This window comes from Athene noctua, chromosome 8 (assembly GCF_965140245.1).
Source record: "Athene noctua chromosome 8, bAthNoc1.hap1.1, whole genome shotgun sequence".
Classification (NCBI taxonomy): domain Eukaryota; kingdom Metazoa; phylum Chordata; class Aves; order Strigiformes; family Strigidae; genus Athene; species Athene noctua.
This window is the reverse complement of record NC_134044.1, coordinates 11,761,660-11,905,838: the sequence shown is the minus strand read 5'-3', so window position 1 is coordinate 11,905,838 and position 144,179 is coordinate 11,761,660. Positions and strand designations below refer to the sequence as shown.

The 144,179-nt window shown below is 38.1% G+C and overlaps 2 protein-coding genes across 8 annotated transcripts; one reads left to right on the top strand and one right to left on the bottom strand.

Moving 5' to 3' along the window:
• Nucleotides 1-41,566: 41,566 nt before the first annotated feature.
• SPHKAP (SPHK1 interactor, AKAP domain containing) lies at nucleotides 41,567-115,227 on the top strand. Of its 7 annotated transcripts, none has more exons than XM_074911859.1 (12): nucleotides 41,567-41,584; nucleotides 61,160-61,262; nucleotides 67,615-67,725; nucleotides 92,518-92,577; nucleotides 95,833-95,967; nucleotides 98,938-99,193; nucleotides 99,479-103,217; nucleotides 107,183-107,362; nucleotides 109,274-109,360; nucleotides 111,282-111,334; nucleotides 111,419-111,603; nucleotides 114,181-115,227. In XM_074911859.1, exons 2-12 carry the CDS (start codon nucleotides 61,179-61,181, stop codon nucleotides 114,322-114,324), a joined length of 5,034 nt encoding a protein of 1,677 aa, XP_074767960.1. In that variant the 5' UTR covers nucleotides 41,567-41,584; nucleotides 61,160-61,178; the 3' UTR covers nucleotides 114,325-115,227. The 7 variants fall into 7 exon arrangements, with proteins under 7 accessions (XP_074767960.1, XP_074767958.1, XP_074767957.1 ...); XM_074911857.1 differs by lacking the exon at nucleotides 41,567-41,584 and adding an exon at nucleotides 41,646-41,753; XM_074911856.1 differs by lacking the exon at nucleotides 41,567-41,584 and adding an exon at nucleotides 41,649-41,753 and having other exon boundaries at nucleotides 61,163-61,262.
• A 5,494-nt stretch (nucleotides 115,228-120,721) lies between these two features.
• DAW1 (dynein assembly factor with WD repeats 1) lies at nucleotides 120,722-142,712 on the bottom strand. The gene is made up of 14 exons (XM_074912468.1): nucleotides 142,667-142,712; nucleotides 141,348-141,420; nucleotides 138,415-138,559; nucleotides 135,117-135,175; nucleotides 134,334-134,456; nucleotides 132,568-132,667; nucleotides 129,891-129,998; nucleotides 128,839-128,945; nucleotides 125,585-125,687; nucleotides 125,064-125,178; nucleotides 123,922-123,998; nucleotides 121,845-122,007; nucleotides 121,138-121,198; nucleotides 120,722-120,978 (listed from the first exon to the last, which is right to left on the bottom strand). The coding sequence occupies exons 1-13, from the start codon at nucleotides 142,710-142,712 to the stop codon at nucleotides 121,164-121,166; spliced, it is 1,254 nt and encodes a 417-aa protein (XP_074768569.1). The 3' UTR covers nucleotides 120,722-120,978; nucleotides 121,138-121,163.
• Nucleotides 142,713-144,179: the final 1,467 nt, after the last annotated feature.

Here is a 144,179-nt window from a genome sequence, read left to right as displayed (position 1 = left end):
CACAAGTGCCCATCATGCTTCATCCAATTAGGAACAAAACCCAAACAACCCAACGTGACTTGTCTGGCAATCAGGTATTTGCAGTCAGTCTCTAGATTGTCCACACACACACCGAAGCACTTCACAAGTAATCGGTCTGTTAATCAAATACCTTTGTTATACAATAAATTCGACTAATGGGCACAGGGGACTTGGTTTTGTTGCTGCTGCTGCTACCAGCCAAATTTTATTAGCAGAGAAAAGCTAAGGTTGCTTTTCTTCCTTTTAAATAACTTGTGATAATGGTGGCATTAGGATCCCTGTTCTAAGCATATAATTTTCAAGCTGTGTGTGCATACACTTTCATGAGCACAGTCAGGCTTGTCAAATCTACTATTCTAAGCATGTCCATCTTCTTTCTCAGCTGAATTATTTATGCAGCCAATATTAAGTAAAGTATGCTTTACATATAAATGTTTCATATCAATTTATTACAATAAAAAGTTCCCAGTTCTCAGTCACTCAGTACTGGCCTAGGTAACCTGCCCAATTTCTGCCTTCAGAGGTTTCTTTTATGAGTAATCTAACCATACTGAACATGTTATAAATGAACAGTTTATTGAAGTGATATGTGATTCTTTTTTTTCCTGCTAATTGCATTTTGGTGACTGAATTGTGAGTCTTCATCGTAGGCTGGATGAAATGAGGCTCTTCTTGCAAGAGACAGTGTTTCTTCTCTGAAAGCTGAGTTAATTAAGTGCAGAAATAAAAGACCTGTGCCAAAGCCTCCCCTTCAAATGGAACTTCTTCCACACTATTAGCTGATGTAAACTCTCAGCCTACGCTGAACAGCAGGATATGTTGTCAACGAAAGGATTATGATTAGTTAGTTTGTGAATAAAGTGTGGGTGGGTGGATGATTTTTTTTAATAAATTCCAAAATCTGGAAAGATGGCTATTTTTTTTTTCCAGTGGTGAAGAAACTGAAACTGGCATGTTGAAGACATGCAGTGTTCACTAGTTCAGTTTACGATGGCATTTTACATAAATTCAGCACTATTATACTGCTCAGTGGATACACCATCTGGGTACTACTGTTAATTCTTCAAAGATCATGACTTGGGTAGCAAGCATTCTAAACTTCTATTTAGAACAATGAAATGTAGGTGGAATTGTCAAATGCTAGAAATTGGATTCCAATGTTGTGATGGTACCCATGTCAGGTGTTTGGTAGTGAGCAAAGTTACTGTTGAACCAAGAGTCACCTATCCAAATACACAATATTCTATTACTAAATTTTAAACTTTCATTAACATAGAGCTGTTCCACCTCTTATCCATTTATTTCCACTAAATTCAGTCTGAAATCCATATGAGTAATTTTAAGACAAGTAATAGCTAAAACTCTATTTTGCTTTTCCCAGAAACTTATTTATTTTGCCCCTAAAACTGTTTAACTTAATTATGCATTTCTTTGAGCCAATAGACACTGCACGTTTCTTTTCAGACTTTACCGCTTGCCTCTTTCTAAGCAAAATCTGTGCTTCATCTTGAAGTTCCTATCTGACTTCTTTGGGGGAATATTAATGTATATCTTACTCTAAACACAGATTGCAGAAGGACTATTCTAGTGTTTTAAGAACTTTAGGAGTAGCTTTGTCTCATTTATATTGTCTATATGGTCAAAGCTTCAAGACTCATTATTTAGCTCCTACTGTCAATTGGACTGAACCGTGCTTATTACTATATATGAGTATGTAACTCTAGATTTAATCCTGCCTTGCATACTCTGCCTCCACATTATTTATATGGTGGCTTGTCAACTGTCTATAGCTAAGCATATTTTGTATTGCTTTGCAAAGGGAGAGAAAAATGAAAAAGAGAACTCACCTGCAGAGTATTGCAAATATTTTTTTTTTAAAGTGTTAATTATAGCCAAGGAAGCAATTCATAAAAGTATCTAATTAAGTTTCATTCCCTTTTCTTTCTCCTCTTAAATATTTGAAAGTAGAGTGGATATTTCATAAATACACATCTTATTTAAATGGCACCAATGAAGGAAAGATTTCCAAAGACAAAAAGGAGGAAATGAGCTAAAAAAGATGTATTTAATGAAAAATACCCTAATAAGCATCCACCCTTTGCTACTAAAGCTAGCCAAAGATACAGAAGGAAGAAATGCAATTCCTTGTAAAACGTGCTCCTTGAGTTTTGTACAGTGATGTTAGCCTTGAGAAAGGCAGTGAAGCAAAAGCAACAGAGTTGGAAGGAAGGAGCAGCTAGTCTCCATGCAGCCAGAGGCTGCAGAAGTCAATGACATTTACTCATGTGGATGCTTCTTGCCTCAGTCTGAGCATCACTCCCACACTTAACCTCTAATTGATCAGCTGAAAGACAATTTACAGGAAGAGATATAAAACTAATAGATATGGAAGTGATGCTGACTTTAATGAGGAAAAAGTAACCACGGGTACAGGAAACAGTGGGCTGGGAGAAGAAGGAACCATACAAGGACTAATTTCAGGTACAAAATAGCATGAGAATCACCAAGCAAATAAAACATGTGCTCTGGAAAAACATACCTCTGGAAGAACAGCATGTGTTACTTTCCTGTTGAAATAACTTTTCTTCTTTTCCTCACAAAAGTTTTTCTGAAAATAGTGCCTTTACAATCTCAAATTCTAACTGGAAGTTTAAAAACATTCCAATATTAGTGTGAAATTTGCTTTGAAAATTCTAACTACAGTAAGTTTAATTAACCAGGGAAAACCTTTGGTAGTTATCAGAAGCAAGAGATTTCTTACTATGTACTAGCACTTTAAAATTTTTATTTCCTCTATATGCAATACAATTAAAAGGCCCAATTTCTAACAAATTAACAAACACCACCAAAAAAACCCCAAACTAAAAAACTAACAAACAAAAAACCACACAGATACACACACACACACAAAATCCCAAACACACAACAAACAAATAAAACAAAAAAACCCCACCAAAACCAAAACTCATTCTACTCACTAGGAGTAATTCAAATTATTACATAATGGAAGTAACAGACAAGTTCTGGATGAAGGATAAGAATGAAATTACATCAGTTCAATGAGCATATCCAAGGAAGAAATACATACAATATATTTACAAGAAGTGTTTTCTTAAACACAGTACAAGATTTTTTTTTTAATGGAGCATAAGGTGAAAACACTCAGGAAACACGGATAACACCTGACTTTCCACCACCTGTAGAGGATGGAACTATTTGTTATCTTTCCAATAGAAAAAGTAGGGTACATCAAACAAGTTAGTAGGAACAAATTATTAGGAACCAGCTTCAAAACAAACAAAAGGGGTGATTCTTCACTGAGCAGATAGCTAATATCCTTTTGAAAATATTAGAAGACATGACAAATTGAAGAAAATACAAAAAAAAGCAAAAACTCTGAAAGTTGAATGTGAAACAGTGAAGGCCAGCCAGAGATTTTAGAGAAACAACTTGCTAAAGGCATAAAAATCAGGATCCATGCTAGATGGTGCTTGAAGCACAGGAAAAATATTCTATGAGGGCAAGATCACAGCATAAAAGCTCAATGGTATCTATGTGCTGATGTTCACAATGCAGGAAGAACTGAAGGGACCTTCTCACACTAGAGCATTTCTTCTCCGGGACACATCTAAGGATCGATTAAAATCTGCAGTGTCTGTAGAAAGCTTTTACTTACTGAAATCAAATGAATGAGACAAATCACCACCTGAACAACATACCAGAATGTATTCAGCCAAGAGTTTAAAAGAATTTGTTCATGAAATTTCCTATTTACTAGCTACACTATAAAGCCCTATTGCTTAAATTGGCCTCCATATTTGGTGAAAGAATGGTGGCAAGGTTGATCCAAGCAACTACAAACCTAGAAAAGGACTTTTAACTTGGGTAGACAGGTTGCAAGTAAAATAAAAAATAAATTTACTAGGCACTTTGACAGATATGATAGAATTGAAAGTGAGTCAACATTTCTCTATTTTCAAAAAAGCCAAATCTCAAATTTATTAAGTTTCTGAAGCTGCAAATAAGCTAGTGTAGTCCAGCCACAGAGAGTCCTACATTTTCTGAAAGAAATTAATTTAGAAAAGTCTCTCAATTACTTTTAAAGAAAATAAGTTATCATTGGATAAGAAGGAACATTCCCTGGCAGATTTAATAATTTGCTAAAAGATAGGAGGCAAATGATAAGAATAAACAATTCTCTTGTTGATGCTAAATTATTCAAGGTAATAAAGACCATAAAAACCCCAGAAGCAGTCCAAAAAGGCCTGACAATGCTGAATAAGTGAGTAATTAAGGGGCAGATAAAATCAAAAATGTGCATGGGAAAAATATAAGTACAAAATCATGTGCTCCAAATTATCTGTTCTTACTCAAAAAGTAATCTAACATCTCTGATATTGCTCAAAAATAACAGTTATCTTGATAAAAATATAAATTCAGTGACCAGAGGTCTAAACGTAAATAAGATAAAAGAACAGAGAACAGAACATGAAACATCATTATGCTTTTATATAAATCCTTAGAATGCCTGCGTTTTGAATCTTGAGTGCAATTTTAGTAACCTCACCTCATAACGCACGTAGCAGAAAAGAGCAACAAAGGATGATTAGAAGTACAAAAAGATTTACTAAAAATAGAGATTAAATAGAAAAGGACTCTGAAGAGTTGAAACCTGACAATAAAGATGGGGTATGCTCATTTCCTGCATCTCTGTCAGTGTGGAAAAGATGAATAGGAAGTGATTATTGACTGTTTCTCAGAACAACACAATTGCCCAAGTCATGTTATGTAGTGCTACTCTTAAAAACATAGAAGAATAAATATGTTTACACACTTCATTTATTATTTTGGCACAGGACACTGAGGTGATCAGAAACATAATCAAGTTCATAAAGGAATGAAACAATTTTATGGACAAGAGGTCTGCTGATGGACATTAACAAAGTTCATGCAGTCTTCAGCTTTGGTAGTGGTTCGACTGCAGACTTCCATAGGCTAAGGGAGTGGATAACTCTACACCCGTCCTACTTTTACATCTATTCACTGCTTCCACAGTTGAAGACAAAAGACTAAACAGAGTTTTGTTCTGCCCCTGTAGTTTTCTTCAGTTTTCTTGAAGTACTACTACATTCTGGAAAAAAATAACCCCTTCCTAGGAAAAGAGGCAAAATAACAGTCTTGATGTTCTTCTGTGGGGGAAATATTTCTTGCTTGCAGTGGAGCCTTACAGGCAATGGTTTTTAATTAGGAACCCCAAAACCTTTTAGGTCACATGTTATCCATTTTTTAAGCTTAAATTAACCCGTTGCATGGCCCACCACACTAACAGAAACTGGCAAATTTGCCACTGAGATGGGACTCATAACTTAGACTGTATCAGTGGAAGCTGATGCCACCTCTTTGTTAAACTAATTCACCAACTCTGAAGAGTAACAGAGAACTGCAGTCACATTATTATTACTACAAACAGTATGGCTGAAACATAACATTCACATGCTAGGGAGCCTTTCCAGCCAAACCTGTGTCCTGCCAAACCCTTACTGACAACTTTTGTCCACTGACTATTTATCACATGGAAAATAAAAGATAATTCCTAATCAGCGTTTCCTCTCTACCTGAATGGACACCAATTTTCATATAATTTCTCTTTTTGATTACAAAAGCCAGTGCAAAACCTTTCTAGCAGAACACTCTAGAAAACACCAACTCCAAGGGAGTCATTCATTTTGTCTAGACATGTACCAGAGCAGAGGCAGGTGTGACAAATAACCAGGCAGCCTTCCCTCTCCCAGACACCTCTGCTATCTCCCCTGTCATCTACCTATATATGGGCTCATAATGTCTACACAGGGAACTGGAAGTAAACTGAACAATTTGCATTTACTTCTTCCTCACATATTATCTTAAGTCTCAGCAGGAATTCCTCCCTATCCCTCCTCTCCCAAGATCCAGAGTGGCCATTTACCTGAAGAGTAATAACAAACTTCTCTCTGGTTCCCCTCCACCACCCCATCACATTTAATTTTTGTAGGGTCCTAATTTTTGTATGGCTATACTGGATTTTGTGTGGGAGAACTGTAGATAACCAGCAGTTATTCCAAAAGTCTGGTCACTTACCTTAGTCGAGTCATTTATTTTAGTTGCATTGATACGTTTTAATGAATCTAAGTAAAGGTTTGAAAATTCTGGCTCAAATCCTTTTAATATACATATCACTTCTCACTTTGACTCCAGTGAGAGCATTCTAAATAAAGATATAGCCCCACATCAGCCTCTTACTATGTTCATTGCCCTTTAGAGTGTAGTAGAAAAAAAAAAGGGTAGTCATATCTAGAGACCAAGTTGCTTATTTATTCCTCCTTTCTATTTTCTCAGTTTCTGGATTTATGTCCTCATCATTTTACATTTGTTCCTACTAATTATCTGCTCTCAAGCTATTTCCCATTACATATTTACTCTCTTTATTGTTTTCAATATTGAACTATAGTGACTTAATTCCACCCACACTACACAATTTCTCCAAGGCCTCATCTTTGTTATGACCAAACCTATCAGTATATACTAGTTTTTAGATTTAGGAAGTTAGTATTTTACAAACTTAAGAACAAATTAAAGAGTAAGGAACATATTAGGGCATTATGCAAGTTCACTGGAGAAAAGAAAAAAATGCCATTTGGAGAAAAGAAAAATACCAGTTATCACTGATGGTTCATACTCTTGAATGGGAAAGTGCAGAAGCTTTAAATTGTTTCTTTACAATGGTGATGAGCACCATTCTCCTTCTCACCCCACATCAGAGCCTCTAACATACATTTTTTGTAAAGATCCTAAGAAGTTGCTGCCAACTAGCAATGACTGCCTCCTCTTTATGATGTGATACAGACATGGAAGAGATGTACAGCCCAGCCACACTGACTCTGTGGCCCCCCAAGGCCCTCTTATGCACAGGGTATTCACCACCACCACAACACCAGGGCAGCATAAAAAGGCTAGCACACACGAGAACCTCTTTCAAACTGACTTATTCCTTCTAAATATATAGATCTTGCAAGAGAACCATCCAACATTACTGAGTCTGAGCAGTACCTCTTATGAGAGCAGCTATCATTGTGCCAATGCCAAGAAAACAGGAAAGGAAGAAATAACATGCAACAAGAGAATTCAGCATATTCCAATACTGACCAAACCATTTCCTCTCCAAACCATTTTTTCCCCAGTCATTCATACTCAGAAAAGGGTTTGTGACCTACTTAATTTTCTGAAGTATGCCTCTGAAGATACAGACAGTTTTGTGAACTTACCCACTAAATCAAAGTGTCTCAAACATCTGGCAATGTCCTGAGTCCATCATGAAGGTATTTTGTTACAGACCCTGCTAAGGTCACAAACACGTGACCTAACGCTGCATGTCAAAGACATGCTGCTAGGCTTCATACCAGACAAACCAGTTTTCTAGGGCACTACCATATCCTTTCCCCTCCTGTCAGACAGGTATCGAGAAAGAGCTTTGCAGTGGCAGAGCTATGCAGGACACACACATAGTTCCTCCTGCACCAATTCCTGCTGAGAAGCAGCGATGCTACGTGGACCTCTGACTGTGGTGGCATCTGACCAAGCAGTCTTGATATATAGAGAGCACAAAAGGGAAGCAGAAAAAGGCACAAAGAATGAGTTCTCATAAGGTTGCTTGGACTGCTCAGGATCCAAGTAACAAGGGGTGGATCTTCAGGCCTGTAACAGCCTATTTCCTGGTTTTTTCTATTTCTGTTTCCTTCCCCAAAACGGTTAACCTGCTTCTTTCACAAGCCCTTTCCATAGCTCTCTCCACTGATATATTCTGGATATATTCCAATGTAAATGAGAACAGAATTTCCACTTTGGAAAACCAGTTTGGTGGTTGGGGGTGGTTTTGTTTGTTTGGTTTGGTTTGATTTTTCTTAATTATTGAAGAATAACGGCATTGTGAAAGTCACCTTGAAGTGATTTCAGAGTCATGTATAGACCAGAGAAAAGCCTGCTGAGAATAAACATGAAATAAACCCAATTACACCTGAAATGGCAACACACTGTTTTAAATGACATATGGCTGGTGTACAGAACATAGTGTAGAGCTTTAAAAGGCTAGAAGCTAGGAAATTGTCTCTGTGCATCTAACAATACAGATTACTGTGGTTGCTCCATTTATTTGGGTGGTTTTTTAAAACCAAGACTGAAAAAAGGTTGATGCCACAGTTATACCTAGTTTTATAACCATCATAGGTGAGCCATTTACAAGGTATGCAGAGACATACTACACATTAACTTCAGAGAAAGGTATGTTTAAAAAAAAAAGAAACATCTTTGCTGGGTCAAGATGCTAGTTTACACAGCAAATGCAGAATTAAATAAAGTAAATATCAAAACTCTTAACAGTTTTTCTTCTGAATTCAATCCAAACGAATAAATTTACTGTGGCTCTGCTTTCTCTGTTCACTTTGGCTCTTATCTAAATGACAAGTCTTGTCCATGTGCCATGGATAAGTATAGCATAGTGTCAGGGAAATGACAGAAGCATCCTAAGTTCTGCCAGACTAATCACAGTAGATGAGACATTATTTTTCTTTGGTTATTTGACAGTGCCATCTGTAACTCCTGCCAATTTTCACGTGTTACCCAAGGCAATTGCTTTACTTTTGTTGAGAAGAAAAGGAGGGTGTAAGAGAGCCACCCATCATAATGTTAATAGAACACCCATTTTTGTGCAACTTTTAAACCCCTCCTACCTGCAACATGGAAGAGAGACAAAATGTCAAACAAAATACATGAAGGAGTCAACAGACTGACAAACACAAATGCAAATTCAGAAAAAAGATTTGTGCTCAACGTTCTGCAATTCAGGGAAGTACTACAATTATACATGCATGACCTGCTTTGCTTTTAAAGGCTAGAATGGGCACTTGACTGGAACATCAGTAGAGGAAACACCAGACTCATGTGGCTGTATGCACATGATCTAGTATAGAAACAGCCTGTTGTGTTACATATGATTGAATCCATTTCTCCCTTCTTTGTGGAAAACTAACACTCCAACTCCCTCCATGCCATCTGCCCCACATTCATGAACAAGGCTACTGCAGTCCAGTAAGATGGAGAAACATAATAGGCAAGACATAGATATGCATGCCTTCATACTGATCATTGCAGAGAGACTAGCTGAGCAGTTCAAGTTCCTTAAATATTTCAGGAAAAGGGAAGAACAGAAGTAATCTTCTATAACAATAGCATTGTCAAGGTATAAAAGATAGTCTTCTCTACTAATACTACAAGTGCCAAAAGGTGGACTTGGTCTCAGAATTATTAAACACGTTAAAAGGGTTTATGTGCAAGATCATTGTAGGAGTGCCTGAAGCAGTAAAGTGTTCCAGACATATATAGTCACATGCAGCATTTCTACCTGACTTTTCCTGTGATAGCAATTAAATCAAAACAGCCTTTTCATTTACAAGTCTCTCCTACAGTTCGGCTTAGATTCCTGCATGATGATGTCTTTTGCAACCTTTCTACCTTCCTCTGCTCAAATGAAGTACTAGTCCTCACTATAACATTCTGGAAATAGATCAGAGAGGCAGCACGCTTTGTCTCAATGGTAGTAAGACATGACACAGGGAACCACATGAGTTTCTAACACTGGCTCTACAACTAGCTTTCTGCATTACTTGGAGTACATTTTGCAAGCTGAATGCTTAAAATCAAGTAGGTATATATCTAGAACTAGTACGAGTTGCACATATTTAGCAACTCTAAGAGAAAGAAGGGACATCAGTACCTGTATTTAGTCCTGCCTTCCAAGGACAGCCACAGGAGATTGAAGACTAAAAACAGAACCACAGTCTCCATTTGAGAGTGTGTTTAGGTTTAAGCATGCACGTTTGAACCACTTAGTCTTAACTCTTTTTTTCTGCAAGCTTTTTTTTGGACTAGTCAAAGTAAAAAAGCTTAAATCTTTGTCATGCAAGCTACAACGGATGGTATCCCTTTGGATTCTCTCTTTCTCCACTGCAGAGAAAGATCAGAAGGATCATTCTGCTGCAGAAATTCACCACAAAAAGTGAGATTAAAAAATCATACCTCTTCCACAAAGTTAACATTTTTATTAATTAAAAATTGCGCTTAAAGTAAAAGAATAAGTTCCTAGGTGATGTTACAGAGCATGTTGTAGCCCTTCTTGGGCCTGGAATAACAGACAAAATACCGCAGAAAATCTAACCTGTGGCTTTCTGTCCTCATGCCAAAAATGTAATCACTCTTGTCAGAAATGTTATTGTGTCATATAGTAAAATTCGAAAACATTAAAATACCAGAGCAGAGATTTGATATTAAAGACATTGCTCATGAAATTACTAGCTGCACATTGACAAAATCTGGAAGCCCTGTGGGCTTGTTCCTTTAAAATGATACATCTGATTCTGACAGAAAGAAATTTAAAGAAATTATGTACAGACTAATTTCGAAGTAATAGCAGAAACACGAGTCATGCTCAAAAATAAAAATCCAAGTACTATAGCCTTTGAGGATTATATTGAACATTCTAATAAATTAAGCATGAGTAGATGAATCCCCTGTATGAAAAAATAAATACAAGGATTACAGAAGTCACAGCAAATTCTGCACAGGCAACTCTCTAGTGCATTAATATTTTCATTTAAATCAACTTGTAGCATCTTGTTTCTTTGAAGCTGTAACAAGAACTGTATAAATTCTTCTGAAGCCATTAGGCACAGAAAGACACTAAAATGCACCTATAAGCGCAGTTAAACCGCAAGTCAATGTGTAAAATAAATCAACTAAATTAGGAAAAAAATATAACTTTTATTATGGAGAAGCAAGTAATTCTTAATTACGACTCAACAGCAGCTATAGGCTAAACATATCACTTCCTTTTTGGTGCAGTTCTAAAAAGAACAGGATAGCATAAGCAAGCTGGGAGAAGCTTAGCGGGTCACCTCCCTCTGCACTGCATTCTTAGAGTGAAAGATTGGAATAGAAGGATTGAGAAAAGCATCGTAAAACACAGGTCCTCCTCCTCAAGTCACACAAGCCAGCTTCCATATCAGGAACTTACATCTGCTTCTAGAGAAGCACTAAACATATTCTCTTAGTCTCCTTTTATCACACTACCACTCTGAAGAAGAGAGGTGCATGTTTGAACTAATCTCTCCAAGCCTGCTTGTCAGATCCTTTAAAATACTTTCTCCATTTAGTGTCAGACTGCTCTTTATGCATTTACTGGCCTTTCTGACAAAGGACCGAGTTGATCACATCTGGTCAAAGAAGCAAAAATATGGGATGCCTGACAGCCATGAAGAGTTCTGCACCCAGATTCCTTCCCATCCTGCCAGGGTGGCCGAAGACCATGGCTTCAGTCTGTTGGTAAGAGATTCTTTTCCCCAGTCCTCTTTTCCTGCTCTTCTAATAGTACTTCCCCTTGAACATATAAAAACCTTTTCAGACAAATAAAGCATGAAAAGTTGGGATAATTTTTTTGACCTAAGTTTATTTTTCATGCAGCTAATTTTCTCTAGTGCATGCCAAAATCCAATTCTCATACGATAAGGCAACAAAATGTGTCTTATTCTTACCATCATGCATTGCATAAAGCTAGAGAGCTTTGTATTGAGGTTGTTCCTTCCATTGTGTTAGAGATCATACATCCCTATCACTGTTTCCTCAATCCATAGCTGTTCAACCTCTGATAAAAGATGTTTCGGGCTTTTTGCTGGACGAACCTTGTATTAGTGACATATTCCCACATTTTGATCCATCACTAGAGGGGTTGCTAAAGCAGTTCCTTGCTAAAGAACATGAGCAATCTTCAGTCTATCTGACCTCCACTTCACTTGCTTGTTGAAGATCATCATACCTAGCAAGTGCGTGATCAGAACTGAATAGACAAGCATGACAAACTGTCTGAGATGCTGCCCCAAAATAAGTAGCAAACTGGAAGAAATACATTTAGGTGATTGTGAATTATAATTAGCTTGTTTCATGTAAAGTGTGGGCTGCATCAAAATAAAGAAATTGTGTTTTTAGCTAGACAGAGTTTAAAGGGTAGGTATTCTTAGAGCAGCTGACTGGGAACATTTCAGCCGAGATGTACTGTGAACACAGAGACAGGTCTATCATTTACAGTAATGAAAAGTCATAAAAGTCTCTATTAAAGAGTTATTTCCTGCATAATGAGGAATAAGGGACTGAGGAGTCTCATAGGTGAATGCAGAAGGAGTAGATAAGCTATTTTTTCATAAAATAGTTCCCAACCAAACACTGAAGAAGACAGGTCTGAATTCCCTAACTGACACTGATGCGGATGCTAGCTTGAGGCCGTGCTTTGGATAAGTGTAGTGCTCCATACAGAGAGCAATACAAGAGATTCAACTACTGCAGTAACAGCAACAAAATTGAATTAAAAAAAATTAAAGGCTGCCTATTGAGCTCTTCTGGGGCTGTAATATCATTTAACTTTGTGCCAAAACCCCCCATTAAAAGAAAAAAAACCAAAAACAAACAGAACTATTTTGTCTTTTAAGATTATTTCCTCTGATAAGACTCCAACACATTTAAGAACAGTATCCTAAGGGAAGACAATACTTTATAGATCTAAAAAATCAATGTTCTACAGCAGCACTTGCCACAAGCACTAAGGCTGGTGGCTGATGGACCTGAGGGATGTTTTAGAGTGTAACCTGTACCAGGTAACTTCCACCTCTACATGTAAGACTTCCAGTAAATATATTCACTGCTGAGAAGGCCAATATGAGAGATAAAAATCTCCCTTAAGTTTTAAGGAAATGGAGTCCACAACGTTTTTGAATCATGCCCAGACTTTTCAGTGATAGTTTTAAGTCATCAGCTCATTATTGCCACTTGCCAGGAGATATTTGTGGATCTCTGGGGCCTTCTGAAGGAGAAAATCAGAACTTTTACCTCATAGCGATACTGGTAATCTGCCTTCCCGGCCCTTGAAATTACCTGAGAGAAGGTTTATACAAGCTGCAACTGTCAGTGGGTGCTCTTTGCTCTGGGCCATAGTTCACAGCTTTAAGTCATTTAGCTGTGTGCCGAGATGTTATCCTATTCCTTGACACAGCAGTCACACTCACTGCAGAGCTCATCACAGCTGCTTCCTTGTTAGTACATAACTGCCCACTATTTGCAAGTTCTATACAACAGAGGAGAAAAGCAAAGAATTATTATTTCCATTTCTGTCATTACATTCAGCTATGTTCCTTTAGTTGCATTAAAAACCTACAGATTTTAAGTCTTTTCTGATAATGTTATGTTACACATTTTTGCTCTTGATCATTTACAAAAGAAACACACACGGCTTTTCCCCTTGCAATTAAGGGAGGGAATAATTTGTTTATCTAAATAATGTCTTTCACCCACACACCAAACTTCTTTGTGACTCAGGGAAAGCATGTTTCCTCCCAAGTTTCCAGTGAAACTGCGTAGGTAATTCTATGTTGGGTTTTTAAAGGAAACAGATTTTTTAAAAAGAAAGCCAGCAGGGATTCACTTCTAGGTAAGAGAAAAACTTTAGAAATAACTTTATAAATGAGGAGGATTTATGAGGCTTAACCTCAGGGACCCCAGCAAGGGGCATCCTCAGACCTCAGGCCCAAGGCGGCACTTGTGAGGACCCGAGAGGCACGGCCAGAGCGGGCTCCTTGCCCGCTATGCCTGGGCCAGATCACCACAGGGCCAGGGCCAGGCAGGCTGGGGGCCAAGTCCCCTCACCGCGGAGGGTGGGGGCAGGCAGGGACCCGTGCTGTGGAGGTGGCAGTGCTGGAAGACCCTGGGCCACAGCAGTTGCTGCTGTTACATCCGTAGCCATCTTTTGCCCAATACAGTCTCGGGACAACCCATTTTCCATTACCACAGGTCCAAGGATACAGAATGGAAACTCATCTACAACAGATGTATTTTTGCCCAACGCATTCTGAATATCAGACAAGTGTTGGCCTCAGAAAATTCAGTAAAGATTTAATCTGGTAACACATCCATTTCTCATGTCTTTTCTGCATGTTTTTTTTAATAGATTAATTTTGATTATGAACCTATAAACAAACTCTGTGTTGACTATGCTATATTCTGATGAAAGTGCTTTTTCCAGCCTGGACAATCACAAGTTATTTTTCTCCTTCAAAGAACAGCTCAGTCTTGCACACTATACATACCCAAAAGGATCACACATGCAAATTTTTATATGCAGGGATGGACACAGCCCCAAAATGAAGTAGAAGCTGCTGGGAACTTGAAGTCTGTCCCAGGTAATCGGAAATATGGGATCCCTTTTCAGACCCCTGAAGCAAAGCCATGGGACAAAGCAGAGAATATGCAACTTACAGCCCCACCACTGGGACGGAGACTGAAGGGTTTGCAAAATCACTTGACACCTGCTATGTACGTGTACTTACAGACATACACTGTTGCGTGCCATGAGTCTTTACTAATGAGGGTAGAAACTTTTGGAAGGAGGGTATGGGGCATGGAGGGAAAGGATATGAAAATATTTATGCTCTGTTTTATGGCCCTGCTCACATGAAAATGAAATGAGTGGGTTTTTTTGTTTTTTTTTTTTAAAAAAGAGGCAACTTAGATGAGAACTAGATCTGATGCATTTTTATTAGTTATTCCTACTAGAAATTTCTGAGAAAATAAACTGACATACACATACTTCTGCAAAAATTCTAGATAGGCTAAATAGGACAGTTTAGGTTTTTCCTGTTAGTAAGCACATTGTACCTTATGCCCATTTATTTTAGAACATATTTAACATAACACAGATCAGATCTATCACTGACTGTAAACCATGTTTTTTTTTCCACTGGATCCAAAAGCTCTTATAGTAATTAGACCATCTTTAGCACTACGGAGCTCCAGCCAGCAGGAGGCTCTGAAACAAATAATTTTAATTAAATCCCTTTCTAAAACACTTTTTATAGTTCATCCATGCCAGGAAAATACTTCACAGTAGGGTAGCCATCAGACTGCTGTGTAAGGCGAACACACCTTAATATTGGGGAGGGGGGTGGGGTAGTTTGGGGGGGTGAAGTATTTTTTTGTTGCCAAAAGTAGGCCTTGATTCTTGCAATAACAACTCTAAGATGTGACCAAGGAAGTAGTAAGGGGAGTTTAGCACTGGGGTTGAGAACAGAGGTAGAGATTCTGGCTCTAGGTGACATGACCCCAGATGGAGCTTTGCACAGGTGACTCACTTGGCCTCATGCTCTTGATCATTCTGAAAAACATGACACTACGATGAGAGTTAAGAGCTGAATGCCCTTTCATTTTGAAGTGTTTGTTAATTTGGGTGCCACAGTAACATTTAAAAAAATACAACATACATGCTAGCACTGTCAGAGTCAGGCAGTTTCAAGAGTTCTCGGCAAATAAAGCCTACCTGCAACTTCCACCCTACTCCCTCTACTGCCTAATTGGCTGGGTAGGCCAGCTTGCTATACCTGAGACTCGCTCAGCTCTCAGACTCATTATCTTTTTTTAAAAAAAATCATGTTATTCACTGTACTATTTTGTTTTGAAGAGACATGCAGCTGTTTTCAGTCTGGCTATTCATAAGGAACTTGCTCTGGGCTATAGCAGATGCTGGTTCTAATTCTGTAAATTTACATACCCAAAAAGACTACGAAAACTTCAGTTAGGTCAAGAATTCAGAATAGGGTCACAGAAGAAATATCTAAATATCTAGAAGTACCAAGTTAATTTATGACCAAGCACTGAGACCAGGTAATGGCTACTGGGGCATGAGCAACTGAAACATGAAATATATCCATTTCAACATTTTCTCTGGAAATGTTCCATAAAGCTAGAGGAGACTGGAACTCAGCCTGACAGGATTTGGATCCCTGTAAAACCAACCTGAATAGCAAAATATATACTGTGTATGAGGATATTCTGAGGAGGAGGCCAGTTATCTAAAGATAAAGATTTGAATTTGAATTGCTATTTGATAGAATTCTGCACTTATAAAGGCAAGCCTCAGTTGGAGAGAGCACAAGGAAAAGGGACCTTTGTTTGTTAAAATATCTTTGTTTTCTTCACATTCGATCTTGCAATCTTGAATTCATACTTCAGTCATTTAATACAAGCAAGATTATTCTATTTTTATGAAAGGTAAACACACATATAGCTGAGCTGCTAAAAATTTGAGGTCTTAAACACTACCAGTAATTCAGAAGTGTAGAACAAGGCTGGAAGCATGATATTGACAGAGTTGTTTAATAAACACGTCTGTGCAATGTCAAGACAGCATTGCTTATTCTCTATTCTGCTTCAAGTTTTGTGCTATTTGGGTCCAGCTTCTGACATAAGGCATTGAGAACCTTAGCTTCCACTAAAAACAAAAACCACTGTAATATTCATGACAAAGAAAAAGTGAAGTTTAAAGACAAAAATCTAGAGGTGAACATAAGAAGAAAAACACTATTTTTTTTTTTTAATCTCCTAGTTGCTTACACAATCTTGTATACTTAGGCTGGGTTTTTTAATCCTTAAAGTAGCTAGTACTGAAATTTGTACTTGGCAATTTTATTGCAGATCCTTTCCAACAGAACTAGTATAAATAGATTCAATTCACTTGTTAGTGTGGATGACTATGTCTCAAAAAACTGGAGACATCCCTTCTGCTTCAAGAGGTTCGTTATTTTGCACTGCTCTTCATGTTACAAACACGGCAAATTCCAGCAGTTACCCAAAGGAAGGTTCATAGAGTAGTTTAACTTGCCAAAAACAACAGCTTGTCACTAAAACCAAACAAAACAAGACTCTATACGCAGCCACATATTGGTTATTTTTATCTTGTTGGTCATGAGAATGTTAGCAAACAAACCTTGCTTTCTTTCAACAAATAGCTTGATATGTACAGAGAAATCCATGTCCTTAAACCCCCCAAAAAGATGGAGCACAACTATATTAATTTTCTAATGCCAAAATTCTGGATTATAAGCAAATCAGTAATTGGCAGTAAGCAAATAATTCCTAATAAGCATCTATTTAATTTATTCTAAGGTTTTATTTGTAGTACTGTACCACACAATGTTCTCAATCAGAGCGCAGACCTATGCAGCAAAATGCAAAGTTGTAGAGATTCCCATCAGTAGAGACAATTTCAACAGGAAAAAACAGGGCAGCCTGGGAATAGGCGAAATGGGGGTTATTCATGCAGCTGAAAAACTTTGGGAAAGCCCATGAGCTAGATCAGAACAGAGGGATAAAAATGAAAATATTCAGAGCAAGCAGTGCAGCTTACAGGTAACATTATGGGTTACCTGTTATGTGTCTAGCATCATAATGTGTAACTGTTACAATGGAAGTATCAGGCAATTTTAGAACTTTATCATATTTCAAGAACCAGAGCTGAAGATTTCCTGCATTATCTGTCCCTTGCTGGCAATTTTTACTGGGGCTTTTTTGGGGACATCATATCAGAATTACTTCAGTCATTTCTAAAAATTAGCATTAGTAGAAATTTCTCTTTTGCCACTATTAACTATTCACTACACAACTATTTTCTTAAGCAGCTTGTTATGTATGAATGTTCCTTGCATCATGAACTTATTTTTCACCACATCTATGAGAAATAGGACTTAGCTGTTCCCATGCAGCTCACAAATGCTTAGTCTCCTGGGACCAAGCAGCTCCAGCCTAGGCTGTTGAGGCAATAGGCAGAGAAACACAAGCAGAAACTCTCTCAGTCCTGTTTCAATGCTTCTGCTCCTCTCACCCAGGCAATATGGTGAGGAAAGCAGACTGGCAGGTGGGACAAGAGCCAGGATGAGAGGGTGGAAGGAAGCACAGACTGAAACAAGGAAGCTGCAGGTGGAAAACTAAAAGCACAAAGTAACTTTTTTTTCTTTCTACTGTCTTTGCTAAGTTTGTAATCTTACTGTCCTCCTACATAGCTTTTGTGTTTTAAAGTCAAATGTTTTACTAGATTTCTTTTCTTTGTCTATATTTATCTGTGCATCGTCTGACTCAAAGGACAAGATGACCAGTTATATAATCATGTGTTCATTTGCCGCTGTGAACATGCATGAAACTCCACATATGTCAGAATCTGCATCTGCGGTGTTACCAGTTAAAAAAATCGTGTTTGTGTCCATGCTCAATACAACTTTTCGATATAAAGTAACAACATGGAAACAATGCTAGTTCAAGAGGAGAACTAGGTATCCCTAATATCATTTCTTTTTAGTTGTAAACATCTTTTATGAGATCGCTGTGATGTTAACAGATGTGCAATGTCTTTCTATTATTTGGGACAACAGATCATATGGGCATATGAGGAATGAAGAATGAAATGGTACTTCTGGACTGAAATCCTTTTTAGACCTTGGCATCACTAATCCATTGGAAATGCATGTATACCCAAGAAATCTATTTGACTAACATGACTGACAATCATGATGTTGAAGCAGCAGATTGTTAACCTCAGCTATAACTAGATTTAGCCTACAATATAAACACATTTTTCCTTCTGCTTACAGGACTTGCTTAAAAGCAGCCAACACAAGTAACTATGATGTAAATATGTAAATTTGGTTTTGGCACAGCTCTTCATTGCTCCCAAGACCTCTATAGAGCCACTCTTCACTACACCTCACTCACTGTAACTTCTTTTTGGGTGCCACATCACATACTTCATCTGCTCCATCTTCTTGCATTTGGAAGGAAAACTCAGTGCATCAAAAACAGTGAGTCAATGCAATTATATAAATGACTAACAGCACTATATATACACACTTGATACATCATCCCATCCCCTCACCCCCCAAAAAATAAGAAACAACCCCCCCACACACAAAGATACTTCATTCCTGATCAAGATTTGCTATCTTTGGCCTCACTCATCCTTCCCTTTGGGTTTGGTATTGGCCTAAATAAAAGGATAATGACCCTGGATATGAAAATCCAGTACCTTCTTGCTGTTACATAAACAAAAATCCAACAAATCCTCTGTATACTCAAATTTTTTTTTCTGACATCTCATTTCACACTAGCAGCAGTAGCTCCTTCTCTGATTGACATCATCATCACAGGCACTGGGCCATCTTTAAGCACCTGGGAACTGCTGCTAAGGACTTGCCCGGTACTGTTGCACATCACCTACTGCTTCTAGGAAGCAGCCCTTTTACATTAACCCTTAGCACTTCCATTTTCAAAAATCACTGGATCATGGTTCTTTTACAAGTTTATATTTGCATTTCTGCAGCTTGTATAGTGACTGTGATGTAATAAATGACTGTTCAAATTCATAGTCAGTAGCCTGGGAAGCCAGTGGAGTAAAATTAGGAGTTATTTAATCACTTGGGTCCCAGCTCTGCACAAACACATGCATTTCAAATAGTGGTTGTTCTGACTTCAATGAAGTTGGCTTTGACAAAGCTAATTAGCACTAAAATGTACCATATCAGGGCCTCTGCTACATCACCAGTGAAGGTTGGATCGACAGAGCAATTAAAATGCTTGTAGCCATCTTACTCTAAAAGTAGTCATGTGAACACAATAGCTGCTGCATGCTTTGTGCTGCAATTATGTTACAATTAGGACAGCAGCTACACATCTGTCAAGTATTAGGCATTTTTCACACAGACCCTCTGCAGCAAAATCAGTGGATAAAATCCTTTGGGAGATGCCAGTTCAGTCTGACCACAGGATAAAGCAAGATATGTGACTGTAACTGAACTGTGAAGTCACTGTGCTCATCTCTCATGCCCATCGCCAAAAGATGCAAACAGGCAGTTTGCTTGCCCGAAGCAATGCCAGACTCCTGCAAGAATAGTCTCTGCAGCTTTGGTCCTTTCAGTTCAATGGACACTCCAGGCAGCTGACCATTCTAGGCCATCTCTCCTGAATGAAATGTTACTACATTTTAAAAGCTGATTAGTTGAACTGACCCATCTTTTTATCAGTTCTTCAGTCTAGCTTCAGAAATCCTATAATAGGATTTACTCTGCTGCAGCAGTTTGCATAGGAGCCCTGTAAATTCAGTCCAGAGGGCTTTTACTACAGGAAAATAAACTGGTATATCATTTCACTGCAGCACATTTAAAGTACAGCAAAACCACAAAGAGTATCCAGGTTCAGCATTGATTTGCATGAGGTCATATGAACATGATTATTATTCCTATAAAAAGCACATGTGTTGTAGCAAATTCAAACTGCATTGCAGGAACATGATGAAAGAGGGAGAGCATAGGAACTCTCTCACCCACTGAACATAAAAGACAGCAGCCAAGAAGTTAGACAAAGTAAGCAGGAGGCCTATATTTGGCAGCTCATCCCTATATGCAGCTCCATTTCAGAGCAGCAAACGAAGTGCCTCTGGTAGCACATTTCAATCCACAACGTCCATTTAGGTACACAGAAATTTGGTAGACTGCACAGGGCTGAAACTTTCCATTTCCTATTTCAACCATTCTTGAGGGTTTTGCTAAGATTAAATATGTGTAATAGCTATTAAAAACCAAAACAACAACAAAAGTACACCCCACCCCCAGACAAACCTGGTGACCCTTCCTTTGGCAGTCTTCAGTGCTCCCAGGCTTTATAACAGGAATCTGAAATTTAGAAGAATTGCATGTTTGTGCATATGGTCTATGCTGTTCCAAACTTGCACAAATACGAAACCTTTAAAAAATGTCATGTAAATCAACCCTGAAACCTGTTGGGCAGGGTAAAAGGGTGGGGAGGACAGTGGGAAGTATTGTGGGCAGTTCTGGTCTCCTGTCCTCTCAAAAAGCAGGGTTAAACAGAATTCATAAAAGGGCAAACAAGGTTGTTTAAAACACAGGGAAATGCCTGTAATAAATGTCAAAGACTTAGAAATCTGCTAAAGGAAACAACAGACATATGAGATAGATATTCAAAACTATGAATGACATATTGTATGGTGAGATGGCCCCATCACCATCTCTTTCAGTGCCAGAACCACGTGGTCTCAAATGAAGCTAGCAAAAACCAAACTCAAAACAAATAAAAAGGGTTGTTTTATCATACAAAAGTAGTAGAGCTCTGGATCTCTTTGCCATATGACAGTGAAAGTTTATAAAGATTAAAGAGGAACTAGACAAATTCATGGAAGAGATATCCATCAGCAGTTACTGACTACATAGACACCAAATTACCTCAGGCTGTTTCTGTATTAAAAATATTTGGAGCTGGGGAAAGGACTAGAAGATGCTGCTCAACTATGTTTGTGCTGTCTTCATGCTCTATCGTAGACATTTGCTTTTGAATTCTGTTGGAAGCAGGACCTTGGGCTGGTTTTGTTATTAAAAAAACTAAAAACTTCAAAAAGTATCTTTATACAGTTATTTCCATGCTGTTATCTCTCAGGTGACTGTAAGTTGTAAAGAACAAGTAATATGTCTATTTGTGAAGTCCCAGAGATTTAAAGAAGGCCCAGAGTAGACAGGTCGCAGAGGACATCTAATGAAGTCCTGGTTTGTATCATATTATTTTATTCATCCCAAAGGCTGGTCTGTCCTGGATTTGTTCCTTGCATACGTATCCTAGTCCCAAGAACAATAAGGAGGAAAGGAGAAGCATGACATGGAGTTTGTCAGTTTACATCCAGAGGGGTCACATCATATAAAGGGGGAAAGTCACTCTGCCTTTCAGGTGTTATGTAAAGGAGTCAACTTGCCCAACAAAACAACGAAAAAGAGGCTTCAGTAAGCTCTCCCAGACAGTGATTCAGAGTTCAACACCTACTCAAAAATCCTCCGAAGGTGTTTCCATCTCTCCTAGGCAGACTAGGAGACAATCTCGCAAACACAGAAAACCAAGCAAAATGGTTGAATTTAGGCAGATAAATACCCCTTCTTGTGCAGATTGGAAATGAAGACAGACCCTAAAGAGGAAACTATCAAATAAATTGCTTGTGATTGCTTTTAGACTGCCCAGGAATGATGGTATTTTATCATGTCATCACATCTAATAAACAGAAAATGGAATTGAGTCACTCAGTGGGCTATTTGATTTGATTTTTCATTTCTTTTTGATGCTTATAATTCTGTCGTATGTTAGCAGCAGAGAAGGTTGGGCTGTGACAGTGATAACAGAAAATCTAGTAGTGCATATTTTTGCCTACAACATCATGAAAGTAGCAAGTCGTGATAACCCCTAAGCAGCAACAAGGACTAAAGACGATACTTTCACATAGAGGCTTTTGCAGCATTACTGATATCATTATGCTGCCACTCTGTAGAAATCAGATGGCATTTTTCAGCACAATAGAGCAACCTTCCTTCAGCAAAATGTTGGTGTTAGCGGAACTACTCTGCAGCTCTGGAAAGCCTGGAGGGGCTCATTTACACAGGGGTTAATGGACTGAATTCTGCACTTGTGTTCCCAAAATTCAAGCCTCCATGCAGATATACTCCCAGTTTTACTATCATTCAGCAACCTTTGCCTTCTGTCTTTCTGATCAAATATAAATTGCATGGATTAGCTGTTTTCACAGCTGTACAAACTACTTAAGCTAATGGTTACCTAACTTTTGCAAGCTTAACAGCACTCGCATCACAATCCAGGCAAATACTTCACACAATTCCACTTGATTCCTCCTCTGAAAGTCCTTGAATTAATGTAGGTTTATAATTATCCAAGTATACACTTAATTGTTTTCGGATCAGTCCTTTTATATTTTTTTTTTCCTAGTCTCTCTCAATTAGGCTCTATTTAAATGTTTCCAGCTGAAAGATCCTAAAATAAATACTCTTGTGATACTATGACAATAGACAATTCAAAGCACAACATAAATGTAGCAGAATTTACCTGTTTGGGAACACAAAAGTAAGATAGTATCTTGAACTTGATAGTTACATAAATGAAGTTATGCCTACTTGCCTCCTGCTGGTTTAATTCAGCAAGTACTCTGTGCTTCTGAATTGTGGTACAAAGGCATCTTAAACTGCTGTAATGCTGAATGTGCCTATCCAATGCTCTCAAGCACAGGAATGAATTATATGCATATAGATTATGCATATATAAACTATATATTCTATAGTTGCAATAGATTATGCAACTATAGAAAAAAGTCTAGCACTGAGAATTTTTAACAATACGTTGGACAAACTGCTTCTGACAGTTACTTACATACAGTTGACACTACTTTCAGAAAACAGGCTTATCTTTCATGGTTTTTCCCATTTTTGTAGAATTTCATAGCACAGCAACATTTAAACCACAGTACAAACATATAAAACAGCAGCAGCTCAGATACTTTGGGATTTGGTGTGACTATATGGCCCTCTGACATTCCTTCCAGCCTGAATTATCCTCTGTTTCTCTGTATGGCTATATGGATTGCTATATATCAAACTGTTCCCCTTCCCCTCTTTATACCACTGTGACTTTAGAGGTCAAAGTGTCAAATAAGAACTATAGAGGAGACTGGTAAAATACATGCATACACATAAACATGGTTCTTCTACTGTACATTTCATACCCTTAATCTCAGTGTGATATGCATCCCCCATCTGTTTCTCTCTATATTGTGGTCTGCTTATACTCCCCTGCCATTTCTCTGTTCTTTTTTCCTCTGGACAGCACCACATTCTAAGAATTTCATTGGATACTTCTCTGTGTTTAGAGTTTGTCCAAAATGTTTTATCATTCTAATGGATCTTCACATCTAACTGAACTGTATTTACAGGTGAACACTCAGAACAATGGAAAAAATATTTGTTTGAATGTTAATTTGCAGTAAAATTAACCTGGCTGCTGCAGCAATAAACTTTTCTGTAACTAACTTTGTGAGGCAGTAAACGCTTTTCCCTATATATAATTGGTCATGAGTATCTAATACATTGAGTTGACTCTAAGATCTCAGCAGAAAAATAAAGAAAAAAAAACACCAAAGAAATTATCACCTTAGAAAAAATTCAACATTGAGTTCAATCTTCAGTGTAACGATCTTCATAATCTGACTAGTATAAATGAGCTTCTGATAAATGGTGTAATTTACATGTACTTATATGTTATAAACCCACACAATAATTTTATTTCTTTCTCCAGAATTTGCTTCTTAACAAGTGTTTTCTGACAAGAAAAACAGCTTCATGACTCCAAAGAACAAGAACATTTGGAGATTGGTTCTGGTGACAGTCAAAATTTAGCTATGCCCAAAGCACCATCATAACTGTAAAGCTACTCTTTTTTTTTTTTTCCCCTAAAACTTAAGGACTACATAGCTGATATCCCAAAGACAAATTAAATTTAATTTTATTATTTCCTCACTATTATTATTTCTGGTGGTTTACTCCTTATGTTAAGAAGGATTTGGAGATGCTGAGAACTGAATTGAGATGTAATAGCCATGCAAAACACCATACTTCATACAGAACTCATTCAAGTTTAAGATGTTCTTGTGAGACCTGCCCTTATTCTTACAAGCCAGGGGGGAGAGGAGGAGTTCCTTCTAAATACATGACATCAGTAGCCTTTGTATTCCAGTCACAAAACAACCAAGTCTGAACAGTATAAACCTTAGTTCAGTCTAACATTATTTCCTGCTGTTTTCCTTTAAAACAATCAAAATTAAGAATGAAAGCAGAAGCTTGCCTTTACATTTGTTAAACAAAAAATAAAATTTTTAAAAAAATACAACAAAAAAAAATCACAATAAAAAACCCCCAACCATTACACACCACAAACACACAAACCGAAGTTACAAGCCAAAATTCCAGTATTGCACACATAGCTGAGCCCTCAGCTGAGCTCTCTCCTGATCCCACTGGCATGCTGACATACATGACATACGTGTCATACACTAATTTTTTGTTCACTGAAAGGAGGATCTAGGCACCTGTGTAGTTACATGCATTTAAATTATTCAAAACTGAAACCAAAGTTACTGAATGAAAGTATTTTTAATGCAAAAGCTCTGCTATTGCTGTTTTCCTGTATATTATGATTTTAAAGAAATATGCCAAAACAATTATTTTGTGAGTCCATCTACAAGAATGAATAAAAATCACTTGATAAAGACTTTAAAGTATTTTAATGTGGGTGTCTTGACAAGTTTTAAATGACTTTAGTAAGGCAGAACAATTTTGTCATGAAAGGAAATTAATTCTCAGTTTAAACTCATGGCCACATTTGAAAGGAAGAAGAGCTGAATTTTTAGGTGAAAACAGCAAAAACAATTTTTAAGAACCAACTGAATTAGAAACACAAATAGTGAAATAACTGGTTCCACTGCTTTAATAAGCGACTTAGAGGTTTCATCCATTCCTAGATAATTCCACATGTAGAGATATACTAATTCTTCAGAAAACCTTTCCTGACACCAGGATAACCATACTGACCAGAATTGCAGATATCCTTCCCAAATGCTAGTCACTGGGAAAGTCAATCTAACCTGACAGGACTAAGTATGACGATATCACTTGAGTATTTAAAAAAAATTATACAACACATTGAAAGAATAAAAATTAGGGTTGTTCCTAGAAAAACTATAAATTTTCATATTCCACCATGAGGAACATGGTTTAAAAAACGTGTTATGACAGCACAGTTCCTGATGAAACACTGATTAAAGCCATCGAGTTACACCAAGAATATAAGGGGAACTTTTTTTTTCCCCTGTTGTTTTCCTTTTGAAGAAAAAACCCAAACATGTTCTGGCTAATATCTCATCCCTTAACATCATATCTAAAGCAAAGATCAAGCCTTTGTGTGCATAAATATGTAGTGAGAGCCCTTCATCACAAGGATTTCCAAATTTTTGACACCTAACATCTGATAGAGAAGAGTTTAGGCAACACACAAAACATTTTTATGTTCCACTGAGAAACAAGACCAATAAACTACAACCAAACTGAAAATATTTGCTCTAACAAGCATGATAAAGTCATTGCATAAATTTTATATTTGAAGATAATTATACAAGATATCAGATAGTATATATGCAGGTATACTTTCAAATACTTATATTTTATGCAGGAACGTATGTATATACTAATGTGTGACCTTCAAATTTAGACACCACGTATTAATGTGCATTTTTAATGGTGTTTGAAGGAACAGGAATGACCCTTATTTCCCATCTTTCCTTCCCCTGCTCAGCCTTTAATGTGTTTAAATGCAACCTCTAAAGTATAAATAGTATGGCTGCCCCAAGGATTTCCTAAAGCAGTCTCATACAGACTCAGATTGTGCTAGGGAAATTCAAGACAGTTCTGCCACTGATGTTGGAGACAGCAAGACTGGCATTAAAGTAGATTCAACAACAGAAAAATAATCCTAATAAGCGCAGGGTCTGATAACATTACCTAGTGTTCAGCTTTATATAATGGTTAGGGGAATGGTTGCATGGATTTTGGCTTGGAAGACTGACAGTAAAGAAATCTGAGTGTGTACCATGGAGCAGTGTGTAAATGCATACTCCTGAGGTCTACACCAAATACTTTATAGTTTGTATACATAAAGCTCCACCAAAAAGATATATATTCAGTGTGATGTGAAATAAGAAAGTAAATCATTGAGAGAAGCAAGACACAATGTAATTACTATTAGCTTAGCCTTTCCCTAAGTTTTAAGAACCTGTAATTGAGAGCCATGGGAAAAAAACCATCAAAGTAGGTCTAATTTTATCAAGCTTTAATTAATTTACTGAACTATCAAGTCAGTATAACAAAGCTAGTTTTGTATGCTTCTACTGTTATTCCATTTTGACTCTTTTTTTTTTTTTTTTTGGTAATTAAAGGAAAATGCAAGGCCTACATTCAGAAATTTTTTAAACATACCTTAGTTGTAACAGTGGACTGCCCTTAATAAGACCTATACATGCTTTATAGTATCTTATTGAAGTTTGATTGAATAGATGTTTAAAAAAAAATTTTTTTTAAAGAAAAAAAGCACTTAATCTTGAAACCCAAATACCAATCTGAGCCTACTCACCCCTGGACAATCACACAAATCACTCCACTGCTGCTGGGCTAGAGATTTTTGCTGCTGGGCTGATATTCAGGTTGTCTGAATTACATCCAGAAATATGCTGTGCTATTAACATGGCAGATGTCAGAGAGTTGCATGAGTGGAATCTCTGGTGTGTTTGGCAGGAAATGTTAATTTTAAAATTGGCTATAAATTTTAGGAATCTGAAAGCAGGTGGTACACTCTGATTTCAACAGAAACTGCCATTGACTTCAGTGAGATGAATCTGAGAAACAGGGGATCAGAACAGGCTCAGCCTTCCAGCTTGCATTCAGATGACTACTCTTGCTGCATTTATTACAATCCTATCTAGGGTTCTTGCACTTCCCTCCCTAACCAGTAATCAATATTGAATTGAAGTTTAGGACCCTGGAAAGGCGCAATGAAATAATCTGCCCATTTCTAAAGTATGTGTTTTGGCAAGCCAAAAAGCCTCAGAAGTCAGGTAGAAGCTCTGTTCTATTGTATATCCCAGCTCTCTGGCAGGAGTTATGAATGGTACTGAAAATTAGAAGAAAGGAACAGGCATTGTATTAGTGGTCTGTCCCTATTCAGCCACCCCCAGAAACAGATGCATTCAGAAAGACTGTACAAATGTCTCTGAGAGCTGGAAGTTGAGATGTTACTGCAAAATTTTCAGACAACACCATCACAATTAAAACTCAAAAATTACATATGATAATTAATGTCAGGACCTATACAAGGAACTTTGACCAAAATATCCCTAGCAGGTGGCATAGTCACTAAGCACGAGAAGTCCAAAATCAGTGTTAGCATGTCTATGTATACACACCCAAACCCACAACATAGCTGCTGTATGGATGGGTTTAAAGTACAATGAGAAGTCAATGCAAAAGGAGTCTGATTGCTATCTGTTCTCATTTCAGAGGACATCTCAAGAGCACTCTGGGAGAAAAATGTAGACTGGATTAATTACAATGGTAACATCTGTCTCCTCCAAAAAGAAACCCCCCTTTCCAGGGCAAATGCAGAGTGCAAAAGGATTTGCTGGCATGCAAGTGTAGCAGAGCACATAAGGAATAAATTCAAGATCTGGAAAGAGTTACATTTCTCATGCATGCACTGTACTCTTGCACAGATACAGACCATGTACACATACACAGAGCAGTTTTACGGTGCAGGAGGTGCAATTAGAAGAGAGAAAAGGTGCAATTTATGAAGAAGAAAAATGTTAATCCTGCACAGGACTGGAATTAGTCTGCTGTGTGTATGAAATGGCTTGCATAAAATGAAGCGTTTTTCATATTCCAAACAAATTGGCAGTTCCAATTCCCGAGGTTATAATTAAAGTCCAGCTTTGCTCTGCAAAACGTAGTGGAGCTGGCATAGTATTTTTCATGTTTCTAGATGATCAGGAGAACAAATATGACAGAATGGCAAAGAAATCTATGGGGAAAGAGAAAGATGAGACAGTTTTTAAGATTACTGAAGTATCAATTACTGACTGGCAGCTGAAAAAACCCACTGGGGCAGTATGACAGTCACTATGGAGAGTTTGGATAATGCTCACTGCTTTTGAAAAATCTTGCCCAGTGAAAATGTAGTACAGGAAATGTAGGAAAAGTCATCAGGCATGTCTGTAAAGGCCAAAGCTACATATGGTAAATACTCAGTGCAAAATGTGAGTGTGATAGAATTCTGTGGGTTTGTATAGGATCTTTACACAACTCTTGTGAGCCATTAAATAATCTGGACTTTTGCAGTGATTTTTAAATTTTGAATTGTCATAATTTTCAAATAAATTATGCAGTAGCAACACTGCAACATTTTAAGTTTAAACTAATTCTCAAAGAATAACAGAACCCTCTTCCTGATCTTAAATACTTAAAATGAGATGTGCATGACAGATATATTTACAAATTTATTCTATTATCATTTGTGGTCTTGATTTCTCTTAATTCTGCAAAATACATTTTTCTAAAAACAGTATTGTCATTTACCAAACACATACCTACTAATCAATGTCTTATTTTTTAACAATCTAACTCTAATCCTTCCTACTCCAAAATAAAACAACTTAACAAGCCATTGCTCATCCACTTGAAAACAAATACATCTCAGCTTTGGAAAATGTAAAGGTTAGTGACAGACACCATGAAATCTAATCCTTATAAGTCTTTGTATAATAAAACTTACATTTTTATCAGGACCTTTGCCATATTGTTATGTACTTTCACCATCAGAACATCAACATGCAATAATAAACTTAATAATAATCTTCATATTATCTGTAGCTCCTTAAACAAAGCCTGTCTCCATTTTTCCAGATTGAACTTTAACACACCTCTTTATTGTCACCGAGTTATAGCAGCCTGACTAAAGCAGACTCACCAAATTTTTACATGTGCATCACAGAGAATAGCAATTGTATTAGCATTACCATATTCTTAAAACTAGAAAAGAAAGTGGATTCTTGAATATACATGTAAATTAGAGTAATCTAAATTAATACTTTATAAATATGAGTCAAACCTCATAAATTAATTTTCCATTTGAGGTCTTGGATATTAAACATTATGTTCATTTTCAAAAGATTCTGTACTAAAGATGAAAATTCATTCTGGACAGCAACCAAAAAGCATTAGCTCTTGAAAAAAACCAGACAAACAAAAAAAATCATACAAAGCATATTTTCTCACATTAAGCAACAGTCATTTTGCCAGTTCTGTAACAGTTTCCTCAAGGCTAGGGCCAAAGATGATATTACATGGTGATAGCACTAGAAATGCATTGGTGCAACGGTGAGCAGAATCTAATCCAGTGTATTAAGATAGTTTTAGAGAAGCTTCCAAGATGCAATAATTCCTTTGCATGGACAACCAATAAAAAACTAAGAGTAGGCCGTACATAACTGGTATCAGTATCTTCAGGAATTATAAAGGCTTTACACATAAGCCAAAGGATGTATTCTGTTTTGTTGGTGCTTTTCTTTAACATTAACACTTCACTTCAAAAACAAAAATAAGACTAAATACCAGCCATAAATCCTACAATTGTCATTCCTGAAGTAGGAGGGCCTGCATTAATATGTTCTCTCTTGGTAACCTGTGGGAACTGAGGGCTAGATGAGGCTTGTCATGCTTCCAGCTGGTATTTCTTTTTGCAGGCACTAGAACCGCAACCCTTCCATAAAGAACCAGATATACCGTGAATGTGCCACATGTATAGTCTGGGCATACACTGTAGATTTGACATTGTCACATACTGAACATACTCTGCATGTAGTGATCAACTGTGTAGTACATTTTTGATAAAGTAAATGTTTCTGCACACTGTGTGGTTTCTCAGCATGTGCACTATAGGAATACCTGAGGCTTCCAGCAAGCAGCAGCCCAGGGGAAGCTCAGTACAGCAGTTTGTTGGATTGACCAACATACAGAAATATTAGACAAATGATGAATCCTCCCAGGCAAAAATCATCAGCCTGGGGAGAGTCCAAGACAGAAATCAATGTGTGTACATCTAGAAGCAAGACTGAAAGCCCTCACAATTCTCTGAAGGAATCACTCATTAGATTAGCTTCATGTCCACCTCCTGCCCTAATCTATTTATGCACTTTCCATGCTTTTTTGACAAAGAATTCAGAAGAATCTGTTCACTCAGCTACATAACCTAGTGGATGAAGCTCATCAAATGAGTGTGATGCTTAAATATATTATAGCCTGCTAATTAGAACAGTAATACAAAAATAAAAGACCTCGATCTAATATCCTTCAGAAGGTTCACAGTCATATTAGCAATCTGTCAGGGGGATGCTCTAGTCATCCCAGATGGCCTGAGATGGCAAAAACCATCTTCCCTGCTGAAGCTATGCCATTGTATGGAAGAGATTTTGAGATTCAATGGGGTAAAAAACAGCAGAAAAGGAACAAAATTCACCTGGAAAGGTACAGTATTGACTCTATTCTTTATTCCCAAGATAATTATGCATTTTATTCAGAGAACGTCTGTCTTTATAGGTTGTCTTGTTGAGGTTGTCTGTAAGGACAAATAATGAATTTTCAATTCAATTTAATTTCATTTCAATTTTCAAGATATAAATAATTGAGTGCTACAAAAATATACACACCCTGCGGGAGAGCTGAGCATACACACGACCCATGTGATCAGGCAATGCCCATTTATTACAACTAAGAAAGCCCTTTTATAATGTTCTCCCGCACACGTGAGTAACATGCAGTACAAGTCCTCAAGATTGGACAGTTAACTTAGCCCGCGCTTTAAACCTTCTTATGATGGGATAAAAAGTGCCCCATCAGCCTTGCCAGGCACCTGCCTTGTGGAACTTCCTCGTCCGTCCCAACCCTTTCCGGGGGTTGTTTGTCTCATCGAGTTTCTCCCCCCTCATTCAGTGTCACATCCTTATCGCATTCTTGCTCGGCTGAGGCTCTTATCAGTCTTGTTCTCACACAGGATTGCTCACATGGCCATTCTCTCACAGAAAGTCCTCTTGAATCCCAACAACACCCCAAAGCCAAAACAACCTGTAAATGCTTTCAATCTGCAGAGTAGTTTTCTGTATCAAATCATATACCTTGCTGATGACATTCTACTATACCACAAAAAGATGAACTATAGTTTACAACAGAAAATGCTACATTTATTCCCATCATTTGATTTTCGCATCAGAATATCATAATCTTACATTTTAAAATAGTCTCAGTATTAGATGTGTAGAATTTTATAGTTACAGAGATCTTTTTACCAGAATGAAAACTTAATGACATTATATATACACGGACCAGTTTTTAATATAACACCTACACGGTAATGGCCTGATCATTCTTTCATATTAGTTTACCATATATTAACTCATTGTCAGAGCCATACTCATAATTTATAGCAGCGTGAGAGGAAAATCTCTTAGGAGAGGTCATTAACGGGTGACTCCTTCTCTTATTATGCTGATATAGGGGGTTGGTGGGTTGGTTTTTTTTTTCAAACAAACAAAATCCATTACCAGTTTTCTCACTTTTCATATAGAAAATGGGACTGGAGAAAAACTAAGTCATCCAGTCCATGTTGTAACATCAGTATAATGCTGACCCCTATTCCTTACTGATGGCTTCCCAGCCACTCTCAAGAACATCCTGTGATAGAGAAATTGCAGATCCCACGATAATTTATTCCAGTGACTGACTGTCCTTAGACTTCCAGTCCTTCACTTAAGTCAAATTTCTTAAGACTCTGAGAATCCCTAAGTACTGTCATCTGCCAGGACAGCAGAACTTGATAATGTCTTAAATGTAACCATGAATAAAGAAAAAATCGGAGAAAAACCAAAGGGAAAAAAAAAAAATCTGAAAAACCCCAAAACTATCACCAAACGAGGACTCATTAAATATTGACTGCAGATTTACTAATTTCTGCGAATGCCTTGCCATGCCAGAAATCTTCTGCTTTTGTTCTGTTGTACCTCTTATTCCTTTGTTCCCCACAAATTCAAAACATACAACATGACCAAGGCTTCTGTCAAACAACTACAACTAGCATTCTAAAAGCACTCTGAATTTATGGTAGCCCAAAACTTTCTGCAGACAAAAACCATGATTTACCATTTCCCTTTGTATCCCTCTCTTCCTCTACCAAAAAGCAGGGGAAAAAAATATAAGGTTTTTCAAAATTTTTCATGAAAAAACAAACTTTTTTATTTCACCCATTCCTCCTTCCAACCATAAGCAGTTCATCCAATTCAAGCAAAGTTGTGTTGAGCATCCACATGAATCACTCACTTATTTCTCAAATATACCATTCCCTAGATGTGTCTTCAATTATATTTTTAAATGAATCATCTCTCTGGCTCCAGCTAATTCTGCGTTTAGCAATAAGAAGTCGGGTACATATCAGAAGTACATGAGCCTTACTTCATTTTTATTACTGTTTCCTATATCAAAATGTAACTAAAACACTGAAGTGCAAATTCACTGACAGAAGTTAAAAAAAGTATATTTAAAAGCAGAGATTTGTGAAATGAAGTGCTTGCCTTTACATGTAGTTATGAGATCCTAATTTTGATTTTTCCTCATAAAACAGAAAATTATTTCAGGACTTCATCAAGCTCTAAACAATCCCCCCTCTCCCCAAATATAGATAAACTCTTTCTGTGCTCCTTCAGAGCTATAAATTAAATTGCTTTTGCTGTCCTGAAACCTTCCTAAAGTGTGTCTTATTGTTAAAGCTATACATTTGTCTTATTCCTAGATTGCCCTGCAAGCAAATGTTCATTCAAAAGTGTTTAAGCTATTGCAATCCTGGTTCTCATGGATACCTCAAAAAGTTATCCTGTAACTAGAAATTTTACAGGCTTCCTGAGAAAATACAAAGGATTACTGATGCAGGGGCTGTTATTTAAGTTTCCTCAGAAAGTAGAATGGGTCTGAACTACATTAAAGGGGCTGTGCAGAGAGATTTTCATGCCTGTGTCTCAACTGTACCTGTTACAGTGGAAATACACATTTCAGTTTAACAACTGGTATTTATGATTCTGGAAATACCATTAGCTACTATGGTGATGCAAACTGATTTAATAGTAATTTTGAAACAAACTTTTAACTCCATAGGATTTTGTACATTACTGTAGGCATCTGTTTACAATCTCCCCTCCTGCAGTTATTTGAACAACTGTATGCGGTAATTTACCAGCAGAAAGCATCAAAACTGAGAAAGGTCATTGTTTTCACATTTATTTAAGTCCTTCTGGCTTGCACAAAGGTTGCTAGCTTTTTGTTATTCTCTTGACAGTTCATCCAGAGATGCCCAAAATGAGATTGAAGGACAGTATACAGTCAAGAAGAATTTACTTTTTTTTTTAAATACTGGTAGTAGCTGCCCTGCTCTTTTCATACACCCGCATTTCATTGTCAGTATATCCTATCATTCATTCAAATATATTGCATGAGCAATTTGTCACATTGCATCTCATGAATATATGATCTACTCAGAAAATTAACACACAGCAGAAAAATCTAGTAAAAAATCTAGCAGAAAAAAGTAAACCATTTTCCTTCACACTGTAATTGTATGTTCTCACCACCCGTGCAATTTTAATGCTTCAGTAGCCATCTTAGAAAGCACAGAACACTATAGCTACAAAGAATCTTAAATCAGATTTTCTACATTATCATTTGTATTAGTCTTTGAATTTCTTTTTTTCAGCCTCTTTTTCTGACCTCTTCCAATTATTCGTGTTTTCTGCTTACCTGTCCATGTGAAGAAAAATGGATAGTTCTTAGTCATAGCTGCTATGAGACCTTTTAATGTATCGTTTGACCTGACCTCTTCTTCTAAGGATAAACAAAATATAATTCTTGTTTAAAAACTAACTGCTCCCAGCACTTGAAAATTTCACCCAGAAGAATAGCTAAAAATATGAAGCCTGAAGGAAATCCTACACTGGAGGATCACAGCTAGAATTAAGATAAAACTTCTAAAAATAGTTTATTAATGAAAAACTCCAGTGATTTTCAGGAAAACTCAGAATTTCTGATCCCATTTTCAATAATTCTTCAGAAGAATTTAAAAATTCTACATGTATTCTCAAAACAAAGCTGACCCATATATTGACAGTTTTCTGAGTACCAGCACTCTGAATGACCTCTGGAGTTGTAGGAAGGGGCAAGAGTGAGCACGCAGCATTTGTACAATATATTCTCACAGTTCATGCGACATTAAGTTTGGATGCTCAGAGAACAGGAGGATGCCAAAAGCACTTTTTCCATCTTTATCTGAAAACCCAAGACATCACAGATGAACTCAAAGAGTGTATTTGTGAATGTGTCTCCTTCTGTCTACCCTATATGCATCATCACCTTTAGATGCCTAAAAGATTTCAGTTAATGTTACAGATGATGGCTCATTGCCTAACAGCTGGTTATTATTATCAGCTTCTAGTCCAATTCAAAAGAAAAGTGAGTGCATTAGTTTTGACCTAAGAGGAACTAAATGGCTCAGTTTGAGTTTATTGCAAACACCAGCTCTTTCCCCTGTGGAATAATACGGTTGCAATTAGCTGAAACACTCAATTGCAAAAGCTCTCTAGTTCCTGGAATGAGACTAACAACAAACTATGCAGAATTTCAAAAATCTGGGAACAACTTAACATTCTTGATTTATTTTCCAGAATTTAAGTGCAATTTCCTATTCCCTTTCTCTTCCCCAACTTTTCTCGGAATGCAGGTATGCTGAAAATAGTGTAGGCTTGGGAGTTAAGAGAGACATGCAGACTGAATAAGTAAGTTTAAATATTAAACTTGTAAATTAACTCAAAAATTTTCCGGTTATGTTAGAAAAAAATTCTCTTTGTAGTTATAGATGTGCATATAGATGAAAAATAAATAGAGCTACCATGCATGTTCTGTGTTAATGATCTGCATCTATTAAACAGGGACACATGTCATGCAGTCTGGAGCTATGTGACAGTTGACACTGATCATTCTTTATCGACAGACCATCATCCTCTCAAGCTTCTGGTCATTGCCAGTGGGAACCTTGTGAGCTAGATCTGTTCTAATATAAAATAAAATAAGTCATGCTACTTATCTGTTGCAACACGTTATGACACCTCTTCAACACTGGTTTGTTAACTGAGGGGGCTTTAGTCACAGCCCAAATGCCCATCTCAAAGGGAAAAGGACTTTGACTGACAGAACAAGATCTTGTAATTAGATCATTGAAAGTGTTAAAAAAAAAAAAAAAAAGGCATCAGACAAGTAGCTCTTTGTCCAAAACATACTAACATATTAAAGCTCACTACATAATCTTCAATGCAAACAGTTTAACCAGTGTAACACTACAAGCAAAATGCACCTGATATTTTGGGTAAAAGACACATGTCTGTCTAAAGTGTCAGAACTCAGCCAATGTATCGAACAACTACATAAAGAGAATTATGCAACCTCATCAATAATCTGATAACACGAGGTAATAAATTATGTATGATAATCAACTGCACAGTAATACAGTAAACTGTAATGTCCATTTCAGTAAACAAACATCTAGTAGACAAACATAAACATGTTGTATGATCTCTATTTTAAAAAAACTGTCAAAATAACTCACAAAACCATGTAGCACCCCTTTTACGTTCACTGGGAAAGGGAGATACGTTAGTTCTCAGGGAATAACTACACATCAAGGAGGATAAATAGAGGTGCACCAAAGATGTTGATTAACACTAGTACCCAAAGGGCTCTATTAGGATTAGACCTGCTCATCCTAACTGGATGAAATTTTTTATTATGTACAAAATTGGTGACTTGACAATATCATACTTATTCTGGAAATATTATGCCTCTGCCCAGAAAATGCTAAGATGTTGAGAGCTTGTTTGATCCTGCTTTTGTAAACAAGCACCATATGCTAAACTTTCCACCTCTGTATTTCTAATTAGGAGAGTTTTGTAAAAAGCAGCTCATAGGACAAACAAAGGCCTATGAAAAGCAGAACACCGTTTTTTCCCCAGTCCCCTACAACATTGACCTATTCCTGAAAATACTATCCAGTTATAGAATCAGTATAGACTGTAGAGATTTCCTGGGAGAAACCAAGGCATACATAAGCAGAGTGTTTGAGGACAGTTTTTTTACTGCCAGTAAACAAAACTTCAAAGCCACAGAAGCACAGAATCACTTAGGTTGAAAGAGATGTCTTGAGATCACTTACAACCCACCTTCTCAGCAAGGTCAGCTAGAGCAAGTTGTCCACGACCATGTCTAGAGGGATTTTCAGTATCTCCAAGAATGGCTGGAGACGAATAAAAGTCTTAGTGTACGTTTGACTCCCTCTGACTTTTCAGGAATGATTGACATATTTTCTCATGTGACAGTCAGCTCTGTTTGGTGCTATTATTTCAGTTTCTGTCAGCTCAAACTAACAACTCTGCAGCAATTTATTCTGCCCATCTTCCCAACAGAGGTCTGATTAATTATTTTTAAGTAGCGTCTTGGATTTTTATAAAAGTCTAAACCAGCAAAATCTTAAGGCAAACAACTGGAATAGTCTATATCATTAAAGAATATTATACTATCTGGCCGTGACTTTCTGTTATCCAATATGGGAACAGTGTCCTAGACTGACGTGTAAAAGACATACAGCTAACTAAAATGCCACAGTAATCTCTTCCTGTTGCCAATTCATATCTAAAAGCTGAGGGAAAAATACACTCCCGGTGACAGCTCTGAAATAAGTCAATGTGTGACAGTAATCAGTTCTCTTCCATCAAGTTGGGTTCCAAGAAAAAGAGTATTTTTTCTTTTAGGCTTTGTGCCAACATTGTCAAGAAATAAGAACAATGACACAAAGTAGTACTTGGCTATTTCTCTCAGAAATAAAGACTATGGGCTTTCAGCAAAGAGGAGAGCCAGCTACCCGAAACAAGGAAGTTTCTGGTAGATCGTGAAGAAATCAAGTCATAATGGCTGGCTCAAAGAGGTGCTCTGAAATGGTGAGAAGACGCAATAGAAGAGCCCATATCTGTACAAGACAGGTTTGTGGAGTTTTTGCAGGATGATGGGAGCCAGACAGTAAGGAGTTATTAATGCAAAAAAGAAAAGAAATCAAATTAGAAGATGAGAAACAGAGGGCTTCACATCAACTATAAAGGTATGACAAAAATCAAAGCACAAATCAGTACATGTGTAAAAACTCACTGCTATCTGCTGGAGTAAGGGACAGATGAGTTGCAGTGTCTGTGATGGAAAAATGATGGTTCAGAGTCATATCATGTCAGGAAACAAAGACCAAATGTAAAGACAAGACTGAGCAATAAATATGCCCACCTCTAATGAGGGAAAAACTTCTCCTTCTTTCTTTTTCTGTCATAGAAATCTTCCCCATGACAACTCACAAGAGCAGACAATCTGAAATTAGAGTGGAAAACCTGTTATGAACTTCTGAAGTGCAATCATCTCTGATAGAAAATGGTGATTTCCTTTCTCTGAACTGTCCCTAACTGAAGGTCTCTCTGTCCTTTTACTTCACAACAGAAGCAAAGCATCTCAACAATATTGAAGAAGCTGTTCTGATACCCAAAAACAGGAGTGTGAAACCATAGCTATAAAGGACTTGGAGCAGAATAGCTGAGAAGGCACAAGTAAAGGAAGTAAAAATTAAAAAAAAAAAAAAAAAAGTAAAGGGACTACGAGTAAAAGAAGGGAGAAAACAGAAAAGATACAGAGAGAAAGTAACTGCATGCTGCCAGGGAAAAGGAAAGTAATAGAGTTAAGGATGGGAGATGGTGTGAGACAGTCAAATAGAACATGCATAGGCAAGTAACATCTGAGCCTCTTCTCCAAAAATCTATGTAAAATATAATATCACAGGGATAAGTTGACATTAATTGCCTTACCCTTGGTGGTGGCAAGGTTTAAGTAACTACAATACATAAAACTAAACAAAGGATACACAGAATGGAAAGGGGCTGCAATGCTCAGGGTGTGCCCAAGGGGAGGCATCAGAGAAATTAGATAAGAAATTTGAGCATATTAATGTCTGAAATAGCCATGTTACATGACTGGTACTGTCTGTGTGTGCTATGTCCATGTGTGTCAACAGAGTCAGACACAGACCCATGATCAGTTGTACTTTTTAATTGTTAGGGGTTTCTGTTCAGAAAAAAACCACAACAGTCTGGATGAGGTCACACTGCTTTAAAAACTAAGGGAGTTTAGACATGAGCCTTGCCCTGCTCTATGCCATTGGCAATGGCAAACAGGCCTTAGCCAGCTTTAATTAGTAGCCTAAATTCAACTCAAGAGACACCTAGGTAGAGTCATGTGTGGGCTCAATCTGAGCTAACAGTAAATATCTGGGGCAGAAAAAATGCTTGAACATTGACAGTGACAGAAAAACAGTAAAATAATGACAGCAAGGGAGGAGCAGACAAGCTACTAAACAAGGAAGAGGTTGTGAAAGGTTAGAAGGTCAGTGGCAACAGGACTGAATTTATCAGAAAGAGAATGCCATGACAAGGAAGAGAAAATAGGGCACTTAAAATACAAAACTGGAGATCTGGTGCAAAGTCATATAAAGATGGCTTAAAGAAGATAAAGTAGCTGGTCAAGTGGAATCTGATAGAAAATATTAAGCGCTACATGGGTAAGACAGTGCTGTCTACTAGAGAAGAGTGATAAGAACCAGAGTCAACAGTTGAGGGACAAAACAGACCTAGGAGTCTGAGTGAACCCAGAAAATGGAACGTGTGTGGTGAGATCTGAGGAGGAAGAAAGGGCAGTACAGCCTCTTTCCAGGAATGAAGGGGTGAAAGAGCATTGGTAGAGCAAGCTACAGCACAGTGCTGAGGGAGTCATGTCAGAGGGGCTGACACTCACGTATTAAACAAAGTGGGTAACAGTTCATGCAGACAACTGGTTTCAACACTAACCTGGGCTTGCATTTAAGCAGGTAAAGTCTCTGGTTTCTCTGGCTCTGGATTTCAGGACTTTTCACTCACTCAGAGCCTGGATAGATCCCTCAGGTCTCTCTGCTGTTAGATGGGCTGGCTTTAGGCCAGCATATTTCAAGTGCTCCCCTAAGAGACTGCTGTGTCTCTTAGTTTTCTCAACTTCTCCACTTTCCATTTAAAAACCAACACTTTCCATTGCTTTGATTCCCATTTACCCTTATCCACCACGATGTAGCTATCAGCCTTGCTATCTCTCATTTGTCACTTCACAAGTTGACAGATGACTGCTGCAACAGCAGGCACAATCCATATCCTTAGCACAAAGTCTTAAGATGTATTTAAAAATTAACGTGAAACTTTCTCCTCTTGGTTATGCAAAAGTCACGAAGAACAAACCCTTCAGATACTCTTTCCTAACAATGAGAAATGTTGGTTCAGTAAATGATACCATGCCTCTGGCTGCAAGGTTGGTTTAAGAAATTTCTGCACTTTAAATCAGAACAGAGAACAAAAGTTGATTTAACATATTAAATAATTCCTTCCAAATGCCCCAGGCCCTTTCAAAACTCACTAAACTTCATGATTTCATAATGTTGTACCAACTAAAGGGAATAGCAAAGGGTAGAAAAGACAGAGGAATGACGCATTTAAAGGAGAGAAACACTGAATCTTTATTGCAGAAGAAAAAGATGGTTGTCAAAGTGTGGATTTAGTTGCCCTTGCCACCTGTCCTTCCTGTCTGTCTTTGAATTCGCTCAGCAAATCTCTGAACACAGCAATGACTAAAGAACAGGGCTCACCGTACACCAGTCAAGCTTCCAGCAGAATTTGTGGATATGCATAAATTCTTGCCATGGTTTACTGCTGCATTCCTCTGTTGAGTTGCAGTCTTTGCTACGTAACTAACAGAAGTAAAATACTTATCACCTAACTGGGCAGAGCAGACCTTGGGCTCTGACCTAGATCATAAACGTCTTGAAAACAAATCTCAGCAAAAGGGGGATCTTGCCAGCAACGACAAGGTGATGACAGTTGTCTTCCAGCCCTGTAAATCTCACACCTGAGCCAAAGGACTCCTACTGAACCCAGGAGTCTCTGCGTACACTCTAGCTCAGGCTTCACAAATTACTTATGTTTGCACCGTGCATCACCCATGACTCAGATACTTTTAATCTCACCTCTCCATGATTAAAGACCATTTCTAATAACTTGTACTGCACAGATTTTCAGACGTGGGTGCGCAAACATGACAAAGCCAAGCCACAAGACTTTTAGTATTTTCTTGAAAAGAAAGAAAAAAAGAAAATGCTGCATGTAATCAAAGGAGCTCAAGGAACTAGAGGAGCTCAAAACAAGATGTAAGTTGCAGTTATCGAAGTAGGCTCCTTTTCTAAATTCTCGAGTCTCGCATTTAAGACAGAAAGAACGAACCCCCCACCATTTAAATCACATGGTTTACGGGGCTGGGGCTCTAAGAACATCACGACATTCATAACGAGGAGTCAGCAACGATCGCCTGGAGTCACCCGGCACCCCGCTGTCACGTCCCAGTTCCCACACCACAGACCGAGCACACCACCAGCAACTTCTTCAGGCGTCCTGAACTCGGTGCAGCCCCCGGTGCAGCCCTCTACAGCGCTTCAGCGAGACAGAAATAACGGCGAGCAGCCGCCTCCCGGTCCTGCCTGCCGTCGCCTTGCGGCTGGGCACCCGCTGCCAGACAGCGGCTTGCAGGTGTGAAGGTTCCCCGGGACGACCCCGCCGCGGGTGGCCGCCGCTCGCCCGGCCGACCCGGGACCGAGGCGCCGCTTTCGGACCCGTCGCAGCCCCGCACCGCCCCGGGCGGGGGCGGGGAGCCACGCTGACCGCTGCCCCGGGGAGCGGCAGCCCCCGGCCCGCCGCCACCGCGGGGCCCGGCAGCCGGGGAGGGGCGGGGGAGGCGGCCGGGGCGGGCAGGGGAGGAGTGAGGCAGAGGGCAGGGCCGGGAGGCGCCGCGCCGCAGCGCGCCGGGGCCGCGCTCCTGCTGCCCCGACACCGCCGGAGCGGAGGGGCCCGCCGCCGCCCCCAGCCCGCCATGGCCGGCCGCCCCGCGCCCGCCGCCGCCGCCGCGCCCGGCCGCCCCCCGCCCGCCGCTCCCAGGTAGGGCCCGCGCCCCCGCCCCTCCCCGCCCGCCGCCGCCTGCGCGCGTGGGGCTGCGCCGCGTCGCGAGGGGCCGCCGCCGCCTGTGGTCAGCAACGGCTCCGGGCGCCGCCGTCCCTGCCCGCTGAGGAGCGGCGCTGGGCGCCCGCGGGTCCCCGCTGCCTGCCCGGTGAGTAACGCCTCTGCGCGCCCGCTCGCCCCCCCCCCCTCGCCCGGCCAGGAGCCGCGCTGGGCGCCCGCCGCCCCGGTGCCGAGGACCCCCGCCCGGGCTTACCGCGGCACTGGAGCCCGCAGGGAAGGGGGGGACGACGCGGAGGGTCGTCACGGAGGAGCGGGGACCCGGCGGCGGCGGAGACGCCGCGCTTCGCGTCCGCGGCACCTGAGGAGGAGCGCGGCCGGGTGCCCGCAGGGGAGACGGGGGTCGGCCGGTCGTGCGGGGCCGCGGCCGGGAGGGAATGCCGGGCCGGGCGTGGGAGCGGAGGGAGCGGCCGGCACCGGCAGGTCGTGCTCAGCTGCAGACGGGCTGGGGGTGTGATGCTGCCCGCCCGAAGGTGGTCAGCCGCCGTGGCTTTACTCCTACTTGAAAAGCAGCAATTGAAGGGCTTTTCTTAAAATAGGGGGGGAGACAAAAAAGTGTCATCTAATTTTGTTATGACAGCTGCTTTTCATACCGTGGCATCCTAAGAGAGTCGGTAAGTTAATTAGTGCTTAATAAAATACCTTTAGGATATTGTGCTTAAATCACTTCAACACATGCATGCTATCTAGTAAATCAGATTCTTTCACAATGAAAGGAAAACCTAAAAATCACTGTGCTTTTCTTATCCTAGCTCCACCAAACATGTATTTATAGCACTTATGAACAAGAGATTCGAGCAAAACTTCCTTCAAGACGGAAATTGATACACAGATAGAGTAGCCTACCGGAGATGCAAGATGTGGTTAAGCATAATTTTCAACAATCACAAGTAAATTGCATTTTGATGATAGCAGCAGACAAAAGTATTACAGAAATCGTACCATTTAAGTATGATACAGGCTATCAGAGAGAAAAAGCATATGCTGCAAATTATTACAATTTGTTTTGTTTTAGTTGCTTCCAGTACAGTGTCCTGAAGAGAGACGAGTGGTAAAAATGATTGAAATCATGTCCAGAGAAAGCACAGCCTTAAAAGGAAGATAGCAAACCGATATAGAACTACCTGAATACTCAAGAGGAACTGACTGGACTGAGGGAGGGAGGGACAACAACACTTAAGTGCGTGACAATTACTTGTAGGAAAAATTGGTTTTATTTACTCGAAGGAAATAAAAAGCTTTAAAGCAATCCCTCAGAGTTGACTGAATAGTTTCACATCAATAAACATTTACTGACCAAAGCTTGACAATGATTTTGCACTTTGATCTGAATTGCCCGATCTAGAAATAGCCCTTCCTGATTTTTCCCTTTGCATTTCAGGGTGAAATGAGAATGATTTCACTTGTTTGTTTGTTTTGTTAATCATGACAACTTTTACATGCTGAATACTAAGGTGATTGTACAAACTTTAGTATTTTATGGGAAGTCACAATCTGAAAGCAAGAGGGACTCAGAGGTGAAAGCAAGAGGGACTCAGAGGTTAAGGCCAGAGAGACTTCTAGGTTATCTGATCTGACATCCTGTATTTCACACTCTACAAAAAAAATGGGGTAGAATGAAATCTTGACCCCAGTAACCTGGGTCAGGATAAAACAGATATCCCTAAGAAACAGTCTTAAGCAGCAGCTTGTCTAATCTTTTCCTTGTTTATAGGCTTGCTTCATTGTTACACATTTATCTCGTCATAGGCATACAACGACCTTCCCAAATCCACACAACTGTTGCTAGGCTTTTCATCAATTTTTAGAACTGAACAAATCAGTCCTACTCCGCTCCAGAGCTCTGCCATCTGCTCATCTCTTCACCCCAGCTAGGCCCCTTACCCAGAAAACGTTGGATATTTCTGTAGCAAGGCCAAGGCTTATCTTGCTCCTGTGAGCAACACACCTCTTTCTTCTTCCTGAAGAATGAGAGATTTTTCTTCCTGTAGCTTAAGCAAGTCGGACTGCCTTGCACAAAGTACAGTTCTCCTTTTCATCTCCTGCAGCTGGTATGTTAACAGCTGGTATGTTGTTATTTGTTAATCAAGGTAACTCTTTCTTTGCTGAACAGCTATGTAAGCTTTGTAATTTTTGTCTGTGAATGAGGGTCAGAGGACTCCAGGAAAGAAGGTGACCAGAACAGCAAGTAATTTCTTCAGCCATTCCTGTCCTCACTGGGAAACCTTGGGGAAATAAAGCACACCTGGGAAGCCATGGGACAGATAACTTTTCCTCATACACCTTCAGCTCATCATGCCCACCATATAATACACGGGCAACTTTAATTGGGAACTAGTTACAGCAGCTGTTGAGAAATACAAACCATGAATGTTAGGAATCAAGAGTTTATAGACCTTACCAAAGAAAGTTTTCATGCTGAACTGTCATAAATCAAATAGTATTTTACATTTTCCCTACAGAATCACTTCAGGCATTGGCCTGTTTCTGTGGCTATTCACACCTGATCTTTCCTACACCCAACTTCCTAAACCAAGGCTGCAGCTCTGCCTACCTTCTTGACTCTCCTATCACACACTACAATCGCTACCTGAGTTCAGCATAAACTCAGGGTGCACATTAATTCCTGCTCAATACCTTCCCTTGTTCTGGCTTCCATACCTGAAGGCAAAAACATAAGCCCTGGTCTGGATGCTTGCAGCCACTGTGGAGCACAGCAGAGCAGGCTAGTGGCCTTTGGGCATCCACAGATAAATTAACATTTCTGGCAGTAGCTTCTTGCAGTGAATGCTTACCCTGGGGATCAGATGAGCAGCTGCAGTGAACTGCATAGAACTGGTAGCTGTCACTTTTTCTTCAAGCAGCTAAAAGACATTTTTGGTGCACATCACAGTTGGGAAGCTGGAACTGTGGTCTATAACAATTTATTGTTATTTTATGGTGGAGAAACAAAGCCACATTGAGACCTTAAACATCCCAGCTTGTCCTTTGCCTCTTCAGAGGAGAGGCAGGAAGAAAAATATTTGAATTTTTTACGTAAGAGCCAGAAACTTCTGTGCTTCTGTTCCCTGTGTAAGCCACTGACTATTTGGGATGCCGTTGCACAGCTGCTTAAGGAGATAAACCCCCCCCCTTTTGGTAAAACTGCAGTTCCTCTGCTCAAGCTTATGAAACTAAACTTACACACATGGACAATTTTTGGCCAAGCCTGTATATCTGAAAGTAGTCTTAGCTGACAAGTAAGAGTATTCAAACACATCTTTTGGACTAGCACATGCTTTTAATACACCTTTTCTGTGAATACTAGAAAGAAAAGGAGGGATAATAAGTGTTCATCAATTCAGAATTAGAAGTAGCACTGGGGCTTAGAAACAACATTAGACTGAACAGTAATTCAAAACAATTAAAATGCATATCCACCCAATAGAGATGAGATGTAGCAGGTTTTATATTTTGAAGAGTGAAAAGACAATCTCAAAGAATGTCTGGCTATTTCTGAGAAACTTACTCTTCATGTTGTATCACCAAGATGAAATATCTTTGCTACGTCTGAGTAATACGTGGCATGGCAGAAAACTTAGGCACATAGAGCACAGAGAATGGCCTTTCTGGTTTTATAGGGTCTGCTGGAAATCAAGCATTTTTTACATGTGATGAATATGCTAGAGCTGACCACAGGTGCAAAGAGGTAAGTTAAGATATTCAAAGCTAAGGAGATCCAAAAGCTGCGGCTGTATCAGACCTTCCTTAAAGACAGTAAGCATGTGGCACGCACTCACTGCCATTTGTAGCTTACACAGTAACTAACACTAATGTCCCAGACTTCAGCTGACAGCTGCTGGTGTGGTCCAGCAAAGCAGCCCAGATCTTGTATAACACAGAAAGCAGATTTGATGGCTTTGTACTAAGATGCTTTTAGGAATGAGTGAAATAAAACTTTGATCCTTGAAGGAGACAAAATTGCAGGCAGAGACTCAAATTATCAAGTTCAACAGTCATGGGACTAAGCTGGATATAACAGTTTCTTTGAAGAAATCATTAAAAAAAACAGAACTCCAACAAAAAAATCCCAACCCAACAACCAGCAGCACATAAACCAACAGGAATCAGTACTAAGAATTTATTTTGAACAGTTGTCAGTGGTGAGCAGAATGAAATTAAGACAACTACTCAGGGGGTGGTGGGTGGTATTTGGTGAGACTGACCACATAGCTTGCAGATCTGTTTTCCATATTTTTTCACTTCTGTGAGTAAAATTAAAACAAATGCATTACAAATCTTATTTAAATAAAAGAGGGCAAATTAACCCCCCTGAACAAGAGTGTAATGTCAGAACTTTCATTATCAAAACAACTGCATGCATTAGAACAGTAGCTGGTGTCACTTATATGGATGAAATTTGTTTTTCTGCACTCATGCAGAACCAGTACTGCAGCCCAACCAGAGGAATCAGTTTAATACTTGTTGGGTATGCTTTTCATTTGCAAATTAGCAGAAGAATTTACCAGATGTTTTGTGTGGAGTGGCCAGAAAATTTTATCTAATGCAGTGTTATCATTTGGGATATTCACTACCTTACAATGTCAGTTTGATCGTCAGTGGTGGGAATTCTTGAAATGACATGCTGCATCCCGTTTTCATGTGAAATTACATTAAACAGTCCATTATCCTGGCTAACCTATGTTGTCAAACATAGGCAACAATTCTCAGATATGTTTTCCTTCAGTGAGCTCAGGGGAGAAAAAAATCAGCTAAAATCAGAAGGAACTTAAATTGTCAAAGGCCATAAGTCTGTGGATGAGGAATCCGATCCCTTGGGGAGTGTGACTGTGGGTGACAGGAGGAGGGGGACTTGCAGAAGCAGTAATGAACTATATTAATTTCCATGCTTTGTTTTACTAACCCAGTATGTACTATAGTGACAAAAACCAATTGCTTATTTCCAGACTTCCATCTCTACTTCATTTATTGAACCAATCTCATGTGTTTTGAATTCTTTAATCTGGTCTACCCTAGTCTCCCACATGAACTCCATACTTCTTTTCCTGCAAACATCCATTAATCTCTTTTGGTTCCTGCTTTACTCCTCTACATCACTTCTCCCCTTTCTGACTGCAGTGCCTGTAATAATGTCAGTCACTGTTCACAGTTCTGCCTGTATGTACCAACCCTTCTTCTTCATCATTCAATCCTTTCCTTCAAATGTCCTTCACCCAGGATTGACTTGAAAAACCCTAGCAATTTATCAGTGACAGTTAATATGTCCATAAGTTGTTGCTATGCTGTTCATTTTATAAATAATTTAGGTGATGACCTCCTTCCAGTCATCATTGTGAGCACACTTACTAGGTGAGCAGGGTTTTGCCATCTCCTTCCTCAGCCCTATTTTAATTACTTTGCTCTTTCCTGTTACATGTCGTTTGTTAGACCACACCCCAGGTAGGAGGGGCGAGGCATGGTTAGGTGGGAGCCTTTATCTGCACTGTGGATAATGAAACCTAGCACTAAAACCTGCTTCAGGTCACTCGCTCATTCAGCCGTTGTCCCTTAGGACTTGGGTCTACAAAATTGTAAATTAGAGCACCCTCTAAAGAACAGTATATTAAACCATTGTTGGCACCTGAAAAGCCAGAAGTGAGAACACTAAGTCCCATATTCAGGCAGCAGAGTTTCTTGTGTGCCAGAGGGGCTGAGGAGCAGGAAGAGGCTGATAGGAGAAGCTGAGCGAGCTCACTGCAGTGAGGGTACCAACCTGGGATCGCCGGGATGCCGGCAGTGGTCCCTCCAGGTACACTGCTCTATATTACTTTCGTTCAAGCTCATCTGGAATGCTGCAGCTGCCTCTCAGAGACAGTATTTAGTTAGTTAACAACGGGGAGACAGCTTCAACATGAAGGGCCAGGAACCCAAGTGCTAATAGCCAAGTAGTTTTGAGCATTCACCCAGAAGTGGAAAAGGCATTTTTAGTTTTTTCTCAGATGCAAAAAATTAAACTTCTACATCAGAACAATAGCTTTAATTACCAACACACTGGACAAAATACAGCAGCAGCATCTTGCCCTCTCCCTGCCTGTTAGGCAGGCTTCTGGCCAGTGCTGGCCGTGCTCTCTGGGGAGGAGCATGGAGGGAAAGCCTGCCCAGCACCCATAGGGACTGCGCTTTGAAATACATTTCATACATCAGGAGCTCCCTATCAGAAACCTGTGGGGGTTGTTTCCCATTTTTTTAATCACCTCTTTGCTTATCATTGGATTAGATGGTACTTCAGAGTGCATTTACAGTAGTACACTTTCCATTCCTCCTGCTTCACTTAAAGAGAAAAAATTATCCTGGATATTTCTGTTTCTCCTTTAATAACAAGTACAAATTTAGTACATGCAGATTAATACTACGACTGCTAGGATTTACTTCATTCCCAGTATGAATTTTAAACCTTCTTTTTTAGTCTTGTCAACCTTGGATTATTTTCATTAATCTCTTTATTTTCCCTCATTAATTTTCTTCACTTCAAGACTTGACTGATTATTATTAAATATCTGGCTGCTGCCAATGCCCATGACACATACAGGTAGTCGGTGCTTTTTATCAAAGCTGTGTTTTCTCTTGGCTGTGGCATCACAGTTTATTATGTATCTGTATTATTCTTGACTCGTACATAAGAAAGTTTCCTTTCTAAATCTTGATTAAATTAAATTTATAGCTGAAAGAAAAGGGACATTTAAAAAAATTCTAACACAGAACCTGATGCTGCAGTGCACATTTCCCACCTAGTGAAATTCAGAACTGGTCAACAAGTCCTGTATAACCCTAAGTGATCATTTTAAGACTTAGAACTGACCCTTTACACTTTTTTCTCAGGTTGGCTCCATGCACTTGCAATAACCAGCTTCCAACTATTACGAATCTTTTTTTTTTTTTTTCTGGAAAAGTTTTGATTTATTATGTGAATCACTGAAAAAATGTAATTCCCTGAACTAAGACATCTTCGTGTTACCGTTGAAACTTTTTAAACAGAAAGATGCACAGAGTTTAAAAGAGTGCCTGGACTTGGATAATAGTTTAACTTGGATGATTGGCTTTCCCAAGCATATACCAGACACCCATGTGATGGGATATTGTATACAATTAGTTACTTAGTGGCAACTATAACTGGTTAAATTTGTAGGGTTTTTTTCTTGCATGAAGGTTAATTTTCTTGTTGGAGTGGCAGCACAGCGTGTATAGGCTAGGTAAGTCCAAAAAGCCTGAGTGTAACTGTTCAGCCCACTGAGAGGGCTGTTGCAAAAGTAAGAGCATTCAGCAGGCTAAGGGCGACTGCAGTGCTTGTCTGTGCAGTAATCTTAAGTTACTTGGGTACTGAAGTTTCACTTCAGCAAAGGCTCAGTTTACTTAGAACGTCCTATAGGACTGAACTTGTATTTTCTTTCAGCAATGAAAAACTTAGGTGGTCCTCATGTAGTCCTTGTGAGATTGCAGAGTTACCAGAATTTCATACCAGGCACGGTGCATCTCCACCAGCAGTGGAGCTGTTCATTACATGCAGTGGCTCTTTGGAATATTAAAGGGAGAAAGAAAAGGTATTTCTTACTTTTCAGAACTGTGTTTAAATTAGGTCCAAATCCTTTTCCCCCAAGATTAATTTGTAACTATCTATGCTATTTCAGTTTGAAAAGGAAAGAGATCGAATCAGCAGGGTAATAGTTCAACAATGTACTTATAGATTGTTCCTCTTCCATGTTTTAAGGCAATATCTTCCTTCTCAGTGAAAAATGTGTCTTACCATTGTAGACATCTAACAAAATGAACAGTTCGTTTATTTTTAAACAGGAAAAGATTTCCACACTGTGATAATGAACGGAAAACCCATCATCCTCACGCAAATTCTGGAACAAGACCCTCCCCTTAACTCAAAAAACCCCGATTGTTTCTTGAATATGTAAAAATACAGAAGTAATAGCATGGCTATTAAGGAGCTTAGTTAAATGTACCTGCCAATAAATTCACTCCTAAATGTAATATATGCTATAGATTTAGTGAAATCCAATTGTGACATACATTAAGATTATTCATAATCTTAAAAGAAACATACTGTATCAGTGGTTTGCATGATGTGATTTAAATGTTAGCATATTTACCAAATACTAAGATTTGATACTTTTAAAAGCACAGTTATAAGATTATGGAAATTCATACTGTACATTATGGAAAAACACATCTGAGTATAAGAAAGAGGTGTCTTTGGGTACTACCATCACTAGCAATTTTTTGCTTCATACAAGTAAAATTTATTCACAGATAAGCATATATTTGCTTGGTGCAACAGATGATTTTCTGATTCAAAAGGCATAGCTTTTGAGGTATCGTGTATTAGAAAAATGAGTAAGTACCAAAAAAATACAGACAGAACATAAAGAATGCAAATACAAATAATAATCCAAATCCAGTAATTAAAACCAACAACAATAAAAGAGTCCATAGGACTAGTTTACTTTGTCATGGATTGCTTTTGGATACATAGAACTAGACCTCTCTATTATACTGCATCTTTCTCCAGCTGAACATGTAACAGTGGTCCCTTAGTAATAAAACAATAGCCATTTTGCAAAACCTGGATTTAAGTGCATACCTCTCTTTTTTTGTTCCTTTGAATCAAAAGAATTTAGACTTTGCTGTGCTGGTCAGAGTAAAACACACCCAAAGACATGAAACAAGGCAACTTCTGCTCTTGAGTTAATAGGAAGAGCATGGCTGCTGCTGGGCTCTGCTGAAGCAGGGTAACATCCCTGCCCCAGAGACAGCGAGCACCTTCAGCTTCCTTTGTACTGTGAGTTACGGTCATTTGGCACTTTTGGATGCGTTACAAAATACAACAATTTCATGCTGCCGTATTATTTTTATTTTTAAAAAAGACACCTGGACAACCTAATGGTTGTGATACAGATGGTCAATATATATACCCTTTTTGGTCATCACGTATAATCCAACTACAGTCAGCTTCACTGAAGTTATTGTAGGATCTTTCCTAGACTGTGGTATAAGTGAATTTACCTGTATCTGAACTAACATCTAATAGAAACACTTCCATCTGCAAGAACCAAGCATGAAAAAGAGCAAGTGGCATCAAAGAGTAGTTTAGTATCTCAGATTCTCTGCAACCAAATCTCTCTCCTCTTGATTTCTGAGTGGATACCTGAAAATCCATGTCTACACATAGTCTGGTCTATATTTTTGTATTAGGTGTAAATGCAAAAATACTAAATTAGCAGGAAGTCATGTAATCACACTGCAGGTAATGAAAAAGTTATCTGAGAGCTTAACCTGAGCTCAATCAGTGGTGCAGATGGACCTTGTGCATCCCAACAAGAACAAGTCAAGCATTTCAAACCCAGTTATCACAACAGTTTCATAGTTACTCTGAAGTTCATTGTAAAGCAGTGGTTGAAAAACCTCTGCAGTTTAACTACATCATGCCACCAAGGAAAAAAGTTAATGAAATTAATAATTAATTGATCTGATTCACCTTTAGACTCTCAGAGATAATGCTCTATGTGCTTTATATATAGTTAGAAATGTAGTAGATTTTAGGGGGTAGGAAGAAGAAGGGTTAATCTTGCCAAAAACCCTTCAGTCATAATTTCTTGGACTGAAATCTCATGCTTTCCTTATGCTGGTATAAGATGAGAATATTGCCTTTATACCTACCACTCAATCCTGTAAATCACATTACAGTCCATGGAAAAAGAGTTCCACAACTTCAAGCAAGCTAAACCAAAGACAATATTTGCAGTATCTTGATAGAATTATACAAAAGTATGTTTTATCATATTAGAAGCCAAGATAATTAGAGGCAGCTTCATTTTGTTCATGTCTGACAATATTGTTATGCTTTTTCAAAAAAACCATACTTTTAAAGAAGTGGGTTTTGAGGCCTTGTTTTCTGTAATTTATTACAGATTGCTATTTATTGACATATTAATTTAGCATCAAAATTGATAAGATCTGTGTTCCTTTGGATATTAGTAGAAAATCAGAATTGTTAGGAATATTTCAGGCATGTAAATTGTGTTAAAATAAGATTTGTTGTGAATAAGCAATGACAGAATGTATTCTTTGGTATCAAAATAACTTCAGAATGTACCCTGACATTTTAACTAGATAGTTCACAAATATAACTGCAGGTGTCATAGAAACAATACTGGATTAAAGAGAATGGGAAATTTCTGTGAATAGTTTGGATTAACACACTTCTTTTTAGACTATTATTTTTCTGGTAAAACCATATTTGTTTCTGAACACTATTATAATCCTAAACAACATTTGGAAAGATTTACCAGGAATGTACACCAATTTGGCTTTCTTTCAAATAAAAAGGGCTGGAAACCAGAATGGCATTGAAGAAATATTTACTAGATAGGTACTTTTGAATGTACTTTAGATACTGTTACAGTAAAATATTTACCATAATCAAATTGAATTTAGTAGGGACCAGCATCACAACTACACAGAGTAGTTTTAACCCATTGGTTTTTGAATGTATAGATGTGTTGGTGAAGCTGCTTGTCCAAGGAAATGAATAACAGTGGACTATGGTTTGCCTTCATTTTCACAGCTGTAGAAATGATTTTACAATTAGGTAATGTTATTTCTGAGAACTGAGGGCGAAGGGTAGACTTGCCACAGAGGAATATCTACCAAAGTTTCTGGCTATGCTCACAGCAGTGAAGTGTTGGTTCTCTTGGGGTGGGTGGAAGGGAAGAATTCAAGCAGGTGAGTTCAAAATACCTGCTTAGATCTTCTGTTCTGCCAAACAGAAGATCAAGAGGACTTTGGTGGCTTGACAAAATATCTGCAGGCCACCATTATGTTGAGGATGAGGGTAATCTGACCATTCCACTTAACACACTGCCTCCTTCATGAATTAGAACACAGGCTAGCATGGCTGTTTGGTGGTAGGAGGGATCATTCCGCAGTAGCAGAGTCCCTGTGGTATAGAAGGCATGGCATAACACCAGTTCAGCTAATCATATGCCACATAGATTCCTGATAATAGGTCAGATAATTCCTGTCCCTATTCTGTCTCCCTCTGATTGATTTGTATCTCAGAAATGCCCCCTCATAATAATAATAAAAAAATAATAAAAGGAAAGACAAGAGAGGTTGTCATGCTTTACTGATTAGTTTTCTGCCTTACTGGTGTCTAGGGAGTCTTCAGGCATTTTGAATAAATATTTTATTATAATTTCCTTTAGTATTCAGAAACATTAACTTCTGTGATATGGAAAACTGCATCTTCAACTACACTGAAGTTAATTCTAGGATTTGTAATAAAGAACTGTGTACAGCATGATATGATGGCCTCTCAGTTGGTCATACACCAGCCTCAAGCTGTTCCATAATTCAGATTCTGTGTTTAAAAATTTGGTTTTCCAGTATCACCAGTCCCTTTTCACTTGCAGCTTTGCCTTTTACCTTCTTTTAAAGTAGCTGAAAGTGATTCTGCAACAGGAGAAAACTTCCAAGCTTTTCCCTTAAATATCTGGGGACAAGCAAGCCCTTTGGTAATGTCAGATTTCCAAAGCTAGATTTATTATTTTCTGAGGAGAGCCGGTACAGAGAATTTCAGAAAGTCTGACAAACAGAAACACGCCATTCAAAACATGAAAGCGATGTTCACCTTCCTATCATGCACATAATCCCGAGTACCTGCAACATTTCGATTACACTTTTACAATCTATTTGATTTGTAATCAATCTAGAAAGGAAAACACTGGAACAGCTAGCAAGTTCTGATTAGCTACGTGCATTTTCTATTCAAATAAAATCATGACATATGCATTTACTTTTAAGTTACAAACATCTTTATCACATTTCCTTTCAAAAATACTTAGTATCTGTCTTGAATTAATGAAAAGATTTTACAGGGTAGATTTGAGGTCTTTAAAAGGTAGCCTTTAAGAAAAGTTGTCAGATAGTGAAATACTTGATTGCATGTGCTGCACTTTAAGTCCTGTTTTGTCAGTATTTGACATAATGCTCAGAATCAGAAATGCACTTCATGGGTCAATGGCAAAAGTTGGTTGAGAAGCTTGACTTGAAAGTTTGGCTATATAATATAAACAAGATGCCAAAAAGTACTGAACAAACTAGTCAAGCCAAGATTAGCATCTTCCACATGATATCATGGGTTTCTTCCTATGTTATGTTCCACTGGTTCTCCTGAAATGCCCACCTGGCAGTTTGTGCATAGCAAAAGGATGAGAGGAGCAGTCAGAGAACACAAGTTGCTTGTTAGATACTAGAAGCATTTACAACAGACTTAGAAATTACTCACTGGTTTATGGCATTAAAGCCTAATCTGCAACATCTTTGACTTCATCTTGTAAAATGCTGAGAATTTCCATTTCTACTTTAAATCTGTGGGAGCTGCTTGCACATTTGTTATGTATTTAATTTGGACCAAATTTCACCAGATTCCAGCTGCGTCACAATGTTTTTCCATCATCTTTAGAAGAAGTACAAGTAAAGTACAAAAGAAGTAAAAGAAGTGATCAGATAACATCACATGCTTGGAATATTACACTGTGCTGCACTAACAACATAATCTATATGAGGAATAGGCAATTGCCATCAAAAGTGCAGTAATAGTATAAGTTGCTTAGTAAGTACACAGTCATGAACATTCTTGTTTGAGTGGAGAAACAACTTTGTGGAAGAGGAAAACTCTTTGTCCTCCTTTCTACACAAGGACAAATGCTATGTACAGTACACCTACATACACTAGATGAATAAGGAATATTTTTGTGGGACATCTTTTTAAGAATATTTCTGATTTTGTATTGCTTCTTGCTGACTTAGTAGGCTTAAATAGGAGAAAGCCTATTACTTTTCTGTAGAGGAAATGAAACTGGCTTATTCTGTTGTTTCTGTAATACCTGTACCTGGATACAGTGAATTCAGTCTGTATCTATAAAATTATCTCCCTGATCACCACTGCCCACTTGAGTTATGTACATACAGACTGATTAGTTTGCAGTATCCTTCCTTTAACAAGATTTCCTATCTTTCCTGCAGTCAAACCTTCAGCAGTGCCTTAGTTTCCCACCTAGCTGGCACTCCAGAGCTGAGTCCCAGACTCCTTGCTTTTAGGGCAGAAAAGTAATCTTGGCTATGTCTCAGTCCATCTTCGTAAGGTGCAGTCCTTTAGTCCTCCATGAATTTAAGGGTCTATTCCTTCATCTTTTCCAGGTTCAGTCATTCTTTCTCATCAGACCTTGTCTGGTCCCTAGTTGTCGATCCAGGGCTTCTTTTTATACCTTCTAAAACTTCTCCAAATCAGGAACTTTTAAAAAATGATAGTTACCAGTAGTGTATCCTACATATCATTCTAGGCATTTTCTTTCATTGCATTATGCACCCTGCCAGGAAGAGATCTCATGGTTCCTCATGTGCTTTTTCTGTAGTCTCTTCTGACCAAGGTCCAAGCCTGTCCTTTTTCTAGAAGGTTTTCTTAGTAAGTAGCCATTCTACCAGCATAACAAAGGTCCCCCTTGGAATTGTCCTAAAGTCACGTCAGGTCAAGGGATAGGTGGGAAAAAAGACAGAATGCCTATCATCTCTGTGTAAAAGCGCTGTTTATGTTGAGTTGATTCTCTGTCAGTAAACTACTGAAATGTAGTTAACCATCAAAAAAACCTACAGCACAATCATCTGTCATTCAGCTCCTGATTGCCAACACTTTGATTTGATTGTCAACTCTCATCTGAGTATGTCCTGCTGTAACCATTGAATGTGGAGAAGTTTGTCAGACTCGTACATAAAACCTTGTTATTTTTCCTTTAAAAATTCAATTAGTCAGTAAAGGAAGGAAGGAATATTTCTAAGTAGATCATATAAAATTTAGTTAGTTTAGTTTACATTTATGTTTCAGTAAAACTTGTCTGTTCTTTTATAATATTTTTAAAACATGATTTGAAAGAAGGCAGATCATTGCTGATGCTTGCAGAGGCTTCTAGATTTGTTTGCTTTTTTGAATTTGGAGCAGAATGAAGGGCATCCAAGGCTCAGTGAATGTGGAAGGAAAAAGCTTTTTTATTGTGAGGTGTCCATAGTATGGATTGTCTTTGCTCCTATTTTTCATTAGCGTGTAGCTAAAGACCTGGACTTCTTGCAGCTGTATCACTAATAAAAGTGAAATGTAAATCAAGAGTATACAAAAGACATTATGAAATGAGCAATCTGAATATAAAGCACTTCTACTCTTTTCAGTGCACTGATCTGTAAAACTAGCAGCCCAATCCTGTACCTGTTAGACTGCATAGACACTCAGGTCTGATCATGATGGGAACTATTCAGTATTTTCAGTTCCAGTGAAGTCAATAACAGCCAAGGGAGACTGAAACAAGTTTGTGAATACCTTACAAGACCAGACCCTGATATTGCCAATGACTATATTCTGCACATGGGTTCCAAATCCATAACAAAATCAGAAAGACATTTGTTTGAGATATTTATAGAGCATCTGTTTGACTAACCATCTGTGCTCCAACTGAAGTATACACATGGTCCAGACTGAATAAAAAACAATTCTATGGATTAAAATAGTAATTTTGACATCTAAAGATTTTGCTGCTAGTGACTTTGTTGACCTGTTTACATGTAAAGGTAAATTTTAAAACTGTAAAATCTGAAGGGTAGCATGAAGAAAGATTGTGACTGTCTACTTCAAAAGGCTTTGAAGTTAAGGGATGCTGTTTGAGTGCTGCATGCCTTTCAAAACTACTGCATGCTGAGGGTGTGGATTAAGCTAGCTGTCTTCCTCAGTTTCTGAGTAGCTGTCAGGTTTCTTTGCAAGTGTAAAGGTAAGAACATGCTAAAGTATTTTGCCATGTTTTCACTTGTCTCATATTTCTCTTTCAAAATGAGATTCATTCCTTTTTTTGTGGTTCATGGTGTTCAGTACAAATATTAGCAAAACATTAGAAAAGTAGTCAACTATAGCTTGGAGTTAATTGTACCGAGAAACGTCACTGTATTCATTCAAGTTTGCTTCATTCATCAAGATTATCTTTTTCATGGATCAGTATGTTTCAGATGTTCAAAATGCTGAGATTAGGAATCAATGAAAAGATGAAAAGCCCTAGGCTATAATAGGATTGATTCAATATATATACACATAATGGTCACTTACTATTTATTGAAATTGCTCCTTAAAAATGATTATTGAACGACAAGTTTTTGGAAGCTGGTTATGCTTGTTCAGGATAGTAGGAAGTTGAAGTTTCTGATATTGTTTCACAAGATTAATTTTCTTTAGTGATAACCTGGGGAATTCTTTAAATTACCTCTTCTTAGTTGATGTAGCACCATCTGCCACATCTGCAAAGAAGATAATTATTTTTAGGAGCAGCTGTGGTTTTTTGATTAAGTCTTGAGTCATCAAGGTCAGCATTTTTGAATTATTCATTGTAGGGAAGCAGAAACAATTGGTTTGCATTTTGGTCAATAATAAAGGATGTACTGTTATTACAGTTAGGACCATAAACCTCATAGCTTTTTACTACAGTCCTTCCAAGAAATTTGTTTGCATACTTTGTGAGATCATTTAGCTTTGTAGGAAAAAAGTATCAGTCGTAATTTATGAATCAGAAAGACAGCACCTGGTGACAAATAAGTGACTGTGGAGACTCTTCTGTTAATGGAAATATTAAAGTGAAAATGGTGTACCTCTTAACACTGGGTCATGGGTCCACGTTTCCAGCTTCAGTTTCAAAAGCTGAATTGTAAATTGGGATCTCTCACACCAAAGGAAAGATCCACAAATGAACAATCCTTTAACAGCGATTCCTTGTTATGCTTGTGGCCTTCCATGATAGCTCTAAATCAGATGAGCATTCTCCATCACATAATAAATAAGGGGAGCCAAGCAAAGGTGAGAATTGGGACCTGAAATCTTCAACAGCTTGCCTTCTCTTGTAGCAAAAAGGCTCCAATCTGTGTCAGATGCCTTGAAAGACTAGTGCTTTATGGAAACTCTTAATGTGAAGTAACGAGCTATCATTTGATGATGAGATAGCTGTATCTCTGCAGCACTTTCTTTCAGCTTCCTGCTGTTGAGGAACTAATGAGAACAGGCAGCTTCTCAAAGACAGAATAGTTTTTTTCCCTGGGGAGTTAATGAAAAGTACGTTTATCTTACTGGCTTTGCTACAGAGCAAAGGTGGCAGAGCTGTATGGCCTGAGGAGGGTCTCTTAAGAAATCACATATGTGTTGAAAATTAAAGCTTAGAAAGAGGGCCCACAGGATAAAGAAAGAGAAGAGGAAACTGGTCTGTGAGATAATTGAAAAATAGATGTTGAAAAGCCAAACCTATGTTCTGTGTTGAAAGAAATACCTGCGAATCTGAAGGTATATAGGCAGAACCTTGTACACTGCACCTTGCTGAGTTATGGAAGACTCAGGTTTGTGACATTGGATGCCCAACCTGAAGAAGCTCAACTAGATGCTCATTTTTCCATCAGTTAGTATGCACTGCTACATATCTACTTTGCTTGATATCTGGAGGTGTTCATGTAGCTGACCATCAATGGTGGCCAAGGGGTGCAGGTATGTGTTTCTTTATACTTCTTTTAGAAATTGTGTACATACAAACTCACTGAGAAGAAGGCTGTGGCGTCTAAAACTGTTTCCAAATGTAGCTCTCACAATTTAGCATTTCTTTGTTAAAATTATTCCATTTTTCAGTGACTGAACCCTGACTGCACAGACAGTGGGAACCTGGTGTTCATATCACTAGCACAACATTAGACTTGAACTGCAATGCAGCATGAGAATAAGGCTTCTGCTCTACTGTTACAGTGCAGGAAACATCAACACAAAGACAAAAAAGAAGCACTGAAAGTGTTACAGATACTTGTAAATGTGTTGTCCCTTGTCCTTTGAAGCACAGTTGTTGATTTTACCTGTGATTCGAGTAAACAGCTGGATAAGAAATACAGCTCCGAGAAGTGGGATAGCTGACAAGAGAATTTAGATTTACCAGATTTCAGTAAAGGTAGACAGTTGTTGCCTGCCTGAACCTCAGTCCAAGATGGACCCTTTTCTCATTCAAAACATTTAATGACATTCTACATTTATTTCACTCATCACATACTTTTAACAAGCTTTTCTACATTTACAAATGAAAAGTGGGTTTATTTTGGAAAGAACAAAAATTTTAAATTATTAAGAAGATTTTACAAATTTTCTTGCTTTCCACATGACTAGGAAGACAGCTTTACTTCTGTATGGCATACCTAATGTGCTACCCTGTACTGGAATATCCTCCAGAGATAGCACAAATTTGTTAATATTCAAGAACATGACCCCTCAACTATATTTTCCAGCTATGTTTAATGTACTATTCTATTTGTACTGTTTAATTAAGGTCCAAAAAGGCGTTCAGTTAGTGGCCACACTATCATCTTTGTTGCTTTTAGACTCAGCAATGCTTTATGCGCCAGAAATTCAGTTCCCTGCACACACAGTAACAGAGCAAATAGTCATTATCAGCATATCCCTGTATGGCAAAGCAGAGGCAAAGCTCAGTCTTCCTCTCAGTGGAGAGCAGGAGAAAACAATGGGCCTTGTACTTCAACGTGCAGGTCAGACTTGATTTGTAATTTACTATTAGATTGCAGAAGTGATGCATCTTGTAAAAAAAAGCAGTGCACAGCTTCTACTGGGAGTGGTGACTTGTACCTAGCACAGAGGTTACATCTAAATGTGGACTTATTGAGGAGGGTACTTAACTTACACAATATTTGACCCTCTCAATATGAGGTTTTTATTTTTAAGGAAGATATAAAACCCGAATGACTTTATATGTTTAATGTTCCTCATTCTGTTAAAGAACTTGGTATAAGCCTATAAAATGCTTTGTCAAATGCCACAGAAATTACTGCTCATAAATGTTACTGTTTATCTATATAATCTGAGTAATGGAACAGAATTTTGTAAACAGACAAAAGTCTCCCTTCTAGATACAAATGATGCTGGTATTTTAGCAAGCACTAAGTAGTATCATACTTTTCAAGTGAAGTCAATTAAACTACCAGTCTCACTTGTGCATCTGTATCCAGTCCTCCCATGCAATTCATGAAGCTTCCCCCCACTTAGCAAGTGCTAAGTTAAATTTATATTTTTCATTCACTCTTCTAATTCCAGCACATATAGATACTTTTTTTTAATAAATATGGAATATCATCACACACATCAGCAAAATTCTTATTGACAAAATTAGTTATCTATGGGAGTGGATATATTCATAACTCGTCCTAAGCAGTATCACATGCAATACACATACATGAATTTTTGAGGGAAAGGTAGCCTTATTGATGTTTGACTGTGAATTTGGGCTAAAAGTGAAAGTAATCTCCTATTAACATATTGGCTTAAGATCTAGTGAAGGTGACTTATGAAAATTAATTTTAGTTTTTAATTGAGCATACCAGAAAATTTCACTTGGTCTGTTATCCCGCTGGAACTGATGAAAGATTATTAGTTAAGCCATGGTAACCTGGTAGCTTGTTATGGTCTCTCACAACATGTTCCACATCTTCTCACAGAATAACTTGCAATAAATTAAAAGCACTCTAGGAGACTCAGTTTGGGAAGCAGAACTTGATTGTGTGGGATACTTTTTCCCTAGTACATTTCTGGAGAAGTAGCCCTTCAGCACTGTGTAGTCTTTAACTGCAATCACATCACGCTGTAGAGAGAAGCTTCACTAAGCTTGAAACAATTTTATTATTATATGGAGGGACATCTTACCAGACTGACCTGAACTATTCCAAAAGACAAGGGTGAAGGGGTGGTACCAGCTGTGCATGCAAATAACTTGGCTGGGGGAGCTTGTTTTTATCATTTTGTATTTCACATCTGCACAGTCCCAAAGTAAATATAGTTCTTTATGTACAACTGACTCACAACAGAGCATGTGCATGACTTACCTTTGTTCTAAGCCACCAAGCTAGTCCATGTAGATGATGGAATTCAGCCACTCCTGTTGTGCTTTCTACGTTTTAATCGCTACCCCTTTACTTCTATGCAGGCAGGTTAAAATTCAGCAAACATTCCTTTGTCTACCAAGCTGAATTAATCCAGCAGTTATTTAATTTGATGCTCCAAACTGCCTGCTTATGGAAACAAGCTATTAACACTTTTCACAGTGTCATTCAAGACAGGTGGATATGATTATAGGCAGCTATATGCTATCCTCTGGTCTTCAAAAGACATCAGTCTGCTGTTTTATATCCAAAGTATGTAGCTCAGGAAACTCTTCTTAAAAGGGAAAATTAAGGTAATAGACTAGTAACATCAGTAAGGAGAATATAGATAGCTTCTTGTAATCTAAGTTAAGTTACATCTCTTAATGAACTGTATTTTGGTATCATTTAAGCATCTATGTAGCTGAGTCACTGGAAAGGTTTTTGGGGGTTTGTTTCTTATTTGTTCTTCAGCAGCTTTGAATCTCCACTGATGCATGAAGTCCCAGAGCACCAAGGCAGCAGCGCAGACAGTTCGGCAAGCAGTTTGGGAAGCTCTATCACAGCATGTAAGAAGGTAAATTCTGTTTATGTTATATTTAAAGACAAATATATCCCAGGTTATAGCTTTGCTTTTTAACTTTTGTCTTTATTAGGGAATAAAAAATTCAACTGATTCCTAAAAAAGGACTGATTAAAAAAAATTAATTCTGGGTGCTGTTACGGTATCTTGCAATTTTGTCTGCCTGGTCTATACTTGTCTGGTCCCAGAGTATATTTATCATATATACATGGGAGATAAACTCCTCCTGAACATTTCTATTTTTCCACATTATCTGACAATATGAAATAAAAGCAGTGTATAGTGTGAATACCTTCAGGACTGCTTTTCAATAGGTGGTTTCTCGAACCCAGCCTGAAAGTCCAGAGCTTTTCTCTCAGGTCAATACAGTGGAGAGTCCTTCATGAAACAGCTTTTCTGCCTTTCCTAATGTCCGACTGAACGTTTCAGCAACCCAGCAGGTAGTATAGATTTGACCGCTGCTAGTTTTGTTGCCTCAAAATGAATTTATATGTAGTTATTTAATTGAGAGGATGTGCGGGGGAAAAAAAGCGGTGCCTTTGTGTCTATGTCGTTAGGAGGAGTCAGGTATGACAGATTATTTTATGCATGTAGGTGATTTCAGTACAACTGAGAATACACAGGTGGAGACCATGGATGCTTCCTTTTATTCCTCCTCCCCAGGGCCAGATTATGGCAGTACAGTCTGAGGGAAGGGGGCACTACCAAAGACCTATTGAGGAGGGCAGGCCATCTTTCATCTCTCACTTTGCAATAACCCTCAGAGCTCTACTGTCTCCCACAGGCATCATTCTAGAGCTGACAAGAAAGCATTTGTTCTAACACAGAAATGTTATAAAACTTCACAGTTCATTTAGTTTTCCCATAATTCTGACTTTTTTTTCTTTTCCTTCCACTAGTAATAATAATGCTTTCCTTCTGTGGTTTGGGTTTTTTTTCAAATTAACAACAATATATATTTATATATGTAAGCAGAGAGAAAGAGAAAGATAAAACATGTAGAAGATAAAGATCTATTTTCCACATCCTGAAAACAACACTGTGGATGTGTGGGTGAGTATTGTCTGTCTACAGAAAGCTAAAATCATTGATATAAAAAAGAACTCAATTCTGATGTGTATGCTCAGACTGGTCTTCTCTAGCTCACCCCAACATGGCTAAAATACAGTGTCAATATTTCATTTAATCAAAGGATTTGTGTATTTGTAAAATACCTGCTTTTTTAAAAAAGCTGCTGACTGTATCTTCATCTAGGTAGAAATAGGCAGAAAATCCCTTGTGTGGGAGAACATCTTCGATTTTCATTTAATCTCGGAGCTGTCTGTTTTGTGTAAGACTGAAGAACAGTGGCACAGCACTGAGAAGTGCCACCACTGTGTTTACAAATGCTCCCAGCTTGGGCACCTTCAGAAGCACCGCTCTCTTTTCAAGGCTAGCCTTTACCACATGATTTAGAGCTGCTTCACCTGTCTGATCCCTTACATTTGAACTTTTCATTGTAACACAAGTAAATTTTATGATTGTCGGCACACTAAAAGAAGTGATTCACTTCTGACAAACAGCAGGATATTTTGGGCTTCTTTACAGCATTGTCATAGAATCTGTTACATTCTTTTTTTGTGTGGAAACGAATAAAAAATTACCAAATCTAGGCCATTGCCTTCCCTTTTAGCCTCTGTTAGTTACAGTGTTTTTTATGTTAGATGTGTAATTGGTGGTGAACCGAAACACTATGTATTTCTGCTGCAAGAGAACAGTTTAAACAGTTGACTAGCATGTTTGAATGATTATATTTGGCATGAATGGCTCCTGTCAGGAACCATATGAGATATGGCCTCTTACTACACAGATCACTCTGAACAAATGCAGAAGATGCGGCCCTCGATATCTCATCTTATTCTGTATGTCCCACTTTCATATCTTTTTTGATGAGTAGTAATTAACCAAAGCAATTAAGATGATCAGCCACGAAGACGCAGATGTTTCATTTGTGGAGCAGAGCCTTTTTAATGTTGTCTTGGTTATAGATATTTACTGTATTTTAATCTCTTATGATCTAAATCAGGGAGCAGGAAGCTGTTACACTAAACTCGTATGCAATATTTTCCTCTGGGAAAGAGTGACTTTTCTAATCTACACTCTGCTAGAGGCTGATTTAGTTCATTGATTCACAACAGACTGAGTAATGCTGACGGCTGAGTCTCTAGATGAGAGTGGAAAACTTTTTTTTTAGAACCATGAATTACTGCTGATTTCACATTTAGTGCACGAAGCAAATTCATCCTGAATTATTTTCTGAGTGTGATGATCCTGCTCTGAACCAGATATACAGCAGTATAGTGTGTGCAGCTGTTACACATAAGTATGGTCAATGAATCAAGTTCTGCTTTCAGTTGTACCTCTGCAAATCAGAAGCAAGCTCGTTGAATTCAGCAAAATTGCTAACAATGTATGTCAGTGGGATTGGCCCAGAACTTGTCTCAATTAGGTAAGAATGAGAAGTACAAGATAGGGGGAGGAAATTTTGGTAAGTGATACCGTTTGCCTTGAAAGTGCAGGCTATATAAAAGAAGGATGCTGACTGACAGCTGAAGTAGTATAGGTTTAGGTTTCTTATCCTTGGTACAGACCAGCTCAGTATATTTAGAAAATATGCCTAAATGCAAAAATGGAAATCAGAATGTACTGGTAGAGTTCCATCTCTGAGGAATACCAGTTCTCACATTGCATTTGATTAATTAGCAATTAATTAGCCCTGTTAATTTAGGCCAGCTTCTTCAAGCTTATACCCTTTTGATAATCTCAGTCATACATTATTTTACTACAAGGACTTAAGTATAAACATGAATATCCCTGCAAGTTTTAATACATATGCAAAGCCCCACCTTCTACAAACACATGCATCTAGCTAACAGGGAGAATTACCTTAAAGTAGTGAGATGCTGTAAGAACTATTACATTCACTTTTACTGTATGTTTGTCTTTGACCATGATAATATTGCTGTCTGTTACCAAAGAAATATGCCCAGAAGTTCACATGGCTTCTTTATATGCATTGTTGCACAGAAGGTGCGTGTAACCCTACTGTGATCAGCACTTCAGGGTGGCCAAAATTATCCTTCCTCCGAAGAAGTACTAATGGGAGGGTTCTGAGCAATAACATGTCTGTAATGGTCCTAACACAGAAACTTGGTGTCATAAGGTAGAGTTTAAACTCATCCAAAGTTTACCCCTTCATTCCTGCCACCACTTACTCAAATGTCACTTTCCATCTCCTGAACACCATTCAGATATGTGTAAAACCAGACCATATGCAAGGAGAGCTCTCCCACGTGTTCCCATGTGCCTTCCTTTCCCACAGCATTGTCTTTTCTGAGTAATTTCCAGAGGCTTTCCAAACAACTTTGAGCCAACCTGTATTCCTTAGATGGCTGACCTCTGCCAGTTTCTGCTGTGTGGACTCAAGTATACCTGGTTTTGTTCTTCTCATCTGTCATCTTCAAATCCAAATTATTGCAAATTATTTTCTCCAACCTCCAGTAGTAAAAAAGTTATATCTAGTGCACCCTTCTTCACGTTTCTGGCTGCATTCTCAAGTGTATGTGGAGCACTACTTACGCACAGATGAAAGCAGAACCTGGCTCAGGGAAAATATCATCCTACTAATGTTGTTCATCTCCTTGAGGTTACTTAAAAACCACATACTGTCCAAAACTTCCATGTAATCATTGCTACCCTTGACTTCAAAGTCTATTATGAAAAGCTGCGTACAAAAATTAAATGTACTATAAAGCCTTGCCACTTATAAACCAGTGACCCAAGCTTGGCAACTATGACCTGGCCTGACTGAAACATTTGTTCAGGAGAGTTATTTCTTCTGTTGATGCTTTACCAGTATTTAAAATTACCACGATAAAAACATGTTCTGAAAGAAACACAGAGCTACCAAGGGTCATTTAACATCCCACAGGATGCAGTTTGAACTGTCCAGCTCATTTAATGGGTTATCATCTACACTATACACCTGCTATGGTTTAGCTGTTCTGGAATGTTGGGTGTGCTCACCAACCCCTTAGGAGACAAAGAAGAGTAGTAGCAAGGATTTCTGAAGCTTGTTTCTGTATGATAGTTTCTGCCTATTCCAGTTTCTAAGAAACCATCTGAGATTTAAGGAAAAAAGATCTAAAGTGATTAAGGCTGAAGACAAATTCACTGTGATTTTTAAGGAAATGAAACAAGACTGCTTGTTACAGCAAAAGCTATTTGAGCTAAAAAGAATCGTTTCCTATGTATGCAAAATTATGTCTTAACAGATAATTAGAACTTCAACCCTTGAGGATGAGAAGTTCTAGAATCAGATGAAATCTGAAATCATATATATATGTAGATATATACATGTGTGTGCATGTATGTATATGTTCAATTCTCTAGGTCTTCATAAAATCCTCAGTGGATGGTAATTTTTGGAAAAGAGGAAAAAAACTTGCTTGATTCTAGATTTCAGCAACCAGTTTGTAATGGTTCAGTATTTCTACATTTGAAAATATCTTTTTTTAAAGAGAGAGTTTATAACACTAACAGGAAATAGTTTCTTTGGGATATGAAATATATTATTTTCCCCATCTAGTCTCAGAGTTAGTTATGGTGGCAGAAATCTTTTTGCACTGAGATGGGAGGTTATAAAATTTATTGAGTGCAGAGTCATTCAACTGGTAAACAAGATTAGCTAGCAGCCCCCAAGAAGGGACTAGTGGGATGTGAAGCATTCATGATCCTCTGTCATTCTCAGAACAAAGTCTTGGGCACAGTGCTTTTACTGAGTATTTTGTGAACCTTAAATTTGGATTCAGAAGCTCTTTGGAAAAAATCCCATATCAGGGCTGTAGTCCTGAGAAACAACCACCACAGAGGTGCAAAGCCTTTGTGGAAGGCACTGGAGAAGAGCACTGAAGCAGACCAAGCTTATGGACTGTGGTGTTCCCCATTACCTCCTCATCCATCTTCTGCTGACTTTTATTCAGAAATCAATGTAGAATAATAACAGGGACTGCAGTATTAACTATCTAACTGGCTTTCTGCCAGAAAGATAAACATTAGAGTGGGTGTTAGTCTGTGAGTGGTAATAAGCTTACTTCTGGATTGCCCCTGAGTATTAGAAAACTGCGTCAACTGGCCAGATTAGCTTTCCACAGTCATTCATCTTGCCTGAAAAATGAAGAGGCCTCACAAGTTCTCACTCTTCTTCCTAAGGAAAGGATCTAGGCTTATGGATCAAGTGTTCCTGAAGTATGACAAAGGTCTGTCAATGGAAAATATGCAATAAGGTAAAGGAATGTGGATAGATTTTTTTTTCCAGGTACAAAACAGATTGTATTTTAAAATATCATTGTTAAAATAAAAGGTTAAAAGCCTATTTCCATGTAATGCAAAAATTGCAAGAAATACATTGTAATTGTAAGATATATGTCTATTTCAGAAACATACTTCTTAACATTGCTGCCTAGGGGAAGACAATAAGCCATATAAAATGTTCTATAAGTAGCATCATTGTTGCAGCTATTCTTTTCCTGCTGTTACCTAGTTTTAAAAATACTAAGGGTCCCTCTTTTTCATGGAAGAATATTAGTACAGAGGCAGCAAGTAAGGAATTCAGTTCAATCTAAGCATCAGACTTGCAAATCTGACTTTGCTTCTTTGTAGTCTACAGATATATGTAGCCCCATTTTGGTTTTGTTTGAGCAAAGCTTGTGGCATAAACTGTAGGACTGAGTCAACACAGAGATTAAACACAAAGTTTTGATCTCAGGGTACTGACTGAGCTCAGTACTCATTACAGCAGATCTTAAGCACTTTAGCTTCTCAGAAAGCAGAAAAATGTGTTTAAGAAGAAAGAGTTTCTAGCCTAGGCATTCCCAGAAATGAGGCTGCTGGCAGAATTAATAGTACTGATCTATTGTGGAGAGAGATACAGTAAATCATAAAGGCTGCGAGTTTGTGCACTTTGTATAATTAAATAATAAGTTTTCCCAACATCTGTGTTTATCACTTTAAAACAGAACAAAACCCCTAGCAAAATTTTCCAATTAACATGTTGGGTTTAGGCATCACCTTCAAGTATCTCCAAGGGCTCTGAGTTCTGCAAGTAAACAGGCTAATATTTTAGGGTTTATATAAATTACTTGGTATAAGGTATATTAACTGGACAGATCCAAAAGAAACAGTCTTTCCCCTCCTAAAATTTTGTAGGCAAGATTTCCTTTGATTACAGTAGAGTTCAGGCCTCCAAAGCACAGTAGGACTGAGTAAATTTTTTTATTATTTTAACTATTTTTAACTATTTTAACAGATTCTCTGCAGTAACAGTCTACTAGAATCAACAGACTACTGGCTGCAGAATCAGAGGACACCATGCCAAATTGGCTTTCTGGAAGACAAGTCAGAAAGCAACTGTGCCTCAGTAAGTACTCACTGTAATCTCTGGGGGAAAGGTCCATTGAGAGTTTTCTGGGTAGGGTATGGGGCCAACCTCAGTACACGTTTTAAAAAAGTCAGTGACTAACTGAAATTATAGCAATCTATATACAGTTTCTGTAATTTCCAGCTTTCTGTTAAAAGCAAACATACAAACCAAAAATGCATACAGATTTCTATACAGAGGACGTTAGTAAAGATCACTGTAGAGGTTTCCCCACATTTGGCTTTCAGACTTTGTGGCCCTCCATATATTTTTATGCTCATCATCTGCAACTCACAAGAGAGAAAAATAAGCCAAAGAGAAAATTATTCCAAACCGTAACTTGTTAAGTGGCAGGTTGGAAAGAGCAGATGTTTAAAAGGCTGCTCAATGTTCTTGAAGGCACAGAGATACAATTAAAGAGAAAACTCTTCCCATATTAGATGAGGAGAAGCTGCCAAAGAACTCAGAATTATTTTACATTTGAAATGAAATTTAAATCTCACTATTGTGGGTTATAATGTAATTACAAACAGCTTTTGGTTAAGAGTGTACATGAAAAAATAGTTATGTTGCTTCACACAATCCGCATGAAACTGGATAGAAGTACACTGCTATGACTGTAATAACTTTTCATTTGGTGAAGGACTCAGGAGTGCAGATCCTTACTTGGAATCCCATTTGATTGTTACTCCCTGGCTCGAGTGAGCAAGCAAGGGCTTTAGAAAAGAGCAGTTTATCTCAGATGAAAGGTTTCCAGTACTTCTTGTGCTGCACACAATTTAAAGACCAGCTGAAGGCTCTCATGGAGTCTGCTGGGATTCCCTCAAGGACATGGAGATCTCAGCTTTAGCTGATGAACCCAGACACCTGCTGTCAAGAAACTGAATCTCCATCCCTTGGTGGTGATGACTGGAGGCTTTGTGTCTTGCCTAGGGGTGATGCAGCATGCTTGGGAACAGCAGCAGTGATACACAGTGCAATTGCACAGTCAACATTAGGAATATGCTCAAAGGTTATAGGGCTCAATTCGCTGTCATGCTGTCCACTGGACTACCAGTTTCCATGAGACAGAGTGAGAAAAATACACAGCCTAAACAGAGTGTGCTAGTAAGCAACCACACAAGGTGTAAGGTGAGGAACTAAAGACTCCTGTGTCTATTTAATATGATGATGGGTGAAACAAGGAAGGAGACATTACAGAGTAATGCTCACTGGTACTAATTTCCTGAACTCCCAAAATTAGACAGACAGCAGTTTCCTGTTCTTTGAGCATTTTGCATGTATTCTCCCAAGCAAAAAGACCCAGTATAGCTGCTTGATACACACTTTTCCTCTTGAAAGCACAGCTCTGGTTTTATCTAGCCCCAGTCAGTCACCTTGTAAGGAAAATAAACATTACTCTTACCAGAAATACTGAAAGGACTTTTCATTACAAACCCAAAAGAAGATTCTTAGATAAGGGTTTCAACAACTCACAGACTCAAATCTCACATGTGGTGAATACCCACAGTTTTCCCTGGCACAGTCATGCAAGGTGGTAATTTTCTTTTAATCTCTTCTTTGTCAAAGAAAAGACAAACAAAGCAAAGCTCTTTCCTAAAGAAAACAGCTTGTATTGCTACAGTGTGATGGCGTAGTTCTGCTTGTGGGCAGTGGGTGGGCAAAGATGCTCTGGTAAAGCTTCCAGGATACAGAACTGCCCCACAGTTCCTAATGCCAACCTAAACTACAAGACCTTGACTGACCTCCTTCTTACATGGGAGGAATATTAGGATATGCTTTGAAACAAGGTCTGACAAGTCCTCCCAATGCCTACTCCCTGCATAGTGTGCATATAGGACAGTCAGCCTTCCCTCTACAGCCTTCTGAACACAGTGCCAACTCTACACACACACAAAGTTTCACAATTTTCAAAGCAAGATGTTAGTACCTAGATGATTGTGCAATTTCCAATTATCACTATAGAAGAAAACATTAAGAAAGAAAAAACATTAAGAAAAACGTTAAGAAAGAAGAAAACTATATAATTCATTCATTCTATACAATGAATTGTGTATTAATGAGATTGAAGTGGAATGTACAATAATATATTGAGTGAAACTGAAATATCATACATAGCATTAATTTAAAAGCTAAGAAGTTAGATATTATTTCGGAATAGCGCTGTTCACATCAAGAGAAAAGGTATTTGGTGGTCTGGAAGCTTGGTTCTTGGTCTGTCCCTGGAAGTTATGCTTTTGAGTTACTGTTAAATACTCATAAAACTGTTATGAGCTGAACTGAAGTTTTGTTCATATTCCTGGTTAATTTATTCTGAGTGATAGTACAGTACAGAATTTGAGTGCCTAAAAATTTACACAACTAATGTAAGTACAAGCAGTAAACTAGAAAACTTTGACATTAATCATCAAATTTGATATGTGGATCAGAGTGTAAACACAAAGATTTATTTTTTTTTCAGAATTTCTCTCCCCACCTTAGATAAATGGGTGGTTCATTTGGCTGTGCACAGTCCCAGGGAACGGGGAATACTTAACCACTGTGCAAGGATTAAGCATTAGTTCAGTATCATACTCAGAACCTGCAAAGCATTTCATTCCAAGTGCTTTCCAATGACTGACAGTAAATGAGCATAAGCTGCAGGAATGAGGGAGGAAGAAGGATATGAACATGGAATAGCTTCCCCAGCTTCTCAGTTAGCAAGCAAACCAGACTGCCCTTAGCAGAAAATATGTTTCATCTTCTCTTTCATGTGGAAGATTTCATAAATTGCTGTTGCCAATGGTACCAGAGATGTTTGAATCAAACTGCCTCTGAAAGTTGTCATTTTGTTTGCAGAAGGAAAAAGAAATCTCAAATGTACTGTATCAGTAGCGGTTGCTTTTCCCAAAGATAGCTGGTAATAATTTTAGCTATAGTGTTCAGTTTTCAAGAGTTCATGTTTAGTTGTAAGGGGTTTAATCTTACTGTAACTATAAATGCAACAAGACCATATGAACATCGTTTTCATAAATGTTATATTCATTATGTCCCATTACAGATTAGCACAGTTAGTACAAGTAAAAATAGACTCACGGCTCTCCTACATATGCTCACCAAGTATACTAACATTGATTTATTAAAACACTAAACATTTAACTCTGTTACAGCAGACTACTTTTTAAAAAGATAATTTTTAAAAATAGAACAGGCATTTTGGTACCTGTAATAGTCCATTCAGTTCCAAAAATGTAGCCATTATGATATGAAAATAATAAATTATGTTAGAAGAACAGTATTTCCTATTTGCTTAAGGTGGAAGTCTTCTCCTGAGCTCTGAAAATTGTTATTTCAAATTCTGGTACCCTGCCATAAATAGAAGAAATGCTCGTATGTCCATACTTAATCCGATGTTTCTGGGCATCGGCAAGGATGAACAATAGAAATCATAGGGAGAAGTAACAGCGAGATGTGGTGTCTATTCTCCATTTTTATGCCAATTTAGTGGCATGTTGGTCAACTGTCTATGAAAAAAAGTGTGATATGTATAATGAGTGAGTATGATGTGAACAGAGTTCAAAAGATGTCTTGTCTTACCTTTCCTATTCTACTTTCTGTCTGTACTATTTTTGTCCAATTCTCTGTGTTTATGTTTAGGAAATCAGACTAGATACACTGGGACTGAGTCCAGGACATGGGGCTAACTGTCTTAGGTTATTAGGGTTTTCTAGGGAGACTTCCCACAGAGGCTAGTCAGGAAGGGGCAGCTGAGATTTCTGTGTGCTTGAAGTGGGAGAGAGTGAAGGTAAATCCTAGGTAGTAGCACTGTTTTCATTTCTATGTTGGAATAAAACATCCTGCCAGTCCTTAAAACATTGCTAGGTTAGAGTGTGCCACTCTCCTTGTTTCACATGACTCTTGTCTGATTTTGCCATGCTGTTTCCTTAAAAAAATTAAACTCACTCAAAGAACTTCTTCTACACTGATATTATGAGTGATTTTTTCCCTCTTCAGAGAATATTTGAGTAATTGCTAAACATTAAGTTAAATTTAGTTCAATTAACAATGATACAGTTTACTGCTGCAGATTAGAATACAGTTTCATGCTAATATCATAATTAGGTAGTATAAATTTTAAAGGTAGTTTAATTATGGAAGTTTTGTTTTGTTTATTTCCACTGAATAAGAACTTAATCAAAATCCACCTAAGAATAAAATACATGGATTCATGAGACATAATTATTCATAAACTGCACATAGTGACTTATTATTAAAATATCTGTAATGTGACATTCCCCCATAGAGAGACCTCATGAAATAAATGTCGTTCCACATAAATATATATAACTTTGTCCATTCTGTTATTGCCAACTATCTTTCTCTGGACCTAGATCAAATATTCCCTGCTTTGGACATTCTTTTAAGCAAACCTTATTTGAAAAGATAAAACTGATAGTTTGTCCTTAATTTCCCTCCAAAGATCTAGATTATTTAATTACCAGTGCTGAACATTTGTGGTTGGCTTATGTTAGTACAAGTTAAGAAATTTAAATTCTTCCTTAATTAGATGATTTATAGTTTCTTCTAGCATTGGACTCTCCTAAAGTGCAAAGTCTTAATCTTGCACACAGAAAAGTCATTTATGATTCTTCGTAGCAGTTCCTAAGATTTGACCTTTTTCTTTTCTTTTCTGTGCAGTAAGCATCAGCATGATGAAGGTGGTATTGACATACTGCTAAAGATGTATCTTAATTGTCTTTTAGGAATTCTTAATGAATTTAGAAAAATTTATTTTTAAATTTTAAGAAAATTTTATTTTTTTTAGAAAAATTTATTTTTCTGTATTTAGAAAAAAACCAGGATACAAAACAAAATATGGTATTATAGTCCTGCAAGACATTTGGCATTCATTTACCTTAAGATGCATAAATCATAGCACTGAATTTTCCAGAAATTCTCTGGACTTTCAAACTCTAGACCAGTAATAGATAGAAAAGTCATTAGAAATTAAATTTACACTGAAAAAAAGTTTTTATCTCAAAATGTATCCAGACTTCAATAATCTCCCCACAAAATGTGACATCATGCCTTTTCCATCCTCACGTGAACATCTTGTCCCAACATACAGGCTGGGAAACAGGCCTTCCCGCCCCACACAGCCTAACAAGGAATTGCACTTGAGAACCACTGTCTAGGAAAATACACCCTTCCTTTGCCAAGCAGCATGCCTCCGTGTGAGAGGATTTCCAGACTTTAGCAGAAATTCTGCAAACTTTTTGTCAAGTATCCTGTAGAAGTAGGAACACAAACTTTATTAAATGGCAGCGATAGATATGAAAGATGGAAAATCTCTGCTTTTCAATTAAAAGACAGCAATAAAAACCAGTACTCATTTCTTAATTTAGCATAACAAGATACCACTTTTTAAAGAATTAGGAAGTGTCAAGGCCTCTAAAGTTTATTTTAAAATCATTTTATGCCTTCTTATATCTGAAAAAAAAAAATCTGGCTTTGCAGGCAGATGGGCAGGAGAACAGTTTCAATAAAAGGTTTAAAGATTTGAAACATTCTTGAAATAGTGCAGCAACTTTTCTGCTTGCAAGTAAGTACTCCTACTCTGTAACAACATAAATGCTCACACCAGAATGCTCCATACAAGTAGGCATATAATGCAGACTGTATGCATAGACATACACAGTTCTTTATTGGGTAGACTCAGCCCAAGGGAGCAGCAGGAACACATGGCCAGAGTGAAGGGAAAGGGGAGGAATGGCAACCCAAACTTTGGTCAAATTCCGTGTTGTTAAAGTACCCTCTCATTTAATCGTTGACTGCTTTTGTCTGAGCCTGTGCCATTTGCACTTTTTCTCCAACTGGTCTGATGAGTGCTGGTGGTAGCCCCAAGGAGAGTGGAGGACATGACTAGGGAAGTGGGGATGGTGGAGACAGTAACAAGCAACTGGGTGAGCTTATGACACATAGAAGAACCCAAATCCATCTGCAGCACAGGAGGAGGAAGCATTTCAGCTTGGGGTTGTTAGCTGGTTTAGGTGAGTAGAGGAGAACATACCCTGTCTAGGAGACTGGCATTAGCATCTCAAGGAAAGGAAGCAATGCTTCTATTAGTAAAGGATGGCAAGGCTGTTGTCTTGGTGAAAAATAGATTGTTAAGAAAGCAGACAGGTGATATAATTATGAATCATGTTGTCTATGATCTCTCTGTTTACTAAGATAATGAAGAATGTCATTTTGCCGTCATAACAGCTGGATTTTCCGAATTACCTTGCTACTGCATATCTTTGCTGTCTGTGTTGGTTTTACCCCTCCCCCACCCTCAGCCGGTCGGGCTGGCAGTGAGGCACAAACCCCAGGGTAAAACAAGAAGAAATCTAATACAGTGTGATAAACAATCTGAACAACAACAGTAGCAATGATAACAACAATAAAGAGCAATAACAGTAAGCAAGACAAAAGATATACAGAGAAATACCGCAGTGGTTACAGACAGCTCGCTCGTGATGCTCCCCACCACCAAAGCCACAAAGGAAAAAGTTCCCGTGCTGGACCTGACAACAGCATGGTATGAATAACCGCCTGGAGATCCCTTCTCCCTCTCTGCAGGGGAAAACTTAACCTTATCCTAGCTGAACCAGGACACTGGTTCCTAAGCATTATTGATTTAATTGCAGTTTAGCCATCAAGCTTTTAAACTGATTCAGGAGGAGATTAAGGATGCCATTATGCACTAATTTGAGCTGGTCAAACCAGGACTTCTGGGGTCTCACCTCCTCTCCCAGCCCCTACTGAATCTTTTTTACTGCCCTGGCATTTTTACAAACATACAGCAAGTTGGTTCAGAGAAAAGTAACTGTGAAATCAAGAAATCGTTTTTTCTGGCCAATTCTTCCTTGAATCATCTCACCGTATTGTCAGACAAATGCCAATGCTCACTCAAATGATGGAACAAAAACATCCAGGAAACAGCTCCCACAACTTAATTCAAACTGAATGATAACATATGCAGAAAGGGAAAATCCTTGGCATTTGGTATTTTGAGGGAAAAAAAGAGAGCAGATTTCAGTTGAATTCAAGTAGATTATGAGTAGTTTTAATTCATTTTTTCACCCAAGTCTTTTTAAGGATTTGATACTACATATCTTTATAGATGTTTAGCTACAATTATACAGATTTATATTTTATATCAGTCTTTGATACCAGAATTACTTCCAGGAAACTTGCTAACAATAGTGTGGTCTCTGGGTCAGGGTGTTGAAATCTAAACACTAGGACATTTTGTATCTCTTAATCAGGGCCCCTACTTCCAGTATGTTCTCCAGAGTCTCCAAAGAATGAAGGCATGCGCTTACTGAAGGGTGGAGATCTAGTCTCACAGGAGTTCAGAAAGGAGTGTGTTTCTTCCCAGGATTGGTAGTAGTCAACAAAGACCTGTTATACAGCCAAGTATGGAAGTGCAATCTTGAATCCCAAATGAGGGTTTTTTAGGGGTTTTTTGTTTGGTTTAAATCAAAACCATATGTCATGTCTATTCCTGAACAGTGACCATATCTAGCTGAAACAACTATTTTACATGATTTACATTTCCTAGTAAACATAGCAAAGCCCTATTTGCTGCATAAAATAGACGGACCTACACAGTAAGACGTTTGCCCTCATGAAGTTGCATGCACACCAGTAGCAGGGGATTACAAGAATGTTTATTTTACCTTTTGCCCAGTAATTACTCAACCATCTTCAAGAACAGTATTGTCTCTTTCAGAAATCAAAATCCATCCGTTGCTTACCAGATCTAAGCCATAATTACTTGAGGTATTTTTAGTTTTAAGTCCCATCTTCCTATTCAGCCTGAAGATACCTTAATTATATCCTGACAAGGAGCAGGAATCAACAGCTGCAGGCTAAATTGTGGCATTGAGTCTTAGTCCTTTCTCAGGCATGTGTGGGTGTTCATGCTGCCGTGGTAAGGAATTGTAGTTTCCAGAGAGCCCCTCTCTTGCTTGTGCAGAGAAATAGGAAAACCTCCACTTTAACAATTACTCTCTGCCTTATAGAGCCCAGTGCAGGAAGACTGAGCGCTAGTTTAAAAGACTACTTAAGGATTACTTGTATAATCTGTAAAATATGTTTCTCTTTTTGCTTTTACACATATTTGGCTCTGAAAAATATATCTTCACATATGAGTTAAGGCAGAAATTATATATGCCCTTAAAGGGTTATATTTCCACATTTTCAGTACCAGACATGTATTTTATAGAGCAACCAAAAGCTGCCTCATTAATTTTGGGGCAGGGAAGATTGACAATAGATTCTTCTCTTTTCTTGTAACTTAAGACTTGGACACTCTTTTATCTTCTGTCTAGATCTGCCATCTTCTTTCCTGTCCCTCTGGGATACTCTCATACAGCAGTGTTTTCCTATCTGTATTTAAGAGAACCACATGCTTAGCCCTACTCTGACAAACCTATAAACAAACACTGGGAGGATCAAGCATGGTATTGCAGCTATATCCCCTCCAGCATTTCACACTGGCATATTCTCAGTGTCTCCATGGTCTGATTTATCAAGAAATGGGATTCTTGTGCTACCTCCAGAGTGGACACCTGTATCTGCTTGCTGCTGTTGTAACCACAGGCTTCTTCTAACAGGAATTGCAGTGTGAGGCTTATAGAAATTTGTTAAACATTAAGTATACGGGGCACCAGAGGAAGCAGATGGTGCATGTGGCATAAATATTTATTGGCATATTTTCTTTAAGTCATAAGTGATAATTAATTACTTCAAACCCAAAGGAATAAGCCTTAATGGGAAGAAAATATTCACAGCTGTTTTTGAAGCAATGGATTATGAAGAGATGACTCGGGATGATTCATTAATGCAGTGCAGCCATTAAAAAAAGGATGGTCTCTAAAATATCAAAACCCATAAATCCAAGTCATTTGAGATATGCACTTTCTGAAGAGTAATTGGGACTGAATTTCAGGTACATTACTGCTAAAAATACTGGAGGAAGAGCAATATAACACATCCTTCTGACAACACACAATGTGTATCTAAAAAAGAATTGTGGCTGGGCTGGGGAGACACAAGAAAGTCATATCAGGACCTTATTTAGGTGAACTTGAGTGACTCACAGAAGATAGTATATACTGGGTTGTCTGCTTTTGGAAACACTCCATTAGGGCTTGCAAGGATACCGGCTGGAAACCTCATCTGCATGTTGGACAGCAGTTGGGCAGCTCGTAGAAGAGATTTTTACATAGAATCTGAAAGGAATAATGTGATTTTTGTGGCTGTCCTAATGAAAATACAGGGCAAGAAGGGGAAAAAACCTTTTTCCATTCACAGCTGGAGAGGGATACTGTCACTCTAATCATGTGAAGGACTGTACAACAGAAGGAATGCCCAGACTCGGCTTCAAGTTGATGTTTCTCCAGCCGTATGATCTCACTTTGGTGAGATAAGGAAGGTACCACTGTATATCTGTGGTATACCTGTCATGAAGCCTTTTGAGTTATTTGGATTACAGTGCAGAAGGTGTGCCTGAGCTGCTTCATACTCCGGGGTTATCACTTATAAATTGTTCCCCGTATGTAATAGTGTTGCCTCACACTTCCATTTGTGTACATTCTTTTGCAAGCAGCTACGTGGCATATCTAGTACTTCTAAAATAATATTTTTATTTCTACATTTCACAGCTGGTTCCTCCGAGAGAATCATTTTGGCAAGCATGGAAATTAATGTGAGACAAGCATTGCATCCAAATGTGAATGGATAATTAGCTCTGTCTTCCAGAAGATGCTTTTTTATTCTGAGTCACTATCAGCCTGTTCCAAACACTTCATATAAGACATATTCCAACACAAGATCCTCTTTAACCGTTTAAATATAGAGGATCAAATTCTACCATGTGTGGGGAGTGCTACATCTCTTATACCATTCCCAGTTTCCTATCTACCAAAAAGTTTAGCTATGCTTATTATTATAACTTTTTTTAATGACTCCAAAAAGAAGTGATGAGAGCCATTCAATGGCAGGGAAAATAAGTCACCAAAATTTAGTCAGTGGGGAAAGGAAATTGTAATCGAAAAGCAAATAACTGCAACATAAAAGCAACAACTGGTAATTTTCAGTTTCCTTATTTCTTATGAAAGATCTCAGATCTCCACAAAAAAGGAGATGTCAGTCCTTATAACACATCCATCTTCAGTAGGCATTTATCTCTATGCTCAGGGAAGACAAACACTTGGGAACTACCCAATTGAGTTCTTTCATCCCGTGACAGCACACCAATTCAATAGCAAGGCAGGGAACAAAATCCTGCCAGCTTCCCAAAGCTACTCTGAGGTGGAGCAACAGGAGGCTAAATATTATAATAGTAATGACAAAAAAAAGAAAAGAAGGAAGGTTGGAGAACACTCTATAGAATATTACCTGACGCTCCACAAATTTAAACTGGCAGTTTGAGAACAGTTGGGATCTCTCCCACAAGCCATAGAAAGGTTTTTTTTTCTTTTACAAGCATTTTAAAGGAGTATAAAACCAGAAGAAAGCTGAATGAAGATCACACGTTAGGTATTATGAAACTGTAAGCACAGGAAAGCCACACAGGCACACTCCGACTTCAGATAATCCTTATTTCCTCTTCATTAGGGTGTGTGTGACTGCACAGTTACATCTTTAAATAGCTGAGAAATTTGTGAGTGGGCCTGAGTGAGAACAAAGACCGTCTGCCCCAGGCAGTTTGTCTAATTGCCTCTGTTCCAGTTCAGTCTGCTGCTGGCTGTGACAGCAGAGCTTCTATTAAGTAAAATGAGCGGTTGTTTATTACAGAGATAAACACACAGGCCCAAAGACAGTGTGAGAACTTGAAGAACTACTAGGGCTGGAGGTCCTTTCCCGTAGTTCTGTGCTCTCAGCATTCAGAGCATGAAATCTGACTTTCACTGTAAATTGCACCTAACTGCAGTCAGGTGTTTTGCCATAGGTGTTTTCTTCTCCAGAACTCAGGACCTTGTATAGACAAGGTGTATCGGCATGTGCCCTTTGAACTGAAAGATCCACTACAGCTGTCCATGCCATATCCATTTTACCATCATAGTCTTAGCATACAGCTTTTTTCCTAGCTACACTAAGTTACCAGGGGTAAGCAAAAGCAGGGATAGGAGTTTCCATTTTATAGATATATTTACCTTGTCAACGTTAGAGAACAGTCGGGAACCACACCACACGGGGTTACTGAGATTACCTAAAACACCACTCCTGATAGTATTGAAGGAAACTGGCTCAAGCTGAGCTTTCTAGCTCCTTTTCCAAAAAGATCCAATCCAGTCCTCAACTAGATGCCAGGATTTCTCATCTCTTTGCTCTTCTGCAAAAAAACAGGGTGCTACAAAAGCCCTGACTGTGATCATCACTGTAGGAGTGTCCAGACCCCTGTCTGTAATGTGAGCCCTGTTTAGGGATGATGCCACAGAAGGCATGTCAGGGAGCCTCACAGTCCCGTTTGCACCACTTGCTCTGGACCTACAGGTTTAAGACAGCCATGAAGAAAGCAGATATTGTCCTGGTAAAAGAAGCTTGACTAGAGAAAGAGGAAAGTTCAGACAAGAAAATATTTTTTAATCTCCAGGTCCATCATTTCAGATACAAGAAATTGAAAGCCAGGAGATTCTTGCTTTATTAAAGGGCTTTCTTCTAAACCCCTCAAAAGCGTTATTCAGGTATTTTTTTTTTTTTCTCCAGCCATGTATATGAATAAGTATGTGGAACGAACAACTTATTTTTTACAAACTGCAGAGTTTAAAAATGGTAATGATAAAGCTAATAATCCTATGGACTCATGGACAGAAGATCTTTATTTCTGCCTGATGCTATTTAACTTTGTAGAAAAACACCCATGATTTTAGCAGCTGCGTGGTCTGGCTCTCGGAATATAGAGCTTGTGAGAATGAGTGAGTACACAGAAGTACAGGTACTTCTGGCTGACATGCAGGGGTTAGAGATGGTTTTGATAATTCTGATGCTGTGACCTCCTCTGTCAGATTCCAGCAGAAGATGTTTAACTGAGATATCCCATGTTATTTTTAACTGATGGTATGCAAATATAGGTAGAGTAGTATTTTTGTAAGTAATTTTTCTAAGCATTTGGGAAGAATCCATATCAAATCCACCAAAATTAGGTTTCCTAGTTAAAAAACACTTTACATAATATAAACAGTTAAAAAAAAATTCCCAGCTTGCTTCTTAAGCCATGTATTTGGGTAAGATAAATCCTTCCAGATCTGCACCTCCCCCACACCCCTTTTTTTTTTTTTTCCCCTGAAAGGTGATTAAAGAACTCTGTGAGAAATTAGTTACCTTTACTATTTCATACTGGATTCTGGAAGCGAATAGATCTTACTTCATCTGGGGCAAGTTGGAAATCTGTCAAAAGCTATATGTAATTAGGCAAAACATTGTCCCTGAGCAACTGTGGATTTGTGTGCATAAAAATAATTTAACAAACTAGTTGAATTATATTTAAATTAGTTTAAATATTTTTTTAAGAATCAAGACAATACCTAGGATAACAGCCTCAGTAAAGAATAATAATTACAGTTTCTGGTTGCCTGTTTACCAACAGAAATTATTTCAGGCTCAACTGAGAGCAGTGAAAGAGCAAATTCAAGTGGAGGGGAGACAAATAAAGGAGAAGTGGGGGAAAGAGGAAATTTAGAAGTTCAGTTAAGGCTTTCTTTCTAATTATGCAGTGGCATTTAGGGTTTTGAGAACGTATATTTAAGATGTCAAATTAACTGACTTGAAGAATCTTTTTAATGTGACTGAACAACACATTCTGCAGGCATGGTGATTCATGATTTCATTTTCAAAAAAATCTGTGGAATCCAAGACAGTGGAATCATAGAAGACACTTTTTATTTTATAGATGCTAACACAAAGCAGTCCTCTAAAAATAGGCAGGCAGAAAGAGAGGGCAGCACTGAAGTAAACCCCTACTTATGCAAAAGCAGACAGACCTAGCGGCCCACTCCTTTCAGGGACACGTTTGGCAACAGAGCCTTCCCTGATGGCTCCAAAAGGCTTAAATAGAAAGACAGAGTCCTGTGTCTTGAAGGAGCCATGTCAACCTCCCATAGCAACAGACTCCATCAGCAGGAGTTGAGCATTGGGCTTCAGCTTTTTTCAAGCCAATTTTAATCCCTGATGGTCTGTGGGAGGCAGGTGAGAAGAACAAAGAAGGCTGGAGGGTGGGTAGCTTTGATAAGGAGACAGACTGTGCTGCCACCAGTGCTGACAGTGGGAGAAGGAGGAACTGATGCTTCTGCCCCACTAGTGTTCTTCTTGTGACTCCTCTGCAGTTTGCAGGATCTGGTATCTGATGTGCTTGACATGCCACACAAAGCTACCATATTCTGCATGATAGAGATTAGATCTTCATTTCCAATCAAGACACAGTTTATGAGTACAAATGGTCAAAGTCTCCTGTCTGACATCTGTAGTCACTTTTGAACTAGCTGCGTATCTAATTTGACAATAAGCCAGAGGTCCTAGAGGCAAAGGTTCCTCCAGGTTTCATGAATATAGAAGAAACTTGGAGATTGTAAGTGTACCAGCTGACTGTGAACTCTAGCCTTGCTTATACAACAGTGAAACAAGACAAAGCCACACCTTCATAAACACTCTTCTGAAGGGAAGTGGCAGTCCGAGCTTATACCTAAAGATGCTGAAAAGTTAACCTTGAAATGTTAATACATAGATAAGCAGGCTTTTCTAATCCCATCACTTACATAGCTAATCAGAAAATCAGCTGTTTTCCAGACCACTTCATAAGCACAAGAACATGTCATAGTTCTTCTTTTTCAAGTAATCTTGTGTCTTCAGAGCTCTACCTATTTATAACCCAACAGCTAGGGCAGAGCTGCCCTGGAATTTGCAAAGCATGTGTGAGCAGACAGATGCTACACAAGTCTCCTTCAGCAGAAGCAGAGGTCAGTCCCTAAAGGTTTAGTTTAAAATGACTGAAGCCGTTGGTAACCATATGTTATCTGTATTATAGAACTTTATTCAGAAATTATGAAAAGAGAGATTGGTGAGCCACAGCAGGAAAAAAGTCCACAGACTGAGCTGATGAAGTTGGGCAATTAGCCTTTTGTTTGAAGCATACTCTTAAGAGGGGACACACAATGCAGAGGGCATCACTGCTGTTCTGGGTTAATCCTTGACTGACAAGCCTGGCACTGAAAAAACTGCTGTTTTTCTGCTTTCATGTTCCTGTTTTCCTAGTAGTTTGTGTCTTATCTTCATTGCCTTTGTGCAACTGAACTAATGTGGGTTAGTAGATTTAAGGCTGTATTTGGAGACTGTGAATTGCTGAATTTAGAGGCTACCCAAGGTATTGTGAATTGAATGTTTAGAACCGGGTATGTTATCTTCAGAATTGCAATGGAAACCACGAGCTAGTTGCTAAGAGTTTGGTTTATGTGGAAAAAGTCTCTAAAGAAGGAACTAGGTCAGTCACAGAGTAAGTGGATTTTTTCTATTTGTACTTTAACTTAATCTAAAGATTTCTACACGGTGACTCTGCTACACATCGACAATGAAGTGCATGAAGCTAAAAACATTGTCACCAAACTGCATCCATTATAAAGCTCTAATTTCTGTTGCTTGTAACATTGATCAGCTGTAGCTGGATCTTCTGTGTGCTGAATGCAAATACTGTTAAGGGAAGGATGAAGCATTCCTTTTCAGAGGGGAAAAAACATGATGGTTTTGGTTTAAAAATTTAATTTTAATCTTATGATCCAGGAAGCAAGAAGCAGCACTGGGGCCAGGATGGGCTTGGTGGGGAGAAGAGAGAGTTTAGGGCATTATCCTGATCACTTAGGTTTTACAAGCCCAATTTTTGTTCTTAATGTGTATATTGATCATACAACTGAGCTCAGTCAAAACCCACCATCAGACCTGTGTGTTTCTTAGCTTCCACCTCATTTTCTCAAAAGCAGAGAGAACTTACAGAATGGTGTGCTTTTACTACAGAAAGATCTCACTAACTAGTGGAGCAAAGGGGCCTGTTTTTAATCTGGATTCAGTAGTTTCTGTTTCACCAGATCCAGTCCTGAAATCCTTTCCACAGAAGGCTTTGAGTAGAGATTTATCAGGAGGCATGTTTCAGGAGGTGTGACAACCATGGAGCTGCTGATTTAGTCTGCTGCCCTGCACAGTAGCATTTCCCATTACATCTCCCCACACTGTAGTCCAGAACAAAGACACTTAAACCCAGGTGACAGCAATACATAGCAGACCTGCCTCACTGTGTGAAAGACAGTATGAAAATGAGAAACATGGTCTAAGCTATTATGCATACTAACATTATCCTACAAAAGCATTTTAAAAGCCATATTTGGTATCATAGTGAAGTGATAAACTATTGAGTAGTAGGTGCAAGTAAGAAAGAACTAGCTCATTGTTTAAAAAAAAATTCCAGATATTGCTGCTTTAGTTTCTGATCTAACAGCAGATATCTAGTTGTATGACACACAATTTATCTTTCTATGCAGCTGATAGCACTTATGCTTTGGTAATACCTGCTCATTCATACACCCCAGAGACCTGGAGCATGTGGAACTTGAGTCCAATCATTCTCTCAGAGTCACTGCTATGGGATATTTTCACTTGACATCTTTGTTTAGCAAAATCATTTGCATTTTTAAATTAGGCTTAGCAGCATTTACTTCCTCATCTTTCTCAAATATTGAAAATGCCTGTAGAGCACTATAGACTGTTTTACATGCATAGATAAGCAGAATGGATTTAAGTACTTATAACTTTTTAATCTCCTTATTTTGCTTCTACATGGCATACAAATGTCTTGGGGCAAAATAATTGATTTTTATAGTAGTTTAGAGCAACACTGTACCAAATGAGACTACCTAGGAGTGTTTAAAAAATAGTAGGCAAATACACAACTGTCCCAGAAACCTGAACATTCATTTAGTAATTCACCATCAATGTTCTCTTCCCCATATATCCAACATCATAATGATTCCCTGCTTCAGTCACTTTAAAGAATACATCTGTTTAGCTTTGTAGACTACAGGCAGTTATATTTCTTGGCTTACCAAGACTGACCTGGGCAGAGACTGTCAGGACAATTAGAATTTAGGGCTGCAGGGAGTCCGTCTTTCACCTCGGTTTCATTGTTAAATAGCTCATTTTTCCAAACAATCAAATATTTTATATTCTTTGGTACAGTTATTTAGCAGAGTCTAGCCTATAGTTAACCACAACAGTTAAAACTTCATGGCATTTTGACAACAGAAAGTCTCCACAATTTCTATAAAATCTTTTCCCTGGAAGTGTCTAAAATTTGGAAACACTATTTTGTAAAGTTTTATCTTTGTCTTTCTGGAGCAGCCTGGTCACTGACATATTGTTCCAGACTGTGCTGATATTTGGGTAGCAGGCATCAGCCTGCCCTGCTGAGCAGGAGATCAAAGGATGCAGGAAAAGGGAAAGGAGCAAGACCAGCTTCTGTACCCACAACCCACAAACTAGTCTCAGGTTTATACTTATTATTTTGTTCAAGAACAAGTTCTCCTTGAAAATAACATCCCCTGCAATGGTCTGATGGAACCATAATTTTTCCATATCAACAATCTTCAAATACAGGAAATGGAAAAAGACAAGATTAACTTGAACAAAGCTAAATGATGGTATCAATTATGGTTTATTGGTTTATATTTATCATTGTTTTATTTGGACTGGCTTTGAAATCAGATTTTTCAGCTTTATTAACTGTCACAGTTATATTATCTAGGCCTCTGAGATTCTACTGACATTTAAATGGGTACAGAAAGAAAGAAAATAAATTATCATAAGGCCTAGCAAAAAAGTAATTTAAGAAGACTAATGCAGGCACATAAGATTTTTAGAGACATGTACATTAACTTTGTAGTCTTGCACAAGCAGTAATACTTTCTATTCATTCTGTTGCAAGAACTACTTTTGACTCCAGTCTGTAAATTAAAACGGTGACAGATAAACATAAACTTTTTAATGGTACAGACAAGCAAAGGGCAGAAATATTAGGCTGGATGTTTCTTTCAGCCTTGATGGATGCAGAGTCATTTCTGTGAAGTATGTTTTACAACCAACGTGTGCGTGAATGTGCCCAAGACATCAAATTTCTGAAGCTGCAGTGTAGGGAGACTTCACCTCTTCAAAGCCTAAGTCACAGTGAAAACCTGACAGCAGCTTTTCAGCACATGACACAGAACTATATTGTACAAATTGTACTGAGAGGTGCAGACATATTGGCCTTGTATCAGTTTTAGTAAATGATTGTGGTGAAATGATCAAAGCCACAAGCTTCCCAAAAAACGTACACAAGCAGCATCCTTCCACACAAGTCCTACCAAACCTAGATGCTAAAAAAATTCCTAGGATCTCAAAAATTATGAGATAGTTTAATTATTAGCTAAAGGGTAATCTCATGTGAGATTTTAGAACATTTATTTAGAAATAATAATTTTGCAGCATTTTTGTTTCTTTCCAAAAAAAATAAATAAATGGTACTTGAAACTACTGGGATTACAAGACTCAAGAAGCTGCAAGTTTAAAGAACAGAGAGGTCAATAATTAGGGGTTCTTACAGACAGGCTATGTATACACACACACATATATATCACAAGAAGTCCAAGTGTTTTTATTTAGCCTTCACATTAGCATAAATTATTCAAGTGAAAATAAATGTAAGGTTCTTTTGGGGAGCTTTGCAGATCAGCATTTTGATAACCATGAAAACAAATTATCTTGTCACACAGACAGAAAAAACAGATGACTGCATTGCTAGAATCTGCTGGAAAAGGCATTCTATGCCATCCCAATATAAGACAAAAATACATGAATGTTGCTGGTCATTTTGAAAGAGACAAAGCTCACAGAAAATTTCTGGACAAAATATGACACATTGCCACTCCTTTGGTATTTTCTGGGAGTTACAGTTTGCTTTGTCTCAGATGCATGGAGTAAACCAATATTTTTTTCTAGGGCTTTCGCTGACTTTAGCTCCTAAGGGAGCACGACATGCAGCTGTACGTTCTATGAAACAGACACTTACCATTGCAGTGAGTGATGTCTTGCAGTAGCTATATTTGGTTATTGTGCTGTGGGGAGATTATAATGTTCTAAATGATCTATCTAAAGCCAGGAGACCCTGACTCTGGTCTAATAAAAGTTTAGAGCAACTGTATTGTTTTTCTACTTCTGTACAAATGAAATTAGAATGAGAATAGGGCTCAGAATTCCAAAACTGCCATGCCATTGCAGAGTTATTGCTGAGAGCAGAAACTAATGAGGTCAGACACTCCATTAAATCCTTAAAAACAACTGTCATAGCAATCATAGTTGCTGTAAAATTTCAAAACCCTCTTCACTAACTTTATCTTCACAGTTCTACATTTAAAAAGGGATAAAGTGTTCAGTAACATAATAGTGTATAAGAAACAATACACATCCTGAGAACAACACCTGCCCAAAACATAGAAGGGAAAAAACATGGAAATAAAAGCCAAGCCTGTGATTTCTCAAAGGATAATGATAAATAATCAGAACATCACTGCATTATTGTGAGATGCAGGTTACTCACACTGGGCACAAGGAGCAAGTGAAGATACAAACACACAGTCAGATACATATTAAAAGTCACATTGTGTGGATTTCATACCTGCATCACCCAAACCAGGACAGAGAGGAGACAGCCGACTGCCCTGACATACAGCTACCTACCTGCTCCCACCACTCCTGTCAGCAACAGATGCTGAAATCATCTAAAGTGAACAAAATAACTACTGAGTGTCGCTGGGGAAAGCCTAAAGCGCAAGGAACAGCACAATTTGAACTTGCCCTTCCTGCTCTGGAGATAGTCATTGCTTCAGTTCTTTGCCCTCAAGGGCTGCATTCTCATCATCACTTTGGCTGGTTTTATGTACAAATCTACTATCAGTCTTAGGCTCAATGGTCACTCAGCCTTCCTAGGCCACACAGTTGTATCCTACACATCCTTAGCCTTAGGTGTTTAAACTGTGTTTTTCCTTTGCACCCAGGAACTGCCTGCTCAGAATTGTTTTCTCCTGCAATCTCTCCAGGGGCTAATTATCTTTTCCACTTCTGTTTGTAGGAAATGAAACGTGAGTTTTATGGGCAGATTGCAGTGCAGACCCAAATCAGTTACTTCCTCTAACTCTCTCTTGGGCTGACTGAATTGGCACCTTGCATGCCTAAGTAGACTTGGTGGTGTAACAGAAGACAGGAGAGAGGATGGAGAAAGCAGAGCATCAGACTTGGAATGTAAAAACCCTGTAAACTCTTTTTTCAGACAGCGTTTATACACTGACATACCAACCAAAACAGCACAGAACATGGTGAGTTCTGCACAAATCCCCTGCAAATCCAAATACACACACAGAAGTTTAGCTTATACCGAGGTGTATGGCACCAAACCCAGCCTGACACTGAGCCACAGCTGAGGAGGATCAGCTGTATGGATACGGTGGCAGAGTGACAGGGATGAAGCTGTTTGTGCCACCTGAATGTTGTCCTGCCACCATTCTGGCATTTTGATACTGTCTTTAACTGCATGCTTGCAATCCACCAGTTGACATAGATTAGAAATAAAGAAACCATGTTTAAGAATGTCCTTTAGGTTGCAAAGTCATAAACTCAGATGTTAGAAAATGGCAGATACACAGTTCTCTACTTCTTCATAATTCTGCACCTTTTTGAAGTCTTTGTGTTCACTGAATCAGGCAGAGATACTGTGTTGCATAAATGTGGGCATACAAATTAGAATTAAGGTTGCACAAGTTGTGTGTATATAGTTCTAATTTTTCAGGTCTTGTTTCTTCCGTTTAGATTCCTTTCTTTTATAACAGATAACTGAAATTTATTTGGGAGGATGGTATATATAATGTTCATGTGTTTGGATTTTATGGGGGAAAAAAATAAACACTTCCTGCAGCACTTTAAACAAGTGTTGATCACAGCCTTTTACAGGGCAGAACACAAGACTATGGCTCTCACTTCACTTACCAGAGTAATTATATCAGTTAGATGCAAGGGACAGCTATTATCTCAGTGAGAGGGAGGAATATAGTGGATTTTCAGTTCAACCTCTTCCCTAAGAAGAAGCCAAAAGAAGTCATGATTCATGGGAGAAAAGGGACCAAGCATCTCAAAGTTGTTTCTTTTCTCAAAAGCTGCTAGCAGCTCCTGGCCATTACAGCACTGTGAAGGAAGCTACTACTGTTGTGGCAGGCTGAACCCAACCTTCAAACATCTCTGCTGAGCTAGTATTTTGACATAGAAGAGAATTGGAAAACAGATTTTCTTCTTAATTAAAAAAAGAAAAAAAAATTAGCTTAATAAAAAACCCAAAAGCTGTGGCTCATTTTAATCTCACCAAAAGCTTTAAGATATTTCATAGGACAAAGAAAAAGCTTTTCCTTACTGTCAGGCATTGATACAGATCTTAGAAAGAGGCATTAGCACTTCCTAAACCAGAAAAAAAAAAAAAAGTTTAGCAATCTGTTATCTGGGGCAAATAGTACAGAACTGAAATAGACTTCACCCTAGAACAGACACTTAGGAAAAATACAGTTTGTTTGTTTTTTTAAATTACTGTTGTTAGTAAGACACTGAGACAGCATTTCTTCCTTACCATCTTAACATTTTTTTATCTAGCGAATATTAAAATGCCAGTAATACCGACCTTGGTTAATACAAGCTGAAATGAAAGCAATAAGGAAAATACAGACAATAATATATTTCTTTGCTTGTTATTCAGCTGTTTACTAGCATCAGTACCCTTACACAAAAAATGAAATTGCTTTACTCTTCCAAAGGGAGAGCAGTATTACACTCTTAGCGATTCCCTGAGGCCATCTGCCAGTGAGTAAAATATATTGTTTGTATATTGCATTATATCCTTAAGTGCTTTATAGACAAATTTGTTAACACGTAGTTCTTTTAAGAAGTAGTAGTCTTAATTTGCAGACAGTAGATGCTGAGGTGTCTGCATAGTTTCTACACTGACTCAAGACTAGATTTCAGGACTTGAAATTGTTGATCTAGAGAATTTACTCCATACACCTCTTACCAGTCACAGAAATTATAATGCAAAATAAGGAAGAAAAGAAGAAAAAAACAGTTTCTTTATTTTTTATATGATCCTGGAAAGTAAAGGCTTCTTCGGGATCAAAGTTCAGCAAATCAGTGATGATAATCTGCCTGGTACTGTCATAGTAGAAATGCTTGGAGAGTTTTATGAAGAAGAGGATTGGGGATCAGACCTCAATTCGTGTTATTCATGTACAGGAATCTGCGTAGTAAAAGGGTTTCTATTTACAATGTGAATGATGTGTTAAATGGTTTCTGGATATATAGCATACTGCTTTCTGCCAGTACTGAGACTCTAGATTTGAGTGCAGTGGTACATGTTCACCAAAATAAAAGTTTTGTACTCACTTGAGCAAACAGGATTTCTACACGGGAAACACTATTGAACCAAAAGTAGATATTAGTATCTAACAGGGAAGTTGTGGGTGACTATCTCACTATGTAAAGCCAGAATTTGGCTGGGTTTTTTTCATTTTTGTATTATGTAACACCATTTAAACTTTGTTGTTTCCTCACCCCCAAAATAAATATTACCTAAGCCAGAAAAAAAGGCAGTATCTTGAAATTTCTGGATGGTTTCCAGACAGTAGCTTTGTATGAGTGGAGAGCAGACACATTTTAGAAGTGAAAAGATGTTTGTGGAAAGACATGAATGTGAGGTGCAAAGGAGAAGTGTATGGCAAAGGATTGACATTTAAAGATACTATGATTAGGGCAAGGTTAGGTTCTAGTTAAACTAAGCTAAAATACATTAACCTGGATCTGAATGAAAGGAAAAAGTCAGAATTTGATCGAGGTCATATGCTGCCCTGACCTTGGCTCTTTCATCATAATCTATGCAGTATTTCACTCCTTACAGATTATGAATTATTCTCTAATGTTGTTTTGCCTTGTTTTGATGGAGGTGTCCCTCATAATTATCTGAAAGTTCATCAAGCAATGCAAGCTAGTGAGAGCTTAAGTTTTGTATTACATAAGCAGAAAACAGCGAGAGATTTTTCAGATGGATCTTTTTCTCTTTGAGAAACTCTAGTGAAGTATCTCCAAGGAAACTATCCTCACAGTGAGCTTTCTGGAAGGTAGCAGTAGTGCAGAGCCTGCCAGGACAGAGCTGTAGAGTTAATTTATGATTACAGTAGCCATCTAGTCCCAGCTCCTGCTCAAGGCAGGGCTGATCTCAGAGCAAACAGCAAATCAGAACAAGTGAGTTCTTCAGTGTCTTTCACCAGTGCAAAACTGGTTTTGTGCAAAAGTTACCTATAATTAAAACTGCAAAATCCACAGAACAGGAAAAAGCTGAGACTGAATTGGCAGTGTAATAAATCAACGTCAATGGAATCTGACAAGTGTGTTTGGAAACCGGATTCACTATTGCTGTAGGTTTAATAAGTTCATTGGCTTCTGAAAATAAAATTTTAAAAAATATGAAAGACCATATGACTTGAAATAATAAATATTCCTGCTTATACTATTATTCTTCTAGTGAGGCATTAGTGAGTTATATGCCATCCATGCCACATGAAATAGAGATGATTTTTTGGCTGCTCAGAAAGGATGTACCTTTAGGATGGTAGTTGTGCCCGCATTTAAAACAGCAAAGATGTACCATTGTACCAACATGTACAGGCAGCAAACAACAAAATAAGGTTTGTTTGAGAGTTGTGTTTGTCTGGAATGTACATGCAGAAATGACTGCTCCTACACAGCCTACCACTCTGGCATATGGGCTTGGAAACAAAACTCCCAAGTAACAGCCCTACCTTCAGTACAGTCGTGAACATGCCTGAGCAGACTAGAAACTGGACTCATACCTTCCATCACTCCTACCCTGCTTGCCAAATTAATGGTTGCCTAAGCAAATGCACCTCCATGCACCTGTGGACTCATAGCTGTGCATCACTGCGGGCACTGGGCAAGTACACGTGCAAATCGAGCATAATTTTCTAATGCTTTGTAATTACCTATTGCTGATACGTAAAATGCCTACATGTAAAATCCCAGTGGAAAGTAAGAAAAAGTATTGTCTTTATAATTAACTGTAACACATTTAGGACATTAGAACTACCACATTATATTGCTAGAGGGTATTTTTAATACTTTATAGCTTAGAAATTTTTATAACTATTTAGTAAAACTTAACCCGCCATAAAATACAGATGACAGTGGCATATCCTGATTGTTGACATTGCAAGGCAGAGAAATATCTTTCCTAAAATTCTGAAAATATCCAAAAATGGTTTTAAGTTCATATAAAGATACCATTAAATTATGTAAAAGGCAAAAAGCTTTGTTTTTCAGTGGGGTTTTCTTGGTTTACATTGGGAGGTCTGGCTGGATCTTTCCATCTGCTGTGCTGGCTGTTACTGCAGATGGTCATAATCTGTACATATGGTATGTGCATATATAAACTAAATAATCAGTGTTGTCTTGGGCTAAAAGCAGGCACACAACAAGAGCTCGGATGTCTAACACAAGAATATGGGTGAAGGGGATAATTTAGAGCATTTTGTTTTTCTAGGGAAAATTTACGTAGAATTATTGAAAGAAGAATTTACTGTTTGCTGGAAAAGGAGAAAAAAAATTTAAATCACTCATCTCTTAGAAGATAAATTCCAGATCTGCAATTTATTTGGAATCAGGTGTTGGCTTTAGCTCAGCCCTGAATCTGTGCCAGGTTTTGGTTTATATTAAAACAATACCAAACTCTCACAAACTTCTAAAGAGATATCCACAACGCTCAGGACAGTCAGCCTAGCTTTGGAGTTCCTCTTGGAAATAAAGCTGGAGGAAGTATTTTCTTATTTCTGGAAACTAGTAAAAGGTCTTCCAGTCACGTAAAAAAATTAAAGTCTTCAGAAAATGAAATGGTCTTTAGATCTGAAGTTTCTGTTTAAGTCAATCTCACTACCATTAAACTGTTGCTGAAACGCATCACGATTAAAGAAGGGACAAAAGACTTTGACATTAAAAGTAGTACTTTCCAGTGTATCACATGTAAACTTACTAGATAGTAAGCTGTTCTGCCATCTGTTGTAGTGCCTGGTTAGCACTGCTGAAAACTTCTACTTGCATACTGGCTCATGAACCAAGGTTAAAAAAATTATTTCATAAAGTCTTAAATTTCTACTTTGGAAGTTTGGAAAGTTAGAAAAAAATCTGATAATTTTTATGTAATGTGGAGAAAACTCTAAGGGCAGCTCACAATTTGTGCATAAATCAGTACTTGCACTTATGAAACATTTAGCAACAAGTGCCTGAAAAGAAGAAATCATTGGAAAAGCAAGACATGAAGAGTTTATCTGATATACAGTCAAATGCATTTTTAACATTTCCTCTATCTTTTCTAATATCCTCTGTATTACAGCGTGTTGGCAACATTTGCCCATTCATCAGACAAGCTAATTTTCAGAGCAGATAAAGGCTGACTCAGTTTTGTTCTTTTTCACCTTTCTTAGTATCTACTCTGCTATTCTCTTTGCTAACCTTTCAACCTTTCTTGTAATAGGAAAAGGCTTCATATTTTCAGCTACAAGGCTAGAAAAGTAACATATATTAACTTTTAAAGGATTGCTGCCATTAATATGTTTATACTCTACTATTTCTTTTTCTCTCTTATTACAGGTTTGTTTCGTGAATTTAGATGCAAACAGAGATGATTGCAGTGATGAGCAAGTGAAACAGGTAACAGTTTAGGACTTAATAACATGCACAGTGCATCTAATCAGGTATACCAGGACTGTCCAGTACAAACCCAGATCAAAATTCTATGGAAAAATCAAAGCCAGCTCTAGATTTTTAAACCTTACAGAGAGCAATACATCAGGAATCTGAAGTTATCTCAACACCAGGCCATATTTTATAGCTTTTCTTACTCCCATCCCAGAAAGATCTAATGGATTGTTGGCAGCCTGTGAATTCACAGCAGTTATCATGTGAGTCGACTTCTTCTTCAGCCTTCGTTTTATCAGAGAAGTGAACATGGATATGTCATACATCCAATTTTTTAATTTGACATACTACTATACGAAAATAATTTCTGATGTCTCTCTTTCCTACTGCCAAAAAGACCTTGAGAATCTTCTGCTCATTTAGGTCTTGTTCAGCTGACAAGTCTTACTTAGTCAAACTCCAGACAGTTTGACTATGTGATCTTGAGGAGAAGTCTAGATAAAACAGAACTAAAAGTATGCTTTACTTGTTTAACTGAAAGTTTGGAGGGCTGAAAAAGAGATTTTTTTAACAAGAAAAAAAAAAAGGCTTGGTTATTTTACAAACACTAAAACAAACTAAATCATGATATGCAATTTAAAATACATACCACACCAAAAAACCCTCAAATACGAGGAAGTCACATTTTAAAGATATGACTTGGTGTCAGTTTTCAGTCTACATCTTCCTTTATCAGTTCATCATCCTGGCTTGGTGCCTATGATCAACACAGCAATAGGACAACAGTGCATGGTAAGTGAACAAAGGTAGGATCTCCTGACAGTGTCCAGGGAGTTCCTCAGTAAAGCATTGCAGTTAATTTGCTGAAACCACTTTTAGCTCATGGGAGGACAACCAGCTGGGACCCAGTTGACTCCTGCAAGTCATGCATTAGCAGGAAATGTTCTCCTGTGCTGTTTTCTGCATCTGTTTTCTGGATCTGTGAAAATTCAGATGTCAAAAATAAATACAGCTTCTTGCAGTGAAATTATTTTTCTTTTGAATCAGCAGGTTAACTGTGCAGAACAGCTTGGGAGTTTTAACTTTACTGAATCCGCAGAAGCACTGGTTGTTTTCTAATAAGCAATGGTTTTATTGTTGTTTACAGTGTTTACTAGGGAATAAAAGCTATAGCAAGTCATAAGGAAATACCAAAAGTTTCTCTCTCAGTTTTAAAGCTATATATCTGTAAAAGCCAACTTAAATTAGCTTTATGCGGCTACGCTTTACAGTGCCTGGAGATCAGATTGCTCCCTCACAAGCACAGATCACCTTTGAAAGCAGCTACCTGATTTTTACCTATCAGCCCTACAGCAGTGGTGCATTCACCACCCCTGTGCTTCACGCAGCCTGAAGCTCTTCCTTCACAGCAGAGCCCAGCCAGCTCCCCGAAGTGCTGCACCCCACCATGCTCACAACTAGCACTACCCACCTGGCACACGGCGAGGACTGGTAGCAGAGAGACCACAACATCTGGCCACATTTTAGAAATTTATTTTCTGGTGCTGAGTCAACACACATTAGCCATGACTGGAAGATGGTACTTTTCCTTTAGTTTTCAGTGTAAGTAATAAAAATTCACTGCTAGCACAGGTACTGTGCATTCTTCTCTAAGAAGAAACTCACTCATCAAGATTTTTGGGTATAATATGCAGTTTGTGTAAATTAGTTTTGAGTGGGGTGGGTTTTTATACAAGACGCTGATGTGGTGAAAGCATTTCAAAGAAGAACTTTAAAGATGTCAGCATAGCTGTTGTTCATATGAAATATGTAACTATTTACTAATAGGTACTATTAAGATTTTGCATTACCCATTGAACCTTGGAATAGGTTATACTGGGGTTTTTTGGTGTAAAATAATCATCTTTCCAGACTTTTCCTTTTTTATTCTAAACAAAAGGTAAGGAACTGAAGTAAAAGATATACAAAATGCCATGATTTCCTACCTGAGAAATCTAATAAATGTGGCAATTTAGGCAGTAGAAAAACAGAGATACATAGAGAAATGTGTGTGATAACAGAAAGGTTATAATTTGAAAAAAGAAAAGAATGAGAACTTTTTGTACTACACTGAAATGTCAAACTGAATTGAAGCACTCAATTTAGTTATGTCAAATATAAATACTTAGCCTCATCTGAAGATCAGTCTACTGAAAAGTGAATTGTTCCCCAAAATTGAATTAAATTTGCTAAGCCAGAAAGTTTTATTATATCCAATTCACTCTGAGGAAAAATAACAGTATTTCAAGCTTATTATTTTGCAGATGAAAAGGAAAAAGTGAAGTATCATTGAACTGCATACTAACTATAGCATATGACTGGGTGCCTGAGAGCTACGTTCACTTAATGGCTTTGCCATTTGATGGTCCATGTTAGTGCATAAAATGGAGGTGGTATTTACTCCCTCTATAAGGGGTCACCCTTGTTCATAACGCAAGCACACTGAGATCCTTGGCAGAAGAGCCCTCTTGGAGTAGGGATTGTCCTTTTGGTCTGGCCTTTGTACGTGAATGAGCACTGATGTCTCCTGCACACACTGGGGACTCCCAGCAGTATCACAATACAAATCTTCTATGTTATGTAGCATCATTGATGTTTGACTATTACTACTTTTGGCTCTAGCAGATACACAACAGGTAGAAAATGACTGTGTCATTACAAAGAAAAGGTCATGAAGGTGGCCAGTGGAACAGCAGAGAAATTCATGTTTCATCTGTGTATTAAATACTTCTGTTACTTCAGGTTTAGTATTGCATCAATTTGATCAGCAATTTCCAGCTGACTTTCCCTTTGGTTCCTTGCTTGTCACATGCCTGGAGGAAAACTGGATTTGCCTGTTCTCATTATCACACTTACTGAATCTTTTCTGGTTTAGACAGTAACAACAGTGATCTCAGTCTCTTAGGAACTCACTCGTAAGAGGAAGGCCAAGCATTTAGGTGCACAAATACAATCAAGCTTCTTTAGCACATGACAATGTAAGGGATAACAGATTGTCCTGCTGGACAGTTGTGCAAAAGTTTGTGCTGTTACTGTTGTCTTTCCTGGTGGCTCAAAAGAAAGAATGTGCATTTTAATGCTGCCAGTTCTATTTTTAATGGACTCAAAGTAGTAGGTTCAAGTAAGCTCTCTAAAGGGATGCCTATAAATCGTATTTTGATATTTATGAATATAACTGTGCAACTCAGACTTTGTTACCTGAGAGCAAATCTATCTTTCATACTACAGAGGTTGATCAGCGTCTCTCCAAATCTCCCCAAACTCATCAGTTCGATGAATGTACAGCCACCAAAGGAAAATGAAATAGTCCTACTGAGTGGATTAGCATCAGGAAACCTTCAGGCTGAATATGAAGTTCCCCAGGTAGGATTCGAACTTATCTTTAAGATCACATCACACCTGTGAAGGACAGAATTTGGAAAATGAAAAAAAGGAAGCTGAAAGCAAAGACCTCGCACCAGTTTAAGAGATGGGTGGGAATTTGCAAACATAAGAAATAAATCTGACAGAAGTCTGTTAAGTGTGTATGGTGGGGGGGTGACACAAAGATAGGAGAGAGATCCTGCTATTCCCTCTAGATCCTATGGATGTCTGGACTGCAGCTGATAACGCTTTAAGCCCTATTAGCAGTTGATCCTTCAGGGAACGCAGGCATTGGTGGCAGAGATGATTCATAAACCCAGATTTCAGGAGCAGCAGGAGTCAGAAGGGCAACACAAAGTGGGGAAGGGGAATATGTAACACTCTTCCTGTGCACATAGCTAGATCGGGGCACAGCTCCTTTCAAGTGAAGTTCTTGCTACTTCCCACTTTCATTCCCCATCCATCTCCTCCCACGCATGCACCTCAGGAAAAGAGCTGACGATAGGACTTGAAGATCCCAGCGATTACTGTAAGCCTGAGTGTGACAATGGAAAATACCAAGCTACATTAACCATACCAGAACTGATACCTCATTTAGCTTCTGTCAACTTAGAAAGTAATTAATGCATTAATTAAAACTTAACATTTAAAGGACCTAAAGGCAAAGTTCTCATGCTAACTCCTTCACTCCCATTATTGCCAATGAAATGTTCCCTATCTCTGATCAGGAGGCCAAGAATTCCTCTTACTGGCACCACACAGAGAAAGGAAACAAATAATAACATTTGCTTAAAGACATTTTAATACACAACTTCCAGAAGCTTAATTCATTGTAATAAAAAGCTTTTTCTTCCTTTCAATTTTGTCATTCTTTATGCCTGTTCATGTTTGCCTAAAGAAAAAAAATGAAAAATACTTAATTACTTTTCATCATGATTCCGATCTCATTTGGACAAGCATGAATTAGGAACAATTTCATTAAAACTGCACAGTTACCCTGGAGTACAAAGCTGTCTCAGCAAACTTAAAACATGAACAGGTATCTCCGGTTTTATCTGTTGCAGAAAAAAAATAGCAGAAAAATTTTTTTCACTGAAATTGTGTATAAAAGTCTTCATGAAGCAGGCCCTGTAACAGCAATATTGCAAAGATTACTGAATGTTGTGCTATACCAATAAGCTCGTCTTTAAAGAGGGAAATTGCCTGGTTTTGAGTTTTCTTGCCACTTGTGACTAGTGGATGAATTTAGAAGATTTAAAAAAAAAAAAGATTACAAGCCTGTGGTGGGAGCAGCGGAGCTCCAAACCCCACTTCCCTGGAGGTGGGGAAGCTGCTGCAATACATACAGGGGTGTTTTGAGGCCTGAACAAGATGACTCAAGCACCCAAGTCATCCCCATCTCCGAGAGACTGTGGCCATTAAGACTGCTGGCCGCCTTGGAGAGAGTGCAGGCAAGAAACAAATGAGAACTAACCTGAATTTCTGTCTTGTAAGATGAATAAAAGCTTTGCATTAAGCCTGGGTGAGATTTGTTGGCCAGATAAGCACATACTATGTTCATCCTTACATTTGTTTGGCTTTCTAGAGAATTTAATCTGTGAGGAGACTCATAGTTTTCATACAAGGATTTTTACCCTGCTCTCCCCTCAGCCTTTTCACAAGTACAACCCTGCAAACCGTGGACTGAAGAAACAGCAGGGGACTGCTTGATCTAAGGCTGTGTAACATTTTTCACAATGCAGTGTCTGCTCAAGTCTGATTGAGCAACAATTTCTTAGCAGCTAGTTCAAAAAAATCTCTTCTGGTTTACTTTTAACACACTATTTTATCTGGTTTTCTGTTCAGACACATTTTTTAGGTGGAAAGAAAGAGCAGACTAATAAAACATATTATTCTAACATAATACTCATCCCACTCCCTTTATTACTAGATTTTTGCTTTGCATTCACATTCAAAAGGTCTAGGATGGGGTTACATTATGCTAGATATCGTGCAAATGCACAAGGGGTCCAGGGCATCTTTTGCACAGCTTAAAATCTACCACCTCAATCCAGAGTTGGTTCCACTCAAGAGGACTCTTTCCTGGGGGCCTGGAGTTAAAGCACAAGATCACAAGCTGTAAAAAGCTTGGCTTTGCTTCAGAGCACATCCATACCACAAACATAGTTCCATGCAGAGATAACAACTTAGCTCTGTGGTTGTATAAATATCCAACAGTTTTAATATCAATAAAATGAGGATAACAAGAGTTTCTTTCTCTCAGTTTCTGTCCAACTTTCAACTTAATTGTACAGCTTCTCTGGGTAAGACAACTTTATATAAAAGCTCAGCACAGTGCACAATGGAGCCCCATTTCCAGTGGAAGGTTATACTGGTCTGAAATAATGAGGCTTTGGGCAAATAAGGAATGAGAGGAAGAAGAGCAAAGAAACAAAATAAAACACTCCTAAAACAGTCTGTAAGAATATCTAAAGGTGACCTGTTCTTAACAATCTCATCAGCCAGTATTTATGGGCTGTCTTCAAACAAGCGTTGCAACTGAAGCTATCTAGAAAAGGAGTTCATTCCCACAGACAATTCCCTCAAGAGACAGGTAATACTGGGTGGTGTGAGGCCATTAATAAGACTGTGCCAGATGGCTAACTCTGACACGGCTAAAAGCAAGTAAGGCTCTGCCATTAAAACAAGAATTTGATTGAAAATTAATGACTTGATACTTTCAACAAAATAAAAAATGCCCCTGTTATGCAGCTGAATTCTCTACTAAAATGCTTGTATAACAAAAGCTGTCGGTCCAAGCAGTCTTACTGGGCATACACGTAACTGTACATTGTGTTACAAACATCTAAATGACAAGTTGTATTGCATGTTTGCAACAGAACATTCCTGAGATTATTTACAGAGAGGGAAGCTTAAAAATAAGTTTTATTTTTTAATTGAATAACTATTTGAGATTCTTTTCCCCTCTAGTGTCCTTGGCTGGCAGATGTCTGCTTGGTTCAGTGTGCGAGAGGGGACAGGAAAAACAGCGCAAGCTGCATCATTTTTGAAATAAACAAATTTCTGATTGGGCTTGAGCTCGTTCAGGAGAGACAGCTGCAGATAGAAGCTCATGTCTTAAAACCTGAGGATGACACAAACTGCTCAGTGTCCTCAATAGAAGAAGATTTCCTCACAGCATCTGAGCACCTCGAGGATGACAACGAGGCTGATGAATATAAAACTGGTAAAAGCAGCCAGACTAAGCGTTAATTCTGCTATTGTTCCTACTGCAAAACAGCCATGGCAATGCTCACAGAAAGTGCATTTGATGTTAATTCATGCACATACCTATTTGTAATTTAGAAAATGCATAGCCACTTATATTTTTAAATTGTTCAAAGACAAGGATACACGGATGTGCAGTAGTTTTTACATACCAGTAATGTGTTACACAGTTGTGCAGCCATTTTCTTTTTAAAGTTACAGGGTAACTTCCACAAAAACTAATTTCTTATTTTTCTTTTAATAGGTCATGAAAAATTAAGTGTTTCAGAAGCATCTTCAGATGTCAAAAAAAATAAAGGAAAGGGATTTGAAAATCTCCACTACAGAAAAGCCAGGTTGCCATTCATTCTTGAAGGGAACCTCATTAACAAAGATAATGCAGCTACTAGAATCTCTGTGAATGCTGTGGCTGAAGACAGCATCTTAGAACCTGAAGATAAGTCAAACCAGGAAATACTGCAGCAGAAGGAATTAGATGAAAGAGCTACTTCATCTTTTAGTACTACTAATTTGACGGGTGAGGTTGAAAATTCCTCCTCAGCACATGTATTAGATGACGTATCTTTAACCAAAATGGCTAAAGAGGAGGTGGGGTCTCTGTATGACCCAACAGCAAAACACAGCAGTAAGACAGATGGAGAGGATTGTGCAGGTTTTGGGAAAACTGATCCTCCCTTGCAAAACGAGCAGGCGACTACAGGTCAGTATGCCACAAATCTAGCAGAATCTGTTCTGCAAGATGCATTCATTAGACTGTCACAGTCTCAAGCCAGTTTTAGTGAGGAGGCTGCAGTCAGCATCTCTGTAGGAAGCTCCTGTAAGTCAGAAGACTTATCTAATTCCCGATCGTGGAGTGAACTTCCAAAGATCGTCGTAGTGCAGAGTCCAGACAGTTCTGAGAATACATCTGACTGGCCAGGGTCTGCCTTCCCCAGCCTGTGCCATTGGACTGAGTCAGAAAGTTCTGCGGAAGTTTTGGATTACTTTGAGGAAGAACATTCAAACAGACATGGCCAGAGTGCACTGGAAGTAGCTCTGGCTTGTGCAGCCACTGTTATTGGAACCATTTCCAGTCCCCAGGCTGCAGAAAAATTCAAATGGGATCAAGAAGCCACAGACTCTAAAAGTGGAATGGTTGATAATGACGAGATACACGCAGCATCTTCACAGCTACTTGACAACTGTACTGGAACAGAATATTCATTTCCATCTGCACTGTGTGGCATGACTCAAGTAGCAAGTGCTGTAGCTGTCTGTGGTCTAGGGGAAACGAAGGAAGAGAAGTACCCCGCAACCTCGAGTGGACTTCTGTCTGCTGCTCAGACTTCTGCAGCCATTACTCTTCACTGTAGCATAGCTATAGGAAGCAGCATGGAAAAGCTAAATGATAGCATTGCAGAGGCACTTCTTAAAGAGACGTCAATAATTTTGACAAAACCCAACACATACAAAAATGTAGGGCATTTTATGGAATCCATAAATGGAAAAATTGTTGAAACAGCAGCAAGGCCACGGATTCCACACACCGATGAAGTAATCAGGGATGAACTTGCACAAAACTTATCCAATATTATTCTACGGCATTCTATTGAAGAGGTTAGGAAGAAGAGACAGCTACATCCCTGTTCAGAAAATGGCTCAAGTACACAAGACATTTTCATGGACACTGCAAACAAGTTGCTTTTTAATGTAATATATTTCACTTGCAAGAAGATGAATGACATAAGACAAGTTGAAGAATGTTCTCCTCTCTTTTCTGAGGGTACAAAAGCAGAGAAAGTAACAAGAGCAGAAGGATGGTCAACACAGGCAACAGCACATGAAACTTCACACAGCTCCCTTGATCACTCTGATGTTAAACCATTTGGTACATCCTACAGCACTAGTGCTAGCAAAGATCTTGGAAATGTCACAAATACTAGGAAAAGTAATATGAAAGATGTCAATAGCAAGGAAAGTGCCACAGTGAATTCAGAACCAACAAGTAGAGCTATAGGGCATAATGCACTCGTTGCAAAAACATCTCCCAAAAAAAGATACCTGAAAAGAACAGCACGAGACTGTTACAAATCCCCAAATCAGAGTGACAATCATCAGAAGAAGAAAGACTACAGATCATTTTCAGACAGAGAAAATACCTTTGCAAACAATGAATGCAGGCATGGTGTTCAAGAACAGCTGTCTTCCAGTGCCACCATGAATGGAGAAAATCAGGCCAAGCATAAGTGTGATACTGTGCTAAATAATGATGTTCAGATTAGCTTGTCTTTATTAGGAAATCGTGTCTTGCTTCCTTCTCAGCCTGTGCTACAGGTGACACATTCAAGGGACAAATATTGTATAACAGATTTTGCAGAAGAACTGGCAGAAACAGTTGTCTCTATGGCAACAGAAATAGCTGCCATTTGTCTTGAAAATTCAAATGGAAAGCAACCCTGGTTCTGTGCATGGAAGAGAGGCAATGAACATCTGGTGACCCAGAGTTTATCATGCAGAACCATGAAACGGAAAAAGGAAACCCACGCTAATGGCTCAGTTGTTCGGAAGCACAGGGCACCTAGACTTAGTGAGATCAAAAGAAAAACAGATGAGCATCCCGAGCTAAAGGAAAGATTGATGAATCGGGTAGTAGATGAATCTATAAACCTTGAGGACACACCAGATTCAGTCAATATCTTTGCAAATGAAGTGGCTGCCAAGATCATGAACCTCACCGAACTTTCCATGGTGGATAGCATCTGGCAAGGTCCAAACCACACCAGGAACAGGCTGCACTGTGAGCGGTGGACCCGAGCCAAGGCCTCAAGCTGTGAGAGCATACCAGAGGAGGACTCAGATTCCAAAACCTCTTTCAATACCCTAGGCCTAATGAACACCTTCGGTCAGCCTGTGAGTCAGACAAGTTCTGTCTCAAAGCAATCTAGTTGTGAAAGCATTACAGATGAATTTTCAAGATTTATGGTGAACCAGATGGAAAATGAAGGAAGAGGTTTTGATCTATTACTGGACTACTATGCAGGAAAAAATGCAAATAACATCTTAACTTCTGCTTTGCAGCAGGTAGCCAAGAAAAATGGTCATCTCAATGTACGACCAAGTTGCCCATCCAAACAGTCCAGCACAGAAAGCATAACAGAAGAATTTTATAGGTATATGCTAAGAGAAATAGAAAAGGAAAATAAAGATAACATATCTTCTCCTCGGAATTCAAAGGACTGGTGTGGCAGTTTGCTACCACCCTCTCTACGATCACCTTTTTGCTTTAGGCAGTCGTCAGTGCCTGACAGCAGATCATCAGGCTCTAGGCTAACAGTCAATGTCCCTGTTAAGGCAAATTCTTTAGATGGATTTGCCCACCATCACCAAGATTCCTTAAGTGTACACCCAGTCAGTACCGTGGCTTCTTCAGGTCTTTGCAAGTCTGATTCATGCCTGTACCAAAGATGCAAGACTGACCAGATAACAGATATGTTGATTCATGAGACATGGGCAAGTTCCATTGAATCTCTAATGCGCAAGAACAAAATCATAGCAGATGAGGCAGAGGCTGCAGACACAGACCAGTTCCACAGTGATTCCCCACCACATGTGGAACAATATGCAAACAGACTGGCTGCAAATATTGTTGAAAGTGGCAAAAATGTTATTGTTGTCCAGCAGGATTCCTTTGATTACACAAGTCGAGAACATGTGCTGGAAAGCAAACATCCTCAAAGCCCAACTCGGATTCAGTCAAAACCCAAAAGGGATGGAGTAAATTTGGATGAGAAAAATGAGCATATGAAGAGTCCTGGATGCCTCCCTGGAGGCCAGCACAGGGAAGTGCCTTTAATTCAGATAGAAACTGATCAACGAGATGAGCCAGATAAAGACTCAGAGTCCTCAACTTCATGTGGCCCATCTGGAAATGAGCATCAAAGCAAAGAAAATCCTCCAGAGGCTTTTGATGTGAAACACACAGTTTCCAGTTCCCTACTAAGTAGGTGAGTGACAAAACAGCAAATCAGCACATTGCTTTGCTGTTTCTTTTAATTTCCCAGTAAAAATTATGATGTTAAAGGAAAAAGATAAGAAGAAATTAAAAACTTCCGAAGAAATAAACAGGTTCAGTTCTCACTACAGGTTTCTGATGGCATTTAAATCACCCAATCATATATGACAGTGCCAATGTCTGGAACAAAATTAAATGGAATATAACAATACCATGGCTCTGAGATTCAAATCTAATACTTCACAGACAAGTAAGTTTTCTCTCTACAGATATTTAGTCTCTATAGTCAGGCCAGGAAAGATGGACAAAGTTTGAACTTTCATTTAACTCTCGCTGATATCTCAAATAAAGAAATAAATAAAGATCAGTGTTAGTATAAAACAGAAGACAGCAGAATTTGACCTGTAGTTCTCTGCTATACTTGTTTGTATAACTAATGATTTGTGTACCCCAAAATAAGACCAGACTTCTGAGAACTTGAAGTTGGGCTTGGGTGAAGTCTGAAGCTACAAGTAACAAAAATTCTTTAGTAGAGGAAATTATAGTAATTAAAAGCACTCCTCACCTCCTTGAGTTCAAGAATTCTCCAGTACAATTTAGGTAAAGAATAAAATTTCATACAATAGAATTCAATTTAATTCCATTTCATGGAGTTTATACCACAGCTACTACCCTATCCTTACAGCTGTACTCCTTTTATTGAGAAATCTGCAACTTGCTTTAGTTAGGGCAAAGTGTAAGCCCAGCATGACACTATAGTGCAAATGTAGAGGATTGCTATGGATGCTATGAGGTTAAGAGCAAGGCTTACTCTCAAGACATTGTCTATTTTTAACTATACTTCTTCATTGTATCCATTACCTTAATGGTATCTAAACTGCTGATCACTTGGAACATTGCAGCACCCCATTATCTCAGAGTGCTAGAAAGAGTGCAGGTGCTAGTGTTAGAAACCCTTTTGTAGCTCATTTTTTTCTAGGCAGTTTTCTGTTTTGGCTCTGCTTGAAGTGAGAAAGCATGTACTTTCCTAGGTATGTGAAATGCTGGGGTTTCAACCCCAAGCCCCAAATTAAGGTTGACATATGGGTGATTCCCACAGCCCTTCCCAAAGGGGGGGTGAGTTTGCCTTCAGGCTTCCCTCCAGGGTGGGGCCGGCCTGGCAGGGAGAGCCATTGGGTAAATGACCCCAGGTGTCTGCATTCAGTAACCCAAGGTCAGGTGTCCACTGAGGGATAAAAGCTGGGACCACTTGCAGGCAGGGGCAGTGTCTGTCTGTGAGGGGGATGCCCTGTGCAGAGTTCCCTGTTGGGGAAGGACCTCCCGCCTCCCTGGGACTGGGCTCCAGTCAGGTCTGGCTTTTGTAAACGCGGGCTGTGTAGAGATTCAGTGTGTGGCTTCCTTGGTCTTACGTGTTTGTCTTGTTGACTCGGTTGTCTCCCGTCCCTTCTATGGGAGACTGCATTTCACCATTTATTCCACCCATTGTTGGTCGTGGGGTGTCGTCGTTGGGGTCAGTGGGATTGATGTCAATTATGTATAACCTGACTTGTTTGTACCCCCAGCACTCACCCATGTACTGACCCTTTTGTACCAAATACAATTTGGTTATTGGTTCATCTTTATGCTGGCTGTGTCCTTTATGCTAGGCCTGATAATTGGCAAAACAGTATGGCAGCAATTAGGTAGATAATTATCATAATGTCATGATTCTTTCATACTGACTATCCCTCACTAACCTTCCTCTTCCTTCAAATGCAACCTGCTTTTAATGAGATACATTTAGAAAACCACCTGTATGGAATCTTGACTGTTTGAAACTGTGCAGAAATAATTTTATGAGCCCTTTAATGCCAACTTTTCCTCTGCCTTTGCAGAGTTCCCAAAATGGCTATGGGATTGATAGGGTGGCAGAATTAGCCACCAGAGGCTACACCTACATGAGCATTCTGGTTCAGTGATGCAGTGCAGTTCTGAATCAACTTGTCTCCATTTCCATGCACTGGCTCTGTCTGCAGTATGAAATGCAGATTTCTTTTAAAGGAATCTCAACGAGAAGCTGCACACATGTGTACAAGATGTGCTCGTCCACCAAGTGGGAAGGCAAAGCCTCCAGTGGTTCTTCACATGAATTTGAACCACTTGTGGTATAGCTGTCCGGATAAAGTCAAGGCTGATGTAAAAACCTAAAAATATATATAATGTAGATATAAGAGCATCAGCATCAATTGCTTTGATCCACTGCTACCACATGAGATTATCTACACTAGCAAGTATAGGCAGATAAGACTCCAGGCAAAATATCAAGCAGATAATTAGAAAAATCAGTTTAAAAGAAAAAAAGGTAAATAAGTGCTATGCAGGCCTGGGGAAGAGGTCTTCAGCAAGGAAAGAGAGTTATTTCTTGTACATAAGCAGTGCAACATACCCAATCCTTTCACAGTTACACAGAAACAGTTCCAACCAACTGTTCAGAAGCAGAGAACTGTCAGTTCAAAGCATTGCTAGTCTGAGATGTAATTGCATAATGAATCAAACAAAACCCCAGATGCCAAGTAACAATGCCCACAAAGATCTCTCATGTTTTGGACCAAGTATTAGGTGCTACCTGTCCTGTATTAAAAATCTGAATAACCTGGATGCTCAGTGCCTTCAAGGTTACTACAGATGATGAGTTTTGTACCTGAGGGTCAGGATAACAGGTGTAGTTATCTGATAAATGTTGACTCCTGGTAGAGCAGAGGCCTTCAGGCAAACAAGTCCCTTTCTCCCAGGTACAGGAGGCTGCCTCTCTCTAGCATCCAGCATTAATGCAGCAACTTCTCAGTTGTCCTGACAGTGACAGCATGGCAAAATGAGATATCCACAGTGATACTGTCCCAGTATATTCTTAATCAAGTTAATTACTTGGGAGCAATAGAATTTTTGATGTGATCTCTTGCTCTAACTGAAGACAGGGCACCTCAGCCATGACTACAGATAAAAGTCTGAAGGTGAGAACTTCTCTATAGGGATCCCTGCGGAGGGTTGCCAATACACTTTACATTGTTTTAATCACAACGTTGCAAATACAGACAATCCCATAAACAACAAAACTACAGTTTTCTTTAATTGTTATTCTGGTGCTGCAGTAATATAACTAATTCTTTCTTATGAAAAAAAAAGAGGGGAGATGTGATTATTATATACTTTTCTGCCTGCATATCAAAAGTCTCACAGTAAGTCTTGCAAAGTCCAGTTTGGCTCTGAAAAGCTACCATAAATAAGGTTTTTACTTTTTGTTTGTGTGTGCATTTGTGGGAGTGTGTGTGCATGTACATAGGTGTGTGACAAATATGTGCATATGTGTGCAACATATGTCAAGTGTACAGAATCATAAAGCATTTTTCCCTTAACCCTTGTGTTTTCTAAACTCAGTCTGGGCTATATGTTCAGTCTGGTTTCTGACTGCTGCACACCTAGCTAGAAGAAGAATACTTTGTCCTTCCCCAACCTAAGTAGCAAAGATCCTAAGAAACACAGAAGTCATTAGTGATTCACAGCCCATAATACTTTCCTACTTTTACTCCTAGACCTCTTTTAGATCTACAAAACTAACAGTGTAGAATACCCTGGTCAGAAACTTATAATTAGTAGGATGGGGATTTAATGCCAATATATATTTCTGAGAAATGCTATCATTCTGCACTAACATATACCACATATTTCAATCGCTGATTGAAGTGCACTAAGCAATAGGCCTGTGCAGCGAGCAGTTCTTTTTGTACACGTTAAACCTTTTCTATGTATGTTTTAGTATAAGGCTTGCTTTGGTTTGTGTTTGTTTATAGCAGACATAAGTAGATAATTTAAGATCATCTCAGACCATTGCAGCTTGGTTGACTTTTATGAGCAGCACTGCCTGAAGAGTGGTGGCATTGATATTACAAGATCAATGTGCGTTCCTTATCACCCTACCAGCAACAGTCCTCAGAGCAGACCAGATGCTGAAATCATAGGAGAGACAAAAACAGCTGAAGAATTTCCAAACCATCTCAGCAGCAGTGAAGAAAGCACTGGCAGCTGGTCCCAGCTAGCTAACGATGAGGACAATCCTGACGACACGAGTAGCTACTTACAACTCAGCGAGCGATCCCTGAGGTACCTGTATTGTCTGTTGCCAGTACACAATATGGTCTAATCAGCCAGGCCAATGATTTGACCACCATGCATCAGGAATGAGGGTCAACAGCTCAAGACTTATTCAAAACACTGTAAAGAAAGCCTAATGCCAGAGTTCATCATTTTATTTTTAAAAAAGGAAAAAGGGTTAGCCACATTCTGGGTCTCAGCCAGGTGTTTTTATTATTGGTGAGCAGCTAGATTCAGATAAAGAAAAAACTTCTTGGCACCACTCAAATGCCTCAGTGCTACAGTGAAAGGGCCATTGGACAAGCTAATTGCTACAGTCTTTCCTTTGATTTATTTGCTGCTATTTGCATAATGTTTATTTTAGCATGTCCTTAGCTGAGATTGATGAGACTGCTATTCCCACCAGGTATATAATATTCTCTTGTGCACTAAGAACAGAGATGGAGCCCTAATCTGCTTAGACTGGCACAGAGGAGCAGGCTAAAGAGGGTGATGGAGTTCCCCCTGAGTAGGGGTAAATTCCAGAGCTCCCAGTGCAATGTGATGCTTTTTGTTCCTATTCAAGACAGCACATGTGTTTAAAAATGTTATCTAGTCCTTAGAGTTTATATAAAGTGACATTAGTTTGACTTCAGGCCCTTCAAAACTTCAAATTGAGCAAGATTTTTCTTCACTAATCTAATGCTCTTAGATTAGGTTTTAAAATATTGTCAGGTTTCTGCATCTTTCTCTTGGAGATTAAGACAACAAGGAAGAAGACAGCATGGCAATAAAGCAGGGAAGAGAAAGTGTCTCTGTCAGAGAGCACTGTTGGCTAGCTGAAAAAATACTGAACAAAACTTGTCTGTCAGTGTGGGTAAACATTCATTCCATTATTATAGTATCAACCTTCAACAAAGTCCTTGTTTTGAGAGAGCTAATGCATTGTGCCTTTTGGCTCTGCATTGAAACACAAATTGCTACAGAAAGTCTGAGTGCATGGCATGCTGACACTGACTCAGAAAAACCTGATGGGGAAAGGAACTGTCTAATCAACCCTTCTAACATAAGGAAAAATACTGTTAGTTGCTTTTCCAGTAAAAATTAAGTGGTGCAAGTTGACTCGCCACACAGAAGTTGTTTGTGCTAATTGACTTGCAGCCAGTAAAATCACAACCTGTTCATGAGACTATTACAGTATCTGCGTAAACATTCGCTGTCAAATTTTAAATTATGTCATAAAGTGAACTGGTACTAATTTTTCCAAATATTCTCAGATGTAATACTTCATTCTTATGAAGAAGCCAAAGAGAATACTTCTACAAATTACTGGTCCCAAGGAGCACTGTCTGTAATTGAAATCTCAGTCTTTCAGAATAGTTAGAAACATAAGGGGCTATCACTGTACCTGTGGCTTCCTTTAGATCCCTGATATTCTTTGGGGTATGATGTAATACACTGAAACTGCTGCTCCTTATAGGCATGGAGTCACCCAACAGGTAAGTAATATGATGGGCAACCAGATGCCTTGCTATAACTCACCATGTTCAGAGGTATCTGAATCTCTGCAGGTTTTTTCCAGGACATCTCTGTACCTGATAATCCTCCTTTTTGAAGGACTCGGACTGTTTTTTTGTTTGAGGCGAAATATTCATTACATAAGCCATTTGCAAGAAGATAGTTCACGTTTTTTTCTTCCCTCCAGTTTAGATCATCATGTGATACATGTTCTATTTAGAATTATTTTACTAAAATCCTCATTATTTTGAGCAGATTAGTGTGCTTCATTCTGGGAACCACTTGCTGAGCACAACTGATTTTGTGGAACTCTGCATAACAGGGGGCAGCCTCCTCACTTTGTACATAAATAAATTTTAAAAAGATGTATGGAGACATGTTCAGTGCAGCTTGGCACTAATATTTAAACTTTTGCTTTGTCAGCAATGGCAACAGCAGTACAACTAGCAGTCTTGGCATTATGGACCTGGAAATTTATCAGGAGAACGTGCCATCTTCTCCTATGATTAAGTAAGTAGTCACTGAAGTGAGACTTCATGTTTAGTCTAATTTTAACTGCAAATCGTTTACACCATCTAAAATGTGCCAAGCTCTGCTTTGCACCTGCTGCTGAGACTGCCATTAGTTTCAGAAAAAAGCACATGAAGGTGTCTGTGCAGAGTGATAGCACTAGATAATGAAAGATTACAGGAAAGCATCTCTCAGGAGAATATGGATCCACCAACTGCTCTTCCTAAAAGATAGTTTTCTGCAGTATTGGTTTTCCATTGTGAGAACTTTCCTCTCTAGACAACTTCAAATATTATCAAAACTCTACTATAATAGCAAGTAAGGTCAAGCAAATAAGGATCAATTAAAGTCAAAGGAAAAAAAATGATAGTTTATATGAATAAACCATATGTTTCAGGACATGTTTCTACTGAGCATGCAGTTAAATTATCAGGAGATGTGCAAGTACCTGCCTAAAGATTCCGGTACCCTGAAACCTGGTATAACCTGCCAGCTGGTGAATGTCACAATGCAGTCAGGGCATGGCCACTGCAGATTGTGTGCATCACACATTGAACATGGGAACTTTGTGAAGTTGGTGACAGCAGAAAACCTTCACAGCTCGTTACTAGACTATACTACAAGTCCTGATTTCTTATATTAAAAAAGAAAGCCTCTCAAAAGCTAGGCATTCATATTTATGTAGAGTTACATGCATTCTCTCTCAGCTGCCAATTTGGAGACTCACATTGTTAAAACATTCTAATCTTCACAGTAGGCAGGATATCTTCTATCCCCACTCCTAAAGATGACCCCTCTCCCTTATATATCTGAGGACCAAAGGGAGAAATTTCTGATTCCCCTTGCTAGCTTTCAGGGGCTATTCTCAATTGTTAGCCAATAAGCATGACAAGTTTGTGTTTCCACAAATCTCTGTCACTGCACAGAATACACCTGCTGTTCAGAAGAAAATTAGAAAAAAATCTGATGGAAAGGAAGTTATTAAGCATGATTCTAAGTCATGACAAACCATATGTTGCATGCTGCTATTTTAGGCTTTCACATCTTGCAGTAACCACTACGTGAGTATATATAACCTTGATTCTTTGAAGTCTTAGGGGAAATTCTGAAATCTTGTAAATTAGGGTGGTAAAGAGTAGCATCCTCCCATGCTAGAAACAAAATCTTACACTTGCAGAATTCCCCCTGACTGAGGTCAGAATGGGACAGAAGCAATGAAACAAATGGAATAGCTGTGACATCAACAGGGAATTTGCAGTCTCCTGCAGATGTACATGCCCATGCACATGGACACTGTTCAGAAGTAGAACCTGAAGCACTGACCACATGCCTGGAGTTTGTTTCTTGTAGTTTAAGAAAGACATGATACATAAGAAATTAAGATCTTTGGAAATTTTTGCAAGGCGCAAACAGAATTTGTTTGTCCAAACAACTAATATATTTAAAACCAGCAGTCGTTGAAGTCATTGGTAGTTATGACTGTAGTTAACTATGAAAGATAAAACTAGAAAGCAAGACTGGAAAAGATTCAGCCAGGGAGTATAATACTGCAAAATTAAGGCATTGGAAGTTCGGTGTTTCTGCCCAGGTTAAGAGACTTGCTGTGTCTTACCATAATGTCATTTGCTTGTCATGATGTAAAATGTAAAGATACACAGATGTTGGTGAAATGTAACACACAGCGCAACCAGTACAAGTACTTCATCCCATTACAGGAATAATGCTGCAATTCTCACAGCTTTTCCTGATTTACAGATTAAATAAATGAAATATATTCAGCATTTTATTATTTCATCCTACGTAACTTTTTTCTTGCAGTTTTCTAGGTCTTGCATTGAGGGAGAAGTTTATCCATCATGAAGCAGTGTTGTAGACTGTTCCTAAATATCACTAATAAGCTTTATTGTTGTTTGTTTCTAAGTGAATTAGTAGAAGAAAAGGTTTTCCTTAAAGAACAGACAGAAAATACAGAAGGTAAGTTGAACCATATCAGTTAAAGTATACAATTTGAAGTTAACACAAGTAATTGCACGGTAACTGCTGCAATTATTTTTCCAGAAAGTACTTCTGGGCTTTCAGTGGGAACAGCTAATTGTCAAAAGGACCTACTGGTAATAAACTTTGATCTGGAACCAGAGTGCCCTGATGTGGAGCTGCGAGCCACCCTGCAGTGGATAGCTGCTTCTGAACTTGGAATTCCAACCATCTATTTTAAGAAATCTCAGGAAAACAGAATTGAAAAGGTAGTATTTACAGAACTGGCAATACTGTTAGTTCACTTTAATCACAGTAGCAGTTACTATTTATTGAAGGTCCTGAGCTTAAACGCATATGCAAAAACATCTTCATTACAGCAAGATGGCAATGCTACTGCTTATTCTAGAAAGAGAGGGAAAGATTAAATTAACAGAATTTAAGGTATGTGAAATAATTAGTAGATTGTCTATGGCACAAGGAACAGTATTGCCATGAGACCTTCTCCAAAGCCTCTATAACACGCTTTGATGAATTTGTTCACTTTTTCATACCAGTGATGCATTAAGTATCAACGCCCAAGGCAGAATTAACACAGAGTCCTTTATGTGTCTGCATTTGAAAGGTTGAAGATGGTTTACATGGAGTTTAAGCATGCAACAAAAAATAAAAATCAGTTGTGTGTGTACATCACACATACAAAGTTCTGCTGCTTGGTGACAGTATGAGCTGACTACAATGTGAGACATAAATTGGACTTGAGATTTCCAGCTTTGAAATTCCTCAGTCCTTATGCAAGTTCTACCTTGCCTGCAACACTGATTAGGGCAGCCTCAGGCAGGTCTGAACTTGTGCCTGGCTCTTCATAAATTGCTATGGCTAGGGATGCAGCAGGATTATGCCAGGGCCTTACAGTTCCTCCTACATTCATGTCAGATCTACTGTGGCCAAATGCATTGGCTTTATAGTCACTTTATGCTGGCAGGAAAGGATTGCTGCTCACCAAACAATGGGCCCACTGCTCAAACATATAGAAAAGACTAACTGCAAAATAAAGAAAACCTATATTAGCTCAGGTTCACTGTCGGACATAAGACTGCAAGGCTTCTGCCCCCAAGCCGATGGAAAGTTCCGAGGTTAGGCAGGATGGACCGAGCTGTGTAAGCATATCCTTATATGATTACTACGCCGAGAGACAGTTTTTGCCGAGGCAGTGACCAACCAGCATTTCCACTGGAGCCATATTTGCAATCAAACATCTGTTACTTGGAAAATTAGATGACTGATTGAAATACTTTGCATCATTGTATGGAAATTATAAAGCACCACCTCCCCTAGCTTAGCAATAGAAAAGTGCTATGTGTGTCACTACTCTTTTGCTCCTGCTCAGGTGTAGCTTAGCCTCTGCCAACCACCATTTTGAAAGCAGAAGTCTATTTCCAGAGAGGGGCAGACACATACTACCAGAACTGAGAAACCTTTGGAGGTATTAGTCCAAGCCAGAGCACCAAGAGCAACACTGAAGTCCAAAATGGCAACAAGTACAGACTGTTTCTATTCCCGAATTAGTTAGTGCACCACTGTAGATACCACCAAATGCCACCCACAGCATTTCAGGAATGATCAAACCAGCCCCATTTCCAAGGTCAGCAAGATTGTCTCAAGCCTTAAGGCTCACAAAAAGTGTCACAGTGTTCAAATCAATTAATGAAAAAAGTATTATAAATCAGTATTTTGCTCTTTTATGGGAAGATCATTTTGAGTAGCAGAGATATTGTTTGATTTTCTTGAGTACATGCATTTGGGAATCATAAACATAATTTAAAATGCATTCAGAAGCAACAGTCCAAATTGCATCTAATTAAAGAAACAGCTGTCAGCTTTACCCATGTGCTTTGGCAAACAGTTAATTCAATTGCAAAAATACACTAGAGAATAATGAAGCACATCCTGCCTACAACAGTGCTCTTGGAAATCGCGTGCCTATTAAATATCATTAAAATACATATTAAAAGTTTAGGCTTCAGTATGTAAATAGCAAACAGCTACACTAACTAGAGACACACAATATTTTCTTGTGTGGTTTAAAACTGGAAATATAGAAGGAGCAAGCTAATTAGATATTGATTGTGAAATTCAAAGAAATGAAGCACTTTGATTTTCATTTATGTGCTTCAGAAAAAAATGGGACCAGATGTATGACACTGAAGGCCATTATTAAGTACAAAGTGGACAAATTCAGGACTTTTTACAGCTGCTTAAGAACATATATTTAACCTCTGGTTTATCTGGAAGTTAAAAAATAAATCAAATACAGATACTCTGCGATTCATACACAACTGTGGCAAACATCTTCATGTGATAAAAGTTTACCCAGAATTCCCTCACCAGTACTACGTAAATATTTAAAAATACTATGGGACGTTTATGTAGAAATACAGAAAATTAGATATAAATTAACATATAGGTAATGGTAACGAAGAGGGATTTTTTTTTTTTTCTTTAAAATGGATAGTCACACTTCCATCATTTTGAAAGGAAAGTCGTGATCCTTTATTGGGCTTACTTTCACTATTCTTACTTTCATTGCAGTAAATAAGAAATAATTGATGAGAGCAGCTAATTTAGAAAATGTTGTGAGATCCAACCAGTCTGTGGGGAGCTATGGAACTTCAGAAATGAAGTTTTATGAATAGAAAGAACCTTTATGTTACTGTGTGGTGAATTGTGTCCACTCCCTCCTAGATCAGTGCATTTGCAAAGGATGGTTACAGAAATTTGTGTGTATTCATTTAACAAAGCATTAACCAAGTCCTAAGCGTGTTTTGTTTTGCTTTTTTGTTTAGTTTTTAGATGTTGTGCAATTAGTTCAAAGGAAGTCCTGGAAAGTGGGCGATATCTTTCATGCCGTGGTGCAGTACTGCAAGCTCAGTGAGGAACGCAGAGAAATGACACCAAGCCTGTTTGATTGGCTTCTTGAATTGGGTTAAGGAAGTTCACCAGTTCAGCATTTTTGTTTTATTCCAGATTAAATAAGCAGTGGTTTGTGTAATGCTCCAATTTCCAAACATCACTGAATAAAATGAGCAAAGATATACAAATACAGAAACACCACATGTCCTTCCACAACTGAACAAGGAGCAAAGTGAAACCAAGGTGTATTGTATCTTTCTGTATCGTGAAGGACTCTTGACATATTGTGCTATAGGATGTACTGTGTTAGGAGGGGATGGATTTTTAGCCTTCTGAATTAATGGACTACCAAGCGAAGGCTTAATTAAGTATCTAATATGTTCCATTTTCATCAATTTGATTAAATCAGTCAGCTAAAATGGGATAGTACATTAACATTCAGTTTTAAAATGCCAGTATTTATACAGTTTAACCAGAGTGTGTTCCAGAATGCCTAGAGACACCTGTGTCCCTACCTTTTTTTTTAAAAAAAATCCCCGTAGTCTGCTAAGGGGTAAAACTTTTGGACACTTAACACCTTTGCAGTTAGACAACACAATAAAAAGCTGCTGAAAACTCAGTTTCTTTCCATGTGATTATTTCTCTTCCATAGCTATTCCTGATTCCTGTCTTCTCAAGGAAATGAAATCCAGACTCTCAATTACTACCCTTAAAAAACTCATTCCTTTTCACTTGGAGGCAGTGCAGTTCAGTACAGCTACAACTAGTATATCCCTGAACACATCCCTGCAAGTCAGGGCAGCAGGTTTCTAAGACCTGTCCCACCACAGACCTGCCACATGACCTTGGACAACTCATTTCACCTCTGTGCCTCAGTGTCCCTACCTGGTAAGAGGGAGTAATGATAGTACAATCGTTACGTAAAGTGCTTCTATTTAAAGCACTATGTAACATGCTACATATCAGTTCAAATCAGTGAAAAAAAAAATACTATTTTAGTTTAATCAAATAAATTGTTAGTAAGATGAAGAAACGCTTATCTGAAAATAGTACCATCTCAAAAATCTTAATGTTAATTTTTGTAACTTACAAAAAAGCAAAATGATTGTTAAAATTTCAGCAGACATACCTGTTCATTTTGGATATAAGTGTTTGGACTATATGTGATAGTTTACATTACTATAACGTTTATATAACTGTTTGATAAAATATACTCTGTTACTGTCTTGTTGAGATGATCTGTTAGTATCATGCACTTAATGATACATTCTCTTGACTCTGCCAAAGAGATTGGTTTGGAATTTAAAGGTAAATATAAAATTTATCACATCACAGCTCTTCGGCCATTTGGTTTTTTTGAAAATACTTATCTTTCGTTTCTCCCTGCCCCAAATAGCCTAATACAAAACCTGCCTGCTTTTCCCAATAAAATATTTAAGAGATGTTTTATTTTCCATATAACAGTATATGCTTCTGTAATATTTCTTAGAAGAAAACCTATCCTTTTGCACTAAATATTTTTGAAAATTTTGAAGTAGTTTTAAATAATTAAAAGAGCCATAATCTCAATTTTATCTTTAAAACCATTCCTAAACTTGCATGATTGCATCACTCATTTGTTACAAAATACAAACTTAGTGAATCAAAATCTAACATGGAACATAAACAACATGAGTAATTCTACATTTACTCTGCAGTATGTACAGAACAGTGAAGGTTGCTTTACTGTCAGAATAAAGGTTAATTTATTGCATTCACTGAACATAACTGTGCAGTTGCTGGGCCTGCTCCTAAGAATTGCTGAACATCCGTAACTCTCACTAACTTGAGTGGCAACTCTGAATGCTCAGCATTTCTGAGGCTGAAAGTTAATAAAAAGCACCAAGTATTATACACTTAAAGTGCTTTAAGTTAATAAATGGGAAAGTGTATTTATTTTTAAACCAAATAGTTAGTTGTCAGTATACAATTTTTTGCTGTGATAGAATAAATGTTTACTTATCCTACAAAGCACAAATATCATGACAGAGTTGTAACAGTGTAATGCGGTTTTTCTGTACAGTAGTTCTGAATGTTGCAATTTATTCAGAAATAAATTTATGTTATAATGTGTGTCCTCTTTGCCTTCCTAAAAAGTTCATGAACATGATATTGGTTTTTTGACCTATTAAATAATATTTGCCTGCCATCCCTGTAGTTGCTCAAAGCTCTGTTTCTGAGTGAAAAATCTGACCCATGGCCCTGACCAAAACAAGTCAGAGCAACGTCTTACCTCGGTACCAAAACTACAGCTTTACTCAGGTTCCACAATTGATTCAAGTGATACAAGGCTAATCATAACATTCTTAGACCACAGTAAAACAAACTGTATGTTCATTGCTGAGAATTAACCCCAGAATAACTCCCAACATACCAAATCTCTATTCATGTTCACTCTAGCTGCTTTCAGTACCTGCAAAGGTAGTGAGTGGCATGGGGACATAGAAGTTCAGGAGCTGCTTCTGCTTGTTTAAGTTTGCACAGATATTTACTGCCTAGGTGTAAAGGTATTTCTATTGCTAAACAGAAAAGGAAACCAACACTCGAGTAAATCAGAACAGGACTTGTCCACCATTAAGAGAGACTGAAAAAAATTTAAGTTAATGTTAAATACACATAAGTGAAAACTTCATACTACATACAATTCTAGGTAAAAATCTCAGAGTAAATTATATGTAGTTCAACCTCTGTATATATGAGCATGATGCAGGTTGTTAACATCATGAGGGCATGGAGGAGGCGGCTGCTCATTATCTTTCCCAATACAAACTATGTCCTGACAAAAGAAAGTTAAATGAGCCAGATTCGAAGCAAACAAAAAGAGGTGACACATTATCAAATGAGAGAATGCAAAACTTGTACATAGGTTCAAGTGGGAGCTGGAATAGTACTTGAAAAAGATGGACTATAATTTACAAAATAAGACAAACGCTGTGAGCCGCAGGAGGTGCCCTGGCCATCAGAGGCCACCCATGGGAGCAGCACACACATCTGCCTCACCGCTGGCCCACTCACGACCTTACACTGCCAGAAGGCTTCAGGGAAAGGTGCTTTCCACCCTGTTTACTCTACCACCCACCTAATAAATTCTGCTCTTCATCTAGCTACATTAATTCAAACACGGGAGAATTACCTATTGAAAAAATAATATTTAAAAACATTTTTAGTTTGGTTTTGTTTAGGGTGCTTTTAATGTTGGGATCATTAGAAGCTGAAAAACTATACCTCACTTTTGTCATAACACTGAAGATTTTCATAGCGTCTTCAACTAAATTAAACACTTTATTGTGGTCTATGATAAAAATGGTCACCTACAGTTACTCTATTTTTCTGGAAAGGCCAATTTTACTGTTTTTCTTGTCCAGTTCCATGCAGAGCTGCATGACAGACAAGCACAGGAATGTCACCATGAATCCTGCACTCTGACTTTCAGAATGTCGGGGGAAAAAACCCAGTTGGATTAAAGAGCCCATGGGAGCTACTTAATAAAAAAAAAAAAAACAAATTCATCCAAGAAGGAAAGTACATCATACTAGCCAATTTAAGAATTTTAATTTAAGACAGAGCTATTCCTAAGCCTTTGCTAAGTATGAGCAAACTCATAACGCCGCTACTTCAATTTTTCAAACCCCCTCTAAAGCCAGTCATCGGGAGGAACAGACCCTCAGAAAGCAACTTACAGCTGTACAGCACTTAACAGGACAGACAGTTAAATTAGACAGCTGGACTTTCAAACTAATTAAAACAATTTTGAGTGAAGACAGGTCTGGCTGATGGATACTGTGCCCTCCTCCCAGCTTTGGCTGAAAATTAGATGGTAAAGTGCAGCAAACTGGAAAATATAACCAAGCAGGATATACTTCACATCCTTTCACTAACTACCCAGGAAATGCTCCCAGGATTATCACACAGGAGGAGCTGAAAAATAAATTCTCACAAAATGCCACTTTTAAAACATGAGTGGGTATGAGTATTATTATCCACACCTCTTCAGAAAAGAATCTGAATCTCAAGAGATACAAAAAGCATACATCAAAAGTGCAAGTACCCATTGTACGCTTATATGGAAATCCTCATCCACGTCTTGTAAAATATATGTTCTGGCCTGGAGAAGTTACATGATACAAACTAAAGGCTTCTTTCCCACAAAGCCAAACTTGTATATTCACAGAGGTATATACTGAAAGGATTCAGAGGTCTAAAGAACAGAAACAATACAGCAAACATGATTTCCACCATGACAGCCCTCGCTAAAGTACACTTCATGAGTCTCCCAAAGCAATCCTTTTCAAGGTCAAGTGAATCGTTTGCCAGCACTTCAGGGTAACGTTGAAAGCCACATCCCACTCCAACCACCCAGTGACTAAAGTAGTAGCTTGGAGAGTGTAAGGTATGTAGAAGTCAAATGTTTTTGTAAGATTAAAAAGGCACCAGACAGTAGAGTTAGAGCACACATGTATGCTATTTTGGTTGCAGGGACCAAAGTGGAATTAGAGAAAGGGATCGAGTTGCTATCAGAGATGCAGAATGGTTTCAGGATGATACATCTACATAATGCACTTCTAAGGTGTATCTATAATTTGTTAAATCTATATATGGGCAAACCAAGGTGCAGAGAGCCTAACATCAACGCATTCATATGATGTGACCCGGAGTACTACTGAAGTTCTCTTGAGGTGCCAGGTCAGCACACTTCTCCGCAGTGCTGTGAATCAGACTACATGTGAAAGTATTTTACATTTGAGCAGGAAACCTGCATAACTTAGCTTTAAAAGCAATTTTACTCACTCAGTGAATCTAAGAAGACCCAAAAAGAGAGCCCAGATGGCCTCCCAGTCCAATGCTTAGTCTGTGAAACCTCAACTCACAATTTCACATAAAAGTAGGACAAGAGCTTGAAGCCAAAAGCTACTACAGACATTTGAGTCACTGAATCATTAGCATAGTAGAAGAGAAAAATCATAAAGGAGAAGGCAACAGAAAATAACCCAAATTGAAAGATTAAGCCAAAACCTAATCACAGTCTGAAAATTTTTTTTTACTTTGTGATGGTTACACAGCAAGTCAAATTTGTTTTTAACTATGTAGCAGTATTTGTAAACATTTCATTACACTAGTTTTTCTCCATTTTTGTCAGCCAGAGATCCTTCACATCACACCTGTAAGTACAGGTGCAAACTGGTCTAGAGACATTGGGCAGTTCTGAAGTAACAGAGAGCTGCATTACCCTTCTTGCCCCTTTCAATTCCGGGTTACTGAGATACACCTTTGATATCATAAGTCTTTGCACAAGACAACAGGAAACACCACACACATTACGGTAACATTAATATCAGCCACATTGCCTACTGGTAAAGGTTTAATTTTAAATGACCTACAGCACACTGCTTCATTCTCCCATAACATGACCCTACCTGAAACTATCAGAATATTTGCCAAGTCACGACAGGCACTCTTGCTTCTTCATTTTCACCCAAGAACGCTGGCAAGCACTCAGGAAATAGTCAGAACACATCAGCATTACTAACTTCCTATTAAATTTAACAATTAGAAGTCAAGCCTGTAACCACCCAGAGATATACAACATAAACAAAATACCTCCAAGTTCATTCTCTGCCGCACGCTTCCTTTCTTCCTTTTTTCTCTCAGTCAACACACATACTTTGTTCAATCCTACCCTCTTTGCCTCTTCATCCTTCTTCCAAAGCTGCTAGAAAAGACCACTCAGCTCTGCCCTTTTGCCACATCCCTGCAAAGAGCCACTGCCATTTCAGGTGCTCTGCTAGGAAGTGGGGAGAGCTCTGCTCAGGTGAAACCTGTTAGCAATTGCTGATGAGAGGTAAGCCTGGATGAGAGCTCATCCTACAGTCATAAATAATTTGCAGGAATTCCTCATCCACCTCTCAGTTTACATCATGATCCTTGGCTCTAAATCTTTCGTGTGTAGGGTTTCTTCAGGCTGGCCATAAATCTTTGGGCCAGGATTCAGAGTTGGAGTCATCACCCATATTTTTTTTACCTCGGGTGAAAATGGGAGAATGAAGGCTGAGCAGAAAGGAATGGAATGAATGGAAAGATGTAGGCAAGTATGAGACGGTCATGACTGGGAGTTTAATTACAGCATGCAGTTCACAAACAGTTGCTGGGTTTCTCCAGAAGTTCCAAGGGGACATTGTATTACAAGTAGGGAAACTGGAATTTTAGCTCAATATTTTATTATACAACAAAAAAATTAAAACAAGTACTCAGAGCAAGTGCATAACACCACCCCTTTCACACTCAAGCTGAGACTGTTATAACGCTGTATTTTTTTTATTAAAAGGGTTAGAAGTAAAAAATGACACAGAAAGAAATGGGGCCATCCTGCTGAATTCATTCACACTAACGATGATTTCTCTCAGGTAACTGAGGTAACAGAGACAGACTCTTCTTGGAGGTACCCAGTGAGGAGGCAACATGCATAAATTGTAGTACAAGAAAATATTCTGTTTAAACATAGGGAAAAAATAAAAACAACATTTACTGTAAGAGTGATCAAATACTAAGCAGATTGCCCAGTGAAACTACGGAGTCTCTGTCCTTTGGAAATATTCAAAACCACATCAGTCCTGGGCAGCCCACTTGGTTGACAGTGCTTTGAGCAGGGTGTTGTACTAGATGATCTCCAGAGGTCCCTTCCAACTTCTAGTATTCTGCAATTCCATATCTACCAGACAATAGAAAAGTCAAACCTACCAGAATCTAGGTAACTTTTCTACTTCCACAAAGCTAAAGGCAAACAAAGGGTAGAAGAGAACAGATCTGAAAGACTGCGTTTATTGACTATGAAACTCAAAAAAGTAAGCATATACCAAACCGGATTTTTCCTTCTCTTCAGTCAGTGCCATATTCTACAGGTGTTATCCTTGCTTCCTAGTAATAAATACACATTGTGAAGAAATAATTTAGCAGTATCACACAATTTATCCATTTTTGTTAACATCTACATCAACAATCTACCCAGAATGCTGAGGAGCCGCAGAATTTTTTTTTCTATGCATGACTAGCAAGAGACAGCAGAACCTACAGCAATATTTTTAGCTGAGATCATCCTGCATCCCATATTTTGCTAGTTCAATCAAAAGATCAAAGCAATCACAAATACTCTGTTCATGTCTTTTCTCACTCCCATGACTTTTTGTCTGAAATGAAGGAAACCTGAACAGAGGCCAGTGCCAAATACACAAAAGGTGTGCTCCCATTTAAAAAGCTTTGCCTTTTGCTCATCCAGGCCTCCCTCACTGCAATGCATCACGAGAAAATGGCTTAGTCACTGGCCTGGTACTAGTACATGCCCATAGGAGAGATGGTGGGGCATGCCCATGACAGATTTGTTCCTGGCCATATTCACTTAAGCCTCAGTTCAAAAGGGAGTTTCTAGCTTTTCTTGACTATATTTTAAATCACTGAATTTGGGATATGGCCCCAGGAAACTTCTCAGATTCTTTTTTTTTTTTTTACCATAACAAGATGTCAAATGTCTCTCAAAAAAAAAAAAAAAATTGAATATATTAGTTACCTGTAATGATTATATCACCTTTGTAATTAAAAGCACAGGAGAATATCTCATCAGTATGACCCTCTAATATCTGAAGGCAGTGTCCAGTAGCAGCATCCCAGAGTCGAGCTGTTTTATCGGAGCTGGCTGTTAGTATACAATTGCCTTTAGGGTTAAAACAAACCTTTAAAAGAATTTAGAAAAAAGTAGCAAGTCAATACACCTAGAAAACGAAGTAGTGATTTAAAAATGAAAATAGAAAGCAGTAACTCTTGCATTCAGCTTTTCATCTAAAATTAAGTATATTCCACTAAAGTCACCCTGGCAGACTTCCATGGCTGAAGTTTGTGTGTATGCACAAAGTTCTATATACAATGACCTTACTATAGGATCAAGACTTCAGAATATTATCCCCCAAAATCACAATTGCTCTACAACTGTAACTTTATTTAAATGTTATCATTATTCCAATGTAAAATTTATAGATTTCTACATCAAACAACATATGTTTCTGTAATATCAAAACTTCAACTGAAGACAACTCATTCTGTAGTATGTCTTCATATTTGTTAAACATTCATTACAAAAATTACATACATTTTCAGATAATCAGATATATTTTTATAGCAGTAACCAGACAATATCAGGTTTATTATATAATATAAAATTGCTTAATAACTGAGGGCAAAATGTTTGTTCCCCAGAAATCCGATTTCTAAGTAATAACCTTCCCAAGTGATCACAGCTACACAGAACATCTGCAAAAATAATTCTGACTTTTCAACATGCTCCCAGATGAGCAGATTCTTGCTTCCAGCAAAGAAATCATACCACCACTAAGGACCCTGGTGGAAGCTGTCCCTAAGCCTACCCACATGTCAGTAGGTATTCAGACTGCATTCCTCAGTGCATCTACACTGACTGTGAAACATTGCAGTGACTATATTAAGGGTTTAAGACTAGCCCTTGTGAGCTTCCTTCTCTGAGCAGAGTGATTATAATAGTCAAATCAGTACAATGAAAGCATGTGAGTCTTGTTCACTAAGAACTATTCTAGTTTCAAAATATTAATATTTCAGTTACAAAATACATCAAAATAAGCAGCACAGACTTAGCATACTAGTCTGGAAGCTAGTGAAAACTATGCATTTGAAAGAATAATGAAAAGTTGCAAGCATTAAATAGCAAAGTTTGAAAATTATTTACAGTTTTGGAGGTATTAAATGTATTTGGAACTGAATTCAAAATCAAGCCAGACAAGCCTTCCAGCAAAGTACATGACCACACTCCTCATGAACAAGTCATTTTTGAAACAGGCTTTATACTTCCACATCCCTTATGCAGTTTTGAAAACAAGAGTCTCCATGTGTTTTGCCACAGAAATACGTTTTTTTCTCTTCCGTTCCATAAATGAGGTGTGCAGAGAAATGAAAAAAAGAGTAGATCTGATAGAAGCAAGGAATAAGGGTGATGGCCTCACATCAGCCACATCATCAAGAAACTAAAAAACTGGTGTCTATTCTGTCAGAGAATCTGGGGACTACAAGGACTTAATTTAGGATACGTCAGGCAGAAGCTCTGATAACTATGATCATTGTGAAAGAACATTTGGACAGCATCTGCTTCTCTGCTCCCCTGTTCTCTGCCAAGTGATTGTGTAGACCCAACCTGTGTAGTGTTTCAGAAAAAGGAAAGAAGTTAGAAAAACCAATTATTTCAATGTTAACAAAGCCAGGTAGCCATCCCTGGGAGGGACAGACTTCTTAAGTAGCTAGTTAACTACCACAATTCTAAAGAATCAAATAGTAAATAACATGAAAATATGGAGAGATGGCTCTTGGTGGAGCCTGTAGGAGTAGCACACCCCAGGTTATCTTAGCTCAGAAGGGGGGAGTTGGAAATAATCATTGCCTGATAACTTTTCGTCAAAAGTAATGTTCTTTTAGTAAAGATAACTTCTTAACCAGAACTATCAATCTTAAATATTTATGATTTTACCACCACATTCTTTAACAGTATGCCTGTGTCATGGAATAACTGGTGGATTTGATGTCACAAGTAATCAAATAAGAAAAGGGGCAAAGCACAAACAATTTACCTTTGAAATTTCACCTCCATGACCTTCTAGTTTTGCAATGCACTTTCTTGTTTCTGCATTATAGACTCTTGCTGATCCTGTAGTAGTAGATGAGGAGCCATTTTTTATTATTATGCTTAGGCATGCATTTCAATAAGAACACTTTAATACAGTTGGAAGGACCTCATCCTAAGGTTTGTTTTCAAAATAGAAGACAATCTTAACACAAGGATAAAGTATGGCAAAAAGAGTCTGTAACCTGATTGGAAAAGGTTGACTTCTTAATGGTTTCTGCTGGAAAACTTCTAAAATGTGAATACAAATGTCCACATAGTACATGGACTGCTGAAGTCTATAATTTCAGAATGCATGTACAAAATATTCAAAAAGCTTTCATTATATTTCAAATATTCATTCTATTTACTAAGCTGTTCATTATATTTAATAAGCTATTAATACATTTCAGGAAACTTTTTACACTGTCTTATGTCTTAATTCAGCAACAACAGCAAAACAGATCCAAACAGTGCCTTCCATCCAGTCTGGTATCCTGCTTCTGAAAGTACAAATCTAAACACTTAAGCATTTAAAAAACAATATGGTATTGTCATTATGCGCTATAACACAACACTGTGCAGGTGAATACAAAAAACTACTTATTGCGATTCCAAAAAAAATAAGCATGCAAAACTGCAGCATGCCAATAACAAAACAAAATTGCTTCTTTCACTACCTCTTTGTTGTGTACTCTCTTGATGCGCATTTGGAAAGCCTAGTAGCAAATCCACCATTAAAATTCCAACGCCTTTTTTCATTTAAGCCTAAATTTGAGCACCCAAATCAAACTTCACTCAAAAGGTACTTACCTAAACATTTAAAATGTATTTCCAGCCACAAGTGAAATATTTACATGCAAGTTTGAAGTTAAAGGGGAAATAAACGTTGAATGATTAAAGTGTGAAAAAGAAGAAAATTTTCACTGGGGAAAACTTCTTAAGTTTAATGCCAAACCTGCTATAATAGAACAAACATTGATCTATACTTTTGAGCCATGATACTCCTCCTTTCATCAAGCTACATTCAAAGCAAAACTAAAGGAAAAGGACAAAGGTATTTCATGCTACTACTGCAATTCTTATAGCAGTCCCAGTCACTTCACTTACCATCAGCAGAAGCAGTTGCAATACGCTGGCCAGCATAATCAAAGCAGACATCCAATATTTCATCACTGTGACCTATTAAAGTTGCTATATGTGTCCCAGTCATAGCATTCCAAAGCTGCATAGATAAATAAGGGTAAATTTTTTTTTTTTTTTTGCTTATTTTGACTAATTTACTTGATAGATATCTAGTTGATCCATAAAGCAGTATGTATAGGCCATTTCTGATATCTGATAATGCATTAACATGAAACCTGGGTATAAATCAATAAAGAGTCACTGTTTAGTCAGTTTAATTAAGTCCTATATTTTTTTCATTTCAGTGTATTGCCTAAATGAGCCTTAAAATATATATTGTTATTTAACTGGACTTCACTGAAATGAATAAGCTTAGAGGTTTTGCACTTAACTCTAAATTCTTTAATGAATTACATGTATTTGTTTAAAACAATGCTCTTCCATTTACAAATGATATCTTTTTATATATCAAGTATCTGTATTTGGTGCACACTCCACTTTATTACCATGCATGTTTTGTCCATTGATCCAGTGACAATGAGAGAACAGTCCCAGTTGAACTGTGCACTGCTAATCTCTCCTCGGTGACCCGTTAAAGTATGTAATATCCTACAAAAAGGAGAATTTACATTTTCAGTGTGTATTTTGAGATACACATATAAATTATAAGATAGTTTATAAAATGGTATAGTTAAGGTGTCAAGTCTTCACCATTTTATCCCTTAAAGCAATTAAATGGAGCAGTACAGCTCATTTAAGATTCTAGTACTACAACAATTCCATTTTTTATCTGTGGGAAAGACAGTAAACAATAGAATGGAAGAGTCCTCCCTTCTCTTTCAAAAATATTTTAGTGAATGTATTTCCAGTGAAATGTGATGACTTTCCAGTGCCAGAGACAGATTTCCATATTCATCTACATACGAAAAACATACAGCCAGTTTCTCCACATTATCCTACTTCAACAAACTGTAAACAGTACATATTTAAAACTCCATATAATCTAAACCTTTTATAAAATCCACTGAAGATCAAATGGAACTTAATCATGTACTTAATGTGAGCATGTTCCCAAGAAACAAGCAAATGACAGCCGAATTGAAATATGATTTCTAATCCTCATTAATCCTAAACTTCTTGCTACACAAGATTGGCAATACTACCTCCATTAAATTCTTCAGCTTTAGCTGAATAAAAAAGGTACAATTAGCCATTATTGCTTCCTATGAATTAATGGCCTATAAGGCAATGAACCCTAAAAAAGATTGGTTTATACATATATATAAAAGGATTAGTAAATTACATTATTATCACAATGCTAATATCACTGTATCATTAATAGAAAAGTGCTTTAACTAATGGATAAACTAACAACTAGAAAAACAACTAAATGAGTTTAAGTGACTGAAATGTTTTTTATTCATTGGATAAGATATATAAGGGTAGCTAAATTAATGTATATGTTAAATGAACAGCAAAGCAAATCTATGCAATCGATTTTTCTGTTTTTTTATGGTAACAAAGACTTGATTATACTCATGTCATTTTACAAAATTACTCCTTTTACTTTCTAACGCTGTGAGTTCTGCACTATGTAGACCTTTTTACAGTAAAAACAAAAATCCACAAGCAGAAAACAACAGTGGAAAACTTCTTAATTTTGTGAACATATTATTTGGCCATTAAGCCTGCTTTTATTGTAACACCTAATACCCAAAATACCTAATAATGAAAAAAGGTTTATTTTAAAATTTAAAAGCTTTAATTTCCAAATTTCAGAAAGGCAGTCCAGGCTTCAAGCTTCATCATATATATCTGATCAATAAGCAAAATAAATAGCAACGTGTGAAACATCTCACAGTAACCACTACCAGATACATAATTAGAAAGAACTCGGAAAACAGGCTTGTGAAATGCCATGAAAATTTTCCACTTATTTCCAAAAAAAAAAAAATCAGCTTTAGTCATGATAATACTTCTTTAGCCTTCAGTTTCCATGAAATTTAATACATGTATGCTCTAATATTGGCACCATAATTGCAGATAAGAAGAAACTCTCTCTCTCTCAGCATCCTGGTGTCCAGCACTCCTGACCCCAGTTACAAGCTGTGGATTTGTCAAATGAAGCTCTGCAGACACCTTCAATAGCTGACCGTATCTGCCATGGAGAAATTATTGATGAAATACAGACCTGTATTACAAAAGCATGTCCCACTCCTATCCCCTCTTTTTTTTTTTTTTTTTTTTTTTTTTTTTTAAGTTTAGCATTGTATGAAGAAAATCTTGAAGCTTTCTGAGATTTCTTATTCCTACATCAAACTTCCCTCAGGACAATTCTGGATACCTACCCAGAATAAAACTGAAGAAAAAAGAAACATCAAGTTCAAACTCATATTTAGAAAGCAGAATTTCTCATATATTTCATACGGCAAAAGACAGGCATACACAACCTCACATACAAGATTTTTGCAAATCTACCTGAACCTGTAAACCAAAGCATGATTTGCTCACAGTCTTTGTGACTGCAGTTGTTCATTATTACTAAATGTAGACATGCCCAACTGCCATCTAAAAGGCTGAATGCTGGCTCTGGCACAATTATATTGCCCACTAGCTAATTACCAGAGCTGCCAGTATTTAAATGAGAATTTTCTCCTTCATATTCCACTTCCTGGTATTGATGCTGATGTGAAGTCCACATCAACATCTCAGAAAAAAAGGAAACCAACATGAAAATCCCAAGACTTTGACTTCACTGCAGGTTCAGACAAGAAGCTCAAAAATATTTGCAAGAACACCAGGCTGAACGAAGTTGAATCCAAAGGTCCAAGATGCTGAATGAGTGAGTGCCTCCTAAATATTTGCATGCCAAACATTAAACTGCTGGTGTTGAATAAGCTGAAAACTCACAGGATCGAGCCTTAAAGGATGTACTCTGTGTACATTGTTTTTAAAATCACATGATTACTCTCATTTTGAAGCGATACACATTATTACCCCAAGACACCACTATACACACACTTTCCTTTCATATATAAATTTTAGAGATATTCCCCTTGCTCTCACAAAAAGAAAAAAGGCATGACCTCTGAAAACATAGTAGAACCATTATCTTCATAAATTATTTTGTCAGTAATCAGGGCAATCATTTTATTATTCTACTTATACTGAGTTTCCAGCTGAAAAATCAAGTGGATTTGTGAGGATAATGCAACAAGTTCATATTTAGCTACTACATTATTATTTGTTGGCATCATAATCAAGACATTCTGTTCTCTGCAGTCAGATGGGCCAAATTTTCTCCTCTTTATAAATTTATACTGACATAAAGGATTGTAAGAAGGAAAACAGACCCTCTATAGTTTTAAAGACAATGTGACCAGACTGATTTTCTATGACATAAAAGAAACTGTCTTTCTAGTTAAACAGTCTGTTCAATCTAGACTCCTTCCAAATCATGAGTTTCCACATTGATAAAATATTTTCTTATTTGGAGAATTCATCATCAACAAACACAGGATCTGTCCGTTCTGTCTGCATCCTCAGAGCTCATAAGATGGACATTTTGAACAAAAAACATATAAAAAAGGATTTCATGAGCAGAATTTCTTTTCAGAAGAACTAAGGGAACAGGAGCAACAAATAAGATGAAGGAAAGCATACTCTAAATGAAGCAAAAATACAAGGTCTGTAATTTGTAGCTCAACATTGTCTCTTTCATTTGTCATTAAAACATGCAATGTAAAATGGTATTTAGTACCTGCCAGTGTCAACATCCCACACTACCACTCTGTGGTCAAAGGAGCCAGTGATAATCCTATCTCCTGTGGTGTTGAAAGACAATGCAATAATTTCTGCTGAGTGCCCCTAAGAGAATATTTTAAAAGGAGTATGAGAATGCAAATTGTGACTTTTCCATTAATGTAGTTTAACAAGTAGCTTTTTTTTCAGCAGCATAATCCTTGTATAACCCTTCAATACATTATTTACTTTCTTGTCCAGTATATCACAGTTTTGACAAGAAGATCTACAGGACTGCAGAATAGTCAATATCCAAACTGCAAAAAATCAGGCACGTCACTTAAGCAGTGAGCACTTATGCACTTATGACATCACTGGACATTTTCTATATTTGCTTTAAACAGAGTCATGTTTGTTCACCAATACATACTGAAATCAGATTATTTATTTACAATAAACTACAGTACAGCTTGCCATTGGTGGAGAGGGTTGAAAAAAATAATGTAAGCATACTTTTAGAAGCTAAAGGTTCGCACATTCCACTGCTCTTTGCTCTGAGGAAGAGAAAGTCAAGGCAGAGAAAATGCCTTCCTCACTCTATAGGCCATACACACCAAAGGAAGCTTATGCCACAGGCCAATCTGAACCCGTGGAATCCCAGCAAGCTGCATAGAGCAAAGAGACATCACAAGAGATAATTGGATGGCTGTTCTCTGCTTATGTTTACAGGAAGAAGATCCATACAGATAAGGGGTCTGATATTAATGTTCTTAAGAGTTACTTTATGTTAATGCAGAGGAGGTCATAATTTACAGTATAGCGACATGTTTTAATGAGTGATGGAAGGCATACACTACATACAAGTAGTGTCACTGAACTAAGAAAATCTGTGTCTTGATAAGTAGGACTTCTTATATCATTCTTTATTCTTATACTTTATCATTCCCTTCAATTTCCCTTAATTTGTTTTATAACTGCAGTCACTGTGGGACTACCTGGTAAAAGAAACTGCAACTGCTTTGAAACAGAAAGCAAGGAACACCTTTAAAAACATAAGGAAGGCAAACATACACTTAAAGTGACTATTTCTTCTCCTTTCTCTATATCCCATAATTTGGCAGTGGTATCCATGCTTCCAGTTGCCAGCAATGTGCTCTGAAGATTAAATGATAAACATACCTGTAGCAAGAAATGTTGGATGGAAAGAGTGAGAAAGGAGAGTATTTATATATATTTTCTCAAAAATTAATAATTTAAACATGACAAGTATGCCTTGTTTTTACATAAGACAGTATTAAGTCTGACTTAATATTTTATGGCATACAGAATTGCAGAGTTCTTCCAACAGCTCACTAGAAGAGCAACAAATCCTTATCACATATCTCTGGATAACTACTCAAATCAAATGGACTAATTGGCTGCTTTGCAAAGGCAATGCATTAACAAGACTTACTGGAAGATTTCCTCTATTGTTTTCTGGATTAAAATTCACTATTTAGGTGCTTCATTTTTTGTCACAGGGAGAAATTACTTTGTTCACAAAGTTTTAATGAAAATCAAGACTGAAGCAGTTTGTTAATTTATTAACAGTGCATAGTTAACTGACAGAGAACAACATATTCAGTAGCTGTAATACAATAGATAAACTTATGCAAAATAAACATCTACAAATTTCTAAACCTCCTCCTCTAACCCCAAGAAGTCTTAGTCATACATACACTTTCACATTCTTCCATGCACACTCCGCGAGGGGATTGATGCACCCCCTCTTCTAGGAGTATGTGTTCCCCTAATTACACACCTCTCCTAGGAGACATGAGTACTCTCGCTTTAGCTGAACCCATGCCACTTCCTACAATCTGCTGATCCACATGCCAGAGAGAAGGCATCCAAATTTACCTATGCACATCTTGTGGGGGGACACAACTGCACCTTTTTGTTGAACTCCATACTGAGCAACCCACTAGCCAGATACAGACTCCTCATGGTATCTCCAAAAGGAAGGCTGTGCTCTCTGGTCTAGGCACAGATTGTGATGCCCAGGGTGACTTCTGGAAGCACCAGAGCAGATTTTGACAACTGCTGCTTCCAGACTAATATCTCCCCCACCCTGTTATATAGTGTGTTGTTTCTTTTATCATCTTCTACTTCTTTCTATTCCTTTATTTCAAAATTCTACTTCATTTCAAAATTTTCTTTGAGATTCTCCAGTTACTGTTCAATCTGACTGAAAGTCCTCCCTAACATTATCATTTCGTAGGCTTCCTTTTTAACTTGATCAGTTTGGGGCAAAGACACTCCAGTTAGTTTTGTGTACCCACTAACACACTCTGTACACTCACATTCTTATCTTAACAGATAGGCCATTTGCCAAGGATGTTCCCACAGCATCATACTTTTTTATGAAAAACAAGAACAAAAGCTCAAGAGCTTCCTTAATTAATTTTTCACATTAAAAAAAACATGTAGTCATCTTCTCATTCTAATTATTCAATATGATTGTTCTGTTAATAAAGAATAGGAGGTGCCATGTTAAAAAGGAAAACAGTAGTTGAGGTCACTGGTGCATTTTCACTATGTCCACTTCTTTTTTTTATACTGAATAACTGTGGACATGCCCTTGCCAGCAATGTATGATATGCAATAATGGCCTTTCAGAAACAGGTCTCAGAGAAACACATTATTTTCTCCTGGCTATTATCTTCTACTAATTACTTGCTACCACAACTCGTAACACTTTGAGTATAATGTAACCCCTACAGAAGTCAGAAGAAATTGAGAGGTCTTTAAAAACTTAATTGATTAGTAGAAGCAAAATCACTGCAACCTGTCTCAATAAGCAAACAGGTTCTCTATTGTCAGAGGTAACTGCTTCAAAATACCCAGAGAATCAAAAACCCACTGAAACCAACCTCACCTTCTACCAAGGCAAACCACCATTTTCTTACGCTCATTACAGGCCTTGCAATCTACAAATTAAAATCCAATTGTTTCCAGAAACAATTTCCAGAAATGCTTTATTGAGTAGTGATTGTATAGCTATTTTTGTTAAAAATATATATTCTGCATTGAAATTAAGAGTTTCAGTGGATTTGCCCTGATCTTTTAAGTCTGAATGCTGTGCATCAAGATACTTGCTATTGCTAATGGGGCTCCTAGTGCACTGAAAAGGAAACAAAGCATTTTTAAGCTTAAACTGTTTTCATTTCATACATCTTTGACATTTCAGCATCCCACATGTTCCCAGTCAACACACTTAAAATTTCAGAAATTCATTCTTTTATGGCTCCAACTGGTCCTGTACATAAAGTACAGATCTCAGTGTGAAAGACAGCAGTACAAGCAATGGTGTTCTTGTGTATTTAGTTCTGCAAACATGAGAGGCAATGCAAGATAGCCAGAAAAAAATGAGATATGTAAACAAATCAAGACATAACTATGTGCAATAAATTGAAAATTCTGATTATGTTAGTCTTCAAAAATGTTTTAACATTTAGCAAACAAGGGAAATTGAAACAAACTAAAAAATATCATTTCAAACTGTATATAACATTTTGGTTTTATTTCTTAAGAACCACCAGGCTATCTTTTCTTGTATTGCAGAAATGTTCACAATATCTGAATGTGTGCGTAGATGCAGCAGAATAGCTGCCCCTTCCAGCGTCAGCTCACTGGGACTTGGAACCCACAACCATCCATGATGGTATGAGGAAACATAAAGGAATAAAAAACATCCATCAGTACTCACTATTTCTGCACTATGTCCTCTGAAAGTATGGTAACATTTGCCTGTTTCTGTACTCCACAGTTTGCAGGTTTTATCAAAAGATCCAGTGGCAATCTTGTCACTAAATGGAAAAATTCTGTCATTTTTATTTAGAAAAAAACCCCTCTGACTTCAAAGACAGTAGAACTCACAGAAATAATACCCAGTTGTCGAAGCTTGCATGCATTTTGGTGCATTCTGCCTCACTACAAGATCCTGCAGCGGGATTTCAAACAGAAGTTACGTTAAGGGGAAACATTAGCAGACATCATCAGTTTCTAAAAGAGCCACTGTGCCTATCTATTAGCATAGAAGGGTTCACAACTGACCTACATTAAGGATGAAGTTATCCGCTGTACTTCCAGATGTATTTAAAAATTATGCCATTTTACCAGATAGCATCTGTTTATAAACAGTTGTAAACTTTTTGTAAGTAGTTTGCCCAAATTTCAGGGGTCGAACTCACTCTCACTGAAATCAGTTTAAGTGTTGCGACCAACTGCAGTTAGAGCAAGACTGGAGTGAGGTACCCAGAAAATGTAGCATGGGACACTGTATCGAAATCTGAAGATTAGCAGAAAAAAAGTTCTTCTCTTGCTGAACTTTTTATTTAAAAGTAGCTCAAGGTTCTCATAAGGTTTTTGCTTGCTATGTATTACTTCTCCACTTTTATGTTACAGTCTACAGTTATTGATCTTTGCACAGATTTTTGTCATACAATAGTTTTCTCAAAGTATATAAAAGAATTTCATTAATTACTTTTTTAAAATAAAGAATATCAGAATAGAAGACATTGACATAGCAGGTTCTAGGTTAGATAAAGACTTTTCATTTAGAAGGAAATTATGATGCTCCAAATAGTATCAAATCTTCAAGAGAAGAAATATTTAAGATTTATTTCCTGATGTTAACTGTATATTGCTTAACAGATAAATAGGACATCTGACAGTGAAAGAAGTAATGTGATTTAATATAAAAACAGGAATTCGTTTCTCATTTTGCAGTGAAGCAAAATGGCTTACTTACACACTACAGCTTCCTCAGGAAGCAAATGATAATGAAACTTCAGTAGCTAACACGTAAATCCCTTCACCTAACTGGTGGAAGTTAACCTAGGCAATAACCTACGGCAAACAGTTATTGCAGAAAAGACGCACAGATTCATATTTAACATTCATACAGCGGCACCCTGTGGCCTTTCTAAAAATTACTCAACAGCTGTGACACTTCTAAATCATGTCCTAAATAATAATGAGTGTGTAAGAGCAAATGGAAAAATCCACTTTTGTTATGACAGTAATGTTCTTTCTCCTGAACTAAAACAACACAAGCTGTCATAAGTACACATTGTATACAATTACATGGAGGCAGTAAAGAATGATTAACATTTGGAACACAATCTGATCACAAAGACATTATTGAAATAAATCTGTGTTTCAATATATTAAACAGACCCATATAGGTATTTTTCAAGACACTGAATATCTAACGAAATTTACGCTTTCACTTTCTAAATTTGATTTTTAAAATTATAACAGAAAACATGCTTGAATGTATCTCTTACACAATAACATGCAGTGTCATGCCATGGCGATTAGCTATAGGTGAACTTTAGAAATTCAGAATTTGAGACAATTTCTGAACTCTTTCAACTTGAGGTAGTGTACGTTAAAGTTTGAGCAACAGTTCCGTATTTTCAAAAGAGAATGATCAGCTATTATGATGTAACTAAGAGAAAATATATTTACCCATAGGGATTATTGAAAGCTATTGCATAGACAACATTCCTGTGTCCCTCCAGTGTACATAGCTCTTCTCCTGATGCAGTATCCCATACTTTGCAGGTTCTGTCATAGCTTCCAGTGATAAAGCTAAAGCAAGGAGAAATTAATATCTGAGTACAGCAAGTATTTCACTGGTCCTGGTGCATAGTCAAATGAGTTAGTTTCACAGATTTCAGTTATTATAGCACTGTCTCAGACACTAAATCTTTCTTTCAAAAATATAGATTAATGACTGTAGAGGTTCTTTTTTTTTTTTTTAAATATTACTCATAAAAACCCCTTCTTTCTAATCTTTAATGCTTTTCAACTAGAAAGCAAGCTACTGCTTTCAAAGCATGAAGGAAATAATTACTAGGCATATGCCCACAGTGATTTCAATTAACATGAAATTCCACTATAGTGAAAGTCTCAAATGAATTTATGTCAAAGACTCATTTAGCTTTTAGTAATATTCACTTTATTGCCATAAAGATGCTTCTTTCTGAAATATGGTAATTGTCAACAAATTACCACCTTGAAAGAAAAAACTACACAAAATTAATCTAACCTGCTACCTTTTTGCATCTCCCATTGCTTCTCCCACAGAGGCCTGAAACCCAATCCCCATTCATGCTTGAAGCTGCTTATAAGCAGCACCGCTGATTCTTTTTGCAGCAAGATAAAAGCACTGAAATTTCCTTAAAATTGCATTTTAAAATGTAAAACTTCAATTACTGATTATGTATTTTGACTTTGAAAACAACTTACCGGGAACCAGATTTGTTAAATGCTACATTAGTCAGGGGCAATATATGTGTTTTAAGTACCTGAAATAGAAGCAGGGAGAGGGAGAAGAAAACAACATTTGATGCAAATAAAAACCCCAAAACAATTGCTCAAAATATTCAATAGGTTAATATTTCCTCCTCCTCCTGTCAGATGTAATACATTAATCCCTAACTAAAAAAATCCCCCATGCCTCAGCAGGTTTCGGAGTATCGATTTCAAATTTATATTTTACTTGAATGAACTGTCTTTTCCCCCATGTTTGATTTTTCTCTACCCTCCTGAGACCAGCAAAGTAACCCTCGACCAGAGCTGAAAGGGCAAAATCAAATGAGCGAGGAGACCATGCCTGAGATCACTGATGAAAGAAATCCCAATACTAAGCCTTATATAGTGAATCAAGAGCTCTGGCTGAATTGAATATTTTAAGCCTTCTAAATTATGGGATGCTTTCAGCTAGTATATGATTTTGGTTTACAAAACAGTAAAAACAGAAATAAACTACATCTACATCCTATGAGGTCATGACAAAAAAGCAATGCAGAACCATAACAAAGGTACTTATCAGGACAAAATTCAAAAAGGGAATTTAAAATATGATGTGTGCCTGTATTTTGTAGATTATGGAGCTCACTGTTCTTCCAACATTGCTCTTCAGGTCCTTTAATCAGACAGTATATATGTTTCATGTAAATTATCTCATAGCTATAATAATACATATTGACATTTATTAAACATTGGTGAAAACGGTGTCAGATACTGCCAATGAAAGCATGCCATGTTACTTTGAAAAATCACCCAAAAAGATATAATCTGGTTTGTGTTTTAATAAACTGGCTACTGCATAACAGGGTTTGCATTTGAACAACTTTCACCTATTACAAGCTGGCTTCTGCTCAAGTCTAAACCATAACAAAATCATAACCTGGGAAATCACAGCAATTGCTGACAGTGAAGCAAAGGGATGTTAAAAATACAGCAGTGGTCCACTAGGTCTTCTCTGTAGCGTAAGAATGAAGAAGTAATTTATGAGCAATGCCATTTAATCACTGACATATTATTACAAGAGCTTCAACTTTTTGTTCTTATCTCTAGCTTTCTCAGCTGCCTGACTACAAAAGGAAAACTAAAGGATCTCAGAGACCTTCTACTCAGAAGAGCAGGGACCAATCAAAATAGAAATAACAATGGTCAAGTCAAGGACACAGAGAGAGAGAGAAACAGAAAACTTATTTCATGCTAGAGAAACAGCAATTTCTGTTCTCTAGAGAAAGTAAGACAAGTTGTACGTTGAGCTACACCAGTGGGAATGGGCAATCAAGATGTGGAAATGACAAACACATTTTGGTTTTTTTTAAATCAGCCGCAGTATACAAATATCTGCATATGAGAATGGATAATTACAGAAATTCATGGAAATTTGATCCCTGCATCTTCAGGGCTCCATGCAGGCTCTGAACAACAAACGTATTTAACAATTAGGAAAAAAGGGGAGGAAAACCAGATGGGTTTACATTCAATTTCAGATCATGGGACTAATTCTGTTCTTTCAATGCCCAGTGCTGCAGTTGCTTCATCCACAGAACTCTAAGCCAGCAAGAATTTCTTGTGCAAATGATACAATAATCAAACCCTAAGACAATATTAAAAAAAAAAAAAAAAAAAAAAAAGTACCTTGGTTCTGCAAAGTCTGCTACAGCAGTCCCTAAAATAAAAATCTGCAAATCACTACAGAGTACCATTGCTATGTAATAGTTTGAAACCTGAGAAATCGTTACAAAAGCTGGTTTCTCTGCAGGGTGCCTAACACACCATGATCACCATAATTACTGGAAATAACAAAAGGATGGGTTTATACACTCATTTAAGATTGTGGTCCAGTGCAACAGGAAAAAATATTAATTTCCAAACAATGCGAACACATGGAACATTTTTTGATAAAAAAAACCCAAAACTCACTCCCACCAGCCTCTTATATTTTAGTATCACAGAAGCACCTGATATTCATGTTTCATTTACAAGCCTTAAATGGAACTGAAATATAAACCAAGTTCTTTTCACACACTTCTAACTACTCTTGAGTGAAGGGAATAAGCCAGCACTGACTAGATTTGCCTGCCTTTAAGAATTCCAAATGTAGAAGCTCAAACATGGCACTATACCCAACAAAGAACAAATGCATTATTTACACTGAATTTTGAACAAACATTTAATGATTTATCAGTCTTTGCGAGGAACAATTTTAAAATCTTATGAAAGGCATTATCCCAGTTAAGAGCATACCTTAAACCAGAAACATTTTAAATTTAATATGCCTTATTACATAGCTCCATTTTCAAGTTTAAATACACAGATCTTTGCAGAATTCTCCCAGATATGTACCGTTGGTCAAAAGAACCCAAGTTATATCTAGCAACATGTAAGGGGTTTCTTTTAGCCAAACAACCCAAAACTTCTCCCTTTTCTCTCTAGATTTAAGGTAACAATAACAGAGCACTGACCAGCAATTTTTAGCAGCTACACATTGCCATCTGCTGACACAATAAAGATACAGCACTTAATTATTTCAGATTGCAACATGCAATCTCTGGAAGCAATTTTATTTTTATTTCCACAGTTAAACACAATTATACCTATTCTCTTCTGACAGAATTAATCCTGGATTTGAAGTCCTGAAAGGTTATTCTAATAATTGTCCTTAAAAAACTTACTAATTTAACTCAAATTTGTAGAGTGCTGTCTGTACTGAAGATAAAACTATCAATATTCAAACATAATAGTAATGGCAGAAATTAATGACAACCAGTATTACTCTATGTAGCAGAATGCATTAAAAAACCCACAACATTTTCACAAAATGAAGAACGAGTAGACAAGAGTATGAAAATATTTGGGGTCTTTCCCAACAGCTAATTTACTCGGGGTCTATGTACAGGTTTTGTTGAAACTCAGGTATGGGTGTTGCTGGTCCACAGAATCTTATTTGACAAATAAGAGAATTATTTCTCTCCATCCAAAACACACCCTTGTACATAAGCCTGTGTAAACAGTGTCTAGGAACAGTTACACCTCCCAGCCTTTTGGGGGAATTCCTGGCAGACATAACCAGGCTACACTCAGTCACTCTGAACAGCACAGAGGTGATTGAAAAGAGCCAATAAATTGCTCATAAAGTCCACATTTTGCTCTCAGGCACAATATGCAGCAGTAAAAACATACTCACAACATCACAGCTGAAACCCCCAAAAATGCCCCAAATTATCTTAAAGATGCCACTGACCTTAAAAAGATAGAACTTGTGATCCTTTTTTTCCCCTAGTTTCTCTTGCAATCTTCGTACTAAATGTATGACATGTTCCTTGTATGAAACTGTGATGAGAGGTTCTCGTTTTTGAATTTCTTCTACTAAGGCTATGACATCTGTGCTAATTATCAGAAAAAAACAAAACAACAACAAAAAAAACAAAAAGCCAAACCTGCCAGATTTCATCCTCTGGCAATAATTAAAAATTTAAAACTGAGAATATTATTTATTTGCAGAGAAACTGAAGTAAGCAATTAAATGATATACATTTAACTCATTCTGTAATCGCTTAAAGAAGTGTAGATAAATCTTTCTTGGTATCTATACTTTCTTCCCTCTCTTACTGAAGTTGTTCAGTAAGATTTAACTTTCAAAAATTTTAGCTTAGCATGAAATTTACCTTTTCAAAGGGTTTCAACAGAGGGTCAGACATGGGAGATGTGTATCCAAAACCTGATAGTTTTAGAATAAATATCTAAATTATTGAAGTGGAAATTCATAAATTCCAAGTGAATTGACCATGAAATAGCAATAAGATAAATTATATATGGAAATTGTTAAAAATTACCGATCAGTGACTTCACAAATCTATGTCTGTTCCTATATATACTCTTAGTTATGATAACAACTTCCACAAACGTGGTCTGCAGTCTATTGGTGTCCATGGAGCTCCCAGGAAGTGATTCACAGCTAGTCTGTGGAATTGGATCATCTCTTCATATCATCAGATAAACTTCTGATTCCTGTCCACCCATGAGAAAGTGAGTGTTGACAATACCCAGCAGTCAAAGCACCAACAAACACAAAACTAGTCCTAGCAAGAAACCTTAGCATTTCTGTTAGTATGTAATTTATTGCAATCTAAAGGAGATTTTCTATATCAGTCCTCTGAATGGGAGCTAATAACAATCCCATAAATTAGTATCCTCTCAGTGGTTATTACTCCTTTTAAGTAATACCAGACAACTTATTTCTTTCACAAAGTGACTCACTAGATTCTATCCAGAGTATTAAGCTGGACAGTTCAAGGTAGACAGAAATCAATAATTTTTAAATTTGGATTTTTCATATTACATGTGCAGCCTACATTGTCTACTAACTTTGGCCCACACGCAAGAACACTTCCATATCAATGTTGGTATTGAGACAATCATATTACTTCATGCCCTTCGACCGAATAAACTCCATGGATTTTGGCAATTTTATTTAATGGTGGCATTTTTTTTATCTGTCTTAAGCTCTTCCTACCAGAGCTGGCTGAGTAGAGCATGTAAATTGACTACTATGACCAAAACCATACTGAGGCTCTCAGATTTCTTTTTTTCTTTTGGGTGCCTAGAGGAAGAGATTAGCTGGAGGAAAGGAAAATAAATAGTTTGAGCACTGAATAAAACTTGATAATCATTGCGTGATGTTTGATGCCAGCCAAAAGGTTCTGTGAAAAAAATCCACTAGATAAGACATGCAAATTAGTGAACTGTTCCATAGTTTTTATGTGTACAAATAGCTGATGGGTGGGAATGAAGTAGAGGGAGTCAGACTTTTCTCACTACTTCCCACTGAGAGGACAAGAGCCAATAAACACAAGTGATAAAAAAACAACCCAGGAAATTCAATCTGAACACAAAAATATACTTTTTTTGCTGTGACGGTGGTCAAACACCGGAATAGGTTTCACGGAGAAGTTATGGAGTCTCCATCCAGGAGATATTCAAAACCAAACTACACATGGTCCTGGTCAACTTACTCTAGCTGACCCTGATTTAGATGGTCTCAAGAAGTCCCTTCCAACATAAATGATTCTGATTCTGTGACATGCCATTATATTCTGGCAAAATAGAATAAAAAGCACAAAATAGCCAGTCAAATAACCTCTCAAGTACTGGTGCATAAATTACACATAACATCATTAAACCTAATTCAGCATAGTAACTTGTTAAGTCAGCTTTTTCATTACAACACATTCATCCTACTCCTCACAAGGACTACAGATGAGAGTTTCAGACTGGCACCTTCCAACTCTCTGAAAGCCAGAGGCAGATGTGACTGAGTATCATTCTCCACATAGCAAGTCTCACTTGCTTCCTCCATGAAGTGACCTCTGTCTTCTGTCTTACCTAAAGATATGCTATCAAACTTAAATCTAAACTTGATTTTGAAATACATTGTATTTTTTATTCTTCAGTTAGGCCAGTCACAGATTTTTAGAGATATCAAACTCCTGTAATTTCTTTCATCATCTGTAGGAGACTAGAAAAATCACATTATGCACTCTTTACTTGCTCCTTCAAAGAAGCCAACTGCAATTAGGTTTGCAAAAAAACCCGTAAAAGTTCTGTTACTGCAACAGAAGCAGATACTTAGTTTCTCCACACAACTATATGATAAGGGATCACTTGCCTATCTTACACCACCTTACCTATGAGGATTAATTAATTAACAGGCGAGATCTGAACTGATGTGTAGTTGTTACTTCTAGTAATTTCAACAGAGATCATTTAAACCACTGTAACTGTGGGCTGAGTTAGACCCACTTTTTGCAAACCTTCTGAATATCAGAAAGACTATTACAGGACCTAAGAACTAGCTGTCATTCACCACATTACAATGTTAAGCACTATATTTTTCTGCTGGCTTTGTACAGGCATCTTGATAATCATAATTCTATAAGCAGAAAGAGATTTGCCCTCCTAACAGAAAAGCATGATGTTAATAATTGGCTGGGATGCAAGATTCTGCATTTAAAATAGTAGGAGAATGATTTATGTTATTTTCTTTTCTATATGTGTGTTTTAGTGAACAAAGACATAGCTGACCTCAATTATGCTTAAAATAATCAAATAGAGTTGTATATAAGCATGCTATGAAACAGCAGAGAGTGCTGTTATCTGAAATAGTATCATACTTACTCAGGTCTAAGATCAAGTAGATCTATAGATCTGGTCTTTGGATCACCACCTTGTATATAATCCAGAATAATTCCTTTAAAAAAAAAAAAAAAGAGGTGATAAAAAGGTATTAATCAGATGTCTGGGATTTTGCAACATGCACTGTAGACAGCAGTGCTTCCGCTTTTATTGCTCCACTGACTGCAGCAGACCTACTTCCAGTTCTTGGAACTAGAAGGAGGTTGGCTGTTCTTCCTGAGAGTTGCAAGGGTGATGAATAACTCTGATGTATTTATATAAAAGATATTAAACATTATTTATGAGCCCTTTTCTACTCTAGAAATGAACAAGCTCTTTTCTCCCCAACAACTTTTTGAATTATTTCATCAGCTCTATTTTCAGAGCAGCTGTCCTGAAGGTACTTGCTGTAGTCTGGTATTCCAAGAAGCCTGGAAAACACGTTTCACAAAACCTGTTATTTCAGGGTTCGCAAAGGCCTGTGTGCAGTAACATATAGAAAATCATAACACACTTTCCATTTCTAGCCATGCTCTGGCACCTCTGCACCTTCTACTTGAGCTGAAGTATTAAAATGTTTAACCACATTGCTTCCTGTTTTGATAAAGCTGTTAAGGAGTTTGGATGCTCCTTGGTTTTCTGTGTGAAATGATATATGAATTTTTATGTCATTTTACATTTTACCAAGTCCATATGAAATGTATTTAAATTGAAAGAAAGCCATTATTAAAATACACTTCCTGAGCTAGCCATCTCTATCTTATTTCACTTCTGAAAATTCATTAAGTCTCCTGATTGAGTTCACGATAAATGCTGAAGACAATTTAGCAGCACAGCTTTTGAAAGCAGGGCTCTGCTCAGAAAATTCACTAAACAAAGAAAGAAAAAGTTAGAAAAGTGACAACTTTCTCCTAAACAGCCCTTTTGATCACGCATATACGTTTTTTCGTGCCAACTACTGACACTTTTGAACTCCCCACTGCGATGCGAATGAGACTGCCTTGACTTCGCAGTGCTAAGCCATGAGTTACAGCCCGGATCGGCCGCGAGCTGCTTCCAGCTGCAAGGCTCTCAACCACCCGCCGTGCCGAGACACCCGCGCCCGACGGCGGTTCAGCTGCAGGTGCGCCACCTCCCCGCTGACTCCGACCCTCGCCCGTGACAGAGCCGAGGAGGAGAACCGCCCTGCCAGGCGGCCCCCCGCAGCCCGCGCGGCCCCGGCCCCGCCATGCCGGCAGAGCTGCTGCCAGGGCAGGGAACCGGCCCCAGCTGCTGACTGACAGGGCAGGGAAGCGGTCCGGCCCCCGCGCCCCGCTCCGCACCCGGCGGGTAGTAGCGCAGCAGCAGCCGCCTCAGCCTCAGCCTCATCCTCCTCCTCCTCCTCCTCCTCCTCCTCCGCCGGCGGCAGCCCCCGATGCCGGCCCGCTACCATGACAACGCCAAACAGCGCCTGCGCGCCGGCGGAGGGGAAGGGCCGCCCGCTGCGCTCGGGGCTGCAGGCCCGGCGGGCCCTCGGGCCGAGGCCGGTGCGGCGGGGCCTCTTCGAGCCCCGCTGCCCGGGTTCTGGCACCCGCACGGCTGGGGCGAGGACGTGGCTGCGCGCCTGAGGCCTGCGGCTCGGCTCTGTAGCCACGTCCTCGCCCCGCCCCAACTGTGCAGCCGAGGCCCCCGGTGAGGGAGCCCGTTGCTGTGAGCTTATATGGCAGCACGGCACTATTTTATATCCTATTCTCAATTCTTTTCCATTAACTCATGTCGTTCGGGGATTTTTACTGTTACTTCAGCAGAACTATCCATTATAATTGCAAGATGTTACCAGAGTAGTAATAGCCAGCTAGAAGCCCACCACTATTTAAACAAACAGGTCTGCTTTCTCCCGTGTGCATAGACATTTAATTATCCCCACTGAATTTTATCTACCTTTTGTTGTCCTTTGACTTAGTATTGAAAGGCTTTTGTGCAGTTTTCACAGTCGGCTCATCTTGACTACCCTGAATGCCATCAGCTAGAACTGCTTGCACGATGTAATTCATAAAGAGCTGCAAAAGCTCCTCGTTTATGCCACAGAAAGTACCAGATCTTGAAAGGCTACAGTGCATGAAAAAAATTACAAAATTCAGAGTGCTAAAGAGCCACAAGTAATGGCATAACAAAGATATTAAACTATTTGAAAAGCAAATAGTCACTTAATTGCTAAGGAAAGCAGGCAAAGGATAATAAAAAAATCCCTCTAATCAGCTTAATTTTTTAAAAGAGAAACTCAGGACAGATACATGAGTATGAAAATATTCTTTCATCAAAGACAGAAGAAAAAAATATATTTGAAAAGAGATAACCAACATTGAATTAAAAGATAATTTATTAATAAACCTTAAAAACTTGAGTCAAGCTTTATGCAGAAATGACTGTAGAGCATCAATAGGGGGAAGCAGTGAACACATTTTTATTTTGCAAATCTCCTCATAGTCCATATTGTTGACAATGGGTCAACAGAAGACGGTCCAGGTCAGTGTTTAACAATACGTGACTTTTCCAAAACCACCCATATGGCTCCCTACAGCTTCACTTTGAAGGCAGTTCTTAGGTTTTTGAAAGCCAGGAAGTGAAATACAATGGCCGATTCCAGATTTACTTTGAGACATGACTGGGGGACGAAGTGGTCTCAGGGTTTTTCATTCCCATTTGTTTGTTTAAGTCTTTTTTTCTTATTTGTATGTGGAAAGTCTTGAGGCAGATAAGAAAATTTTTTATTGAAAACAAATAATCTGAGCAGCTTTCCAACTGAATTGACTTACTTGGACCAACCCTATTCTAAAATAACTTTTTGAACAAACT

What these genes read in the sequence shown, in the direction of transcription:
- SPHKAP (XM_074911859.1), top strand. Translation starts at nt 61,179, where the DNA reads ATGCATGAAGTCCCAGAGCACCAAGGCAGCAGCGCAGACAGTTCGGCA. An exon ending in CAGAAAGCAACTGTGCCTCA is followed by an intron (nt 67,726 to 92,517) that starts GTAAGTACTCAC and finishes CTCTTATTACAG; the next exon opens with GTTTGTTTCGTGAATTTAGA. An exon ending in ACAGACAGAAAATACAGAAG is followed by an intron (nt 111,335 to 111,418) that starts GTAAGTTGAACC and finishes TTATTTTTCCAG; the next exon opens with AAAGTACTTCTGGGCTTTCA.
- DAW1 (XM_074912468.1), bottom strand. Translation starts at nt 142,712, where the DNA reads ATGAGGCTGAGGCTGAGGCGGCTGCTGCTGCGCTACTACCCGCCGG. An exon ending in GCTGCGCTACTACCCGCCGG is followed by an intron (nt 141,421 to 142,666) that starts GTGCGGAGCGGG and finishes TTTTTTTTAAAG; the next exon opens with GAATTATTCTGGATTATATA. An exon ending in TGCAACTGCTTCTGCTGATG is followed by an intron (nt 123,999 to 125,063) that starts GTAAGTGAAGTG and finishes CTACTACTACAG; the next exon opens with GATCAGCAAGAGTCTATAAT.